Source organism: Amborella trichopoda, chromosome 11 (genome assembly GCF_054954075.1).
Source record: "Amborella trichopoda isolate Santa Cruz 75 chromosome 11, AtrichopodaSantaCruz75HAP2 v2.0, whole genome shotgun sequence".
Lineage (NCBI taxonomy): Eukaryota > Viridiplantae > Streptophyta > Magnoliopsida > Amborellales > Amborellaceae > Amborella > Amborella trichopoda.
The window spans coordinates 2,548,823-2,693,001 of NC_142346.1; the positions used below are offsets into that span (position 1 = coordinate 2,548,823).

General features: G+C 37.0%; 4 protein-coding genes and 1 non-coding gene across 9 annotated transcripts; 2 read left to right on the forward strand and 3 right to left on the reverse strand.

The window, feature by feature from the left end:
* Positions 1-1,429: 1,429 nt before the first annotated feature.
* LOC18441343 (uncharacterized) lies at positions 1,430-3,910 on the forward strand. The gene is made up of 2 exons (XM_006851461.4): positions 1,430-1,955; positions 2,856-3,910. The coding sequence occupies exons 1-2, from the start codon at positions 1,769-1,771 to the stop codon at positions 3,629-3,631; spliced, it is 963 nt and encodes a 320-aa protein (XP_006851524.2). The 5' UTR covers positions 1,430-1,768; the 3' UTR covers positions 3,632-3,910.
* A 3,069-nt stretch (positions 3,911-6,979) lies between these two features.
* Positions 6,980-9,271, forward strand: LOC18441342 (uncharacterized). The gene is made up of 2 exons (XR_016044910.1): positions 6,980-7,346; positions 8,308-9,271. It is a non-coding gene; the product is annotated as an uncharacterized LOC18441342 (transcript).
* A 968-nt stretch (positions 9,272-10,239) lies between these two features.
* Positions 10,240-22,908, reverse strand: LOC18441340 (subtilisin-like protease SBT4.14). Its single transcript, XM_088851997.1, has 11 exons — positions 22,546-22,908; positions 22,276-22,367; positions 21,967-22,064; positions 21,428-21,568; positions 19,326-19,431; positions 16,765-17,275; positions 16,332-16,432; positions 15,722-15,946; positions 14,716-14,824; positions 12,868-13,081; positions 10,240-10,932 (listed from the first exon to the last, which is right to left on the reverse strand). Exons 1-11 carry the CDS (start codon positions 22,630-22,632, stop codon positions 10,385-10,387), a joined length of 2,232 nt encoding a protein of 743 aa, XP_088708123.1. The 5' UTR covers positions 22,633-22,908; the 3' UTR covers positions 10,240-10,384.
* Positions 22,909-25,309: 2,401 nt separating this feature from the next.
* On the reverse strand, positions 25,310-99,074 carry LOC18441339 (Transducin/WD40 repeat-like superfamily protein). 5 transcript variants are annotated; one of them, XM_088851998.1, is made up of 16 exons: positions 98,824-99,074; positions 86,887-87,739; positions 73,314-73,443; positions 73,074-73,117; positions 70,844-70,937; positions 45,364-46,013; positions 44,958-45,089; positions 42,469-42,541; positions 41,792-41,831; positions 41,130-41,203; positions 39,626-39,693; positions 28,574-28,651; positions 28,242-28,414; positions 27,922-27,968; positions 27,515-27,701; positions 25,310-25,987 (listed from the first exon to the last, which is right to left on the reverse strand). In XM_088851998.1, the coding sequence occupies exons 2-16, from the start codon at positions 87,558-87,560 to the stop codon at positions 25,635-25,637; spliced, it is 2,817 nt and encodes a 938-aa protein (XP_088708124.1). In that variant the 5' UTR covers positions 87,561-87,739; positions 98,824-99,074; the 3' UTR covers positions 25,310-25,634. The 5 variants fall into 5 exon arrangements, 2 of the variants coding, with proteins under 2 accessions (XP_088708124.1, XP_088708125.1); XR_016044502.1 differs by having other exon boundaries at positions 25,415-25,987; positions 28,229-28,414; XR_016044503.1 differs by lacking the exon at positions 42,469-42,541.
* A 10,387-nt stretch (positions 99,075-109,461) lies between these two features.
* On the reverse strand, positions 109,462-111,692 carry CYP94C1 (cytochrome P450, family 94, subfamily C, polypeptide 1). The gene has a single exon (XM_088852000.1). The coding sequence runs from the start codon at positions 111,571-111,573 to the stop codon at positions 109,957-109,959; it is 1,617 nt and encodes a 538-aa protein (XP_088708126.1). The 5' UTR covers positions 111,574-111,692; the 3' UTR covers positions 109,462-109,956.
* Between the last annotated feature and the right edge of the window lie 32,487 nt (positions 111,693-144,179).

Sequence of the window (144,179 nt, forward strand, 5' to 3'; positions counted from 1 at the left end):
CTGTTCTTAAACATATCATTTTAGGGGCTTGGAATCCTCTTTTGATCCATATTTTCGAAAGGTTGAGGTTTGTATGAGGTATAATCTTTATCCTGTAGAAGTACAGTGCAACTCGAAAATTTCTTTGGAGATATTGTTTTGGCGTTGAAAACCTTACGATGGCTTGAAAATCTATTTTTATCCCTAGTTATAAAATATAAAATTTAAAAAATAATACAGATCGAGAAGATTTATAAGCACTTGAAAAATATTGAAAATAACCAGTCATAATAATTTTTTTAAAGTGCACTGTTTTTAGGACGTAAATTATTTTTTCCTTAATATCCATACATCTCAAAGTCGTAATGATCAATTGGAGAGTTCTCCAATGACGTAACACTCTCCTCTAGAAGATTCTTGAAGGGCACCTTACGTCAACAATATAAGGTTTCAACCTCATACGAAGTGCTTCCTTTTCGAGATCCAAAAACCCATTTAGTAATGGATGAAGTTTTTATAAGGTCTAGGCTTTATGAAGACAAAATAAAGCCTCACCTCAAATTCTCGTCAAGAATGTACTTTTGGCTACATAAATATCCATGATTGCTCTAAAATCATTTTCCAACACCGAAAATAAAATTTGAAACGAAAAAGAACGTACAGATCTTGTATATTTGTAAACACTAATTTTTAGGGAGAAGTCTAGATAATTTGTTACAATGTATATTATTTTTAGATTCTGAGATCCTAATTTTTTTTCAGGCTATAATGTTCAAACCGAGATGATCAATATAAAGGTTTTTCAATGTTTGAATTGTAATTTTCGATGAGCTATGAGGTGAGGCTTTATATATTTTGATAGGACTGCAGCCCTATTAAATCATTTTCTTTTGTAACTTTCTAGAATCCAAACTGCATTTTTATCGACAATACATGTGCGGCTTCATTAAAGCTGCAGGCCTACAAGATACATTCCCTTCTTTTATTAATTCCCTTACTTTATTACAAAGATTTAACATTTAACACATTAAGAATTCTAAATGTTGGATTCGAGGCATCACCGTACGGTAAGCTACACCCAAGTCATTCAAGTGAGCCCCAGATGTGCCTAATGGAGTACTCAGGCGTAGAGCCCGTTTCTTGTATAAATATACACCAAAAATTGGAAATGCCAAAAAAAGCCTACTATTTTTCGGAATAACAACTCATTAATGGCAAAACTCAATAGTTATAGCCTTGTGTTCAAACAAAATAACTCATTGTCTAGTTCGTGGAGAATCGAGACTCAAGCAGACGAATTATTTACGAAAAGAAAGCCGAAAACCAGTTCTATTCCTAAAACTGGCAGAGAGAAACAAAAATGAAATTTGTTTTTAAATCTATTTGGGTCATTCATTTATTGTCATAAGAAGAAGAAGAAGAAGAAGTAGGAGGAAAGCCGAAACCTCAGACCGAAATTCGAATTTAAGGATTTTGTATGGAAACCCGAAATTCGGATTTTGGGCCCCTTAGATAAGAGCATTCAAGTTGCATTGAGGGTAGGGTATGGTTTGGTTCATTTCAAATGTTATTTCCATTAAAAAAATGGGCCGTCCCCATGTGACTTCTCTGCAATAGAGCCTCCCTCCATTATTATTTCTTTCTTTTCTTACATTCCAATCAAAACACATATGAAGGCCTATAAATAGCTAAGCAAACCGCATCTTATCAATCACCTCAAGGGCAAAAATTCATCTTCCAGATCACCATCCCTCAGCAACTTAAACTCCTCCCAAGACCTTCCCTCAAGATGGAGGGTAAAATGGTAATTTTAGTCATCGCTGTTACTTTCATGGTGGGCATCCAGTGTGCAGAGGTCCGTAAAGCCAAGTGCAAGGTGAAGTGGTTCCCACGGTGTTACCAATCAGAGCACTACTGCCCTCCGGAGTGCCCTCACCACTGTGAGGTCGACTGTGCTGCATGCAAGCCAGTATGCAGTAAGTTCATTTTTTCTCCCCTCCGTCTCTAAATTATTGTTATTATTTTTTTTTAATTTTTTTTTATTTTTTGCTACTGTTCATTCTCTTGGATAGGTTTTCTGAAACTTTTGGAGTTTGTGCCTAGCCCTGGAGGACTTAACCACACTCAAAACCTAACTGGGTATCTTTATGTTATTTTTATTATTTTTACTGGGTAAGTTGTTTAATTGGGTAAGTCCTAAGCTCTGATAAAAGGTGTAGGTTGTGTTAGATAAGCAGTTAAAACTTTATCGCATTTTATTATGAATCTTGAACCCATTACCATTACCAGAGGAGCAAGATGATTCTGATGATATTTTTCCTTTATTAAAACGGGTCAAAACGGTGGGACAAGCGATTAAGACTGATTTGATTGTGTTTTCCTCTTTGATTCCTAGCTTTCTAAACTCTATTTGACTATGGGGTGGGACATGTCGTGCTTCATGGTGGTGTGCTGACTTTAGGTGTTGTAATGGGCTGAGCTTAGTCCACCCTCCCTTTATATTGGACCAAGCCGGACCGAGAAATGCCCGGGCCGAGCTGGGCTATGATCTGCCCAGCCTTGCCACACATGTTAGCCAAGGTCTAGGTTTGGCCACGCCCGAGCCACCTGGTCTATTCCCACCCTTTCCTGCATACACAATTCTTGATTTAGATATCCATTTCCCTATGTTTTTTGGAACAAATACTATGATCCATCACTGTTAAGAACGTAAGATAACACCATGGTCTTTAAACTTTCTCCATTACAGTCCATCCATTTATGAACAGTGACGGCTTGACAGTATATTGTCTTTCTCGGGTTCATGGTATATTTTTACCAGTTTTTATAAGATTGCCCCCAGTAATGTGCCAGACCCATGAATTGTTTTGGCGCAGACTGCAACAAGCCCGGCGCTGTTTGTGAGGATCCTCGCTTTGTCGGTGGTGATGGCGTCGCTTTCTACTTCCACGGCAAGAAGAACCAGGATTTCTGCCTCGTCTCAGACCCAGATCTCCACATCAACGCTCACTTCATCGGCAAATCTAAGGCCTCCATGAAGCGTGATTTCACCTGGGTCCAGTCGATCGCCATCCTCTTTGGGTCCCACAACCTTTTCATTGGAGCCCACAAAGTTGCCAAGTGGGACGGTTCGTCGGACCACCTCTCTGTCATTTTTGATGGTCGCCCGGTGAACCTCCCACTCAGTGAGGGCTCAGAATGGCGAGCCCAGGTGGACCCAGCCCTGACCATGACCCGAACCCATGATACCAATGAAGTTGTGGCAGAAGTGGCGGGAAAGTTCAAAATTACAGCCAGGGTTGTCCCCATAACCGCCGAGGAGTCTCGAGTTCATGGCTATGAAATCACTGATGAAGACTGCTTTGCTCATTTGGACCTCAGGTTTAAATTTTACTCACTGAGTGAAGAGGTCAGTGGAGTACTGGGCCAGACATACAGAGAGGGGTACAAGAGCAGGGTGAAGATGGGTGCGGCCATGCCTATAATGGGAGGGGACCGTGAGTTTGCCACTACGAACCTGTTCGCAGCAGATTGTGCCATGGCAAGGTTCGAGGGCGGGGCTGCCATCGGCGGCAACATTTTGGCTGATGAATATGCAGGGATGCGGTGCGCGAGCGGGATTGGTGGGCACGGAATTGTTTGCAAGAAGTAAGAGAAACTGTGATCTTAGGAGCTGTGAATAATGAGAGGAGCTCTGCAGTGTCACATTGTTTGGCCTACTTCTCTCTCTCTCTCTACCATGAACAAGGAGGAGGGCTCTGTGGAAGCACCTTGCTTCACTTGTGGTTGGCTCACGAAACCAGTGCAGCTGGTGCTCTCACCCTCTCCATACCCCCCTTGGTTATGTTTTTATGTAATGTTTGACTTGTGGGCATGTGCTAGGGCTGATACTGGCACAGACCTACAGAATAATGAAGTTGTTGATGTCTAATTGCTTGAGTTTCAGCAGTCGTTATCCAATGTTCTACGGTATAACTTTTTATCTTCGTTTTTTCTTTTTTTTTTCTTTTGGAAAACAGTATTTCGAAGATTGCCTCTCCAACTCCGGACTTTGCTGGGCCGGTAAGGGTGGCAATGGACCCGGGTCTGGTAAATTGGGTAGCCCCAATTTGCGTCTGGGTCTGGTAATATTTTTCGGGTCCCAATATATGAAACATAGTTAAATACATCTGGGTCTAGTAATATTTTTCGGGTCCCAATATATGAAACATAGTTAAATACATAGATATTTTTAATTTTTTAGTGGGGTATGGGTTCGGTGGGTTCTGGATCCCATATAATTTTTTCGGATCCAGGTCCAATGCCGAACCCCACCCCAACTCGTTTCCACCCCGGTGAGTTGGACAAATTTGGAGGGATGGCAAGTCTAGACCTGAAAACTATGGCACCAAGCCCTAGTTTTTCAATATTTTTTTTTTATTTGTTAAACATGACCCATCTTATTTGGACTCGCCTAAATGAGTCCTGGAGATTCGACTCCGGCCCTTACCAAATGGGAACCGATTCTCATTTGGGAAAGTAATGGAAAAAGTTTACATAAGGTTGCAACTTTAAACCAATTCTTATTTGGGAAAATAATGGAAAAAGTTTACATAAAGTGGAGTTAAAGGTGCATCTCAAAAATCTATCATAAAAGGTTGTTTGGATGATGGAAAACCTTCTAATTGATCATTTCGATATCAAGAAGTATGAATATAAAAAGAAAAAGATTTCAAGTTCACGAAATAGTGTATCTTACAACACATTATTTGAACCGTCAATTTTCAAGATTTTCATGTGTTTATATATCTACTTGATTTGAACTATTTTTAGAGTTTAAAGTTTTTTAAGTAGAGATGAAAAATAGATTCTCAAGTCATCCTAAGAATTTTTTATATCAAAATTACATTTATGATAAAATTTAGAGGTGCACCGTAATTATATTTTTTAAGGTTGCAACCTTATACAAACCACACCATTTATTTTTAGTGCAAGAAGGTCACAATCACTCTCGTCCATTAGATTTTAAATTGGGTGCTTGTAAGTATGTCATTAAATAGGCTCAAAGTTCAAAAACTATTTCTCAAACTTTGTACCATACCCCAAGGCATCCAGTTTTATATCTAATGGCTAGGACTTAGTGTGACCTCCTTGTAATAGTGATAAATACTATCTTTGTATACAATCCCTTCTTATTTTGAAAAACCATTTTGGAATATGCATTCCAGAAAATAAGAAGGTTTGTCACATGTTGATCATATTTTACCAAGATGCCCTACCATATGCACAAAATGTAGGATTCGATAAAATCAAATTAGAAAAAAAATGAGGTCTATAAAGAGCATTGTTCGCAAAACCGGGCGATCTAAACGCTAACTGCTCAGTTAGATCGGAATTGGCTGGTTCCGGTTTTGGGCAGTTTTGGTGATCAACAGGTATTTAAAAAAAATTCAAATATATATATATATATATATATATATATATATATATATATATATATGATTTGTAAGGAATCAAATAAGGAATTTGATTTGTAATGCACTTTTTAATATTCTTTATATTATGGTAAATAATAAAAAAAATTGGTCATTAATACTCAATTTTAGATTTTTCCATTCTTTCAAATTGTTTAAAAAATACCTCTAGGCACAAATTGATTAGTCAAAATCCATTTTTTCATTAATTTTCAACTTCATTTGAATGTGTTTTGTTTTAATCATTCTTTATATGCTTTTCATATTTTAGTGGATTTTTTTTTTTGTATATTTTTTATTTTTTGACAAGGTTACAAGTACAAAGTTCAAATTGTATCTTTTTTATTTTTTTCAGCACTTTTTTGATCGTCTGGAACTTGTCCGGTTAGAGCAGTTGAATCGGCCAGTTTACCGGTTAGGCAGGTTAAACTGCTTTTGGGCCACCGTTCTGGTTCGATTTTTCGAATACTGCTAGAGAGACATGAGAGAAAAGGGGCATCATTTATTAGAGAAAAAAAGAAAAGAGGGGTTCGAGGAGTTTGTTTAGAAGAGAGATAGAAAAAAAGAGAGATGTGATAATACTGGGTTTTTGGGTAGATCAATGGAGATTACAAGCCCCTAAACGTTTTAGAAATGGTTAGTGGTTTTCGAATATGTATGTAGGAAGGGAAGCCTGTGAACCTTATACAGAGTTGCCAGATCGGAAACATACTTCTAATTGGTTAGGGCTAGCAATGATGCTCACATCTTTTTATTATATATCATTGTCCCGTGTTGGTAAGATTCAATTATCAAAATGCCTCTAGTTGTTCAAGGTCAAAATTTTCCCAAACTGTTTGAAGAAAGTTTCTCAAACACTATTTCAAAATTTTCTCAAACTTTGCTTAAAATCTGCTCAAAATTTTCTGAGACTTTGTGTACAAGTTTAAGAAACATTTTACCAAACTTGCCCCCGAATTTCATATCCGAGATAGAGGTGATTGTGATCCTATTGTACATAAGACAAATCATAGTACAATATTCAATCCCTTTAATGAATGGGATTGTATATGATAAGACCATTGATTTTGATACAAGGAGATCACAATCACTTTTAACCATTGAGTGTGAAATCTAATAGATGAAAATATGCAAGAAGTCTTGTTTTAAACTTTATGTCTAAACAATGACTCATCCTCAACTACTCGATTTCAAATCTAACGATCAATAATCATCGTGATCTCCTCGTATTGTATACATTTCCTCAAAGAATAGGCGTGAATTGAGTGTTATTGTTCATTAGTGGAAAGTGAGGGGTTCCTTTTAATCATGTTAAAAGAAAAGCAATGGACTTCCCATATGAACCTCCCACGCCAAAAGCCTCACATCCTTTTGTTTCCTTCTTGTACATACTTTTCCCATCAAACTCCACGTGAATGGAAGGCTATAAAACCCGAAGCCCACCATGACTTAGTGATGGAGGCTCCCCCACTTCTCTTCTTAGCCCTTCCTCCTTAGCTAGGCTTCCTATAGTTTGCCTCAAGATGGGTGACCAAGTGGAGGGTAAAATGGTAATCCTACTCCTCACCCTTACTTTGTTAGTGGGGGGTGTGTGTGGTGATGATCCTGAGCTCGGGTCCCCTCCTCCACCCAATGCCCGCCCTCGCCTTCGCCCCCTCCCCCACCCATTCCTGTCCCCGCCCGCACCTAGGTGCCAGCCCCCACCCCTGCCTCCTCCCAAGCCCAAGCCTCCGCCTCAGCCCAAGCCTCCGCCTCAGCCTCAGCCTCCGCCTCCGCCCAAGCCCAAGCCCAAGCCCCGTAAGGCCATTTGCAAATTGAAGGAGTTCCCACTGTGTTACCTATCAGTGCACACGTGCCCAAACGAGTGTCCCGAGCGCTGCGCCGTTGACTGTGCTGCATGCAAGCCTGTGTGCAGTAAGTTATCATTTGATTCGTAATTTTCTTATTTGTTCTTTTTCATCTTTGTAATTGGGTTGGCTGGGATTTGAACCTTGAATGTTGTGGTACTACCCCATGTGCCCTAAGGTTTTAGGTGTGCCATGTGTTGATCATTGTTAATTTTCAAAAAAAATATAAGTTATCATCAATCATTGTTAATTTTCAAAACAAATATCAGTTATCATCAATCATTGTTAATTTTTAAAACAAATATCAGTTATTATCATTATCCCAATCTTATCTCAACTATTTGAAAGCCACTTCTAAAACAAATATTAATATTCACCCAAAAGTTATAATCTCTTTATGATTGTTCTCACTTCCTCCATCATAGTCCATCATTCTGATATGCAATGTGGACGATTGATTTTGTCAAGGAAAAAGTCTAAATAAGGATGCAACCTTAAAATATAGAATTAAAGATACACCTCCAAAATCCATTATAAAAGGCCCTTAAAATGTAGAACTAAAGATGCACCTTCAAAATCCATTGTAAAAGGCTGTTTGGATGTTGAAAAACCCTCTAATTGATCATCTCGACATCGAGATGCATGAATATGGAAAGAAAAAAAAGATTTTGAGTCCATAAAATAGGGTATTCTTCCATATATTATCTGGACTGTCCATTTTCATTATTTTTATGAGTTTATAGATCAACTTGATTTGAATAATTTTTAGAGTTTAAAATTTTATAATTAGAGACGAAATAAATTCTCAAGTCCTCCATAGAAATTTTTATATCAAAATTACATTTATGATAAAATTTAGCGGTGTATAATAATTGGTTTGTTTAAGGTTGCAACCTTATCTTATCTTATGCAAACCACGCCCTTTTTATCAATGTTCTTAAGAATAATGTTTTGCCTTGTACCAAAGGTATCACAAAGAACCATTTGCATGCTATCAGTGTCTAACCCTGGTTTCTATGGGGTTGCAGTATGCAGTATGCCAGGCGCGGTGTGCCAGGATCCTCGGTTTGTGGGTGGTGATGGTGTCACTTTCTACTTCCATGGAAAGAAGGACCACGACTTCTGCCTCGTCTCCGACCCAGATCTCCACATCAACGCCCACTTTATCGGAAAAACCAGGCCCTCCATGAAACGAGACTTCACCTAGGTCCAGTCCACCGCGATCCTCTTCGGGCCGCATCACCTCTTCATAGGGGCCCAGAAAGTTGCCAAGTGGGACGACTCCCTCGACCACCTCTCTGTAACTTTCGATGGCCACCTTGTGCACCTTCCCCTCAGTGAGGGCTCAGAGTGGAGAGGCCAGGCATGCCATAACTTGACCCTCACTCGAACCTCCAGAACAAATGGGGTGGTGGCTGAGCTCATAGGAAAGTTCAAGATAACAGCAAATGTGGTGCCTATAACCATGGAGGAGAGTATGATTCATGGGTATAATATAACAGATGAGGATTGCTTTGCTCATTTGGATCTTGGGTTTAAGTTTTATGGGCTAAGTGGCAATGTGAGTGGTGTGCTTGGCCAAACATACAGGGAGGGGTATAGGACTAGGGTCAGAATGGGTGCAGCCATGCCTATAATGGGAGGGGACAGCGAGTTTGCGACTACAAACCTTTTTGCAGCTGACTGTGCTGTGGCGAGGTTCGAGAGCGGGAACGCGACCGGCGGAGATATTTGGGCTGAGGATCATGAGTGATTTCGGTGTCGGAGTGGAATTGTTTGCAGGAGGAAGGAGGAGAAAACTGTAGTCCAAGGAGTTGTGAGCAAGGAGGAGAGGGCTTTGTGGTAAGTGCATTTTCACCTTTGTCTCTGTGTCCATCTCCCTTTCTCTTTTTTATGAACAATAAGCGAGATCTTGGTTGAAGTTATTTACTTCACATCTCTCTCTATCTAAGCCTATCGAAGTAATGAAGTATTAAAGCTTTTGGTTGGTAATGGTTATGGTGCTTAAGATCATTTACTGTGTGGAGCAAAGCAATATTTCTTCTAAAGGTATTTGGTAACTCATGCTTCCAACCTGTATTATGCAAAGTTAAGTAAGTTGGGGAATAATGATATATCGGCAAACCAAAATATCGTTAAAGAATAGAATATGTTTTGTTTTGAAAGGGCGGAGGTTACAATGGATCAAAACAAATACAACTGACCAAAAAACTATAAAAAATAAATAAATAATAATAACAATAATAATAATAATGTAAGTTATAGAATCATGAATATTTTTGAATTTGTCTAAAAAACAAAAGAGTAAAAATCGGATATGTAATATAGGATAATGATTTGCAGTTATTGCATGTATACATTGAAGCAATATTGAACAATAATTTTATGGCCTTTAGAGTAATACTTGATAATTTATTGTCTAAACTATCAATAAATCCAACATGAATGCTTACTCTATTGTCATAGTACGAAGCATATCACATATTTATTGGGTGCATAAAATGATATAACAATAATAATACTTAATACAATGGGGGATGCATCTTTAAATTTGCATCCCCCGATACATAAACCATCAATGTAAAGATGGATTTAAGCCATGATCCTTCAAAAAAAAAAAAAAAAAAGGTCAAATCAATGGCTCAAAACTTTCATTCTAAAAGAAATGATATTTAGTTTTTAAATTCTTTTTTTTACACATTAATGATATCCATATTAGGAATTGTATATTTCTTAAAAATTAGGGTCTTTATTTCAAAAATGAATTATTATAGGGCCTGCATTTCTACATATGAATCCTGGGACTTACGAAAACCATTTCAGAAGCTTTAAGCAATAAAACTTCTATATTTTTGTAAAAAAAAAGAAAAAAAAAAAGAAAAAAAAAGAAAGAAAAGAAACCGTGTCAGGGGGCCACATTTTTGTAGCTCTGTTCTTTCAAAGTTCCCCGCATCCATATCTCCTTCCAAATTGAAATAATTTATAAAAAATAAAACCGATCCTAAAGAAACATAGAATGAAGAAGTGCCTAAGATTATTTTTCTCCATGAACTCACCATAGAAAAAAAGCCACTTTGGCCTAACCATAATCCGAGAGGACCCCAACTAACCCATAAATCCATTTTGGAATACAATGATGGGGCTCCTCACACTATGGTGGGCCCCATCCCACACTAAGTAACCGCCCAACAGGACCCGCTTCCCTAGCCCGGTTCCACTAACCATAACCTTAAACGACGACTTTTGTCCCACACGTGTGAATGATAATGTGTTAGGCCTCACATTAACCTTCATACCCTGCGGGGCCCACACACGTGCCTTGTAGACGGCTTTTGGTGGGCCCACGTTTGTGACGGTGCGCCAGAATAACCCTGAGGCGTGATCTTGTCCGTCGGGCATTTGGAGCTGCATGGCAGGGTAATTTAGGCCGTCGGATCCTCGGGCTCGGGGCACAGCTGAGCAGTTGGCCCACTTGCTACCCGTCAGGTGGCGAAGATTGGTGACGTTGATGCCCTCCTTGCATAGGAATTGTATGTAGGAGATCTCATCCGCATCGTAGATCAAGCCCGGATTGATGGCTCTGATGGGGTCGAGCAGTCCTGCTCCATAGTCGAACTCCTTGTTCCGGTTTGCCTTGTTTCTCATTGCTCTGGCTGAAGAAAAAAAAAAAAAAAAAAAAAAAAAAAAAAAAAAAATCAGGGTTTAAGATTGAGATTTGTCATGAATGTTAAAAGTTATGTTATTTATTATTGCCAGAGATTTTATTTTTATTTTTATAATAAGTTTGTTAAGAAATTAGATCCTTATTTGTTTTGGAGAAATGAGTATTCAAGCTAGGCTTCTGTGGCTTCCCAAGATCTAGTGCATTTGAACCATTTCATCCATTCAGGCAGACCACCTACATTAAGGTGGGATCAGCATTGAAGAAATGGAATGGACCGCATCTACTGCTCCAACCAACGATACCCCAGCTTCGCTCTCGCTTGATTTTCTTTGGGTAATTCAATGGGGGAAGACAAATCCTTTCTCGTTTTTTCAGATAGATTAGGGAGTTGGTTTTTTTTGGAGATGTCATGGTGTCTCAGCAAAATTGAAAACCACAATGCGGTAACTAAGTATGGGGGTTCTACCACCATGACCCAGCCCATATCCTGACCCACTTCAGCGATGAAAATAGGAGGTCCAGACATGCCTATCTAATCAAAAGCTTGAGCCTCTTGTTTATATAAATAATTGTTTTCCATATTTGGGTGAGGCTGGCTGGAGGTGAAACTGAAATCCAAAGCCACAAACAGAGGCATTTGGGTGAGGCTGGCAGCATTCTTTGTTTTGACCAGAAAAGAAAATTGCTTTCCCTTTTGGATGGATTAGGGGTAAGTTTGAGGCGTTTCAATTATTTTTGTTGACAAAGTACATTTCATAAAATTTGAATACTAATAAGGTGTTTTTCCAAAATTCTATATCTTTAAAAATGTGATTTTACAAAAAAATTGAATAAATTAGGGGTATTTTGAATTTTTTTACAAATATATTGATTTTTAAGAGGAGTAATTCGCTTGACTTCGGTTTAGGGCAAGAAGATTAAGACTTTGGCTATTTTGAACTAGAGAAGCTAATCTAATGACATTGGGTTATACACCCAAATGGATTTGGGGACCCGGAGCAATCAAAGCTTACAACTGGACTAATTTACCCTTAAGCCAGCTTGTAGAGAGAAACCAAAATCTAGTATAGAAATAAATGATGCAATAAAAACCAATTACGGGTGGCTATGGGCTGGGTGGCCTGGATTGCCGGGCCCTAATAAAGCTTGGGTTTGGGCCACAAAAATGTGGCATGAGGGTTGGGCTAGGGCCAAACAACCACAACCAAGGATAAGGTGGCTGGGCTTGGCTTGGGCCAAGGCAATCTTAGTTCAGACCGGCCCGACCCTATTTTCATTTATTTTTCTTTTTATTATTTTTATTTTTTTACTCATCCTGGCTCAACCTAGCCCGGCCCTGATAGGACTAGCCAAAGCTGGCCTGGGCCTGGGCGGCCCTATGGGGACTATGGTTGAGCTAGGGCAAAGACTGGCCGGACCATTGCTAGGCCTACTAATAATAAGACACTTGGTTTTTGTGAGGGAGTACAAGGGTTTGAAGTTTGGAATTTGTCAAAACCAAACCAAGCTTACCAACCACTTTTATAAGATTCAAATATGGGGTTATTTATTATGGGGGAGAAGCACACAAAGAGAGTATTTATTTTTAACACAAAGAGGTTACAATCACTCTAGTCCATCAGATTTGAAATTAGGTGTTGTGAGTGTGTTATTGATTAGGCTTAAAGCTCAAAAAAAGAAAAAAACATCCAAATTTTGTGATACACCTCAAGCCATCCAACTTAACCTCTAAAGGCTATGAGCAATTGTGATCTCCTTGTAACTAAGGCCGATGATCTCACAGTGTACAATTCATTGTTATTGTTTTAACTATTGTTTGTAATACTGTGTTCAAAATTTGAATCCCACAAATGGCCTACTTCTCCTCCCCCCCCTCCCAAATAAAAAGAGAGAAAGGAGAAAGGTCTCATGCATGAGAACATACCGGTGGTCATGAGAGCCGATTTGATGGCAGCAGGAGACCAAGTTGGGTGGAAAGACTTTACATAGGCGGCCGCCCCGCTTACATGTGGGCATGACATTGAAGTTCCTGAAATAATGTTAAATTTTGAGATTCTCTTATCTTCAATGTTGCCGGTAACTGTTGTTAGTGTCGAAAATGCAGCCAAGATATCCACCCCAGGAGCTGCAATATCAGGCTGCATATCACAAAGAAGCCAACTGAGGGTGGTGCACAGATAGTGGAATACAAACATTTTTGTGTTGAAAGTAGTTTTATGGAAAGTATTATTTGGGTTTGCTACAGTTTCTTCGCTCTCTCTCAAATTGAGAGTTGTTGGTAATTGAGGGAGTATCAAAATGACAGCACAGTATACAAACCCTTTCCTAGCTGGTGTACTTTGGCATTTCTTTTGGGATTTTATTAGCATATAAATAGTGTGCTGCATGTATGCATATCCTCCTGGCCAACACAAAATTTTGATCTCAGAGCATATACGGTGGAAAGTTTTGTACTCTTGAGGGAGCAAAATGTACATTCGCTCCCTCGGTTAAATCTATTATTGCCCTTTGGAAAATGCAGTTTTTTCAAACTTATTTGTGCTCATGACTAAGGACCTTAAAGCAGTGAAAACCGTGTAGAACTAATGGATATGTGAACCTTTAAAATGGACGGTTTAAAAAGCATTCGACAAGACAACCCATTTTTTAAAAGATACGGGTTTGGTGAGTCATACTTAAAAGACAGTTTTGGTGAGTCAGCCGACTCACCTGTTACCATGCGGTTCTATTTAAGGTCAATATCAAAGATGGATGTTAGAAAATATTACATCCACTAAAAGTTAGAAAGGACTGTGAGGAAAGGAATTATAAAAAAAAAAGGATTGACTAAAAAGAGACCATTTCTTCTTTGAAAAAAGTTTATATAAAGACGAGGTTCTAAACAATCAAATTAGAGCCACCTCAAAAATTTCGTGTTTTGATGCCCAATATCTTTAAGTTGATCATCAAGATGAATGGACATGAAAAAAAAATGGATTTCAAGTTTTGAAAATTGTGCATCTTGTAATGCATTTTTTGGATCGTCAATGTTCAAGTGTTCATATATCTGCTCGATCTACACTATTTTTGAAGCTTTAAATTTTATAATTCGAGATGAAAATATATTTTAAGGTTACCACAAATATTTTTAGTATTGAAACCACATTTCTCGATACTATTTGAAGGTATGCTTTACTTTGATTGTTTAGAGCCTGGGCTCTATACAAACCGCTCCAATAGGCAAATGTATCAATATCTAATGAGTGAGAATGATTGTGATCTTTATGTACAAAAGATAAATGATATTTTTGTAGACAGTCCCTTAAAAATATAACATTTTTGTTTTCTGAAAAAGACAATTTTTAAATTGATACCATTGTCATGGTTGAAATTATCGAACCCTAAAATTTTGGATCGAAAATACATCCTTGAGATATATTTTGTAGGAAGACCGCACAAAAATAGTGTGAGTCGGTTGACAACCAAACACTTTTCCTTTTTCAAATAAATTTTTTTTTTTTTTCTTTTTGACTTTTTTCTTTTCTCAGATCCATAATTGCTGATGTTAAGATGGTGGGTTTCCTTGGTTTTTTAGCACTCAAAGCACATTTTCCAGATTTGAGGGGAAGCTTTAAAAAGCAAGAGTAAAATGCTTTCACCTTAAGAAAAATTAAAAGTTTGAAATTTATGTTTGTTAGGTGGATTTAAGCTGAGATTAATTGTAATCTTAAGACATAATAATAATAGAGGAGTAAAGGGGGAATAGCAAAGAGCAACACATATCCATGAATACCTTGAGGATATTTGGGGAAAGCCAACTAGGCCCACGAGAAGAAAAGGAGGCAACAAAAGCCTTTGTCACATTGATTGTGTGAGACTTGTATATTACAGCTTTTGGAGACCTGAAATGCCCAATATATTGAAAAGAAGAATGTTAATAAAGAAAAGAAGTAACCTAATGCATCTATCAGAATTTGGAAATTTATGAAATCACTTAATAGATGAAAATAATTATATTATATTATAATATCTTTGAATAAAATATCTATCAAAAGACACTAATCACGAGTTACAATAGTCGATATTTTAAATATATTTGATAAATAAATAAAATATCCATATAAAAGTTACCCACCCAATCATGTTGTTAACTCTCTTACTCCTTTTTTTTTTTTTTTCGTTTGTAACATCAACATGAGCATGTTCTGTAAATGGGCAATGCTATGCTCTCCTCCCTATTCCCACATGCACAACTGGGTGTCATATCCGACCCGGGTATGATACCATTGACACAAGCTTCGATTTTTGTAACATAACCACTATGACCAACCGATCCCAATTAATTAAGAAAATGTTATGATGCTGATGAAGAATCCATTTATGAGCAAAGTACTCTATAGTGTTAGCGAAGTTGAACCGACCCTCGTTTGGCATGTTCGAGCGTGGCTGGTATGGAGGCCAATCGGGTGGGAAAGTACTAGAATCTTGTGTACCATCTGAACTCTAGTATCAATATATAAACACATTTGTTTTCTTGATAAGGAGTTCGTATATTTTCTCGATAAGGAGTTCGCATATTGTGCTATCATTGGGGTTTCCTACAATTTATTAGCAAAGTCTGTGTCATTCCTCCTTTCGAAGTCCATTGAATTTTTTTTCACACTTCCACAGAAGTAATGACATTCCCAACCATCCCAGGTCAATGTTTAGGGGAGTGCTAGAAAGACATAGTAAATCAGAGAGTTAGCACAAAAGTTTCTCTTCAAGAAAATGCAGATCAAAAGCTCATAAATGTCTACCTGGTAGATTTGATGTAATTCGTGACCTGCTTAGATGTAACATTGTTAAGTATTGCTGTCGATATCATAAAAGTGAAGGCAGTGTCTTCATATGAAGCACTATTTATGATGGTGCCGAAGCCCTTGGCTGCGGCGACACTCATGTCCTGACCCCCACCATCATCAATGCAGTACACAATCTTCCCTTTAACCTTCTTCGGATCGAGTGTTCCGAAGTCACAATAACTGTGCACCATCAAAATCGAAAGATTAAATGACAGCATTGAAGATTACATGCCCTAGAAAGAGGAAAATGCGTGCTTGCTCCCTCGAGCAAAATCGAAATAATGTAAATGTTATGGTCTTTCAAGAATCGAAATTATACGTCCAAGGATATTGAACACTCAAAATCCATTTATTTATTCAAATTCATGATTGTGGTGATCAGAACGTATTAAATTTTGGAACTTCAAGGCATCTCCAGTGTAGAATTTGTAAGGGTGGACAAACTATAATAGGCGAGAAACACAAAAACCCTAATATTTTAAAATCCACGAAAGTATCTTTTATCTTCTTCTGTATACAATTTTTTTTTCTTATTTGTCTGAACGTATGCATTCTTTTCCTTTACCTTGGGAAGAGGTAGGGATTACGTGTACCATTGCCTGCCTTAGCCCCATTTATCAAGGGATAATTCTTCTTGCTGGGAGAAAAAGTATTTACTGAGACCCCCTGTTATCAAGAGTGAACCACACGGAGTTAAATATTGAATAATGTATAGTTATCAAATTAAAATAAATTGATATTTGCATGATTTATATATATTAAATCGAATCAATTTGTTGACCTCACCACACTATTTTCCAAGGGAATGTGTTCTAGGCTAACATTTGGATTTCTTTTTTTTTTTTTTTTTTGCTCCTTGCCACCATTTCTGTAGGGTATTAGGAAAACTGTTTGGAACCTACATGCTGGCATAGTGTACAAACCTCTCAGGCCTCCTTTCATCTGAGATTCCATGCAAGAAAATACAATCTAAAAAAACATTTTCATTTGTGACTTACTTCGAGCTTTCTGCCGTTGCCGAGTCTCACCAATGTCTTAAATTGTCTCTCACTGGTACTGGCAGCCACTGTGAATATCCAGGGCGCGACATTCGTGATTGTGGAAAGAGTAGGCCCGTCATTGCCGGCTGAGCAGACCGAAAGGATACCCTTTTTCATGGCATGGAAGGTCCCGATGGCTATAGGGTCATTGAAAAGCTCATATGAAGGCCCTCCAAGTGATGCTGAGATAATATCTACACCATCTGCTATGGCTTCATCATAAGCAGCTAGTAAATCCACTGATGAACAACCTAGTGACCAGCACACTTTGTAAATGGCCAACCTGGCTCTTGGCACGGCCCCTCGAGCCGTGCCGGAAGCTAGGCCATAAAGGCTGGCCCCTCGAACTAGGCTTCCTGCAGCTGTGGATGCAGTGTGTGTGCCATGGCCGTCTATGTCAATTGGGCTTGGTTGGTCCTCGGGGCCGATATCGTCGCTTAAATGAAAATATTTCGCCCCTATGATCTTACTGCACATTATCAAATGATTAACACGCATAAAATTTATGATGCTTTAATGAAAATTGCATTCATAACTTTCAAAGAGAATCTAAGTGTTCAATCAATTTTGCATTTAAATCAATAAGAAGAAAGACATGAACAGATGCAGAGGATCCTAACAATGCCATGTTGAATGTACCATATCCTCGAAGATAAAATAGCAAGGGCATCCACCGTATGTTCTCAATATGGATGGTAGAGATGAGACTTTGTAAGGACAATCATGGATGAGCTGGTGGACATACAGTTCATATCGACTAGGACTTGCGTATAAATTTTTCACTATAATGGTTTGTTTTTCTAAATGATAGAGCAAGATTGTTTCTTTTTAATTTAACAAAGTCAATCACTTCAAGCTGTCAAAATCAAAATTAGGTAGATTAAAGCATACAATTAACTCAGTTCAAATTCTGAGAACTTTACATGGAGTGAGTTCAAATTCTGAGAACTTTACATAGAGAAAGAGCACACCTTTAAGCTCTCAATTTCACCTCTGAATTGTGACCACATATCAAAGGAATACAAATTTAAAATATAAAGGATGTTTCTATAGGACCTACTCTTTATGAAAACAAAGTAAAGCTTCACCAAGAATCTTCATCCGAAAAGCATTTTGGGTATTAGAGATGGCTCTAAAATTAATTTCTAATATGTACTCTAAAAATGGTACGGATCTTGCAGACCTATGAAGATTTATTTTTAGGGCGAAATGGACGACCTAGGTAATGTGTGTTACAATATAAATTATTTTTTTATTTTAAAATCTTAGTTTTTCTCATACTCATAATAGTCAAGGAAGAGATGATCAATTTGAAGATTTTCCAATACTAGAACTGTAATTTTGGATGGGTTTTGAGGTGAGGCTTGTGATAGGGTTAATTGAAAACTTTTCCAAATATAAAACCCACTTTTGGCTGGGTTTTCCAAAGTAGATGTTAGACTATACTATAGCACAGGGGACATCCACCGTCCACATCAATAGTGTGTAATAATGCCCGTCCATTCTGATGCATAATGTTGGAGTTTAAGTATTTAACTAATAACAACACATAGTGAATGCTAGTCACCGGCAACCACAATTATTCATCACCGTCCTTTAGATAGAGAAAAGTTGGATGACCCAATGATACTACACACCATGACGATTATACCTAAATATCAATTTTCTTATAAGATTGTATACAACGAGACCATTTATCTTTGATTCAAGGTGATCACAATTATTTGCATCCATCTAATGTGAAAATTTGATAGTTTGGGTGTCTCAAAATTCGAGCTTGATCAATGGAATAAATACAACCACCCAATTTTACATCTAATGGTCAAGATTAACTGTGACCACTTTGTATCAAAGATAAATGATCTCATTCTATACTTTTCTTTTCCTTATTGATGGGTAAATGGAGCCATCGAACCCTATAGAAATGTTTGGAATCCTATTTATTTAGGCTCATTGTATTATGAGTTATATAAAAATTGGTTTTATAAAAGGAAAAATATAGATAGAGACCATTTACTTTTGGTATAAGGAGGCCGTCAAATTTTAAATTTATTTGTAAGAGTGTCATTGACTAGACTCAAAGTTAAAAAAAAGTTTATTGAATTTCGTAACACTTTCCAAACCATATAAACTTGATATCTAATAGCTAGAAGTAATTGTGACTTCCTAGTAATAAAGATAAATAATATCATAATACACAATCTTTTTATAAAACCAATCCAAAAGATTGTTGGCACTTTTATTTTATTTATTTTTTATGTTTTAATAACTAAAATACCAGTTTTCAATACCCAAAATATGACTGTTTTGGGCCTCAAAGAAACCATTTTCCAAAACCCAGATTTTTAACAAAAACCTAAATTTAGATAAAACCCATGCTCCTTTTTTAAAAAAAACAAAAAACAAAAAAAAACCAGGAGCCACATGAGCACTTGGGAAATATGAGAACATATTACTCTAACAAAATAAATACAAAGTTAGGGTAATTAAAGGAAAAGATATAAAGAAAGAAAAATTACTTGTTGCAACCAGTGAAGTTGGGGAACTTGTGACATGATCCCTTCCATTTTGGTGGTGGAGGTCCAAACCCTTTGTCGTTGAAACTTTCTAAGTCCGGTTGAACCCCTATGTTTTCCCATACAAAATCCGAACAGGCTTTAAGTTCTTGTTCATAATAAAATAACATAATCTATGGATTTATCAAAGTACCTGTCATATATGAATTATTTAACATTTCAATTGTATTGTTTGATGTCATTTCAAATTAACCATGAAAGGACACATGATCATGGGTTAGAATAGTTTCGTGTACTTTGTTAAATGATGCATATTCTCATCCGTATTTTGATAAATTTTTCTTTATTATTATATTTCAAGAAAAACAGAGAATTTTAGTTCACTGCAAGTAATCATATAATAAGCTAACATACCTTCAATCTCAGTGAGTGATGACAAAATTGAAAAAAAATAAGAAAGAAGAACAAATTTGGTTTTGATTTTTTTTTTTTTCAAAAAATGACAGGGCACTATTTCATTCTCTTTCAAGAAATAGAGTTTTAAAATAATTTTCAAATTAAGTATTTGAAAGTATTTTCTACAAAATAGGAATATGTTCAAATAACGTTTTGTAAATGGCAGGTGAGTCCGGTCCATCTCTTAGAGTTGAACCACATTCCCTATGCTAACCCTTGAAATATGATGGTTCACTTTATCCTTATTTATTAAGACTAGGTCGGATCGCCAACTATTGTTTTGACAGCTCTGGTAAAAAAACAAAAAAGGAAAATTCGGCAACAAAAAACCATTTAAACGATACTTCATTGGTTTTAATTGCTTGGATTGGTTAAATAATGTTGAATATTTTTTGGGGGAAAATTACATACACATTCGTTATAGTTTGAATATAGTTTCCGTTATTACGGCTCTACGATTATTACCACTGTGTTCATTTTTTTATGTCAACCGAAATTTAAAAAAAGACGACTGTAACCGAATTCAAAGTATTTCAATTTCGTATTTTGAATAATCAAAAATTTAAAATTTTTGATTCTTCAATAACCCAATTTTTTTTCTTTTTTTGTGGGTCTGTGTATCCTCTCTCTATATTACATGGGTAAAAGTGGTTTTTTTTTAAACTCGCTCTCTCTCTCCCCTTCACCGAGTGTCTTTTATTTGGGTAAGTTTATAATCCCTGAGATTTCTCCTAAATTTAGGGGCTTTTATTGGATAACCATGATTTCTCAAACTAATTGTTCTCTTGATTTTTTACCATGATTTCTCAAACTAATTGTTCTCTTGATTTTTTCGGATAACCATGATTTCAAAGAGGTAGAGAGAAAATACATCACATGATTTTTCCTAATCTTCTAATCTCATAATCCCTAAGATTTCTCTTAAATTTAGGAGCTCAAACCGAGTTGTTCGATTTTATCGTTGATTTTATCGGATAACTAGAGGTAGAGAAATACGCCACAAGAGAGATAAAACATTTTTTGGTTCTTGATAGAAAAAAGGTAAAGTCATTTTTTTTAAAAATTTTGATACGGTGATAATAACGTAAACTATAACGAATAACATAAACTATAATGAATAACATAAACTATAACGAATATGTATATAATTTTCTCTTTTTTTAAATATATTTTATATTTAAAAATATTGTTATTATTTTATGTTTTAAAAAATCTAGTCCAATTAATGTGACTAACAGTCAAGCAATTTCAAGTTAAGACTCATTTGGTGACTAGAAATTACAAATAACGTCGGGCAACTGGCTCTTTTTTATTTTTTAAAAATTGGCCATTAGTCAACCTAAATTTTAATTTATTTTTTTTGTTTTGTTTTAATTTTTTCTTTTGCAAGGCAGTGCTCTCAAACTTTAAGGCACCGCCCTACTAACGAAACAAACTAAAACAAAAAAAACAAAATTCGGATGAGGGCAATTTTTGAAAAAACAATAAATAAAAAAAAGCTGAGTGGACCGATCTTCTTTGTAATTTTTTTATATAAGTAAAACATTTCATATTTTACCTAAAATTTTATGGTTCTACGTAAATCCCTCATTCTAAAATAACCTAATTTAATTAACATAGACACTTGAAGAATGATAAAGGAAGCTTACCTGTATCCATGAGGGCCACAATTATGTCACTCTCCATGTTACTCCTTTTTGCGCTATTTTTTAGGCCAAGAAAATCCCATGATCGTGTCGTGTGAAGCTTGCGATAAGAGTTCAAAAACACAGAAACTACTCCTTCCTTCTCTGCAAAATCCCAATGTAAGGGTAAATCTAAGTGTATGTGTACTCTATTGTAAAGATGCAAATATGTGTGTCAGCATTGAAACAGATATGAGTGTCCTCAACACTAACTGAAGTTGGCTTTTTAAATGACACTTTGTGTATATATATATATATATATATATATATATATATATATATATTTTAGGTAATTTAAAAAAGGTTTGAGATACATATCTTTATAATGATTTTCCAAGTACAGGGATTAAGAATAAAAGCTTAAATTCGAAGTGTCGAACACGAGTGTGATATCCTATTTTAATGTATATAAGCTGCAAAAAAAACCCATAGATATAAACCATATTCATTAAGAATTTTATTTCCCTAAAAAAATCATGGTACTAGTTTTATTTGGTACGTACCTGACAATGTCTTTGCTTCTTCAGGCAAGAGTCTCGCTGCAAATGCATTGAAACTCTTTTGATAACTGTAAATCATGGATTCTTTGGCGACTTCTCCACTGGCAAAACCATGAAATCAGTAACTTATATGACTCGACGTCAATAAGGAGAGAGAGAGAGAGAGAGAGAGAGAGAGAGAGTTCCTAGTTAGCGAGTACATTGAAGTAGGAATTAGGCTCAGGTCAAGACGGTAATGGTTGATTTTCTACATCTCGAGTTCCATTCCTATGAAACCTTCTAGAGAGAGAGAAAGAGAGCATTTTGGATTACCTTCCCATTGCAGAGGTGAGAATGTCATGGTGGATGTCTATGGCAGCAGCTAATCCTCGAGTGGGTGCATCTCCCATGTACACAATGTAAGCCTGGATATCCATATATACAATATGAATAAGCAAACAATCCAAAATATACAATATATAAGAATAACAATCCGGATATCCATATATACAATATGAATAAGCAAACAATCCAAAATATACAATATATAAGAATAAAAATTATACAATATATAAGGCTAACAATGCATGTTTAGAGAGAGACCTTTCTCTCTGGGTTAGTGCTAGAATTGCAGAGTCCATATGTGATATGTAAGGAAACAATTAAGCAAAAGAGTAGCAGGGGCTTCATGTTTGAGAGAGAGAGAGAGAGAGTGATGGAAGGGGTGGGGGGCTTTGTTAGTAAGTCTGTATTAATGAGGGATCTGATTGGTTGAGATATTGTTGGCTTTATCTTCGGGTCAGGAAGTGTTGATCTAGAGGACACCTGGTTTTGGCGAGCATCCAAAACAAGACTCCTTCTTCCTCAACATTCGCTTCCCTGTGAAGAAAATTCAGACCTTAATCTATTTCCTCTCTTCAATCACGCTTATTTTGGGGACTAATAACCACTCTCTCCCCTACACACTTTTTTTTTTTTCCCTTATTCACTCTCTCTTATAAACTAGGGTGTGGCAACGGGTCGGGTGGGGAGTGAGTCCGTCCGGACCCGACCTAAAAATTAAAAAATATTTATGTATTTGACTATATTTCAATATATTTTATATATTGGGACTCCAAAATTATTACCGGACCCGAATAGTATTAGGGTCCAAGATTTGGATCCAGACCCAATCCACTGGATCCAATTCTTAGACTCACACCTAGAGGGTCTACCCCTCTGGTCCTAGGTCGGGTCCGGGTCTATTGCCACCCCAATCATAAACACACACACAATTAAAAGCACCTTGTTTTCTTTTTGGACATTTATTTTTATTATTTATTATTTCCTCTTATCTCAAACAAACGGGCATTGCTTACCATGCATATCATAACGTTTATAAACTCGGCTCGAGCCATGGACCCGGCCTTGGCTGGCTGATAACTCGGCAGAGCAGCGTATAAGGCCCAAAATCTCCTAAAGAATGGAAAATAAAAACTATTAAATATAAAATAAAAATTAAAAAAAGTGAAACAACACAGAAAAAAATTCAAATAAGCTGAAAAAAATATAAAACATAGACTGAGAGAAAAAGCTCATCCATGGTTGGAGACACTTCTATAAAATCCAAAAATAAGGAAATTATAGAACTATGGCACATGACAAGAAAAAAATCACACTCCATTCTTTGCAAGTAGATCGGCCTCACCATTAGCTTCTTTATAGACATGAGAGGTGCTGCTCAATGACCTGGTCCAATCGCAGCTTCCAAGGTACCCTCTGCTCTTGCACACTATGACATTTTGCGAATCAGCCTGCATCATTAAATTATGGAAAAAGTTTCTATACTTTTCTTACTGTATAGAAGATATACATACTTCTCTTCCATCCAGCCGTTCAATTTAGATCAAGTGACGTTTGATCTAAATCTAGGGCTTTAGATTATTTTATTTTTAATTTTTGATTATACAAATTATATGAATGTGAAATTTATTGTACATAATCATCTCAATTAGGTGCACCTAAAACCAATATTAAAAAATATTTTTGATAAATTATAATGACCAAAATACCCCTGAATTTTCAAGGGCCTTTTGGTCAAGTTTTTTGTCTAGAATATAGTTTTATATATTTTTTTTACAGATGTGAGTTTGAAAGACGAGTGGACATGTTTTGTAAATAAAAATGAAAATAAAATAGTGTAGAGACGTGACATTGTGATTGGGGTCATCTCAATTGTCAATTCAAAATGGGCGGTTGGATAGGGAACGGTATATAAATTTTATACACGAGGGGAATAAAGCTTGTCCTTAAATTATTGCCCTACAAATAGTTTCACACCCATGGCCCTCAGCTCTACTTGATGAGCACACATTGCCACGAGGACCCAAAAAAAGAAAGGATCATAAGACACCTATAATCTCTTATAAAACAATTTCGCCAAGCCAAACCTGGATTACCCATTGAGCTTCAATCAAAGTCAAGCTTTAACGACCCTTGAGGAGGTGACACCCACCTACAAATATGTCTTTGTTGAACCACCCCCAGCTTAGCAATATTACTAAGGTTCACAACAATGTCAATAGTAGATATCTCTACACCTTTCGTAGAAGCCCAACAAAATGCAATATCCAAGGTCTTGTGCTTTGCAGCTTCCACACACTTCAATTCGCCTTCAAAAATTCATCTACCTCTTCCTTTCCACAACTCCAAAACGACAGCAGCTCTAAGTACCTTCCAAATGATTTTCTCCATTTTCGGAAGATAAGAGAGGTTGAGATGATCTAGAACATCCAAATGCCTATCTAGTTAAACCAAACGAATCAAAAGTGGTTCCGTAGTAGAGGTGACCAAAATGGGAGCAGCCTAAATCGTGAAATCAGGGTTATCGAAAGTCCATGCCCAAGTCTGTTAAGCAAAAGAGTAACGCAGAAAGGGATGGTCACCATCGCCCTCATTGCTCTTGCACATCATACATACATTAACCAAAATTCACCTTCTTTTCATGAGTTGGTTCATGGTTAAAATCCTCCCTAAAGTCAACACCCATGAGGCACCTCAAAAATTTCACTAGAAAAAGTCGTTTTTTATGCCCAAATATCTTCAAATTGATCGTCTCGACCTCAAGATGCATGGACATGAAAAAAACATGAATTCCAAGTTTTGAAAAAAGTGCATCTTATATTGCATATTTGGACCGTGATTTTTCAAGACTTTCAAGTTTTCATAAATATGCTCGATTTACACTATTTTTAAAGCTTTAAATTTTATAATTATATATGAAAATATATTTTAATGCTATCACAAAGATTTGCAATATTGAAACCACATTTCTTGAAATTATTTGAAGGTACGCTTTACTTTGATTGTTTACAGCCTAGGCTTTATATAAACCGCACCCAATATAAATAGCTAGGGAACATCAAAATCCTACTTCCCTATCAATATTGGATTTTAGATGGAGACGCTCCCTAAGGACCATAGCTACAGTATGTAACTCAGGAAGCATACTTTCCTGTTCTTGAAGCACAGTTGAATTCAGTAGTTTTCATGTTCCCCTTTAGCTAAAAGGAAGATATATACATTGAAACAAACATAATAATAATAATAATAATAATAATAATAATAATAATTACATTTTATTATTACAATTATGTAATGCAAACTAAATAACAAACAAAGCCACAGTACGTGCTGCATGGTATGAGAAGCTATTATTTGAGGGCCATAGGCAAGGGGATCTCTTGGCAACGAACAATTCCGGCCGCTCCTCCAAAGCAAAGCCATCTCTCGCTACCCTTGTTATTGTTCCATCTCACCCTATGCATAGCGACGATCTTCGGAGGGAAGGTTAAAATTGTCTCACTGGTTTCTCCCACTCCAATCTTCCTCATATCTGATCTCATTTCCTCGCCCATTCCACTCTCAATCGTTCCTATCGCGGCTGCTGCTTCTTCCACTGGTCCTTGGCTACCTGCTCCTTCCTCTCTTTGTTTACCAACATTTGGCTTGCTTGTTTGCCTCTTCTTCGAACTTGATAGGGTGGGTGTGCTAGGCCCATCACCATCTGAAAACATAAAAAGGATATATCATAGGTTTTAATTGATTTCCAAAAACAAAATAGCTAAAAATTTTGCTTATGAAACGCTCCTTCCAGTCATTTTCACTCCTTGCATATACATGAAAAAAGTATATATAAGGGTGAGGCCCTAAACAATCAAATTAAGGTGCACCTCAAAAATTCACTAGAAGAGGATGTTTTGATCATCTCAAACTCAAGATGCATGGGCATGAAAAAAAAATGGATTTCAGGTCTTGGAAATAGTGCTGCATCTCGTAATGCATTTTCTAGACCGTCAATTTCAAGTTTCATGGATCTACTAGAACTACTCTCTTTTCAAAGCTCTAAATTTTATAACTAGAGGCATAAATTTTCAGGCCATCACAGCGATTTCTAGTACAGAAACAGCATCATTCGACACTATTTGAAGGTGCGCCTTATTTTGATTGTTTAGGGCCTCAACCGTATACAAACCATTCTCTCTCTCTCTCTCTCTCTCTCTCTCTCTATATATATATATATATATATATATATATATATATATATATATATATATATATAGCAAAAGTCTTCCCAATGCCTATAAGCAAAAATGAACGGTGATGAACATAGGCAAAATCATTGTTCATTTTTGCCTACAGGCGTTGCGTAGTGTTTACCATATATATATATATATATATATATATGGAAGCATCTATAAAACGCCTACAGGTGAAGTTCTACAGTACTCCACCTACACATCATCACCGTCCAAAGTTCATCACACGATCACAGTTATCCGGTAGTATTTGAATTTTATAATTATTGTACTAATCAGATTTATCTAAAATTTGGGACGTGTGTACATATAACCAATTCACACCAAAATAAAATATTAAAAAAAATAATAGTCATAAAATAAAATGACGAAATTACCCCTGAAACTTTATAGGAGTATTTTGTGTATTTTTTATCTTTCAAATTATTTGTTTTATATTTTATTCATGTGCATCTCATTAAAGCGCACACACCTACAAAATTTCAGATCATTATGATTTGTAAAAAAAATATCACTATCAAACATTTGTGAATGTGTGATAAACTTTGAACGGTGATAAAGGTATAGGTGAAGTACTATAGAACTTCACCTATAGGCGTTTTGTAGTGTTTTAATATATATATATATATATATATATATATATATATATATATATATATATATATATATATATATATATATATATATATATATATATATATATCAATGACAGAGAGAGAGAGAGAGAGGGTCATATGATGCTACGATGCACAAGCATTTTGCATGCTTGGTTGCACCTTAACAGTGAATTACAATTGCAACTTATTCCTAATCCAGGCATATGGGTAGTGGGTGGATTCCAACAGCACCTGAATCTAATATAAATGCTACAAAATGCAAAAACAGCCTAAATGACATATCAAACCAGCAATTATTTGACCTTAAAAATAGAAACGGTATGAAGGATTTCAATTCACCTAAAGCTTGTAAAATTAATATTGCTTCTTGAATCGTACCAGGTGGAAGCACACGAACAGATGTCGGGGTATCGCAAAATTCATTAGCAGATAGCTTTATTCGAACTGGTTTATCAGGGGGAGCAGTCATGATCTTAAGAATCGAACCTTCTTCACAAATTGATCCAGAAAGATAGTGGAGGGTGCGATATCGCCTTGATCCTTTGTCCACTGCTTTGCTTGTGAGCTTTTCACAATGAAACACACCAAATAAGTATGCAATGCCATCAGAGGCAAGCATGTAACAAGTATGACCTCGTGCAAGCAGACATGCGTACGAGTGCGCACACAGCACAATTGTTACAATGAAAAAACCATATGTAGATAAATTTGACTAGCCACAACTTTGCGCCTGAAAGTATAGGGTTTAAATGAAATGTTGTACAATGAGAGCACACGGGAGGAACCTGGAATCGTATGGCAGAACCTTCCACACCACAGTATGCAACCAAACCTGTGCATGATTTCACTTATTCGTTACAGTTCAGTTCAAAGAAAAAGTAAATGTTTTCTTTATAAGTAATAAAGTATTTTTAATTAAAAGCAAGATAGATCACAAAGAAGGCTTCACATCTATAGGGACATAAATCGAAAGAAAGAAAAAAAGATAAGGTAAATCAATGGCTACAATTACTGTCAGACAAAAACCGAAGCTACAATATACATGAGAAGAATACATGAAATCAATGGAGTTAAAGGATCTTAATTACTAACAAGAGTAGAATACCAGTTGCCTGAGAAATTTGCACGCTCCAAATTGCAAATGGGGAACAAAAATAACTTTGCAGTCCTTGAAGTGGTGTTCCAACGAACGGTTTCCCAGTAACAGGAACATGAGATGTGGCATTCAACAAGCTCAAAATACGTAGAGAACCATCATCTAAGGATAGTATAACACATCTAAAGAAAAGAAAGCAAAATGAGATCCTCTCAAACAATAACTGCAATAGTCGCACTAGTGTAATCCTACGAAAAAAGCATGAACATTTCATTTCTTCGTGTCCAAGAAATGCTAAAAGCATAGAAAGAATGGAAGTAAATTCAAGATGAGATAAATACCTTGGGTCTTTTGACCAGTCTATGCTCAAAATGACTGCTCGTGACAAGTGAAGATCCCACAAAGGGCGGAAGGGATCACTGCAGTGGTTAAGAAAAATCATGAATCTCATCTAGTAGCTCATGAAACCTTTGAAATGGTTTTGACAAGAAATTAGGGCGAAGAATTGTTGAATTTTTCAACAGACCCTTAAATATGAGAATACACAAAACAAGAACAAAAATAATTGTTGAAATAACCAAGAAAATGAGATTCACATTTGATCTAATAGTCAAAAAAGAGAGACTAATCAGTAAAGCTATCTGAGATGCTTAAATTAGTATTCCAGATGTCAAGATATAACATTCATATGCAAGATATCAAAAAGCATATATGTTTAACTTTTGTTAGAAATGACTATTTTTAACCCTTCCAAAATAGCCTACATATTCTTTTATCAAGGATCCATCAATAGAGGAACTGCTATATGCCCATGTTAGGATGTATATCAGTCTTTAATTTCATTATGTGCAATTTATTTACAGGTTAGAGGGTAGTTTTGTCATATTATTGTATAGGGATATTCATGTGCTTTGCACAAACAGGCCATCCGTAACTATGGGATTAGTTTCTAATTTTTTTGATGAAAATTCTCTCCAAAAGTTTGAGTCTAACATGGTACCAAAGCTAGGGTTGAGTAAAAAACCCTCACCTGCTTGAATCTATAGGGAAAAACAGTCCAACATATAAAAATCAATTAATACTCTATGAGGAATCTATCTTTGAATTTGGATCAAAAACCTAAATCTCTAAACAGCTCAAAACCCTAGATTTCTGATCAGAGATCATGAACTGTAGCAGTTATGTAGTGGAACCATAAGGATACTGTAGTGATCGCTTTAGTGGTATTGTAGTGATCATTGTAGTTGTCCATAAAAATGTCAACACTTCCATATAATCATTCAAAACCCTAAATTTCTTTTGGGATTGTCTTCCCTAGTTCTGCTGATCCCTTCAATATACACCAGTGTTTAAAAAAAAAACAAACAATGACCCATACCGGTCCACTACGAGTTCCGTTATGGATTAGAGAACTGGAGCAGCCGACCGTTCTCTAAGGAAATTCTGTAACAATAATAATTATCCCGGGGAAACGGGGCAAGTCCAAGGGCCCCAAAGATCCAAACCGCCCACCCACCAGTTCCAAGCCGGCTAGGGTAGTTATGAGCTGGCCCGTTGGTTTTTAAAAGACTGATACACATATAGGAGATTATTGAAGCCAAATAAAAGAAGTTTCAATTATTGGGTTGGGTGAGGGAGGTCAAGAGTTCAAACCCTTGAAGTTTGTTCCAAAAAACCAAGCAAGCTTTCCATTTTCTAAAGGAAACAACTCAAGTCATAGGTCATCAAGGTAGTGGCGGGCAAGAATGTAACGTCTTGTGTTCGATTCCTACCATGGGCAAGGGAACCCTTCCCTACTGATCAACCCCAAAAGGAAGTTCATCTAGGGCTTAAAGAGGTTTTTCAATTTCTCTCAAATATGTTAGTATAGATCTCTTTTTCAGGTGTTTTGGGGCTTCATTCAAGAGTGCTCAAGTCTTCACTCAAGAGTGCTTAAGTAGCATGAGTTCTTCAATAGCACATCTCTTCAAACTTAAGCCATAATAGGTTCTTATGTAATGTCTCATGGATCCCTTTTCAAGATGGCACCATAGTAGGTTCTTTAAGCACTTTTAGGCCCTTCTTGGTGATGGATACCAATTGTATTATCCAATTCTCCTCATTCTGTCAGGAAACTTGACGCTGCTGCAGTCAGTCACATGATAGGGAATAGTGTTAAAAAACCCAGCGAGTTTGACTTGGACACACACGAATTAGTCACACTCAGCAGCCTGCGAAGCCTAGAAATCCTAACAGGAGGCGGAGCAAAAATCTGAACCACCTTTCTTCTATTTTGTCTCTCATTTGAGTTTGTTTAGATCTCAAACTTCATCGCTAAGCTCTTTTCCCATCCTCTATTAATTGAAAATATCAAATTCCACAAAAATTAAAAAAATTTAGATTTGTGATCTTTTTTTTTTTTTTTTTTTTTTTGAACTTGCCTTTGGCCAAAGATATTTTCTAGCGAAGCTTCCACAAACCTAGCTCGATCCACCCTAAAAATTCTTCCTTAAGACTATTGTTTGCAATTTATCGAATCCAAGGTTTAATTTCTGAAAAAAAAAAAAGAAATCCAAAGTCCTGGGTTTGGAGAGATTTTGAGTACTAAAATATTATTTCAACAAAAATTTCAAGAGCATATTCCAATAAAATCAACTTTTAATTATTGTTCATTCGACAGTTGTTGGAAATGATTTCGAATTTGAATCATTTTAGGAATCAGAATCGCGGTAGGCTAAAAGATTCATGTTTCGCAATTGACATCCATACAAGAGGAATTGTGCGAGATGAGATTCCTATTTTATAGAATCGAGATTCAACCAAAATGGAATTGAAATCCCTGCATAGATAGAATCGAAACTCCTAGCTCTATGAATAGAGTTTCCGGCCTATTTGGAATCGACTAATATGGAACCGAGATTCTGATATCTTTGGATCGAGAAGGAACAGTGAGGGAAACAATACATATCTCAATGACATTCATTGACCGACATGCCATATATGCATGTTTTATTATTTGTAGTATATTATTTCTAACATCTTGAAGTTGCAATCTTTCCATTTCATACTTAAAGAATTAAGTAGAGAATGTGGACTACCACTTTCGTTCTATTGGTCATTTCATACCCAAAAAGATGACTACACCTTTTAACTTGAGATTGGGTGTCTTGCTCGAGTTGTTTGATGCCTTGAAAACTTCTAAACATCATTTCTTGAAAAAAAAAAGAAAAAAAGAAAAAAAAGGAAGCGGTAGAATTTCGGTAAATGTGGAAACTAGTTTTAACAAGTTTAGAATCAAGATTCACTAATTATGAAATCAAGAATCAGTAAATATTGGAAACAAGATTCTATAAGTGGTGGAATTGAGATTCTAGACTTCAATGGGTTCCATGAAGATTTCTTGTCAGAAACGCCGAGTTGGAGTTTCGAATAGGAATCGCAACCTTCGATGAGAGATTCGGGTAACTTTGTTTCATCTTTTCCATAGTTTTTCTCAATTTCTATAACTTTTCATATTTTTTAGTTCCCTTTTTAAATTTTCCTGAATTTTCCCCATTTTTTAGGATATTTGGCTAACTCATCCAACTCGAGCAAGGCTCAAAAAGTCGACTTAGGACTTGCTTTGGCACCCAACAAGCTTTGGAGGCAGAGGTTTTCAATCACTAAGTGGAAATATAGGATTACTGCCATCTTCAAACCCTTTTGAAGGAAATCAGTCCGTCTACACTACTAACGGTTCAAAATTTTGTATTAACAAAATAGGCTCACTTAACATATATTTGTTTAATATCGTTTGATCCCTTGTTAATTTTGTTTTCACAAATAGTCTGTTCAATTAATTGATCAAGGTTGCTAGTATCTATTTATTCATGATGTTCACCTAATACGAGAAATATTGAAGAGGAAAACAAGCAAGCCAAATGGGAGAGGCCATAAAGTAGGTCAATTCTTTTAAATTACTTTTAGAGGCATGTTATTAGCAGTTCATCAGTTGCAGTAGTGTCACCTCAGTCACTCCACACTTTAGTATCTCTGGTATAGGCATCTATGTCATCTTGGTTTTGATAGGCTCACAAAGTTATTTAAGTCAGGAACTATCTCCTCTCCATGTAATAATCAAGAGAATTTCACTAATGAATTAGATTGTGATAACTAAGAGCATGCCAAAATCTCCGCATTGCCTTTTTCTTTCTAAAAACGTAAAAGAATATATGTGATCTTGTTCAATATGACATGTGGAGTGTTAGTTTTCTAAAAAAAAAAAATATGACGTGTGGAGCCCTTATACGATACCCAAAATTGGTTCCCGATATATATGTTAGATTTATGGATGATTACTCTCATCACACTTACGTACATTTCCAGAAAAACAAATCTAACATGTCTGATGTGTTTGTTACCTTTCACAATATCAAATCCAGTTTGAAAAGGACATTTAAGATTCTCAAGATTGACTTTGGTCCCGAATACTCATTTAAGAAGTTGATATTTGTTGAATATCACCATGTTAGATTTTATTTATTCTGGCCAATGCTAGTTAACCTGTTGGTGATGCAATTTTTAGAAATAGCCATTATCGTAGGTCTGTGTACATTATTAAGAGCAGCCTTGGCTGTGGTATTACCTGTCATGTTTTGTGTGTGGTATTTAAAAGGAAAAACACCTTGGACATGCGCTTGTTTCTTAAATGCCTTTTCTATTGAAAACATATCTTCCTTTGCTTACTGTTGGATTGTGTGCTATCTAAAATCACCCATATAAAGACATTCCCATATTTTGTGGGATTGATTGAGATATTCTAATATTTGTGGGATTGATATTGATAAGGTTCCTAAAGGAAATAGAAATTCAAAAAGATTATGACTATTTGATGGATATATCTCTTGGTCTTTTGAGATATATGTTATATCAATAGGAAGTTTCCTATTTTAGGTGGATTCCTAATTATATATATGAGATGAAAGTGCAGAGATTTCGTATGCCCTATTTGGGTCACCACATGGAAATGATGGTTCCTCTAGAAAGAGAGAGGGAGGTAGAGCCTTTTGTGTATATGACATGTGATCTTGTTCAATATGACATGTGGAGTGTTAGTTTTCTAAAAAAAAAAAATATGACGTGTGGAGCCCTTATACGATACCCAAAATTGGTTCCCGATATATATGTTAGATTTATGGATGATTACTCTCATCATACTTATGTACATTTCCAGAAAAACAAATCTAACATGTCTGATGTGTTTGTTACCTTTCACAATATCAAATCCAGTTTGAAAAGGACATTTAAGATTCTCAAGATTGACTTTGGTCCCGAATACTCATTTAAGAAGTTTCAAGATTTATCAAGTCACAATGGTATCACCCATCGGAGTATTTATAAACACAACCCAAAGTAAATGGGGTTGCAGAAGATAAGAACCAACATATTATGGGACTGCTCGTGTGCTACTGCTACAATCCATCATTCTTGGTGGTTTGTTGGCAAACGTTGATTTTGACTACTATTTATCTCATCAATAATTTCCCATAAAAGTTATTGATGATGTCTCATCAATAATCTCCTCTTTGGTAGTCCCAGAAACATTTTTACACGGGGCAACATCCTCCTTAATACCGACAAAGTGTTTCTTGAACCGCTAAATACCCCATTAGTATCTTTTCCATAATAATTACACTTAATACAATTTTTGTCATTTGGATTCAGGTTATGAATATACTTCCAACCTGGATCACAACTTCTAAATGAACCTGGAGAAGATAGTTCCATAGAACAAGGCTCATTTTCTTCTTTTTTTCGTTCTACTAAATTCAATATTGTCTAATATAATCCCTAATAACTCTTCAGAAACATTTTTACAAGAAGCAACATTCCCTTAATGCCGATAAGGTGTTTCTTGAATCGGTTAATGCCACAATTGGTATATTTTTCACAAAAATTACACCTTATACAATTTTTATTGTTTGGTTTCGGACTATAACTATACTGCCAACCGGGATCATCTCTTCTAGTAGAACCAGAAATAAACCTATCCAAATGACAAGGATTTTGTTCATGTTTGTGTTTTACTAAGCTCATCTATTCAAGAACATTTTTACAAGGGGCAACATTCCCCTTAATATTGGTAAGATATTTCTTAAATCGATTTATGCCTCCTTTTGTATCATTTTCACAGTAATTGCATCTTATGCAATGTTTATCCAAAGGACTCGGGTTATATCCATATTCCCAACCTGACCACCACTTTGACCACCACTTTGACTAGATCCTGAAGAAGATATCTTAAAATAATACAAGCAATCTTAAAAATAAAAATTTGCACTTACTTTGATTGCTCAATCTCTAAAATTCCACCTCTGAGAAGTTTTCTAGTGCTAAAATCTTCAAAAACGCCCTCCAATAGGCCTAAAAAAACTCCAAAACTAAACCTAATCTCAATGGGTGATGTTTGAATCCATTTCTCGTAACTTTGAGAAACCCTTCGATCCAATAAAAATCACAAAATCTAGTTTTTTGAGGTTTCTCTCTCTCTAAAATGGGTTCTAATGGGTTCAGATTTCAAATGAACCTAAAACCCAACTTTAAATCTTTATATTTTCCAAGAAAACCAACAAATGCCCCTCAACAAGGGGCATTTCCACCCCTGGGTAGGGTGCATGCCCTGAGCACCCAGCCTAGAAAGGTACACTACCGCCTTGGTGGCCACCCATGGGCAGACCGCCTAATTTGGCTGCCTAGGCCTGGGTGAGGCTCCTAGGCCATCTGGACCGCCTAAGAGCTGCGCGGTCCTCCTTTTGAAACAATGACTCATTCTGAGGATGTGTAAGGAACAATTGAGTAAGCGGACAGGGACATCAAGGTATTATGAACTTTTGGCTCCTCCAGCAAATGTTCAGTCGATGGGAAGTGGAGGTGTGATTTTGCCAACTGTGTGGCTAGACATGTTTGCATTGTTTTGACCATACATTCATTCCTTTTCTACTGTAGAGTAAGGTGCTTCTTGTGACCAACTGGGAGGTGCTTCATCCTCCAACCATGGCCAGCACGAATCCCTAGTTACTGCTACATCACAACTCAATGTGCAGCAAATCAATGATTCTGCGATTCTGGATTTTGTTGTAGAAAATCAGGGATCAGGTGATGCGAGTAAGTTATCTACCTTATCCCCTATTCAAGAAAATGTATGGCAGTTACTAGTGCTGCTAAGATCCACCCTATCACACTCATAGGAGATACAGTGATTTCTGCCGCCTCAAATCAAATGTAATTTGATTTTTGTGTCACAACTTGTTTATCAGTAAAATTCTAATGTCACGTTTTCTCCATCATTTTGTTTCTTGTTAAGGATCTTCACACAAACAAGGCGTACTTAAAGGGAGAAGATGCGGAAACCACTACGCAGTTAACAAAGCTTGATATTCCTCAAAGTTGTCAATGCCCCTTTTGGTGTCAAGTGTTGATGCTTCCGATAATAATGTGGCTGGTTTGTGGCATTGCTGCTTGGGTCATTTTCATTATGGTTTACTAGATAACATTCACGTCAAAGAAATACAGCCGTCCATGCAAAAGACCTCTCTCTCCGAATTGTAAGTATGTAAGAGTCATCAGCTCCCATTCATAATAAAAGAGTTTTGTATCCCTTTGTAGTACACATTGATGTTTGGGCGCTCGCTTTTTTATGTTACTTTTGTTAATGGCTATAGGCATCATATGTGGATTGTTTTCTCCAATCCAAATCTAAAGACATCAGTACCTCTTACCAATTTAAAGATTATGTCGAAGCATGTTATTTTTCAAATAATCATTAGTCTATGAGTGATGCCGGGGTGGATACACTTCCAAAGCCCCTACCAAATTTCGCTGGCACACCAGAAGTCTTGCCCACACACATCTGCACAAAGTGGTATTACCAAATGAAAACATAGGCATACCGCCATAACTGAACTCCATGATGCATTTGAGTGGATTGATGGCAGATCTATGGACCGAAGTGTTTCATACAACTGTTTTCTGGATCAATAGGCCGCGATCCAAGGCATTCCAAAAAGAAGGGAGAAGAAAAGGCGGCCCGTGGGGTGCCGGCGGGGGAAGGGGGGGGGGGGGGGGGAGGGGCGGTTGTGGTGGGGTGTGTGTGTCTTTGGGGGTTGGGCGTTTTGGATACTCCCTTATCTGCACTACATGAAGTTCATCCTGATTATTTATGTTTATGAATTCTTGGATGCATATGTTACATCCATATTGACAAAGCTTCATGTGATAAATTTGCACTGAGAGCGGAAATTTGCAGGTCATTTGGCTATGACAAGCACCATAAAGGGTGTAGATGTTTCAGCCCCAAAACCACGAGGATACATGTATCCAGGCATGTTGTTACGATGCAACCTCATTTCATGTGAGTGGTCTCCCAAATGATGAACCCAAAACAATGCAAGCAGCCAACATTTCTCATGCCAAACTGGGTATAGAGGAGTCTGCTCATGAGAAACTATCAACTCCCAGTGCTATTATCTATCATCACCTCTAATCTACAAATGTCATCGACTACAAAAGCTGCTCTTGGCTCCCACATGACAAATGCATGCACTGTTACTACTTCTTAAGCACATAGTCAGCACCTCCATCACCATCATAGTCTCTCTGACCAGCAGCGTTCTTCCAAACCCATTGGCACACATACCACTACGTCTCCATCACCCTCAACTCCAAGCTCTTCTCCCAGTTTGAAATGTGAAAATCCAGTTCCAAGTAACTTTCGGCGACTTCCTGATAATCAACAGAAAAAGCCACTTATCCCCTATCAATGCAGGGCAGCATTGACACTTCGCCGAGTCCTATTGATCGCACTCTATGACCTTCTACTTCATACATTGCAGCAAATCGTTTTTTCAGCCAAACCTTCTTGTGATGAACCCCTAGTCCAATTTGGTGATCCACACATAAGGCATCTGTCCACATTGGGGATCCACATGTAAGACATCCAACAGGTAAACGTGTCAACCATGGTTCAACATCATGTAGAACCCAAACACCATCACCAGACCTGTAAACAGCATTGATAGGTGGAGGCTACTAATTCAGAAATGATGTCTTTGCTCACGTGGAACCCAGAAACTGATAGATCAGCTCTTAAAATATGATTGGCTATAGATGGGTGTATAAGATCAAATACAAAGCCGATGGAAGCATAGAACAGTGCAAGGCAAGACTAGTGCCAAAGGGATACATATAGGAGTATAGTCGCGATTATGATGAGATTTTAGCCTATGGTAAGGATTGGAACTATTCGTATTGTTTATTAGGAGTCTGGGAGTTGACTATTCATTATTTTCTCAAGAGATCATAGCCGAACTATTCTTTTGTGTGTGAATGACATTGTTATCACAAGTAGTTCTCCCTTTCACATTGAGAACATCAAGAAACTTCTTAGTGATACCTTCCAGATGCAAGATCTTGGACGTCTTTGGTATTTTTTTAGTATTGAGGTGGATAGAAGGCCGAACGACCAAACATATGTAGTTGACATACTTAAGCATACAGGCAAGCTAGATTGTATGTAAGCCAATGCATGCACTTGCTGCCCTTAACTCTCACCAGAAGATGCTGCAGGAGACTCAAATCTTGAGGAATACCGCGGCATTGCCGTAGCGCTATGGCATTTGTGTTTTACCAAGCCTGATATCATGTTTTCTGTGGACCAGATTTCTCAATACATGCATTCACCCAGGACGACCACATGGAAGCCAATGCATTCTTTGTTGTATCAAAGCAACGACTGCCAATGGACCCGTTTAATTTCATCCTACCTTGCCCTCTTCGTCGACATCTTTAGTGGTGGTTGCCTTCTCCAATGCGGGTGGGAACACTTGTCACTTTATCTCAGGGTACCATGTTGACCTAGTTCCTCATCTTGTTTCCTAGAGTAGTCGGAGCAAAGCTTGATGTAGCATAGAGGCCAAGTATCGCTCCATGGCAGCAGTTATAGCACAACTGTCTTGGATTTGACATCTCCTTAGAAAACTAGATCAAAAGATTTCTGCTCACTATCATATCGTAACAACGGAAGCGCTATCTCCCAATCGTTAAGCCTTGTTCACCATGGCAAAACTAAATATAAAGAGCTAGACCAAGACCTTGTTCAAGAGAAGCTTGAGGATAAAAAAACTGAAGCACCCATCGTGAGTAGTAAGCCCTAAAAACAGACATTTTTACCTAGGAACTTACATCCATCAGACATTGGTTCTCAAAGCCAAACTGTCTATGGCATAGTTACTGGGAGCGGGAGCGGGAGCGGGAGCAGGAATTGTTCCAGTTCCAAAAGTGGGAGCGTCAGATCGACGGCTGCCCAAAGCTCCGGAGCTCAGGGGGTGAGTTCCAATGAGGGTAAAAGTAGCGGATCAAGATCCCGTATGAACAAGGAGCGCGTTCCCAATACATCGGGATCTAGATTCTTATTTAACGGGTACGCGTTCCATGTCAAATGGGCCCGTGTTCCCATATGCATTAGGATCGCGCTCCCATCAACAACAAGATCGCGCACCCATTTAAGAATGACCATGTTCCTATTTGGAAAGGATCGAGCTCCATTAAAGGAAGAATCGCGTTTTGTGCATGATTAGTTTGTGCTCCCATCGCAGAACTCCACTTGTATGAAAATTTGGCTTAAAATATAATTCTTTTATTTAAAAGTTAATTTTACTTAAAAGGTTTCTTTTAGGAAGTTCTTGGGAGAGTAGGAATAGAGTTCCGGGAACGTAGGGTTCGCGCTCCTAAAATTCTAGGAGCAGGGATCTAATTTATTCAAGAATGAGACCTATAATTTTAAGGAACGCGTTCTGTGTGACAGAGGGATAGAGATTCTTTGTGCATGGGATCGAGAAATCTATAAATAGGAGCAAGCTCCCAAACAATTTAAAATGAGTTCCGATCGAGATTCCGGTCATGGAATGCCGAAGCTCGGTTCCGGAGAGGGAGCGCCGCCCTAATTGGGCGCTCCCAGTAACTATGGTCCATGGTCTTATCCCATAACCAGATTAAGGAGGGATGTATTGAGGACAAGGATGTAATCTGATGTAATTTTTGTAATATTCATTATGTATAGGAGAAGCATTTCTAATATTTATAATGTAGATGGGTAGTTTGGTATTATGACTAACCCCAATTCATTTGTAAGACACACAAACGCACGGACACATATATAGAGAGTTGGATGTCCATCTCTAAGGGGATATGGAGTTGGACGTATCCTCCATATTGCTTCAACTTCTTGCCTTGTCTTTTACCCATGATCCGATTTTCTTTCAAAGAAACCGAGATAAAAAGAGAAAAAGGAGAAAGATGCATATCAAATATTAAAAATGTAATTATAGAATCCTCAAATAGGTTAGTAAAAATGAAAGAAAGAGTGAGCTATCACGAACCGTATGTCCCAAAATCTCAAGCTGCCGCTGTGACCAGCAGTTGCAAAAAAAATTGAGCTCTCCTCATCACTGAAGTTCAAAAACTCCCAAGTCTCAGACATAAAACAAAGATAATTCGAGCACTCATGGAAAAGGGATTACCATGTCAGAAGTCATTAAAGCAAACTGAACACAGAAACAAATCAATGGAAAAAGCCAATTTCAGAACAGAGAGCATGCAATTTTAGTTTTTAGCATTTAATTAATATTACTAAGTTAAGCGTTGATAGAAAATGGAAACTAAGACAAAGATGTAGGCCCCAATTGGACCTCAACCATAAAACTGTCTTAAACTTGTGCCTGACAGGATAGTTTACCAACTAGGCATGCCACTATTCATGATGCATGTTAATGAATGGTGAATCCCGCTTATTTAGAAAATGCCACCAACTGGCCCTGTTTTGGCCTCAGAGAGAGAAGAAAATAACGCAATTCCTATCACCAAACATGGACACGGTTCCACTTGATTATGACCATTGAAGAGTGCCTATTTCCACGATTGCCAGTAAAGGCAACTAAACAAAAGGCTATGATATGGCAACCTAGACGTCCAAGTGGGGCCATATAAAAGAAATCTCCAAGCACACTGAAGTAAAAAATAAAAATAAAAATAAAAGGAATATAAAAAATGAACCCCTTCTATTATCTTGCTTGACACAAGGACCTCAAAATGGATCCAGTTCCTGCCACTACCTAAACAATGCCTGATGAATGGTAGTGTCCTTACTATAGCATTCCCAGTAACTAAGATTTCTGGTGGATTATAAAGATGTGCCTAGCTGCTTCAAGAAGGCACACCATGCTCAGGCATGCTTATCGCCCCAGTCTCCTACACAGTTCTATACTGAAAACATGGAGAACAAGATAATTATTCAACATTTAACATTTTCTTTATCACTCCAATATTATCATTCATTAATATTATTCTTCTAAAATAAAAACCTGACGATATAATTTTTTATTTTCTTTTCCAATAAATTAATTTCCACTATTACTGCACAAAAATATAGCATAAGAATATAATTTTGATTTGCTTCTTTTGTAAAACTCCCAATCATGAATCACCAACATTTCTTTAAGTTCAAAACCTCTTATAGATCCCTAATCAATTGGTCAGGCTCGGTAGTTCATGGGACTTTCCCACTCACCACTAAAGTGAGCGAAAACGACAAGAAATACCCTTATCTATGGTCATTTTCCCCCCAATAATGAACCAATGTAAATGTAATTTCCGAAGTGGATGCCCAAGCAGGCCCATGTGAAGCAGGATTGCCATGCATGATAGATCGTTCTTAATGAGTAAAACTAGAGTGCTAGTGCAAGTGAAAACCGATAGAGCATAGAATTCAGGTATCTGTTGAGAAGATAGACTGTGTTAAATGAACTGCCAGTTGGGACTCAACATCAAAACAAAATAAAACAGAAATTGTCGAAAGAATGTTATAAATACAAAAATTAATACTTAACTTTCAGCTGGACACCAAGCAAGAGCTCTGATAGGGAGATCATCAGCTGTAAAGCAAAGTATGGGCCTTGTATCTGCACATCAAATGGAAATATTAAAAAGAGGGATATGATAGTGTGTTCCAGCTGGTTCACTAAAACTGGCACCTAGACAACCGAAAATACCAAATTTCAAGGTACGGTAGAGACTGCAAAAATTCCTGAACATTCTCTTGGACCACAAAAACTGATACAAGAAAAAAGAAATGGATTTGAAGCCCCACAGATGTTTCATATCTACTGCAATTCTAAAATAAGATCTGGACCATCCATTTCAGTGGGTGATAGATTGAGGAGATTTGGAGGTTATTCACAGCTCCAAACCAAGTGAATTCTAGGGTGTTTCGAATTTTTAGGTACCCTCGAGACAGGAATGTGATTTTCCTGCACGGGAAGAGCACAATATGGCAACCTTGATGGAACATGTTATAATTCCTTAAAAGCCAGATCCCCAGCATTACATTATTTTGGGCGAAATAAAAATCGAGAGTTAATTCTTCTTTATTACATTACATTTCATTTCCCTAGGTAAAAAGTTGACAGAAGTTCTTTCATAGTTAAAATACAAGCAATGATGCAGTTAGTTGAAACGTTATATTAAGAAACTCCAAAGGTGAGAGGTACCTTTGGAGGAACCACTTGCAGAAAACTTCCACAAAGCAACCTGGGTAGAAAATAGGTCCCAAAATCATTTCTCATTAATCAACTAGCATGTAAACCTAGAGAAACATGCAATACAAAAATTATGCACATTTACATTGGTAAAAGAATTAAAGAGAATGATCTATGGCATAATAGTATTTTGTAAATTCCTACAAAAGTTGATCAGTCCTCCCACATAATCAGTCAAATTAACATGTCATACACAGATGTGCAAATGAAGTGATACAATGGATGTATATAATACCAGACACAATTTTGGAGCATTATTTTTCTTTCTTTGCATTCCTTTGAAAAATCAGAGGCGACATTGGGGCATCATAAAAGCACGGAGCTTAAAATACTCTGGTTGGTCGAATGTTGTGAAGAGGATGATCAGGTGTCAGTGTGCAAGTGAACAAATGTATATGCTATTGCCTGACACATAATTGTGTCAAGAGAATGTTCAGACATGACAGATTACATCAAAGCAGTTATGGGAAAGGTCTATTGACGAAAAATGCAATAGAACAACTGCCTTTTTATCAAATGTATTCTATGCAATAGAGGAGCAAATGCATTAAGAGGAAACCTAAACTGAAAACCAATGACACAACATTTCCATCATAAATTAAAAAAAAAGTCAAGAACTTGAATATTACCATTCCATCATGGCAACCCACTAAAATTAGATCGTGAGGAATTGTTGGTGACCACTCCACCGTAAGAGGTATACTGTTTGACACACCGTCAGTAAGCATAAGGAGCTGCTCAATAGACTAATAACGCCTTTTGAGAAAATTCATTATTTTTTAATGTTTCTCATGGCATTATCATCATATCCAAAATGAGAACAAGTTGGACAGCCACAATATCATTATATCATCATGAGTTCACGTAAATCATCAGTGTTTTGCCTAAGACAAATGTAGAACACGAGCTGAAAAAATAAGTTGAAATGTTAACTAAGAATAAAAAATTCCATGTCCTTGTGTTTTCATTAATGATGACTTATAGGCATCACAGATTCAGTAAATAAATTAAAGGATGTTTAAACAGAACTCCACTTAGAAGTTTCCCAATTCCTTCCAAACTAACAAAATATCTTCAGTTTGATATAGAGATAATGTGACTCGTCAATCTCTGATGAGCAAGGGGGAAAAAATGGAAAGAACCTTCTGTGAGACGAAATTCTGAATAAGCTCCAACGCCAATAAGGATTGCCACACTATTGGTAAAAAATATCCATTTCTTTTCAACACCTTTTGAACCATGTAGATCATATTATCGATAGAAAGAGAACCAAAAGTTTCAGTAGCAAGAGTAGCATAATAATAAGAGTCATAGGAATAGTATTCAAAACTACTGATACATTTTTCATTTCTTTTTTTTTTCTTCTTTCAAGCCCTTCTTAGAAATTGTTCAGTCTACTCCACATAGCAACAAGCAAAGCCAGTGGTAGCAGCCCCCTACTAAGCGAGTTGCTTGTGTGCATAGCAGGGCAAGTGATGGGGAAGCCAGTGGTAGCAGCACCCTAAGGAGAAAGTGCTTTGACGCATATAGGCTACACATCCAAGCACTTTGTGGTGGGGGAAAAGCTAGTGCTTTGATGCCAGCAGAGGTATATATTTTAGAGGATTGTGATTCAGGCAATGTTTTCCAGCAAGAAGATTATAGCAGCAGGAAAACATTTCCGAGGAACAAATTGCAAAATGACTGCTTTCTTGCATGCTAGATTTGCCAAAAAAGACGGAGGGGGCTTCTCCACATTCCTTTGTGCCACTACCACGAATTCCTGTGTCTCCATGCATTTACCATGAGTCCATCATCTGATATGGGGAAAGTGCCTCCCATGAATTCCTAGAGCTTCTTGATGCCGTTCCCCGTGTCATTCCAAATCACCCAAATTATTTATACTCTGTCCTTCTCTTGTGCATACAAACTCGTCATAGTTACAAAAGACATTCCAAATCCAGGGAATCATGACACATTCCATCATCACACTTGAATCCACAAGTGACATGACTCTTGAGAACAAGAGCTGCACCCTATTTGAGGCTTGAGAACGAGAGCTGCCTCCCCAAATTTCCAGAAGACATTCCAATTCCAGATAACCATGACCCATTCCACCTATCTAGTCAAATGAAAGTCCTCATCACACTGGATTTGAATGCACAAAAGTGACATGATTCTTATTCCAGGTAACCATGACCCATTCCACCAATCTAGTCAAATGAAAGTCCTCATCACACTGGATTTGAATCCACAAAAGTGGCATGACTCATGAGAACAAGAGCTACACCCTATCTGAGGCTTTCCTCTTGCATCAGGGAGTCTAAATGAATATTCAAGAAAAAAGGACTCCATGACTATTTACAGGGAAAAATAGCGGACCAGGTATGAACTAATAAAAAACGTTAACACTTAAGAGCAGTCCAGTATCATATAGATGTCAGACAACTCAAAACCTCGAAGTCTGATAACCATGGAACGGTGCCTAGAAAGACCAGGGAGTATCCGATGTCCCGGATATCAGATTGCAAGATTTTCCTTAAGTTACTACAAACTTGGTGGTCTGGTATCACAAATATTGGACCCCTCAAAACTTTAAAAAAAAAAAAAAAACATAAGTGTGGAGTGGTTTGATATTTAAGATATCGGATGATGCTAATATAACATTAAAATATTAGTTTCGGGTTGTCCTATGTTTCTAACATCAGGCAGACCCAGAAATTGGGTTGTTCAGTATCCAAGGCCTCAAAAAGCCCAAATTATAACAATTTTTTTTTTTTTAAATTCCTACCAATCCGATGTTAGGAACATTAAACCGCAGAGCAAAACTGAAAAAAATAAAGTCATGGGCCTAAGCATATATTCATAGAAAATATTGATCATTACGTAATACTGGAAATATTTTCAGGTCCTTACGTAATTTTCAATATACACAGCACCATTTTGTACTCTTGACAAGCTCAGGCTACACATTGAGAAAACTCAAGTTATGATTATATATATATCACATATGTAGCACCACTTGCATGTAAAATAACACACAATATCACCATAAGAAAAAAACACATTATGCTTTTGAGAGTAACAATTGCAGAATAAAAAAAGAAGTTACTTGAAACAGCCCCAAAACTATCTTTACCTCTGCCTATTCCCACATTGCAACTTTGAGCATTTAAAAACAGGCAGTAACTTCACAAAACGGGGATCAGTCCCCTTTCGACTTTTACAACCATACAAACTCTTGAGCATAACTGGAGACGGGATTTCCCATCTGCAAACAAAATAAAATGTTCATGTAGAAAAATGAATGAGTTATAAGTAAACAGAAAATGGAGGAATACTGCATTGGAGTAAACTAGCTTTTGAATGAAGAAATTTCTGGACGCATAGGAAATTGATTCTAACATAACAAAAATACAACTACAACCTATAAGCAAAGACAACAATAGAAATTACTAACAAATCTATCAGAGAAAAAGGAGAAGATAAAAAGCATTAAGTAACAGATGAGAACTTCTACATATGTTCCTTGCAGAGTAACATACACTTGAATAGAACCATCTCCCAATACTACAGCCATGAAGCCCAGGCTCTCATCGTTTTCCATGTCTTTCCCATTCGGTGGTCTCCATTTCACATCCCAGGCCACTTTTCCTTCATGGGTCAAGCATAGCGCGATCCTAGGATAAGCAAGCTCCTTTGATAAAACAGCACTTACTGAATCAACCTTTGTAATAGCACCATTCTTATTACCATACATTTGAGCCGTAGAAGTTTTATTCATCTCAATCAAAGCCAATGATCCCATCTGAGAAATATTATCAGATGCCTTTGCCCTTGCTTTATCTTTGATTCTGCTCTTGCCCTTAGAAACCACAGTGTCTTGAAGGTATGAAGAATCTGTGTGGTTAAAGCCAATATGGGTTGTTGTCGTTGGCCCACCAACAATATTGCTAGTTCCAGGCATAGAACCTTCATTCAACGTCCATGCCCTCCCACATGTACCTTCCATCACATCATCTACAGTTTCGCTTCTATCTGTCATCTTTCTTACTCTTGATTTTTGTGGCAATAGAGAATCCCCTTTTGTACTAACATTCAGAAGTGACCATAACTGGATCATGCCTCTCCCACTCAATGGGACGCCAATCTTGTGAAATGAACAATCAGGAGGATGAGCAGAAATTGCAAGATACTGAAAAGGAAGAAAGTGGGATGTGTAAGTCACGACACTAAATGCTACAGTACAATACCAAATTGCTCCATAACACATTGGATTTGGGTGCCAGTAGTTGTGATATATTAATGTTAACACTCGTGATTTTCTTTTTTCTTTTTTTGGTGATCATTTACACCAGTGACTAAAAACTTGAACTCGATGATCAATTCAGTCCTTGCAAAAACCAAGATGACTGACTGAATTGAACAATACACTGGAAAAACTTGGCGATCATTTTTTTTTTTTTTTTTTTTTTTTGTGGGGAAGCATAAAAAGACTAAAGTCATCCCATGCTGGGTTCAAACCCTGCTCATCACAAAGTCAAAAAGGAGGTGCTAACGTATAGGAGTATGCATTTAGGAGACAAGATATACAAAACCTAATACATTATCATTATTCAGGTAGTCTGAGTTTTCAATTATTAGACATAGCAACTTCCCGAGTCGAGTTGACTTAGCGAGTTTTTCTGAGTTGAAACATATTATTTATTCACTGGTTGGCACTCTCTTAAGCATTAAGGAATTGAGCTCCACAGCAGAAACAGAAAGCTATGAGTGCTATAAGAAATCCAAAGACATTCCTAATGAATAAATTTATGATAGTTACAACAAATAAATTTAGGGCAGTTGTGAATTCACAAATTAGAATTCAATTTACTACTGGGCTATGCTAGAGTAATAAACTCCATAGGAATATGAGTGGCACAAGTCTATCTCAGAATCCAGAATTTTAACAGTTCAGCCCACTGACTATTGTTGCCATTCTCAGGTATTTATGACTCTTACTTGGCATAGGTAACAGCTTTGCTCAACAGAGTTCACATTATGCCCTCAAAGAGAAGATCTTGATCATCATTGATGGTGATAGCCCCAAGGTCATTACATGCACAAGTAAGGTAGCCTCTCCTCCTTAGCACTTGGCGATGATATTTGGTTAGAATTGCAAAGCTGATGTACTGGCAAATATTTGTGTCTCAAGATAGTCGATAGATAGTGGCTAGGGGTGACATCGGGCTGCGCACAGGTAGGGCTGGCAAGCCAGAACCCAGGCCGGACCCTGGCCTGGCGGTAGACTCCTGACTGAGCATCACACATGAAGGCTAAGCGAGGGCCATAGAACCTCCTTATCGACAGAAAAGTTTTGCAAAAGACCCACAAATCCCGTACGGACTGGTGCTAAGTTTATCTATCTCTCTCCTGGCAAGCCACTTCTTTAGACCAACAAACCTATGTGAGGGAATACCTTCAACTCGACTGATCTTAGGTGGGAGGCAGGGTTGGCCCAGCATGGTGCAGGAATGCCCATGCATATGTGGGCCAACAGCAAAAACCCTTAGTGTGAGGTCTTGTGCGAGTGGCATGGATGGATGGCCAACGTGGTGGGACTTGTTGGATAACTGAGACCAACAAGCTGTGGGTTGGGTAGTCGAACATGGGCAGCATGACTTAATAGGACCTAGGCATGGACCATGTGCTAGAGGCAATTGAACACACACCTCGTGCGCAAGTGCCTTTGACCACAATTATCATGTGTGGGAAATTGGATTCAAAATCTGTGACCACCCTAGACATAGGCTTGGGTAACAGCCATAGACCATGTGGGAGAGGATGACTGTACATGTAGTTAAGAAGCATGTAATAACCGTAAAGTTTGAATTGGCATTCATGGGCAATAATGACCCATGGAGCATGTTAAATACACACTTAGCCATGTTGGCAACCACTGAACGTGGGGTATGGACTGGTAAAACTACCACACTAAGTGGTAAGTAATAATGGTGGTGCAGGCTTTAATGGTCATATAAATGAGGGTGACTGTGTGGGTGTATATTAAAGGATATACAACCCCCTTGCCGTCACCATTGACGGGCATCTGTGGCTGCATCTGAGCAAGTTGATAGTGAATAAGAGTGGGCCATAGCCCTTTTCCATAACTTGTGTGTGACCTTGTATGCTTGTTGTGTCCATTCATCTTGCATGAGCCTTGCTTTAGTCTGGGTTTGACTTTGGCTTGGTATCACATGGTTTGTTTAAATAGAAAGCTACCTCGCATGATAACTGGTATTAGAGCAAGATTCCGTGAACATGGCCAGAAGGCCAAAATATGGGTGCGTGTTAGCCACTTTGAAAAGCAGCTGGCACAAGTCATGGTCCAAAGGGCCCAAGCTGGTGGGTTGAGGCAGAATTTCACTGCCTTGAAGGTTCAGATCAGTGTTATGGAGGCCAAATGTGGAGGAGCTGTCACACCTATGATGCTCCAATATGGTCTAGGCTTTCATTTTGCGGGGCACATAAGGCAACTTGTGGTGGTAGTATAATTACCCGAATCTTGTACCAAGTCCGCGATTCTAGTCAGGAATCACAATCCCGCATTTCCCATGATGAATCACAATTCTCATAATATAGGAATCACAATTCCCAATTTCTTGAATCTAGCTCCAAATTTTTTTTTAATCCCAATTCTTGGAAGTTGGGAATCAAGACTCCATCTCACAAAATTTGTGATTCATAGGTGCACAAGAGCTGGATTCAACATGCATGAGACCTTGATTCCAATTTTTAGGAATAGTGAATCAATGTTTTTTGGAAGCTAGATCCACGTCATCAAAACCTGGGGTTCATAGATGCACTGAACAATGTTTCGATCAACATGGAGTTGAAGTTATAATAACACGGAATCAGGATTCAAAATTTAAATGCAAATTTCTAGATCTATTGATTTATTAGCAAAGTATGATAGTAATGTCTTTTGTAGGTAAGTGTCAACCACAATATTCAACTTTCAACTTGAGCATTGTGTTTATCAATGATAAACACTTTAGTTCATCACCCTCCTCATGAAATTAGAAATTGTTTCTCACTTTTGATAGACCCCGATGTTGAAAGGATTTTTTATTAAATCGTCAAAGCACATGGCTCTCTAGGAGCTCGAGGTCCACATCACAAAGACTCATAATCGAGTGAGAAGATGCATATCTTTCTTTCATCATCAAAAGATGCATAAAAAACACATACAACATCTTGGTTTGGGTCCTCGCTTTCGATAGACCCCAACATTGAAAGGTTTTCCAATAAAGAATCGAAGCATACGGCGCTCTAAGAGCTCGAGGTCGACATCTTAAAGACTCTTTCTAGTTAAAGTTGCAGTTCCTCATTTCCTCTTCAAAATAAGAAGGAGAAACACATATGATATATTGTTTTCTTGGAGTCCTAGAAACTACAAGAAGGAACACAAGTAAGGGAGCTCGACCTTGTTTTTATTAGCGGTGACGAGTTACGTTAAGGGCACTCAATACACTAAGACTATAGTTAGGAGAGGGCTGTAAAAGACATCAATCCGAATAATATGGGACCCTTGGATATCATATTCATAATATGGAGTCCAGAATTCAAACTTATAAATAATATAAAACTCTAAATACAACATCTTAGTATCCAGAATCCAAAGACCAAGCATGTTGCATTTTCCAACCAATGTTGCATTTATATGATTCTTCCGACCCTTTAGATGATGACATAGCTTGGTACTAGCTTGAAAGACCCAGATATTGCATTTTCCTCATAATTCAAAGACCACAAGAGGCCATAAATTTTGATCACCATTAAAACCCATTTCCATTTCTTTTTTTTTTTTTTTTAGGGGTTTCAGTCTATGCCCCACAAAATATACAATGAGACAACGAATAATGAGCATTTTACTTAGTACCGTATACCATAGATGATCATTAATAAGCATTTTATTGATCACCCACCAAACATGTCCTACATAAGTATTTGGTTATTGCAAGCATTCTATATGAACATCTTACCTTGAGGTGGGGTTGAGGTGAGACTTCCCCCCACTTCGTGATTTATAGTTTGATAAATCTATTGGGTAAATTCGCAGAGATTATTGTATATTAATGCATCTCGAAAGTCTATTAAGGCTTTTTGGCTCTCACAACATCATAGTCTTTTTTTTTTGAGAATGTTAACATTGTATTACTATAAATTATAAATACAAGCAGTATCCCCTAAACAGGGGTAAACAAGAGGATAGAAACAGCCAGAACTATGGCAACAAGCTCCCATACAATTAAGAGAGGCCAAGGGCCCCCAACCTCTAGGGGCCAGGGCCAATGGGACCAATGGCACCCTGTTTAGCCAATTCATCCGCTAGAGAGTTACTCTCTCGTCGGACATGGTTCCAAGAGACAGAAATCCCCACGCACATGTGAGCAATTTCTTTGAACACATAGGCAAGGTTCCATGGGTAGGTGCTCGCCGACAAAGCCCACTAAATGACGTTGTGTGAATCTCCTTCAGCTATTTGAGGGAGGGACCTGCTCTATTTGAACAAGTAAATCCCTTCAAGGAGGGCAAGCTTCAGCTGTTTGCGCATCGTCATGGCCGATAAACTTGGAGAAGCTGTCGAGGATTTGGCCTTCCTGGTTATGAAGTAGGCCACCAATGGCGGCAGGCCCAGGGTTGCCGAAGGAGCACCCATTAAAATTTAACTTGATTATCCCAGGGCCCGATGGTTTTCAGAAAGAGGATCTTGCTATCATGAATTGCGACAGAAAACACAGGGGGAGCCAATCACTCAAGAAGGCTGTGGATTCGATCCCTTTGAAGTACCTATGATTTGCTGCCCAAAAAGGCACTGAAGATTTGAACTTGTCGAAGAGCACCAAAGAGGAGAAAAACTAACCATTGAAGATCCGGTTATTGGGCTCGATCCACACTGTCCAAATGAGGGCCATAGTGGAGGCTTTCCAAAGCAAGATCATTGACTTCGGCCAAGGGTGAGGGCGAAGAGCCAAGAGCACCCCAGGGATGGATGGTGGAGTAACCCATTGCCAATGGAAAGGCGAGAGAAGGCGACTCCACAGTTCACCCGCCAGTGGGCAATGGATGAAAATGTGGCCATTGGTTTCCTCGGCTTTAAAACACATTGTGCAACGGTTCGGCATCGGAATCCCTCTTCTCTGCAGCTGGTCGACAGTGAGCGCTCTTTGATGAAGGGCCACCCAATTGAAGAATTGACTTTTGAGCGGCACCAAACTAAACCAAGCCTTGGCTGCCACAAACGGGGGGTTGAGGGGGAAGGTAGGGGACTGGCTGAGCTTCCTGTAGAACAAGGAGACCGAGAACACTCCCAAGGGGGGATGGGCACCAAATAAACCTGTCGCCGCCCAGGGCAGGGAAGAAGTCGACTCCAACAGAGCCGACAGTTCGAGGAGTTCAAGCAATTCCTCCTCAGTTGGCGGCATTCTAAAGGTTGGAGTCCAAACACGCCTGGGGCCGAGCATCCAAAATACGTTGGCCACTAACTCCTCCCCAACGAGGGTTAGCCGAAAGATGGCAGGAAAGTGATCAGCAAAAAGGGAAGCACTGAGCCACAGGTCAAGCCAAAATTTCATCCTCAGTCCTTTGCGCACAAGTACGCAAGTGTAAGGGTCGAAAAACTTGCGAATGCTAAGCAACGTGGACCAAATTCCAGAGCTTCTGTTATACAACTTAGGAGGGGGCAGCCAAGAATCACAGTCTTGAAACCCAAATCATAGGTATTTAACCTTGTATAAATTGTAACATTATAACTAAGGGTTCCTGAAATTCCTTGAGGTCCTCCCACAACATACAATTTGTAAATGTATTTTATTCAACATTTGTGTTTGGATCTTGATTCCGTGCCATTAGAACTTGATTCGATGTTGATCGAAACATTGTTTGGTGCATCTAAGAGCTGCACATTTTGATGGTGGAATTCGCCTCCAAACAACATGGATTCGCGATTCTTAAAAAATTGGAATCAACGTCTCGCACAAGTTGAATCACATTGTTGTGCAACTATTAATCATAAACTCTATTATATGGAATCTAGATTCCAACCTTCCAAGAATCGAGACTTTGATAATAATTTAGAAGGAAACATGATTCATATCTTTTAGATTCGTGTTTCATCCCGAGAAACAGGGAATCACGATTCCGGGACCTTGGTACGCCATTCGGGTAACTATTGGCCAAGCCAAGGTTATCAAAGACCCCGATATGGGACAAGTGTTTGAAGAGCATGTCGGTGTTAAGGAGGGGAAGGCTTATCAGGCCTCTTTCCTTAGTTTCAAGTAGGGTTGCCACCAAGCCGAGGGCCGGCCTGACCCGAGGACCTGGAAAAGCCCGAACCTATTTGGCCTAACCCAAAATTCATAGGTGAGGAGCCCAGCTCGGCCCAATTAGAAGCTTTTTTTTTTTTAAGAAAATATCTTTTTAAACAATTCTTGTTCACAGTAAGCCAAAACAAATATATATATATATATATATATATATATATATATATATATATATACATACTAAAATAAAATCCCTTAAAAAGCATTAGAAATAAAAAATATTGGGAAGAGGGGTGAGTACACGTGGCCACTCACCACCTCATTCCCCATTCCCACCGCCTCCTCTCTCTCTATAAACATGTTCTCACCCCACTGCCCCCTCTCTCTTTCTCTCTTTAAAAACCCATTCTCTCTCTCTCTCTCGATCTCTCTCTCTCTCTCTAGATACCCAATTTTCTAGAACTTCCAATTGAACCCTCCTGTGCATTGAGATCGAAGCAATCGGGGCAATCTTTTAGGTTTTTCATCAGGCAATCAAAGTTTTTCCAGGTTTCTAGCTTATTGAGTCTGGGTCCAAATCTTGGACCTGAACACTATACAGGTCTGGGTCCGGGTCTTGTGACTTCGGCTCTGAGTTTGGATCTGGGTCCCATAATCCTTTTTTCGGGTCCAGGTTTGAACCGACCCATTGCCACCCCTAGATTTGCATCCAGATCTTGAGGACAGGTGGGGATGCCAAGTCACAAGTGAAGAGGTAAAAATCAACTAGGTTTTGTTTTCTTTTTTAGAAAGGAAAAAAGTAAAAGAGGGAACATATTTCTTCACCCTCTTCTCATCAAGTGACGCGTATCACTCTCCCCCTCAGACGCGCCTTCCCTTTCTCTCTTCCACTTACCCACTTGCCGCCTCTCTCTCTCCCCACCCAACCCATCTCTCACCACTGCATCTCTCTATTCTCTCCACCACTACATGTCCCTCTTCTCTTGTGGTTTCTATGAAAGCCAGCATGCACATCTCTCTCTATTCTCACCCTAGTCTCTCCATCTATAGACGGCTTGCACATTTCTCTCTCCACCAAACCAGCGATCTCTCTCTCCTTCTCCACCACCACATCTCTCTCTCTCTCTCTCTCTCTCTCTCTCTTCCCACATCTCTTTCGCCACCTGTAGCAAGCAGCCATCTAGAAACCCTCCTTTTCCTCTTTTCAGCGAGCAGCAGCAATAAGAGGCAGCAACTAAAGGCCCCAAAAGAGGCCTTATGTTTCCTCTCTTTCACAGCATTGAGAGGCAAAGGTGGAGAGACAAGGACAGTGAGAGGGGGAGAGTGAGAAGGAGAGAGAGTGAGAGAGGGAGAGAGAGATGGCAGATGGAAGAAAGAGAGAGAGAGATGGCGGATGGAAGAGAAAGCAGGCGAGAGAGAGAGAGAGAAGCAGGGGAGGGCTTTTGGGCCTGGGGAGAAGGGTTTCGGGCTTCATGGGCCATTTAGGGCCGACCCGATAAAAGCCTGGCCCAGCCCAATAAAAGCTTGCCTTTTCTTAGTAGTACCAGGCCCAGGTTAGACCCGAAAATGGTCCAAATTTGCAGCCTGGCAGGGACCATTGGCAGGCCTAGTGTGTGATCTAAGCAAGGCGTGTAAAACCTCCCTAGTGACAACATTTTGCAAAGGATCTGCAAGTCCTATACGGACTTGTGCTACTTCAGGTGATTTAGATATTTATTTGGGCAGCTTAGTTCTTCAGACCGACAAACCTATATGACAGATTACCTTTACCCATGACCAACTATGGGTAGGAGGTAAGATTGGTGCAGCATGATGTGCGAAAGTTTGTGCACATGGGCAAAGACCCATAGTGCGATGCCTTGAGGCGTGCACTGTGCCACACTAAGTGTTGGGCAGTAATGATGGTGAAGATCTTGATGGCCATGTCAATAATGATGTATGTGGATGCATATTTAAGGCTATATCGAGCCCTTGCCCAATCCTTGAGGTACAAGGATGGTTGTATATGAGAAAGTGGATGAATAAGAGCAAGCTACGGCCATAGTCTATAACTTGTGCATGCCTGTGTATTTGTTTCCTCTTCCTCTTGTGTGTGCTTGTGGAAGGTAAGACCTGATTTAGTCCGGGGTTCGACTTTGACTTGGTCTTGCACAGTTGGCTAAGTGAAAACTCTCCTTGACAACTAGCCCGTTTGAAGTGTCAAACCAGGACTGGACTGCCCCTTTAGATTTGGGTAGGTCATGCTATGAATTGCACAGCCTGGGCTCGGTCGCTGGCACAGTCATGGGCTTAACAGGCCAGGCCAGTTACACTGCCTGGCCCATTGCCACCCTTAGTAGTGGCAGGTTTCTTAGTTCATCGAAATTCCGATTCAGCATATCCTTGAATACAGATTGCTCTTGGTACTTGTTTTTCTAACTCAGAGCAATAAAAATTACTATTATCGACCAAAAAAGAAAAAGAAAGCGTTTAGCACACGAACTGAGTTCAACTACTAGTGGTCTCCAATCGCCATAATGAGGAAATTTAAGCAATCAAAAGCATTTCTACTGGCAAGAAACACCCATGAGAACCATTACCAACATTTTCCAACCAATGCATTACCATATTGGAGTATCACAATCATTTCACAGGTAACAGCGTATCCCTCTCACATCCGAAAGAGAAGTATGGTAAAGTTGAGGGCAGAGGTCAATGTTTGATGATAACAGAGATGATGATCAAAGGGACATGTATTTCATTCAAAGTTCTATGAGGGTAACTTAAGGCATCTTATATTAAGTCTTCCCATTAGTTTTAATTAATTTTTCGTATTATTTCTAATTTTTCTAAAAATTTTCAGGAACATTTTTTTGTACAAAAATTATAGTGGATGGTTGTTTAAAGCTCCTTGATTGTTTCCATTTCACTTGGCAATGAAAATAAAAAATCCTAGGCTGTATCTAGGGCATTATTATAATTTTACAGCAACATATAGTGGCCCATGTAAGTGGAATTCGAGTATATTGAATAAAAAAGAAAAAGGTGTGCCTCCCTAGGGGGTAATGTGGGCCCCACATTGGTGCTACATACATGTGGGGGCTGGATCCATGGTCCCATGTGCTTTGAAAAGTTCTGAAATTTCAAAAATACCCTTATATGAAAACTACAGCAGAAGTAAAATTTTAAAAATCTGAAAAAATATTTAAAAATCATAAAAACATTTCTAATACCAAAATAAAATATATTAGGAGTGAACTAGTATCAATGGGTCATAATTAGCAACTATAAGGGCACCCCACTTGTCCCAAAAACCATGATCCAGTACTTTTTTTATCCAACCCAACAAAGACCCATGACCCACAGGCCATGGAAAACTCAAAAACCCAATAACTGGCAACCACCCCCGAGGGGAACTATCAAACTTAATTTTGATGGTTGCTCAAGGGGCAATCCAGGCCCAGCCGGGGCTGGAGGAGGTCCGAGACCACGAGAGGAATACTTTACTTACATTTGCCGAACCCCTAGGCCACAGGGACTCACAACGTGCGGAAGCCATGGCACTGTTAATGGGGCTCAAGCTCTCTAACCCTTCTTGGGGATCTCATTTGATAATTGAAGTGGACGCATACAATATTATCTCCTGGGCTTCTGGAAAGTCTATACCACCTTGGTACATAGCTTCGATCTTTGATGAGATTTTATTCATTTGTAGGGATATCAACTTCTCATGGAGGCATATCTTCAGGATGTGCAACAAGTTCGCAGATCTCATGGCCAATGAGGGAGCCGATAGTAGAAACAATCTCAGACCTCCTTGAAGATAGATGCAGAGTTTCTCTCTCATTTTTGCTAACCACTTGTATTTACATTGTAAAAAAGGGTGTTTTATAAACCCTTTCACTGTTTGGCTGCGCCAACTTTTTGTTGTCACAATACTGGACCGTTTTCCTCTCCTCTTTCTGCTGTAGAGGGATCACCTAGCCCCGTCAGAGCTCTGGTAGCTCCCAATTTTTGTATGGAAAGCTCGCAACACTTGTACATATTACTTCTTACTTAATGAAATAGTTAACTTTATCAAAAAAAAATGACCCATGACCCACAGTCTCAAAGCAAGGGCTCATGATTAGCAGGTCAAAGTTGGATAATAAACAGTGGAACTATGATCATGAAATGTGGATTTCATTTCTCCCCTTCAAGAGCAAGTCTTGCACTTGTCACCACAGTGCAAAGGGGGCTCTCTATACATATACACGCGTCTCTGTATAGGGTTGCTTCCTAGTAATGCGGCTGTCATGTGTACATGTCGTGGGTTTTGGCCCTTGCTCTCACAGGCCTACAACCGCACACAAGAGACTACAGAGTTTTCATGGCCAACAAACATGATCCTTGCGCATCTCTCCGACCTCAACAAGAATAACCCACTGCAAACCCTTCTCGGTAGTACCACATGCCAAGGTTTAAGAGTTTTGGATATAACCAGGGCCATAAACTGTCTAACCCTTAGTCAGTCAACACACACTCCCACTGAAGTGTATTCCACTATAAATATCATTTTTATAAGCTCTCTAGACCTTTGTAGGCCTCAAAAACCCAACAAATACCGCATTTGAAGAAGCCTCATATGAAGGGGCCAATGGGTGCCTCCCCCCAAAAAAAAAAAGTTAAAAAAAAAACCTCAAGGCCCCAGTAGAGAAAGGGAAAAGGCAAGTAATGCTAGGTTCAAAACGGAAGATTGGGCCCAAAGTTCGGAGCACCACTATTATACCACAAGAAAAATGGAGGGTTTGTCTATTTTCAAGGAACAAGGATATTGAACACAATGACCGATCAAATTCACTAGGTTTTATCTGGTTTTGCTAGTATCCTCATGTGCAAAATTGTAAATATTTGATGTGCGAATCCACACTTCCTCACTTGTGAGATTTAAATGGTCTATTTACATTTAAGCATGCTTGGACCTAGTGGATAAAAATGTCTGACTCAAACTCGCCCAAGTCTTAAGATATGGGGACTTGTAGCCTCACTGAGGGTATGGCACTTAATAGAGTAGAATGGCAGACCATAACCATAATTCGTGCAGCCGACCACAATTAGTTGGGAAACGGCATTGATGATGATGATGATGATGATGATTTTCATCAAGTGGGTATTGCTTGTAATGTGGCCCCATAAAATGTTGGAAGCAATTGACCAATTTGGGTAGGTTGAAGTGCCCAATCTCATATGAGCTTATGGAGCCATTGCTTCAAAAGGAGGACCCCTCACAAAGGAGCACCTCAAGACCCCTAAAGATGATTGGGTCCAATATGGGTTTACAATTATGAGAGGAGTTACACGTCAATTAGGCCCGTCTCCATCAAAAACATCCAGAATGAGTAGGAGACGTCGTTGTCCTCCTCCTGCTCCTCCGACTCCCTTTAACTGAAATCTCATCTATGATCTATACCCCAAACCGCACCGACGCTCCTTCAGACCTCTTCCCAAGTCACAGCATACTTCTCCTCCTATTCAACCCTATCATGCGTTAGGTCTTCAACCTTTCATTCCGAAGGACAAGCAGGTTCCTCCCTCCCCACCCCCCCCCCCCCCCAATCGCAAGTGGTCACTCCAGCCCCCGCCTCTTCTATCCCTGCTTCCTACTCGTAGGTAGCTGCTCGCCCCTCGTCCTCCCCTGCTCCTGTTGCCTCCTCTGAGGGTTCAAAGGGGAACTCTTTCCCCCCCTTTAGCCCTTCCCCGTTTTGCCCCTTCTTTGTCTCCATCCCCCCTGAAGAGTCCTCCCTGCTTAATCCAAATTTCTTGCCTCCCTGGTAGGTACGTTCCATCCTCACGAGACGATCTCAGAGGAAGAGAAAAATGGGCAACTCTCCGTCTTCGTGCTTGGTCCCCACTGGAAGGGTCTTTTAGAAAGAAAAAAATCTAGCTCACTTTACACCACTTGCCCTTTCATGCCTAGTCTCCGTCCACTTTTAGGAGAGCGGTGGAGGCTTGTGGCGGTTTTATCTCTATTCATTGAAAGTCCATTGAAACCCTCCTGCTTGGGTCCATTTGTCTTCTTTTGAAGGTCCTGAACACTAAGCTCATCCCACCCTATGTGTGGATTGAAGCTGACAATCTCTTCTATCCAATCTCACTCTCATGGTCAAAGGCTTCCCCTCCCTCAGCTAATTTTTTCAACTGTCAAGCTCCTCCTTCGGCCAAGGGACTTACTTCCTCTTCCTGGAACACCGTCTTGCGGAAACCCGACCACCACACGCGGCGCCGCCACCGGCACCTGCATGGGCACATTTCAGCTTCGAGAGGCGACCGACCCAGCCCTCCTTCACGCAGCTTTCCATATGGCTACCACATGGCGCTTCTCCGGTCCCCTCTAGACACGGCGATGTCAGCTCGCCGGCGTCGCAGACAACTCTGGAGCCCACCCCCACAGGCTCTAGCCCCGATGGCGGAAGGGTGGTTGAACCCTGTCGGTTCTCCTCGGGCCTTTCGATCTCATCTACCCACCGACCCGATAAGGAGGTAATAGTGGACGGTGACCATCCATTTCCCTCTGGGCCGTCGAGCTGTGCTAGTGGCCCGTCTTCATCGGCAGGGATTTTGAGCACGGCCCCTAAGGACCTGACCCACATCCCGAGAATGACAGCCCAGGCTTTAACATCTGTCCCTGCCGTCGCTGCTCCCCCCTGACCTTTGTCTCGCTTGCTTGACACGTGGCCTTCAGGCTTGCCCTCCCCTCCCCACCTAGTGCCTGAGCCTGCTCCTTCGCATGTTCCCGCTTTAATTGTCGCGCCACCTGGCAATCCTCAGCCGCCATCCCCTCCCTTGTCACCTGCCGCTGTCCTGCTCCTTCGCATGCTCCCACTTTAATTGTCGCGCCACCTGGCAATCCTCAGCCGCCATCCCCTCCCTTTTCACCTGCCGCTGTCCCTTCGCCTATCCCCCCTCCCTCTCCCTTAGGCGTCACCTCCCTCCCCATTTCGCCATTTGGCTCTTCTCAGCCGCCATCCCCTTCCTCTTCACCTACCGCCGTCCCTTCGATGCTTGCGGTTCTGCCACCCGTACCCCTCCCTCTCCCTTAGGTGCTACTTTCTTCCCCCCTCGTGAACCCAACCCTCCTCTGCTCTCTTTTCCCTCTCTCGGCTTCCAGGAAGTTTCTTCGTCCTCCTCCTCCTTTCTCGCTCCTCCACTCCCCCTGCTGCCCCCATCCCCCATCTAACCTTTCTGCTACCTCTTCTTACCCTGCTAGCCGAGAAGTTGTGCTCGCTGACCCTTCTCTTTTCCTCAATCCTTGGCCCCTTCCGTTGCTCTCTTTGTCGTTCCTGCCTCTCGACCTTCTCTCAGAGGGAGGCCCTTCCCTGTCTTCCACCATGCGGAGACCCCTTACATCTCAGTTGTCAATGGAACTGGACGGCTCCCTTCTACCCTTTGGGATCTTAGCAGTGCACTCCCTTGACCCCTCTCCCCCTGACCCGGCATATCTTTCCTCGCTTCTTGCCCCCCTCCTTCCCCATTCCTCGCACCTTGTCCATATCAGCAAGGTTACAACAGGTCACTTCCCTTACCCAACCTCTTGTCCCTGGCCGTACAACTTTGTCCCCCACCCTACCCACACCACTATATGTCCTTTTACAACCCCAACCCCCCCCCCCCCCTCTCCCCCCCCCATATACGGGACCCCCTCAGCTCCTACAGTGCCCCGCTCCTCTCTCCCTACCTCTCTCCCCCCGTCTTTGGTGCTCTCACACCCCCCTCCTACCTGGGATCTATGTCGCCCCCCTCCCTTGAAGTTTCCCCTGAATCCTTTGCCCTTTCACCGTCTTTCTCTGAATTCACTCTGAAAGTCTCTACCCCAGCAGCTTCTGCTGCTTCACCTTCCTCTCCCACCTCTGTTCGCTCCCCACCTCTGCCTTCTGAACTTTATCCTTCTTTCTCTCCCCCCCCTCTCTCGGAACCTCTCTTGGAGCAGTCGTGGCCCCTTTCCTGGCCCAATCCTCTGTCTGACAGAGAAATGCTCAGGCCTCTTACCGCTCCCTCCTCTCCTGCACCCATCTCTCCCCCCTTGGCCAATGTCGAAGCCGAGAGGGTCAACGGTGATGGGGACAAAAGTGAAGCTAAAAGAATGAAGGAGATTTTTCGGGTCATGGGTTTCGAACACGACGGTGTTTGACGACATCTTTCAGCACCATGGGTACCCGATGCGAAATAAGAAAGAGAAGCCGGTCAATAAAGCCTGACAAACAATGGAAATTCCGATAGTCTCGGAATGGCCACATAACGGGTCAATATCTTCATAAGGACTTTAAAACGTCTCCTGCCAAGTTTTGTCACATTCCGACATATCTAAAGCAGTGCAGATAGAGAAACACTTTCGACAGAATCAGCCTTTAGCACCCTGAAATGGACCCCTATAAATGGAACCCGACTTTCGGTGCATCAAATTGTTGTGGGACCACCGCCATTGGAACCGGCACGGTAGAAAACCCGTAAGGGTCAAGTTTCGGCTCAATCGGGCTCCAACATAAAGTTATGGGTAAAAGACCAAAACTGGAGGAGCCGCACGCTATTCCCGTGCGGCCACCCTGCAACTAAACACCATTAAAGGGGTAGTCACGAACAGTGACTTGCAACACTCTTATCTCGCTCGCCCATGGTCGGATCACGCTCGAATTTTGTGAGCGTGTTCGTCTCGTCAAGACGATCGTTTCGAAATGTGGCATGCCCCGTAACGACGCCCAAGCACGAAGAAAAGCAAGAGAGAAGTTATCGATCCGTGGAGAAAGTCGCAGGAAAATCAGCAACATCACGCCTTGCTTGAGCAGCCAAATCACAGCTCTCGCGAGCTCGATCGATGTGAAAGCACCTGCATCGCGTACATAACGCCCATGGCTAAAGCTGATCCAAACCCCGCACATGACGAACGGTCGGATCTTGTGCACGAAGCCGACGAACTGACTGCAAATTCTGGTGCCAGAATTTCAGATTCCAGCTAAAACTCAAAAGTTGCGTGATCTTCGTCTGGGGAGAAAATCGAGCTGCATTTGTTGCCATGCAACCGTGACGGCATGCTTAGTGTGATCCAGCGAAGAAATCACGAAAAAACATCAAGGAACGAGCACACTATCGATCCGAAGTTTGCAAGATTTATCCAAATTTCAAGTCACGTGATCGTGACTTAAAAACACGATCCATGGCTCGAAGTCGATATCAAATCGATCACCACGCCGAGTCCTAGACGAAAACAATCATCTTTCATACAAATGGACACCAGAGCAACCCCGGATCATTCATGAAAGATCACACACGTTCTAGGACAGCAGCAGGGACTGTTCTGGAATTTTCACAATTGTTAGGAAGGAGCAAATCAATCATTTTTCACCGTATTTTCCTACTTTATTTAATTCAATTAAATCTTAATTTTCAGCAATTAGGTTTAATTTTGATCAATCCACCCATATATTGGCAAAACTCTATATATATCACGTACTCTCATTGTACATGGACCGAACTTTGCCTAATAAAATCTCCATCTTACTCATTATTGGGTTACGGCTTGGGAGAGAGGAAGGAGAGAGAAACTTTTGGGATGGTACCCTCAGCTTAAGGTAAATCTCTTTCTCTCTCTTCTCTTCTTTCCTCTCTTCTCTCTCTTCTCTTTCTTCTTCTTCGTCTAGCTTTTCTCAGAGGCTATGCGCGGCAGTGGCAACGCCGCGCATGCCTCTTTCTTTCTTCTTTTGCATGCCTCTTTCTTTCTTTCTTTCTTTCTTTCTCCCCTCCTGTGGTTCCACATGTCGTGCGTGGCGATGGCAGCACCATGCCGAGCTTCTTTCTCCCTCTCTTTGTTCGTCTCCATCTCTCAACAAGAAGTGCAGATGGCGATGCCTATTGCCGCCCGCAGGGGTCTCACCCTGTTGTGCGCCTATCGCAAACGGCAATGCCTAATGCCGCGAGCGAAGGGTCGCGACAATACCCATTGCCGTCCGCTAGCTTCTTTCGTACGCTCGGTGCCTATCGTCGTGCACAGGCTTCTTTCACACGCTTGGTACCTATCGCCGTCCACGAGCTCCCTTCGTGCGCTCGGCGCCTATCGCCGTCTGCGAGCTCCCTTCGTGCGCTCGGTACCTATCGTCGTCCGCAGGCTTCTCTTGCGTCCCACGCCTATCTCCGAGTGCTTCATAAGGAACTATCGCCGCGCACTTTACAAAGGACTATCGTACCGCGCTTCACAAGAAGTCATTGCCGCCAGCGAGGGGATGTGATGCCTTCTCGTGTTGCCAACAGCGATGCCTAGCGCCGTCTGTAGTTCACTGCTCATCCTCTGACCGTGGGCAACAATGTCCAGTGCCGTCAAAGGGCCGCGATACTGTTACTCATGGCTAAGGATGGCGATGTCCAACGCCGTCGGGACCCCATCTCTTCCTCGTCTTGCGCCTTCTCTTCATTCTCTTCTCTTCTCACTTGACTAAGGGTAGACTCAGTCTAGCACTGCCATAGCAGTCTGGATGCCAAGCAGTATTGTCGTCGTGTTGGTCCTGAGTACCATGCCCGTCTTGCTGCCACACCAGATTAGGACAAGCGTATCGGCCTCGGTTTCGAGTAGTATTGCCATCGTGCTGGTCCCGAGTACCATGCCCGTCTTGCTACTACTCCGAGTCAGTCACCGGTCCAGCTGTCATACTAATCTTGCCCCCTTATTAAGTTCTCTCTTTTCTCTCTTTATTCAAACTCTCTTCTTCATCACCCTAACTTCTCATGAATGTGCATTGCCCTAAGACAAGGGTGGGTCCTTCGGCCCACTTGTCTTGCAAGTTAACCACGATAGTGTTGTGTAGAAAACAAAGAGATTGCAGGTCAAGGGAGGTGACTCCAAACCAACGAAGCAGCTGGGGGGCTTTTCGTCGTGATCTAAGAGGGCGCCCGCACGAGCCATCTCGAATAAGTCACGGACCCAAGTGAGGTTGGTCCCCACCTCACATTCAATTACTCTCTCACCAGTTGGACACCTACCCATGTTCTGTGAACGAGGTTCCCGAGAGAGAGATCTCAGGTCTACGGTCTTCCAAACCTGAGACACGTGTCACGCGATCACCTAGATCCGAGGAGGCGAGATCGAGGCACCTAACTAGATGGACCTGAAGGCCCAGCACACCGCTTCATGCTTGCAGACGCCCAAAGGCGCCTCAAGGTGCGCGTCAAAGGAAAAAGGGAGCTGCTTAATCTTTTTTCCTCGATCAGTTATGACCAGTGTTTTAAAAAAAGCCGATTCGAAACGGACTCGCCCGGTTCGACTCGAAAATCGCAATGGGGGGATTGTATCGGCTAAAAAATCGAGAATCGTCCGGTTCTAGAGAGAACCGGACGATTCTGCACAGTGACTCGCCGAGTCACTGTGCGGAATCGGCGAGTCCGTGAAGAACACGAGATGCACAGTGTTCTTCACGGGATTCTTTGAAATTTGTCATTTTTTGATCATTTTTCTTGTTTTTTTTGGCATGTGATCTAATTTGCAGGCTGTAAATAGCTTTATTCAGCTTTTACAAGGATTACATGGTTGAAAAATTTGGTGTTTTTGGTTCACGAAACTTGCTTTTTTAGGGTTTCCGCCTTTTCTGAAAGTTTCATGCCAAATAGGGCATGAATCTTTCAAAATTTGTAAGCATTTTGATCATAAATCTGTGAATCAAAACCTTTTGTTACTAATTTGTGATAATCGTTGAGAAAAACAGAGGTTTTTGGAGATTGAAGGCTTCGGTTTACAAAATCAGGTAAGAAGTTCGGGTTTTTTTTTTTTTTTCGCCATTCGATTTATTTCACGGCATATTTTGAACATAATGTGTTCAATAATTAGGATTTTTAATCTTTATTGTGTCTAGTATGATTTAAAATTTTCAATTTTACGTAATTTGTTCAATTACAGCATGAAATTTGAGATGAACACTGAGATGTCTGCAGAACCAAAATTCCGTTTTTTTTTTTTTTTTTTTTGCTTTTTGATTTTGTTTTCATGATATATTAGAAATAATGTGTTAAAAATTTAGGGTTTTGACTCCTTATATTGTTGTTTATCAGAAAATATACTCAATTGGATGTAATTTATTCACTTAGAGGTGGAGTTTTGAGTTAAAATGGCTTATGTAAAATGACTCTGTGAAGAACAGAATTTTTTTTTTTTTTTTTTTTTTTTTGATCGATTGTTTTGTAATACTTGATCGATTTTTTTGTAATCCATGATCGAATTGTTTTTTTTTTTTTTTTGTAATCCATGATAGAATTTTTTGTTTTTTTTTTTTTTTTGTAACCCATGATAGAATTTTTTGTAATCCATGATCGAATTTTTTGTAATCCATGATCGAAATGTTTGTTTTTTTTCTTGTAATCCATGATCCAATTTTATTTTTTATTTTTTATTTTTGTAACCCATAATAGAATTTTTTGTAATCCATGATCGAATGTTTTGTAATCCATGATCGAAATGTTTGTTTTTTGTTTTTGTAATCCATGATCGAAATGTTTGTTTTTTTTTTTGTAATCCATGATCGAATTTTTTGTTTTTTGTTTTTATGTAACCCATGATAGAGTTTTTTGTAATCCATGATTGAATTTTTTGTAATCCATGATCTAATTGTTTTTTTCTTTTTATGTAATCCACGATCGAATTTTTTGTTTTTTTTTGTTTTTTTGTTTTTGTAATCCATGATCGGATTTTATGTAATCCACGATCGAATTTTTTGTAATCCATGATAGAATTTTCTGTAATCCATGATCGACTTTTTTGTAATCCATGATCGAAATGTTTGTTTTTTTTTCTTGTAATCCATGATCGAATTTTTTGTTTTTTTTTTTGTTTTTTGTAACCCATGATTGAATTTTTTGTAATCCATGATCGAATTGTTTTTTTCTGTTTTTGTAAACCACGATCGAATTTTTTGTTTTTTTATGTTTTTTTTTTTTTTTTTGTAATCCATGATCGAATTTTATGTAATTCATGATCGAATTTTTTGTAATCCATGATCGAATTTTTTGTAATCCATGATCGAAGTTTTTGTAATCCATGGTTGAATTTTTTGAAAATTTGTGATTTTTTTTTTTAATCCATGAGCGAATTTTTTTTTGTAATCCATGATCGAATTTTTTGAAAATTTGCTGTACTTTTTTTTTTTATTTCTTTTATGTGATGTAAATTAAATGCTGAATGGCAGTTCATGCAGGGCAAGAACATATCAATATTCGCATATTCATTCAAAAACATGAAAATTCTTAATGGAGTACCCTCATTTCTTATTGAATTCTTAAAAAACAATATTTATAATGAATTTTAATAATATTTTCGGATTTTTTTGAAGCTTTATTCTGACCGATTCACCCGATTCCCGATCCGGATCGTCGATTCGCCGATCCGGATCGATTTCTTGGGTGCCCGATCCAGGTCACCGATCCGTTTTTTAAACCATTGGTTATGACAAACACGCAAGCGGTGGCTCCTTTCCTTCCACCGCTCCTTCCCTCTCCGAGGCGATCGGCCAGGATCGCCTCCTTCTCTGTCCCTCCCTTAACCAATGCAGATTCTCTCATGGAACATTAGAGGGTTGGTACAGAACTCCAAAAGGAACTCTATTAGAGAGTTATCAGTCAAATATACCCCCTCGATCTTAGCCCTAACTGAGACCAAACAACCGGAGCCTACCCTCCAGTTTATCCGCAGTGTGTGGGGTAGAAGGCCATGTCAATGGGTAACGCTACCGGCAGATGGGGCTTCTGATGGTATTTGGGTCGTCTGGAACCCAACTAAGCACCATCTCTTGTCGTCCCGCATAAGAGAATTCTCGATCACCGTCCTTTCTCGGGCTTCAGATGGTTATCCTCTCAAATTCTCAGCTATTTACGGGCCCAACTCTGCTTCTCTCCGTCCCCACCTCTAGTCTAAATTAGACTATGTAGCTTCTTTACCCCACACTGCGTGGTGCTTGGGTGGTGATTTCAATATCACCAGATGGTCTTATGAGAGGAACCTTAATCCCAACATCTCCCAGAGCATGTTGGACTTTTCCGATTTCATTTCTCGTCAAGAACTCCTAGACATTCCTCTCCAAGGGAATGGTTTACAACCTGGCTCTACACTGGCCAACGCCCCGGTCTACTTAATGTCCATCTTCTACATGCCAGCCTCGGTGGGTAACAAGTTGGACCAGCTCATGAGAAAGTTTCTATGGTCTGGTCAAGCGAAAAAAACTAGACATCACCTTATCTCATGGGATAGAGTCCGACTACCCAAATCCCAAGGTGGTCTAGGAATCAGAGACCTTAGAAAACACAACCTGGCTCTGCTAGGGAAATGGTGGTGGAGATTGGCCACCCAAACTAATTCTCTCTGGGCACAGGTCATTCGTAACAAATACAAGATTCCGAAACACAAGTGGGTGCCCGACAGAACCACCCGCAGCAGGGCCTCAAGAGCCTGGAAATCCTTTGCCTCCTCTCTTGCTCTTTTCAATCAATCCATCCGCTTCCATCCTAAAGAAGGCACTAGAGTGTCCTTCTGGTCTAATCTCTAGATTGGACACTCCCTCTTAGGGACCCCTTCCCCTCTCTCTTTCACCTTTCCTCCAACAAAGATTCAACCATAGTAGCAAAAATGGTCCTTTCAGGAGGCCGAAGAATCTGGAATCCCTCCTTCAAAAGAAACCTCACCAAAGCGAAAACTACACTCTTCATTTCCATGTCGGCTGCCTTACACCAAATTTTCTTATCTCCATCTGGGAGAGATTCTCTGGTATGGACTCTCTCTCCATCTTGAAAGTTCTCAGCAGCCTCTTTCTACAATAAACTTATTCAACCCCCTACTTACCCACTTAACCCCTTCTCTGTCCATTATTGCTCCTCCAAAAGTTCAAACTTTCAATTGGATTGCATGCTGTCAACGAGATCTCACAATCGACCAGCTTCAAAAAAGAGGCATTCCGCTCCCCAACAGATGTGTTATGTGCTTGAATGAGGAGGAGTCGAACCCTCACCTTTTCTTACACTGCAGTCAGGCCTTCGAACTGTGGAGTCTTATACTTCAGTTGTTCCGTATTCAATGGGTCCTTCCATCCTCGGTTAAGGCTCTCATTTCCTATTCAGGTTGCCACTGGCCTAAGGCCGATAGAACTTTGTGGAAGTCAACAATCGCTACTACCATCTGGGTCATATGGCTAGAAAGAAATAAGAGGGTCTTCCAAGGACACAAAAACGACGTCCCAGTGCTCTTCCATAAGGTTACTACCCACAAGGACTTCGTAGGGATCCCCACTAATACCTTCCTCAGTCAGTGGGAGAATATCATTCACCTCCAACCTCACAAGAACCAAAGAACTCACAATTGGCAGTCCCCCTCCAGAAAATGCCATTAAGCTTAACTTTGATGATTGCTCGTTGGGGAACCCAGGCCCATTAGGAGCTGGAGGGGTCTTTCTAAGCTACTCGGAATATGTGGGACAAGGAGACTCCCAGCTTGCTGAAGCTTTGGCACTTCTTATGGGCCTCAAAAGTTTTAACCCTTCATGGGGCCAAATTTTGGTGGTCGAAGAAAATGCCCAAAATATCATCTTTTGGGCAGCAGGCATTACTTCTCCTCCTTGGTACCTCTCCAAGATTTTTGACGAAATTTACCACATATGCAGGGATATGAACGTCTTATGGATGCATACTTGGCAGACGTTGAACGAGCTCGCCGATCTTCTTGCTAAAGACAGAGCAGGGGCACGTGTGGAAGACCCCGACCGGTCCATCTCCTTTTTTGCTCTGGACCACAGAGGGTATCTAGGACCGTAGTTAGCTCTTCTCTTCATCTTGTAGTCGGGCATACTTATGAGCCCCATTTTTTGCAACGCAAGTATTTTTTGTAATCAGGCACGTGACAAGGCCAATTTTTTGTATAGAGTCTCAAGACCTATTTTTTGACCAAGATACCCGTCTTGTGGGTACTCTAGGTCCTCTCTTTCCCCTATCAGCTGTACTCTTTCTTCATATAGCAATACGATGTTAATATTATCAAAAAAAAATTTATGAGAGCAGTAGCACGATTAACATGATGGTAAATTGTCCTCTAGGAATAGAGTTTACTTTCATGCATCTAATGATATACATGATGTACAATTCATTTTTTTATTTGATTGACAAAGTATTGTCGAGGTTGGGGAAGAGCATGTTATTCAAGTGGTAAATAGTACTGCTGCAGCAAATTTCGTGCTACCATTTTCTGGGGCTAAACATGGCCTCTTATCATTTGGACATTATGTGCAACACATTGCATAAGGCCTCATGGTTGAGGCTGTTAGTAAAATGTCTAGGATATAGGTTACACTTACTAGGGCTAAGACCGTGACAATATTCATTAATTTCATTTATAGTCACACAATCCTTAGTCTACGGAGTATAGTGGAGAAGAGAAACCAATTGAGAATGATGTTCACATCAAAAGAGCGGTCAAGATGCAAGTGGTCCAGGCATGCTCAAGGGAAGAAGGCCTATGATATAGTATTCACAAAGACTTTTTCCACCAGGGTAGTGAACTCAATTAAAGTATTTCTACCCTTAGTGAAAATTTTAAGATGGGTTGATGATGAGCTGAAGCCTGCTATGGGTACGACGCACAAGATGGAGCAATAAGAAGGATGTCTTTGGGCAATAAGAGTATCTATGGTGCTAAATGGGAGATAATAAATACAAAATAGGATAGGCAGATTCATCAACCATCACATGCAGCTAAGTCTTATTTAAACCCAAAGTTCTTCCATGCAGACCTGGATATTGAGAGAAAGGATGCAATCAGAGAAAGCTTAATGAATTTCTTGAGAGTCTAGCTCTCAACAGTGGATATCCAGGATAAAATATTGGTTGATCGTTCATTTGTATAACTGAAATCATTTAGGAAGGAAATAATAGTGAGACAAACAACGAAGTGAAATCCAAGTAACATATTTAATTGGAATAACTTCTTTAAGATTCATTCAATTTGATTTTTACACAGTTTCATATGATGTTGTAGAGTATAAATATCAAAATAAATCACAGTGATTGTATTTTGTACACTTTTGAATTTTCCACCCAATGGTGGCAACAACACGGGAGCAGTGCTCCAACTTACAGAGGATGCCCATAAGGGCATTGAGCTTAACATGTAGCTCATCCAATTGTGAGCACTATTGGGGCTCCTTTCAAATAGTAATTGACATTTATGATTTCTATTATAACTTTATATTAACTTGTAACTAAAAGTAACAAAATTACAAGTAACTTTTAAACTCTATTCGTAATAGTACTTTAGTAGACTATTAATCTATTCAGAATTTAAGACTATCTGTCGAAATTAGAGCACATGCATTTTAATCACAGCTACATACAAAGAGAGAGCTTGTGCAAAAAAGGCTCACTAATTTGGTATTTGGCAAGTATAATCAGAGGCCACAAGAACATTTTGAGAATCGTGAGAAGAGGGAAGCCAATGCATTGAAAGACTTGGATGATGCCACCGAGTGGTTGGTTAAGACTCTAGGATTGAGAGGTCCTCCTTGGTGAGGGTTGACTTGGGATATGGTTACCGAGGCTTCAACACTAGCTTTTGACCCTACAAGGGTCACTAGATCAATGAAACCCCTAGTTCACTGAGAAGGGGGATAGATAAGGAGTAAGAGGCGGATTCACAAGAAATAGAGGGAAGCCATTATGTTGAAGAGGATGATGATTGATGACGGCCTGGAATCATATGGAAACGCTCAAGATAAAGCCTATGATTATTATAAGGAGGACGATGATGGAAGAATTAATTTTACTTTTGTGTCATTTTACTTTTGACTCACAATATTCTCGTTTCGAATTTTGGCTTTTGCCATGTTGGAAAGGGTATGGACTACGGAAATTGAATTTTAGGAAGCTGGACTTGTAGTTGTGGTCTCGTATTTAGGTTATAGTTTTTTATTTTTATGGATATTTGAGTGCTTTATGGAATCATGGACATCATTTGTGATATCTTTTGATTTAATACAATTTCAAAATGTGATTCAATGATTTTGATTTGTTTCTCAGCATTCAGGCGCATATAAATGCATCTATACTTGGTTAAAAACACATATAAATGCATAAAAACCCAAAACTAATACATATATTCATATGTGTGTATTTAGGCTGCACTTATATGCATATATGCCTGCCTAGGCATCTCGAGAGCAAGGCACCATTTGTTATGCACTCATGGAAATCATTTGTTATATCTTTTGATTTAATACAACTTCAAAATGTGATTCAATGATTTTAATTTGCTTCTCAGCATTCAGGCGCATATAAATGCATCTATACTTGGTTAAAAACACATATAAATGCATGAAAACCCAAAACTAATACATATATTCATATGTGTGCATTTAGGCTGCACTTATATGCCTATATGGGCATCTCAAGAGCAAGGCACTCGCCTTGCACCTAGGCTCTCAAGTCCTCCCCACGCAACCTTCCCCCCACAACCCCCAACAGGCCCCCACCCCCACCCCCCCCCCCCTCAACCTTCCCAAAACAAAAAAACAAAAAAAAACAGAAAAGACAAAAAACACAAAAAAAACAAAACATAACAAAACAAAACTTTTCTTCTCTCTCGCTCACCACCTATGTGTCATTTCTAACGTTCACCCCAACTCATGTTACATCACTGGAGCATGGCTAGAGAAGTAAAATATGACTAGAGAAGTAAAAGAGAAAAGAGTTATAATACCTCACACTTAACAAGACTTTGAGGCCCTTGATGAGTTTTGGGACACCAATCTAATGCCCATACTGATCCACCAACTTGCATTACAAAATCATTACTGCACAATTTATGTTGAAGAATCATAGCATCACTAATGGAAGATTATGATCAAAATAATTCAGGATGGTAACAAACATTCCATATTGCAGTATTATTTGAGCAAATATAAGCAACTTGCAGCATTAAAGCACCTGAAAACTACTCAGCAAAATTCATGACCTAATTTTATGATTTTTGTATTTTGTGATTTACTATGGTCCCGTTTGGTTCAAATATAAGTGTTTGTTGTTTGCATAGCATCTAGTAAGAGACCTGGAAGTTGCTTATCCACCATTTGAATTACTTTGAAGACATGTCCCCAATAATTTATACAATATAATATAATATTAAATATCTATTATAATATACAAATTACTTATATATGTCATATAAAATTAACTATAATCACAATATATAATTACTATATCTATATATCATTATTATATAATTATCAAATGCAATTAATGTTTATTTTAGATTTTGTATTAATTAATAAATATATTATAATATTATAATATAATATCATATAGTATTGTATTATTACACAATAATATAAAATTATTATAATATTCCATTATATACTTTATAATATTATATGTATATATTATTATATATATTAGTTATAAATTACAATATTATATATCTATTATAATAGACAAATTACTTAGATATAGCATATAATTAATTATGATTATAATATGTTATTACTATAATTATATATAATTATTATATGTAACTATTACATATAATTAATGTTAATTATATATGATTATATATATGAAATTATTATAATATAATATCATATAGTATATTATATTATTTATTGCATAATATTATGCATTAATATAACTAATATTAAGTATATATTATTATATATGAAAATATTATAATATAATATCATATAGTATGATAATATTATACAATAATATTATTATAATATTTAATAATATATATAATATTATATAATATAATATTATATATAATATCTATGTTATAATATTACATATTTATAATATATTAATTATGGTATATAATATATTGCGAATTATATATTTATAATTACTTATATACAATAACAAATAGTTTATTATAATTGTAATATATGTAATTATAATTATATAATTATTATGATTATTCATTTATATTAATTATTACAACTATTACAGCTCTAGGGTTTGAAGTGTTTTTTTTGGGTGGACCTTAACCCACTCTATAAAATATAACTTAACGGCAAGTTTTTGGGGCCCATAGCTCTCTTTTGATCTCCTGGAAATGTTAATTCCACCTATTTTGGTATTGACATTTCAAAAAAAAGGCTAAAAATGTGGAAATCGATCTCCACGCAGAAATGGGACTCCCACCCTGGGGGGCATCCAAACAGCATTTACGGGCAGTTTCCATGGAAATAGATCCAGGGAACCAAATGGACCCTATATGGTTTCTGCATTCTGGAATCTGGATAAAATTATAAATGAATTTATTCCTATTTCTGCTGCATATTGTTGCTTCAGTCAGTCAAAAGAAAAACCACCCAGGTAAACTAAACTCACTTGTATAGCCTAGAAAGATAGTCTAAATGTGCAGAAATAATTATTTATGAATCATGGGACAAGTAAGTAATCCCTAACAACAATGTCAATTAAAACACATTTGCTAGATCTCAACAAGTTTTGTGCTTGAAGGTTGCTTACACCCCTAAGTCCTGAGGTAGGCTTAACCCCTAAGGATTCATCTCCAATGCCAAAGCGCTAATGTATTCCCAAGAGCCCCATCCATTTATGGTTTATCAAGCCATTGCTCTGATATGCAATAGTTGACTCGACAATAATGCCCATCTATATAAAACCAATAGATAATGGATTCCAAAAATATTACGGGTTTGCTTTTCGCATCAGACTTGCAGTTTCCATGGAAGTCAGGAATTAAGACATCTCTAAATCATATTTGCTTAAATCGAGAGAAAATGTATAAGTGGGCAAAACATACAATAAAATTTGGCAACGCTATGCCATACTCAAGGTAGGCAAGTACTATTATGTAGAAAATAAATAGAAGTTTGAAAGATTTAATAGGAAGAGAAGGCAAGAACTTTAATTCTTTTAAAGTTGGTTAACCAAAGCAAATCAACAAGAATGCGAAATAGGATGTGAAGTACCTAGAATTTGTGATTTTGGTGATCTCAGGTGATACTTTCTCAATCTGCAACAGAAGAGTCATCCCAATTATAAAAAGAAAAGGATCCAAAATAGGCCAAGATATCGTGAAACCCAAAAGTCAGAATGTGATGAAAAGCAAGGAACATGTGATTACATACATCTTGCCACCGTAAAGTTAAATCATCAAATAAATATTACATATTGAACTAGTCCCAAGACCTAAGTTCACCATTGCTCACCTTAGGGACAGCCGCTGAAGAAAACTGAGGCAGGACAATCACTTTTTTATTGTCATTTACATGTTGAGATCCACCTTCATGAATGAATCGTAAAGTTTTTGATTCTTCATTCCAATATTGCCTCCATTCTCTATATAATAATAACATGCATCAACCTAGTTTACAGTTTGAACAAATAGATGATCCTATTAAGGTGACAAAGCTATTAGGCCAAAAACCTTATAAATACAGGTGGTCTATGCAACAAAGCATGAGGTAAGATGCCAAAACAGGTAGGCAGGAAAAGTAACAACTAGTGAATAAAATGATAATTAAATAATTTAACCTTGATATAAATACCTAAATTGAAGGATTCTTATGCTACATAAATCTTCTAGATTTATCAAATGATGCCGATGTGTGTGAGATCTAACTGTTGGTGTTGTTAATATAGTGACAAAAGAATGGAGAGCCGACAATCAAGATCTATGGCAAAAAAAACATGATTATTTACTGGATACACCACACCCACGAACCCTCCCTCCCTAACTACCTCTCTGTCAATGCATACGATCTGACTTTTGGTTATGTTATTATAGCATCAAAAAATAGAGAGTTGACAATTGAATATATGATACGGATTACGGAAACATGATCATTCACAGGATTACATCACATCTAAGATGCCTCTCTCTCTCTCTCTCTCTCTCTCTCTCTCTCTCTCTCTCTCTCTCTCTTGCATATGTGTGTGTGACAATTCTGTACAATAATTCTATCCTCTCCTTTCTTAAAAAAAAAATTCTATGCTCTCCATTTCCCCCACGGTATCCATGTCAAGGTTAAGGGCCATTGCTTTTGCTTCTCCTAAGTGCATGAACTCCACGTGACTTACCAGCTGACGAAGTAATCATTGGCTGCATGACCACCATACTGCATGGGTGTGTATGTGTGAAGAATTCTGCACAATAGTGTGTAAAGAATTCGGCACAATAGTTCTATGTTCCCCATTTTCCCTATGTTATCCACGTAGGGTTTAAGGGCCAGGCTTGGCTTCTCCTATGTGGATGAACTCCATTTGGCAAAGTCGCTATTGGCTGCATGAGCACTGTATTTGGCAATTTGCCATATCTCCATTGTTCTATCCATCCTCTCACTGTCTCACTCTGCTATTATATATACCTTTGAGAAACCTGGTATCCTTTTGCTTTCACTAACCCTAGTTTAGTTGATTGAAGCAACTCTTACTCCGGCAACTCCACATTTCTCTGCTTCTTTCCAGCACATTTACTCTTGATATGATATCAAAATAGGTCAGCCCTTAAATTTCAATTAAGAGAACAATTGTAGATGTGGAGAGCTAGGTTGGGCACAATTCTGTACTTCTTTCCCAAACATAAACTCTTGATATCGTATCAAAATAGCTCAGCTCTTAAATTTCAAGAGAAGAATCATAGATGTGGGGAGCTTGTACAGGGAGTGATCCCAAAGCTAGAGCTGGAGCTGGAGCAGGAGCAGGCTTGCTTCCCCCTTCAAGGGGCTCGATTCCTATCTTATAAGGACCTCGAACCCTAAATAAAAGGGATATTGATTGCTTTGGAAGAGGGCCTGATCATGGTTTGAAGGGATCTTGATCCTAAGGTAAGTTCCAAAAGATTTTTAATTTTGAACCCGACTTTTTTTATTTTGAGCTATTCTTTTGCTTTATGACAATTTTCTAGTTGACGGCCTGATTATGGTATTTTGAAAGTTAGTGTCCTGAAACTTTATTTATAGAGTACCCTTGTCCTTTAGTAAAAATTTCAACTTTACCTATTATGAAGATGACAAAAGTTCCCCATTTCTTTTAGTGATATTTACACAAACACCCTTACTTGATGAGCAAGATATCACAAGAAATAACTTTTTTAAAAAAGAAACTAAATAGTTAGTAAATCGACCCTTCACAATTTACTCTAACATTAACCTTAATAATTTGGAGGCTTGTGAATTTAGAATATCCGATATATACATATATACATACATACATACATATATATATATAGGAAAAGTCTTCCCAACGCCTATAGGCGAAATGAATAGTGATTTCGCCTGCCCTCATCACCTTCCAAAGTTCATCGTTCGGTCATGATTGTCCGGTAGTGTTTCATTTTTCATTTTTTTCTACAAATCAGAATGATTTGAAATTTGGAGCGTGTGTACATCTGAGTGAGCCGCACCTAATAAAAATATAAAAAAAATAACTCGTGAAAAAACAATTGACCAAAATACCTCCGAAAAATTTTTGGGGTATTTTGGTCAACTTTTTTCATGTAAAATATTTTTATGATATTTTTCTTAGATTTGCCTAATTTTGATTAACACATGCTCCAAATTTCAGGTCATTCTGATTTGTAGAAAATAAAATAAAAAATGAAACACTACCTGTCAATCGTGACCGTACGATGAACTTTGGACGGTGATGAGGGTAAGCGAAATCACTGTTCATTTTCGCCTATAGGCGTTTTGTAGTATCTTCTATATATATATATATATATATATATATATCGGAGTTTTATATGATCATCACATACCAATAAAGCTGAAGGGAAAGTTCAATAAGACAACTATGAGACCAGATTTGCCTAACGAGGCAGAATGTTCGGCAGTCGAAAAACAACATATCCATAGAATGAGTGTAGCTGAGATGAGGATGTTGAGATGGATGAGTGACAAAACAAGGAGGAATAGAATTCAAGATGAATACAATCCGTAGAACTTAGGTGTAACTCCAATAAGCGATAAGAAGAGAGAAAGTAGACTTAGGTGGGCTGGCCATGTACAGCGCAGACCTAGTACGGCACTTTTTAGGAGGTGTGAGTTGTTGATTTAAGTAGAAAGCTCAAAAAGGGTAAGGGGAAAGCCCAAAAAGTATGACCTCATTGAGTGTAGGGCTCTTGATAGAGCAAAATGGCAGACCATGATTTGTGTAGCCAACCACAGCTACTAGGGAAAAGGCTCTGATGATGATGGTGATGATATATATATATATATATATAGAGAGAGAGAGAGAGAGAGATAAACAAATATGTGTGCGTGTGTATATATGTACATACACATATACACAGATACACACACATTCAGAGAGAACCGCGGATTTGATCAAAAGATTAAACTATGAGACCAACGCATCGGGCGACAAGAATTCGTGGCGCTCGGTTCCCAGGCTCAAGTCCTGCAAAAGTCAGGGTAAGGGGATCTTCCTCCCCACTAAGCTATGGAAAAAAAAAACGAGCAATGAGAAAAATGGATCGTCTTCCTCTTCGTCATTGCCATCGTCCGCCCCATCTCTCTTGAAAAGAGATTTACGCCTTATACCCAAAAACCCATCTTCGCACCTCCCAACAGAAGTCACTTCCGCCTCCACCTCAATCCTTCTCTCAATCCTATGCTCTAGTTGCTTCTTCCCCCCCTCATGTTCTACTGAAAAAGAAGCAGCAGGAGTCTTCCACCTCTTCCGCGTCTAATCAGGTTTCCCCCTTTTTACCTTACTATATCACCACAATCCCTGAGGAGATAGATAGACAAGCCAGGAAACTTTTGGCATCCTTGGTCGGGAGTTTTCACCCGAGGGCGAGATGACTCTGTAGGGATCGAAAAGTTGGCCAGAACCCTTTGGGGGAGGAGCCCCATCTCACAAGTAGATGGCTCTCTAATGGAGACTACTTGTTCTCCTTCCCTTCTCAGGAATAGGCTAACCACGCCTTTCTCAAAGAGCCTAATCCGTCCTTCAAAGGAGTTTCCTGCTCTCTATGCCGATGGTCTCCTAAAGAAAGTTCGTACAGGAAGCAGAGGGTATGGCTTACCCTCCATCATATCCCGTTGCACGCTTGGTACCCAGAAACCTCTAAGAGATTAGCGGCATCCTGTGGTAACCTACTCTCCATCCACTGGATCTCGCTAGAGTCCCTACTTTTGGGCTCCATTCGCCTCTTGGTCGAGGTCCTAAACACCACAAAGATTCCGAGCACGCTTTTGCTGGATGTCAATGAACTCTTCTACCCTATTTCGATCTCTTGGTCCTCTGCTTCGCCTCCCTTGCTCGATTTCCTTCACCAACCTATCGGGGATTCTCTTCCGGCTACCTCTTCTCAGCAGTGGGTGGTGGTGACTAAGAAGAAACACAAGCGTTTGAGACCCTCGTCGAAGACCCCCTGAAATGCTGCTTCGACAATCTTGGCACCCCCACAGGCCGAATCCTTCTCAGAAAACGGCTAGGGAACCCTTTGCATTCCTGGTGAGGGATTCACAGGGAGGCCAAACTCGATTTGACTCGCTTACCTCCCAAGAACCAGTGCTGGAGTCGATGGGCTCTCCGAGTCCTTTGGAAGACGTGAATGTTATTGCCGATTTGAATCGACGCCCAGGGAAAGAGGTTATCGTGGACGTCACGCCTCAAAACTCTTCGGGATTAGGCGACCGACCCAGCCCATTGTCCTCCCTTTCCCCTGTTTGCCCCCTCAAGTCTCCGGGTCGTCCCCTCTACCTGACCCATCCTACCCCTTTCCTCTCTTCCCCTCTCACTTTGCCCCTCTCTCCTCTCCGGGGACTACCACGTGCCCCACCCCCTCACCTACCCCCTCACATCTGTCGCAGGCCTTGGAACCCATGCGGCCGCCTCAGCCGCCTACCTCCTCTTGCGTGGCATCATATGGCCCTTAACCACATAAGGATCAACCCGAGGCCTTCCACCTGTCCCTGCTTCAGACTGCTCCCTCACCCTCTCTCCCCCAGGTGTCTCCTTCCGACATTTATGACCCCTCACCTACCCCATGTCCTTTCCGCCTTGGTGGCAAGCCTCTGCCCGACCCGCCTTCCCTTGCCCTTCCCCTCTCTCATCCCCTAAAGAAGGGCCTGCTACCTGTTGTTAATGGGATGTATGATCCCGACTGTCTTCTACCGTTTGACCCTAGCCAGCAGGCCTTCATCCAACCTCTATTCGAGAAGGCTCCGCCAAATAGTTTTGACGAACCTCCTGCGGAAAACTCATCTGGAGGCTCCGTTACTCAACCAGTCTCCTCCCCTATCTCTCCCTCCTCTCAACCACCTCACCCTGAACCTGGGCCTGTCACCCTTCCAAACTCCTTCATCCATCGACTCTGGGGTGGTGCAGCGCCTTGAACCTAGCTTTGTTTCGCCCCAACCTGTTGCCTGGTGGGCTGGCCCTGATCTTCACCCTACCTTCCTCTCTCTTTCTTTCTATCCGTTTTACCTTGGCTCCCTCTCTCTTGAGGGCTCCAAGCCTTTCGCCATACTGAAGATGGATAACTACTTCTTCCCAGTTGGCATCGTGACCGCCCTTTCGCTGGACCCCTCCCCTCCTGATCTAGCCTCAGTCACTGACATCCTAGCCCCCCACCTTTCCTTTACCCCTCACCTTGTTCATCTCCATAGAACCCAGACCATCCACTATGTTTGGCCCCCAGACTCCCCTTACTCCCTGTCCTCTTAACCTCCATCCAGACTTATCAATTCGTGACCTATGTTCCTCCCATCTCCTTCCTACCGATTATGCCTGCCCCTTTCTCGGCTTATCCCACTAATCCTCATGTTCAGGATCTAGAGTAACACCCCGGTTGGTAACTCTTCTCCTTCCCCCATTCCAAATTGTACCCCCGATCAACCCCTCCTTCCTTCGCCTCTCGTCTCTGACCCTGTGTTGGCCTTCTCTCCACCCGTTCGTTCTAACTCTAGCTCCCCTCCTCTCCCAACGGTACCCTCCCTTGTCTCATCCGATGAAACTCTTGTTGAAACCTAGGTCTCAGGGTGCTGAGGACGTAGAAGAAAATTCGGAAGACAGGTCCAATCCAGCCGATGATAGGATGAGAACTATGTACAGGATAATGGGTTTTGAGCACAATGGACCGGAAGGACCAGCTCACAGGTTCATCACGGCTGGCACAGATAGCAAATTGCAGGTAAGAATCAAAGGTCAAAGAGAGCTATGCAACCTTTTCTCTTCCTTTCCCTTCTCAAGGAAAGTAACTGATTTCACCCGTTCCCCATCCATTCTTGGTCACCCGAGGAGGTCCCCTAGACTATCCTCCTCCCTAACTATCACCGGTCACAAATGAAGCTGCTCATTTGGAATTAGAGGCCTTGGTCAGGACTCTAAGAAAGATGTTGTCAAAGCCTTTACCCTGAAACACTCCCCAACTATTCTGACCCTTCTTGAAACCAAACAACCAGAACCTGACCTAAAGCTTGTTCGTCGGGTCTAGGGTAGGAGACCTTGCCAGTGGGTCTCTCTGCTGTCTGTTGGAGCCTCAGGAGGTATATGGGTGATCAGGGACCCATCAGACCTTTCTCTCATCTCACATTTCGTAGGGGAATTTTCTATAACCCTCCTCGTTTCTAATAATTCAGATGGAACCCCCTGGAAATTTTCGATTGTTTATGGCCCCAACTCAAACACCTTCAGACAAAGATTGTGGGCTGAGTTGACTCACATAGCCTCCCTTCCACATCCCATTTGGTGTGTGGGGGGAGATTTTAATGTGGTCCGCTGGTCCCACGAGAGGAACTCCTCGTCTTCAACCACCCAAGAAATGAGGGATTTCTTAAATTTTATCAACCGTAATCAGCTGATTGATATCCCTCTTCAAGGCTGCAATTACACTTGGTCCAACCACAGCTCTAACCCCACCCTCTCTAAACTCAATAGGTTCTTGATTTCAGCTAACTTGGAGGAACTTTTCCCTAGATCGCAATCTTTGGCCCTACCCAAACCTACTTCGGACCACTGTCCCATCGAGAACGACACGAATGCTATAAATAAGGCCCTCGACCCTTCGAATTCAACCTGCATTGGCTTGTTGAGAAGGACCTCCTAGCCCTTGTTAAATCCTGGTGGACTTCCTTTGATTCTCAGGTCTTGGGGACAGCGGGATTTATCCTTCAAAGGAAAATCCAACTTCTCAAAGGAGCTCTCAAATCTTGGAGCAGAACCATCCCTAAGAACTTCGCGCAAGTAAAGTCCTCTTTACTGAAAAACATCAAGAACCTTGACGAAATTGAAGAGACCAAACCCTCAGACATCTCAGAACAAGGTCTTAGGTCTAAGACTAAGATGGAGTATCTCGCCGCCCTAAAGAAAGAAGAAACCTTTTGGTTTCAGAGATCCAGAGTTTCGTGGTAGAAAGCAGGGGATCATAACACTGGCTTTTTTCATCGGATAGCAAACTGTCGTCGCCGAGACAATGCTATCACGAAGATAAAAGTCAACAATTCTTACCTTACCCAAGCTGGTGATATTCAACAAGCCATCCTACAGTTCTTTCAGAACTTATACTCTGCTCCCCCTGAACCCAGACCCAGATTCTCAACCTTAGAGTTCCTTTCTCTCAATGATGGCCAAGCAGCTTGGCTAGAGCGACCTTTTTTTGAACCTGAGATTCTTAAAGCGGTCAAAACTCTAGCAAGCGACAAGGCCCCTGGGACTGATGGCTTCCCAACTGCCCCTTTCAAGGAGTATTGGGACGTAGTCAGCCAGGACTTTGTCAAATTTTTCGAGGAATTCTTCCATGGGGGCATTTTAAATAAAGCCATGAATGTCACTTTCCTAGCCCTGGTTCCTAAAAAAGGAGTTGAGGAAATTAAAGACTTTCGGCCTATCAGTCTCCTCAACTCCTCCTACAAGATCCTGGCAAAGGTTTTACTGTGAAGACTGCAACATGTTTTGCCTTCCATCATCTCTAACTCACAATCTGCCTTTATCAAAGGTAGACAAATTCTTGATGGGGCTCTTGTAGCCCACGAATGTGTCCATTCGAGACACATTTCAAAACAACCAGCCTCATCTTCAAAATTGACTAGGAGAAGGCATATGACCATGTGGATTGGTCAGTTTTGGACACGACTATGGCCAGAATGGGTTTTAGGAAGAGATGGAGGAAATGGATGAGGGGCTGCTACTCGGACCCTCACTTTTCCATCCTCATTAATGGAGCCCCTGTAGGCTACTTCCCCTCATTAAGGGGTCTCGAGCAAGGAGACCCCCTTCCTTTTCTATATAGCGATTGAAGTTTTTAGTCGTTCCATTGCTCGGGTCTACCAAGCAGGCCTTATTACAAGTTTCAAATCTAGTAGACAGGGGCCCACTATCACTCACCTACAGTACGCAAACAACACTTTAGTCTTCCTGTAAGCTACTGCTGCTGAGGCAAAAAATCTTAAAACTTTCCTCAGTTGTTTCCAATCAGCTACTGGGTTCAAAATTAACATGGAAAAATCTTGTATGCTGGGGGTGGCTTTATCACTTGGTCAGATTTGGGATCTTATTTCATATTGGGAATGTAAAGTCCAAAACCTGCCTACAACCTACTTAGGCCTTCCCTTGGGTGTTGGTAAACCAAGAAAGCAGCTTGGGTCCCCAGTACTGGACAAGGTCAATCATCAATTGGCCAGATGGAAGTGCAAATACCTTTCCTTTGCAGGAAGAACCACCTTGATAAAAGCCACCATTGCGTACTCCCCAATCTACCTCATGTCCCTTACCATATGCCTGCTCAGGTGGCAAACCGCCTGAACCAACTCATGAGGAATTTCCTTTGGTCTGGGCAGGAAGACATGAGGAGATACCACCTGGTTGCCTAGAACAAGGTCTGCCAACCAAAAGAGCAGGGAGGTCTAGGGATAAAGGTACTATGCAAGCACAATGCAGCGCTACTTGGGAAGTGGTGGTGGCCGAACGCCCTTTGGCGTCTTAAAACACAAATATAAGACTCTTTCTGAAAATTGGCTCCCAGGAAGAGCTCAAGTCCATAATACCTCAGGGGCAGAAGTCACTCTTAACAGTCCTATCGTCTTTCAAGAGACACATTAGGTTCCACCCGAAAGAAGGGACGAGAGTTAAATTTTGGAAAGGGACGAGAGTTAAATTTTGGAAGGATTTGTGCTAGGGACTTCCCCTCCCTGTGAGACCTTCCCAACTCTCTTCTCTCTTGCACGAAACCAAGATTCTTCTGTGGCACAGGAGCTCAGCACCTTGGGAGAGCGTAGAGTTTGGAATCCTTCCTTTAGAAGGAGCCTAAACGAAGTCGAGACGGCTGATTTCGAGCGACTACTGAACTCCCTGCACCCTCTCTTCTTCTTTTCACAAGGAAGTGATGAAATCATTTGGACCTTAACCCCCTTGGGCAAATTCTCAGTGGCTTCATTCTACAAAAACCTCTCCTCCTTCCTCCCCCCATCTGAAAACTTCTCAAGAATTTGGTCTACTATTGCACCACCCAAAGTACAGGCCTTCAACTGGCTTGCCTTCTCAAAAAAAGCCCTCACAATTGATCAACTACAAAGAAGAGGGGTGCCCATTCCGAATAGGTGCATTTTGTGTGAATCCGACGAGGAAACAAACTCCCATTTGTTCCTGCTTTGTGCCTTCTCTTCAGATTTATGGGGCAGGGTTTTACAACTTTTTGGCTTACAATGGGTTACCCCGCCCTCGGTAACAGCCCTCCTTACCTTCAATTTTGAATCAAGCTGGCCAAAGGCTGGTAGAATCATGTGGAAAGCGACCTTAGCTGCTACCATTTAGCTACTATGGTTGGAAAGAAACTCCAAAATTTTCGAGGGACTAAGCTGTCAATTTCGGCCATTTTTCAAAAGGTAACCACCCTGGTGACCTTTTGGGCATCCAACATGAGGTTCTTCGCCGGAATTCCTGGATCCTTCTTCCTTTCCCATTGGAGAAATATCCTTCATCACCAACCAGCAGGGGCAGCTAGGCCAAGTCTCTAGTTACCACCGAGCCAAGGTCGCATCAAACTTAATTTTGACGGGTGCTCCTTGGGGAACCCCAGCCCAGCAGGGGCTGGTGGAGTTTTCAGAGACTTTGAAGGCAATATCCTCTTCACCTTCTTCGAACACCTCGGCATCAAGGACTCTAACTATGCGGAAGCCTCAACCCTCCTCCTTGCCCTTAAACAATTCAACTTATCCTGGCGCTCGAGCTTGATAGTGGAGGGTGATTCCAAGAATGTCATTTCTTGGGCCAGTAGGACTTGTGATCCTCCATGGTACTTGATCCAAGTGTTTTACGAAGTTCAACAACTTTGCAGGGCTATGGACGTTTCATGGCAGCATACCAGGCAGATGTCCAACGACTTCGCGGACCAGCTAGCGAAGGAGGGTGCTAGAAGACAGGGCGAGGCAACTCAAACTGGATCCACATTCTTTTGTGCTTTGGACCAGTGAACCCCCTTTTATTTTTTGGGCCTTTTTAGGTTTCCTCGTCATTGTACACCTGAAGGGGGGCAATTTTATAAGCCCTTTCCTAGCCTCTTTTTGTAAATTGTATTTAGGGGGGAAATCCTTTTACTGTATAGGGGTTTTCGATCTTCTTTAACCGGGGGTCCTGTCTAGTGGGTTTGCCCGAAGAAACAATACTTTGTATTTCCCTCTCTTAGCAATACAAATGTTAACATTATCAAAAAAAAAAAAGACAAGAATTTTTTTTGGAATGGAAAAAAGGTTGAGGAGAATATAAGGGGAAAATATTATGGGAAATGGATATGAATGAAGATGGTGGGCACAAAATTCAGATTCCAAATCATATGGGAAAATAAAATAAGTATTTATTTAATTAAGAAATCTAAGATTAACGTAGAAGATGAATAGTGCAATAATAGAATAATTAAATAAAAACAAATATAATATATATATTTGTTTGCAAGGTTTCTTTGAAGGAAAGTTTGAAAAAGAGAAGAGGAGAGAGGAAAACTTTAAATCTGAATAGAGAGAGAGAGGAAAAGAAGAAAACTTTGTAATTGAAGCAAGAGGTAGAGTGACAGTTATGGGAAAAGGTCCCTTGATGTGGGAAAATCCCTTGGTATGATATGTCCCACATTTGGAATGTTTAGAATTTTTCACGGGGCGAAGCTTATAAAAGGGAGAAATGGGTTGCCACAAGGGGTGGCTTGGCCTCATTGTAGGATGGGGCAATTCCTTGGCGCTCGAAGGAGTGGGGTGGTCCACCAAACCACCCCGCTTTTGTATAAAAAAAATTAAAAAACAAAAGAAAGTAAAATGGAATAAAAAAAGTGGGATGCCCAGTTCCTTGAGCGGTTCTTGATAGAATCAGCGAGTTCTGTCAGAGAACCAGTCAGTTCCCAATATTTGACAAGATCCGGATCGGCCTAACCAATTCCTAATCCGGTCTGGATCACAGATTTTTAAAGCATTGATATAAAGTGTTCCCCAAGCAATACATGTCAAGCCACCGAAGCACTCCCAAGGTAAGATCTTAAGCTATTGGTTGATCCTAGGCTTCTGCACTCACGCCCGCTTACGACAATTAGAAAAGAATATGAGAATAAAGAGAAGTCAAGTACAGCAAGAAACCAGCCTTATGCATTTTGTCTTCAGCTATGGGATATCCAACAATTGAGAGAAACCTTAGTTCCGGTAATCAATTTACTCTAAAGTGTTGGAAGTATATTAGTGCAATTTAAAGAGTACTCTTGCCTAATTTTTTAGCAATAGATAGGAGATATTTTTCAATCAGCAATAAAACATAGATATTCAAACTACTTTTCTATTTTCAACAAAATTGGAAGCCAAAATTACCTCTCGGATTGTTCTGAATACCAAAGTGGTACTCGCCCATTGGCCAAGGCAAGTTACTAGAGCGAGTCCAAGTAACTCGCCCAAGTCCATTGTGTTCAAAAAATAAAATAAAAAGAAAAAAACAAACTACATTATATATATATATAGACAGTGATTCATGCAACAGTTGTATTGTAATATAATGCCATAACCTTCAAAAACCATGTTAGGTCATTTGTTTGACCCAAATTTTAAAATATATATATATATATATATAGAGAGAGAGAGAGAGAGATAAATAACACTTATAAACACTTAAGAGCCAATTTCTATATTATTTTGCTCATGGCTCACCACCACCCAAAATCCATAAAGTCACAGTTGTCTGATAGTATTTCAATTTTAATAATTTTTCTATATATCGGATTGACTTGAAATTTGGGACGTGTGTACATCTAACCAACTTGCACATAAATAAAATATTAAAAATAATTATCGAAAAATAAAATGACAAAAATACCCTAAAATATTCATAAATGTAATTTGGTCATTTGTATTGTTTGGATTATTTCTTTTATATTTTATTTAAGTGTGCCTCACTAAAGCCCACAAAATTTCAGTTCAACCTAATTTGTAGAAAAATTATTAAAATTCAAACACTATCAAACAACCATGACTATATGATAGACTTTCGAAGGTCATGAGTCATGAGCGAAATACTGTAGAAATTCACTCATGAGTGCTTTCAAGTGTTTTCCTATATGTGTGTGTGTATGCATATGTGTGTGTGTGTTTGTGTGTGTTGTGTGTGTGTGTATAACATGCTTTTTATATATAGTAATGTTAAAATGGCGCCTTGATTAGATGTTGTCGACTCTTTACAGGAGGTTCGGGGGTCGAACCACCGCATGGACAATATTTTTGAACCCCTATCAAAGACATCTATATGTACTATGGGGTGGTACGATGGTGGTTGAGGGGGCTTGAACCCCAAACATGAGGCCCATAACCTGCAAACACCAGCCAAAAGCCAAATATTATTTGAATTAAATTGAAAATAATACTATTTTTATAACATAATGTAGGGTGTACACCCTACTTGGCCTCGCCAAAAGGGCGAGTTACCGAACATTGCTTTATTGACTTAGAAGCAGCATTTGCAATTTCACCTCCATGGATACAACAGCCTAAACTCTACCAACTCCATGTGTTGTTCTCGAAAGGCTATATATGGACTTGAGAACAAGATTGCAGGCTTGGTTTGGACATATTCTGCAGTTTTGTTGAAAGAATACCGCTTATGGAGTTCTCTAGTGAGGTTACAATTTTAGTTAATCACTCCGAGAGTGGACAGCTATGGTGCTGGTATATATGTGTTTCAAAGTTATACTGGTGGTCACAAAAAGACCTATGTGCTTCAACCATTTAACAGAGCCTCAAAATGTGTGTTTGGCAATGTTTAAAAAGTCGTTGACTCAGGCTCCGAGTCCCCTGAGTCACTCAAACCCAGAAACTGGGTGCGTCTGACCTAAGCCAAACATTTCTGAAATAAATTTTGTTGAGAGTAGGCTGAGTAGAGTGGTCCAGCTCAGCCCTGCCCGAGTCCGGATTTCCAAACAGTGGTATTTGTAATAAAGGATCATATAATACTAAAAAAATTTCCTTCGTATTGAAGTGACCCAATCAAAAGACGTGAGGTTCGGGATCTAGAGATACATCAAAGGGAGTCGCATGCTTGGACAAGAAAAAAAAATCACCTACCATACTTGGGGTGAATGCTTCTTCATTTCATTCTTCTTTTGCCTAACTCATTATACTCACTAACAGTGCTTGAAAGCATACAGTTAGTTTATACTTGAAGTCATGTATTTAAATTCTGGTAATCCATCAAAATACAAATAGCTAATGCTAAGCAAATGCCTCTGATAAATTTAAGGGAAAAACATATAAAAATTAACATCACTTTCCGTGAAACCTAAAGCTTAAGCTCATATTTCAAGTTCATGATACTTACTGTACAAAATTCACAGATGAGGAGAACCGTTCCTTCGCTTGTGCCCATCTTGAATCATCAACAGAGGCTCCATACATGAGCCATAACTGGTCACAAAACTTCAAAAACTTCTCAGAAGACTCAAACAAAGCAACAGGAGCCCCATTATCACTGTCGCTCGCCATTGAAGAACCGTGACTCTCTTCATCAACGGTGTCTTGATTTAGGGCTCTGGCTTTGCTTTTTATAGGATATGAAACCCCAGGCTTCCTTCCCCTCTTCCTCGGGCAGTCTCCTTTGACTGGAGCTTCAGTGTCACCGTTTCCCGCCATTGCAGGAATCTCTTCATCAATGGTGCTTTGAGCTAGGGTTTTGGTTTCACATCTTCTAGGGTGAGAAACGCCAGGCTTCCTTCCCCTCTTCTTAGGGCCGTCTCCTTTAATGGGAACTCCTCTTTCACTGGTACCCGTCACCAAAGAACCTTGAACGTGTCCATCAAAATTCTCAGAAAGCTCGAGCAAAGAAGTAGGAGCGTCATTCTCATTGGTGCCCGCCATTGAAGAACCCCAAATTTCTCCATCAGTGGTGTTTTGATCTAGGGTTACGGCGCTGCTTTGTCTAGGGTTAGAAAGACCAGGCTTTCTTCTCCTCTTCTTTGAGCCGTCTCCTCTGATGGCCGTGGAGCTCCTTGGCATGTCGAGATCTCTGTAAGGTCCGTTTGATAATGCACGGAACGCTAACGGACTCAAGATGGAGCATAAGGCCGTTACAGGTTCGAACTGTGAACTCTGTGCCTTTTATAGTGTCCGCGTTAGGTTTCGATCTTTGGTCGTCATGTTGTAGTTGTGGTTATCTTAACCAATCAGAACCGGTGCTGAATAATAAAAAATAAAAAACTTAAGGTCCTGTTTGAATCAATTAGTAAATCGCCTTTTAATCTGCGATTTTTTAAAAACATCGGCGTTTTTATGGAAACAATTTTAAACGGCGATCATTTGAAAAGGTCGTGAAAAAATCGCATACTTCTCATAAAAACGTTTATAACGTGATTTGTTCATAAGTCGATTTAAATCAGGCCAAAAAATAATATCTTTTTTTACCTGTAAGTTTTTTTCCCCCTCTTTTGTGTATTGCAGCCATTTCTACTTTTATGTTTTTGAAAAAAATTATTATTTCAAAAAAAAACCTAAAATAGAAATTTTTATATCCACTGTGCTCTTGAAAGCCATAGTTGCAGATTTAAAGTGTGAAATTTTTGTCCCTTTTTTTAAAATTTTAACAAAGTTGTTATTATAGAAAATCATTGTGTAAATGAAATAATATTGTTTATAGCAAATCATTTCGTAAAGTAAATCATTGTGTAAAAAAAATCATGTACATGCAAATTTATGTTATTATTTGTGATAATTGTTTTTATGAAAATAATGTTTATGGCACAAATTAAAGCTCAAAACATAGTACTTTACTGATGAATGAGAAGCAGAGTGTGAATACATTAATTAATATTTTGTTTTTGATTATATGATAATTAAGATAAATAATATAGTGTAAACTATAAACTTACATGAGCAAGCAATCCCCCAAACTGAATCCTCAGCTTTACTTGTTGTTTCCCTAACAAAATAAAAAAGCCGCTTCCTTTTCTCTCTCTAAAAATCAGGTAGGGCCTCTTTACAAATCAAACAATCAGTTAAGCCCTATTCCATTAGGGTTTGTGAAACCGATGAGCTCTTTCTGCGTCCTTCTCTCTCTATAAACCAGCCGATGAACTTCCTCACTTCCCTCTTCTCTCTTCTCTCTATAAACCCTAATGGCTATGGGCCCAACGACTATTTTCTTCTCTTCCTCCATCCTTCTTCTCTCTCTAAATTGTAAACACAAAGATGTGAAGCCCAAATTTCTAGGAACCTATTTTTAATTAAAAAAATTTATAAAACTTTAACCATAGTTATGTAGTGACCATAGTCACCATACTATAGTTAAATCATTGTAATGAGAAAACAAAAATCGTGTACGTTTTTTTGGTACTAGCTAAATAGGTGTGATGTTTTAAGTATTTAATGAATTTATGTAGTATATTTGTCACCATACCATAGTTAAAGTATTTAATGAATAAATTTATATAGTATATTTGTTTTTGGTATATACTAGTTAATTGTGTATTTAATATTAGATGATTGGATGGGAGTCACGAGGCATCTAAATTAATTGACTTAATTATATTAATCTAGTAAAGTTTTTAACGATGAATTAGTTATTGATGGCTTTGACATAAGTTTTATTTTTTAGAATTTTAAAATTTCTAATATTATAAATTTATCCAATTTTTTTACTACGATTTTTTGAGCCTAATCCAATATATTAGCGATATTTTTATATGAAGTATTTTACTGATCCATATTTTGTACCCAATTTTTTCTTCCAACTTTTTAAAATAAAAACAATTTATTTTCGATTTTATGGCGAGCCGATTTCATGTAACTATAGTTTGGATATACTATTTATCACTAATGATCCTTGGTTTCATGTAAATTAGCTCTAGTATAATCATTTATGCGCAGTTTGCAATGTCGTTCTTGGAATTATCTAAAAGTTTTTTAAAGTTTTACTTATAAATTTGCCTTTTAAAAAGAAAATATTTTTGTTACAATTAATCTGTTGAGAATCACTATTTTTGCCAAAAAATGGAACAAAAAAATAATTAGAATTTCCTAAAAAATTAAATAATTAAATAATATTCTATGGACTTAGTTTTTATGCAGCCAAGCCCGCATATGTAGAAATGCAGGCCTCTGAATAAATCTACTTTTGAGATGAATTTTAAGACTTAATTTTTAAAGACATGCAATCTTTAATATGGAGATCATGAATATGAAAAAATAAACTAATTTAAAAAATTTAAAATAATAATTCTAGTAAGAAAACATTTGGACCGTTAGTTTATTTTTAGATGGGACATTAGTTTATTTTTAGATGGGACACCTACTTGCATCCATCTTTAAGATGGATGTTTTACACTTTTTGGATTGCATATGTAGAAATGCGGCCCAGCCTACATGAAACAATTTTCCACATTAATTATATATATATATATATATATATATATATATATGTGTGTGTGTGTGTGAATAATGATCCCATAAGATCCTCTACTACCCATATATGTAGGACCCCAAAGGATCACCATTAAATTTGACATGGATCTGTAGAAAAGTTATGAGACATGGGTATGTGACTTGACTTTTTTAGAGATCCGTGTCAAATTTAATAGTGATCCTTTGAGGTCCTACATACATGGATGGAGGAGGGTCATATAGAATCATTTCTTATATATATATATATATATATATATAGCGTTAAGTGGAGTATATTATTTTTAGATTAAAAAGCTTACTTCTCACAAAATTAGTTGTTATCCAATAAAGCCCTAAAATTATAATATTTTATATTAAAAATTTAGAGAGGGGAAGGTTTTAATACATATAAAATTCACCACTTTTAATGTTAATGGTGATTTATAAATAACTAAATTGAAGCTTTTTTTTTCAAAATATAAATGCAAAACTTTAGAGAAAAAATGATTTTAAGTTTGTACAGTTTTTTTCAAAAATACTTTATTCATTGAAAACTTTTGAAAAAAAAATCCTTTTTCGATAATCTCATGTGATTGTCGAAATAATCAAATTTATTCAAAACTATTTATATTTTTATGGGGATTTTGAGAGTTTTCTGTAACTTTTACAAAGGCCTTTAGCTCTTTTTTAGAGAAAAATATCTTCAGCGTTTCATTCAAGGAAAAAGTTCATATAAGGCACGCCTCAAAATCTCGCCGAAATAAGTTCTACTCATGTCGAAGAAAACTTTGATTGATAATCTCGACTTCGAGATATATGTGTGTGGGAAATTTTTTTTTTTTCAAATCGTACATTTTATAATGTAAAGGAAAAAGTTTATATAGAGCTGAAGCTCTAAACAATCAAATTATAGCTCACTTTAAAAATTTCACTAAAAGAGGTTATTTTGATGCCCAGTTATCTTCATATTGATCATCTTGATATCAAGGTACATGGACATGAGAAAAAAAAAAAAGATTTCAAGTTTTGGAAATAGTGCATCTTGTAACGCATTTTTTTATTTTCAATTTTCAAGTTTCCATAGAATCTTGATTGATCTACATTAATTTTTACGCTTAAAATTTTTACAATTATATAAAAATATATTTTAACGCTATCACAAAAATTTTCTGCTTTGAAACCACATCTATCGACATTCATTTGAAGGTGCGCTTTATTTTGATTGTTTAGAGCCTCTACTCTATACAAACCTCACCCTTATTTAAGCCATCCATTTTCAAGATTTTAAGTGTTTGAAGATCCGTAAGATCTACACTATATTCAAAGCCTTAAATTTCATAATTAGATATACAAATATATTTCATGACCATTATGGGGATTTTTTACATTGAAATGGCATCTTTCAACATTATTTTGGAAGTGCATCCTATTTTGATTGTTTAAGGCGGCAACCTTATACAAGCTGCGCCCTTCATTTAAAACATCAAATATGGAATATTTTATGTGAAAATTTTCATGCTCCCATCCATGGAAAACTCAAGCTAGGAATGTATTTTGGATCCCAAATTCAGTGGATATAATCTCTAGAACCCAATGACCAACATCAGCAAAAAATATTTAATTTACATTATTTATATGCCTAAAAAATGATGTCACAAGATTGAACAAGAGCTGTTCAATTTTTAGAGGAAAAAAATCTAATATGTTTAAGAACTCAAAATTCAAATATATTTTTTAAAATAATAATCTAATAATACTTGAATCCCAAAATTTCACATCCAAGAAAGCCTCCCAACTATCTATTTTGCCCAAGGGAGTTGTTGTACAACAAATATGTTATACGTTCTCATATTTATATGGAAAGAAAGTATATAATGAGATCATTTACCTTTCGTACAAGGTGGTCACAAGTAATCTTGACTATTGGATTTGAAATTGAGTGGCTATAATAATTGTACTAACCAAGCTCAAAGATGTTTTTTTAAAAAAATTGAATTTTGTGACATACACAAAATGTCAGATTTCATATAAGTAAATGGTCTCATTATATACAATCCCTTATATGGCAACTTTGGATATCCCCACCTCGATGTGTAGGTCACAAAAAATGACCACGCCTAGCAGCTGCCCTCAGGGCCTTCCTAGGAAAACTACAAGGGACCCTACTATCATGGGTGGATCTTTAACGGTATGGCTTGTATGAGGAGTCAATATTTAACGGTCAGGCACACCTTTAAATCTTATTAAAAGATACAATTCTAACTCTTACCATGGCTTAAAACTCTATTTTGATACCTAATTATGAGATTTAAAATTCTAAAAATAATGTAGATCGATCATATCTATAAACACTTGAACATTTTGAAAATAGATGGTCTGAATAATGTATTACAAAATACATTATTTTTTAAATTTAATTAATTATTTATTTTTTTCATATCCGTATATCTCGAGGTAGAGATGATCAAGTATAGTTTTTTTTTTGTTTCTGACCTTCATTAAAAAAAAAAAAAAAAGTACTAATTTTTTTTCCGACATTTGGACAAACTTTAAGGTGGATTTTTGAGGTACACCTTAATTATACATGATAAGGTTGGTATCCATATATCATCTTTTTCCATCTCCTCCATCAAAATAACGATGATACGCATCTCTCTCTCTCCATTTTCTATTTCGCAATGAAAAAGTACAGTGGTCATGGACGCTTGAATGGCAGAAATAACCCCTCCTTTTCAAATTAGAGAAGAAAGTGGGCAGCACAATGACATCTAATATTTTAATTTTAATTTTTAATACAAATTAAGATTGAAGTGACATTTTGGGAATCCATACTTATCAATCAAATGCATAAAAAATATATAAAAAATATATATTTTTTTTGGGTGAGAGTGGGGAGAGGGCCTTTACCCTTGGTAGGAATTGAGTGGAAGACGAATTGTAAAATTTTATTTGGGTAGGAGTGGGGAGAGGGCCTTTACCCTTGGTAGGAATTGAGCAGATGACGAAGTGTAAATTGTTTTTTGGGTGAGAATGGAGAGAGAGCCTTTACCTTGGTAGGAATTGAGCGGAAGACGTAGTATTGCAAATCGTCAAGCACTAACCAATTAAGCTCAAGCTCTTTTCATATATAGAAAATAAATTAAAAAATAAATTAATCAAAATACTTCAAAAACATTAAAAGATATTTCGATCAATTTATTTTTTAAATTTTTTTGTTTGAAATTTTATTAGGTGCTCTACTATGTGGTTACTCATTTGAAACATTTCATGTAAATCCCATTTGCAAAATAAAATATTAAAATAAAAATATTTTATACAATCGTGGCCATATTCTTTCCTTATGGTTGGTATGATGCATCATTGAGGTGCACCTAAAACTAATATAAAAAACATTCTAAAAAATAAATCAAAACAGTGCCTTTGAATATTTCAAGGGTATTTTAGTTAATTTATTTTTAAATTATTTTTATTTTTTTTAGGTACGCTTGATTCGAAGAACAAGCGCCTCAAATTTTATTTGAAATAATTTAAAAAGAATAAATACAATTCAAATAATTCCATTTTCTTCTCTGGGAATCTAAGCATATATGTGTGTGCTCGTGTGTGTCGAAATTTGAGGTTTATATAATTTGAATTGAAATGTTAAACAATCTTTTGCAGAGAAAGTCATATGTTTGAGGTTTATATAATTTGAATTGAAAAGTTAAAGAATCTTTTGCAGAAAACGTTATGGGTTGGAGTTACATGTAACTGAATTTTATTTATATATAAAAAAAGGACTTTCCTTATGCCTAGATTTAAGAAGAAAAAAAATACTTCCCTTATTCTCACTAGTTTGTTTGCAAATGGTAAATGAATACATCAACTTGGTATTGAAAAAACTCTTAAAATGTCTCTTTGGGAATAATAGGCTCGAAGTTTTTTTTATAAGTAACCATTTTGAGGTGAGTGGATGAAAGGCTCAAAAAAAAGGTTCTATATCAATCTCTTCCCCTGAGAATAATATTCTAAAAAAGTAAAAGAAATTTGATTTTGCATTCCAAAACTAACCAACTTTATTGCTTTTAAGACAAATCGAGTGGTTGTGAGTTAAAAAAAAAAAAATCGAACTTGTAAAACAACATTGAATGACTAGTAGCAATTGTGACCTCTTTGTAACAAAGATAAATGATCTCATAATATACAATCCCAAAACTTAAATGTTGCAGACCATTTGCATGGACACTGGATCTAAGGACTGTTGGAGCTTTTCTTTGAGCCCTAAATCAAAACTTCTTAGGTGAAGTGTTCCACTTCAAGTCATTTGAATGGACACCGGATCTAACTGAGTGTTGGAGCTCTTCTTTGGACCCTAAATCAAAACTTCTTCCACTTCAAGTCCATTGGTATGAAAAATGTTTGGATGTTTATTTTCTCTATTACTATTTGGTGCCTTTGGATAGAACGCAACTTTCGTATACATATAGGAGGGAGAACAACTACTACAGCGGGTTATCGACATTATCAGCTCACTTGCTCCCCCCAGTTGGCCAATTCAAGCTCCACATGGATGGTGCTTCCATCCATAATCGTGGAGCTGCAGGTTGCGGGTGGTTTTATAGCTGCTTTTGTAGCCCCTCTGGGCTTCAACTCTAACAATGTTGTTGAATTCTATGCTTTGAACCTGGGTGCCTCTCTTGCAAAATAACTTAAATACAAACCCTCATCATAGAAAGTGACTCCAAATTGCTTGCAGAATCCTTAGAGACAAAAATGTGAGGCACCATAGGCGTTATGTGTAGTTTTGTCTACCTTTAGGGCTAGTCTCTCCTCATTTGCATACAACCGGTGGAAGATTTTTCAATTATAGGGACGCTAATATGGATGATGACTATGTGATGCTGCAAGTGTTTCCTTCACAAGGGGTGTACATTGATTGTAAAAGTTTCCATTTTCCTTTTCATTAATAAAATGATGGTAAGGGCCTGTCATCCCATTGATTCACTAAAAAAAAAAAACTCTCTTGGAGAAGTTATGCAAAATATAATATCCTCAAGGGTGGGGTTTGTATGAGGCCGAGGTCCTAAACAATCAAAGTAAGTTCAAATAGTGTTGAAAGATGTTGTTTCAATATTGGAGATCTTTGTGATGGCCTGAAAATTTATTTTTTGAGCTCTAATTATAAAATTTAAAGCTTAAAAAATAGTGTAGATTGAGCAGATCTATGAACATATGAAAATCTTGAAAATCGACGGTCCAAAAATGCATTACAAGATGCACTATTTCTAAGACTTGAAATCCATTTTTTCTCATATCCATACATCTTTAGGTCGAGATAGGTGTGGCAATGGACCCAAATCTGACCCGGGACCCACACCCGACACTCATCGAATATGGGTCTAGCATTTGGACTCGGCGGGTCTAGGTCCAAAACTTGGACGCGAACACTATGCGGATCCGGATCTGAGTCCAACTGGACCCGTCTCATACCTAACCCGTACCCGTAAACTGTTGGAGATAAAATATTTTACTTTAAGCCCTATTCATTTGGGTGTATTAAAGATCATATATAATTAAAATTAGTAGTCATCTTTAGCTATTAAACGACAAATCCAACAGTTTGAAATCTACTGGTGGGTGATTGTGAAATTGTTACCAAATAATACGGGTATATAATGATAAAAAAGGGGCAAAAAAAAAAAGAAAAAAAAAGAAGCTCATAGTTAGGGTGACAATGGACCCGAGACCCGATAGGGTAGACCCGAGACCCGGCGGATATTGGTGTGGGTCCAATTTTTGGATCCAACGAGTTTCGTTCGAGTCCAAAACCTAGATCCTAATCTATTTGGGTCTGGGTCCAACGTGGCCTGACCCATATCCTACCCATTGCCACCCCTAGGTCGATATGGTCAATTCGAGGATTTTTGGGTATAAAAAATTCTTTTAGTGAATTTTTTAGATGGGCTTTAATTTGATTGTTTAGGGCCTCAATGTTATATAAACTTTTTCCAATAAATGGCTTATAAATTTCCAAAATTCTCTTTGACGGTGCAAATTAGTATATGTTTATTCTAGACTTCAACTCAAACTCAAACCCGATTAAGGTCAGGTCCGAATCTAACTCGAACTTTTTAGGGTTGGGTCCTGACCAGGTTGCCTCGACCCATTTACAGCTCTACCTCTAGGGCCATGGGCTGGCTCCGGCAACCCTAGTTGCCCGGGCCAGCCCTTTGCAACCCTCTATTCTCGGTGAATCAACTCTCTCTCTCTCTCATAATTGCTTTTCTATGATGTCACCCTCCCCCAAACGCATCACAAAATGTTGCCCCTCAACAACAAACCCAAAGTGGAAATCAAAGGGTCCAAACCTAAAAATACGATGGCAAAACGTAGGGCCATGCCTTTAATGTGGCTTCTCACATGGAAATCATTATTGAGGTGTGTTGTCAAGGCTCATCCTCTTGACTAAGAAATCATTGTTGACTTATGTTCATTTGATGTTCTTGATTAAGGACACCAATGGCATGGCCTACTAAGTCTTTGCTTGAATGAATTGGCCCATACATCATTATAGAACATTTCGAGCTAGAATTTGATTCATTTATAACAAATACTGTAGACCCATTGACTTGTGCATAGTTCTAATGTTCGATATAATGCCCTTCTTTTTTTTTAAATAATTCTTAAAGAAAATAGTTCTCTACATCGTTAAACAAGGACAGTTTTTATGAGTCTCCAAATTCATAGGTAGAAATGCGGCCCCTCTTAATAATCTCTGTTTGAAATGGATTTTGGCCCTAGTTTTTAGGGAGTATATAATCTCTGCCATTGGAGATCATTAATTTGTAAACACAAATAAAATTTTAAAACTAAACATAGTAATTTTTTGAAGGAAATATTTGGACCATTGGTTTTAAGTTTTTTTTTTTTGGAAGCACCACTATTTAAATCCTTCTTTGAGATGGATGGTTGATGCCTCGCCCGATGCATATATAAACCATTCAACACATTTTTTGAAAAGGAGTTATGTGATATTAATATAAACCTATTGGGTTGATTTTTGGCAATGATCAAGAAAATTCATAGTATGCAACAAGTAAATAAAAATAAAATAAAATAAAATTGGAATTACAAAAAGAACATTAAGATTTTTCATAGTTCACCCCATAGGGCTGCATCCATGGGCATGAGAAACTGAAATATATTATACCAATGAGATATATCACATGTTTTTGGGTTCACAAGAGGTATTTTACTAACTATTGACAATATAATTGAACAACCCTTGAAACCACTCTCCCGACTGGCATAATCTGTCATTATTCATTATCTTTAATCTTGACAACTATTACCACACACTAGATAGAGATGCAAAAATGACGAGAAACTGACTTTCTCTTTACTAAGGGGATACCACCCAAAATCTCAATGGGAACTGCATCTCTACAAAAAACAAGCCTCTATTTTCATACAAAACATGGGCAAACTTGAGGCCCTTGTCTCTCTCTGCGAGATGGGCAAACATGACGCCCTTGTCTCTCTAGAAAGAAGTCCATGCTTCCCAAAAAGTGTCCCAAATAAGGCACACTTATCCCATTGGGACATATATTTATTTTTTATACATTTGGTCCCTAAAAAGTGAGAAATTTCACATTCTACAAAAATAGAAATACCAATGAACATGAAAGTTCATCAATATCAATATTATATTAATATGTATCACAGTAATACAAGATTGCCTAGAGGTGATTTTGGATATCACCATATCCAGCAAACATGTGAGCTCAGCTCAGTGTCAAAAGCATCATGATGTGAGGCCTCTACTGCTAATAAGAATGGTATTTTTGTAACTGTGCCCCATAGGTTCTACATGAGAAGGTGATTTCCTGTTACCAATGATGAGATCCTTGAAAAACTACTAATTCAAGTGAAAAGACCACATATGTATCTCTACCAAATAGTGGGATCTAAATGAGTATTTCAGTTGACAATCCACCCTTCATAAGCATTAGTGTGCCCCAATACTAAGTGTTTAAATGCATGTTGGTAAAAAGTGGAACATAGAGTATGTGTCATTGCATAAGTAAAATGTGGCCATCAATTCATGCAACCACTAAGCTTTTGTAGAGCATGTTGGCAACTTGTGGAATTGCTTTATGGCTTGCTAAAATAATCAAAGACAACAATATTGGACCCTAGGTTTCCAAGACTTTCTAGGAGGAGTTGTACTCAGATGCTTGTAGTACTCCACTAAGAAATAGTTGTGGGAGATATTTCAAGATACAGATGCTCAAAGGACAATGTAAAGTTGAAAATTATGAGGCACTACCATCTCCAAAATTAAATTCTCATTATTGCAAAAAGTGGTAGCCCCAACTAATTTTAAACCCCAGGCTGAAGAGTTTCATGTTGTGCAAACCTCTAATAAAATAGGTAGGTGGCAAGGTGAAAATTAAAAAAGATAAAAAGAGAAAAACAACAATAACTAGCAACCGCGAAAAAAAAATAGATTAAATAGAGATAATACAAACGAATTGCTCTCATGCCAAAGAAATCCTTGCTAAGGAGTTTGATTTTCCAATGTGCTCATTGATGTTGGATTAAGGGTCCTATTGAGACTAAATTGCAATTTTGCAAAAACTATCAGAATAATGATTACCGAGGCTGGACTTTGATGAGATAGAGGATTGCCGTCAAAGTTCCCTCACCCCACTTAGCAAAAATATAGCAAAATCAAATTCCCATAAATCGAGGATAAACCGTAGAAAATTGCATTGCAATTGGCACAAAATGACATCCTTGTCATACCATGGCTAAAACAGCATGGTTGATAGGTTAACCATGACTAAAATTGAGAGATCTCAATTAACCATGATCAAAGCATACATAAGAGTGAAATATTTACCTTTCTTCTTGATTTCACTGCTAATCCACAGATAAAGTGACTCTTTTATCTTCTGACATCTTTGAAAGCTCTTCTCAATGCCCAATGGCTAAGATTTATCTTGTCCTTGGCTAGAATTAGCTTTTTCAGTTCACTTATACAAACAATCTAATAGTAGGAAGTGTTGGAAAATGGATAAAAATTATGAGTTTTCTAATAATTATAGTCAAAATTGGCATAAGCATAGTTTTGGCAATATTCAAAATCTCCATGCTCTTAATATGAAAAATGGGTATTTAAAGACCTTAAAACCGAATGTGGATCTATTATTGAAACAGTGAAGAAGGTGGGGTGGGTGAAAAGGTAGATACATGTCAAAATTTGGTCAAAGTAAAAGCACAAAGTGGCTGGATGTCATTTGAGCCTAATTGCAGCCAGACCACATGATGCCATTTTGTTCCCTGCCAAAACTAACCAGTGGCAGATTTGACATTTAACACCTTCCAGTGACTTTTGACCTGAAAATTTGAAATGAAACCAATTTGAAATATTCTTAGACTCACAGATAAGCACATCAGCTGCTCAAGATAAGCTTGAGTTTTGATCATACACACAAATTTATCGGTTCTTCTCGATTAGCTCTGAAACTCCCTAAAGTTGTATTGAAACACCATTTACTGTAGTTCAAGTCCGCACTTACTGCCTAGTTTATTAATTCATATGGTTATTGATTTCACCAAATGAAAACAGATTTTTCGATGAAATCTCATCAACCTCATGTGCATATATTTCCATAGTTATCAGTAATTGTAAGCCACAAAGGAGTTTACAATACTTCTAGTAGCATATATTTCTAAAATTCAAGTAAGTAGTTCCTATATGTAGTCTCTATCAAAGAGTTTTAGCATTGTTGCAAATCTTGGAATGGCCTCCTTTTTCATAGATAAAAGTCCATATAATTAAAATTTTTTTAGTCTCCAAACCATAACTCTTAATGAACTGAACTAAGATAAATGTCATTGAAAAACATGATAGGATTTGGTGTGCATTGACTAGTTGAGAGCCTAAGTTGGTGTGTAATATCTGGTAAGAGGTTGACCAATGGAGGATGACAATTTGCACTTGAAACCTTAATAAGGAAGGAAACTTTTTGCAGGTTTTTTTATTCCCTCCTTCACCCTTATTCATGGAGTCACTACTCTGGTAAGAAGTTGGCAATTTGCACTTGAAAACTTAATGAGGAAGGCAATTTTTGCATGTTTTCTTACTCCCTCGATCACCCTTTCATTCATGGAGTCATCATTTGGGAAAGAAAAAACACTTTGATTCTTTATTCTTTCTCATGGTTCCTTTAACATTGCCACATGAATGGTCTTACCTTGGCAATAAATGGCACTTTCCAGGCCACTAATTGATTCAAACTTCAAAGTAATAGGGATCTTGATCTCTAGACCATTTTTTTGTACCAAAGAAGCCTTTGGAAAGAAGAAAGCCATCTAGAGATCCAAGAATATCATATAGAGACAATTGTTATCAGTAAGGGCACTGGACATCTTGTGTGTTGTGGTCCCAAGGAATGTGCAATTTTCCTGTGCCTTGTTCCCCTTTGGTTGGATGTGTACCATTTCTTAAAGGGTGAGGTTTGTATAAGCTTGTACTATTGAAGTAAGGTGCGCCGCAAAATTGTACAGAAAATGCAATTTTGGCGCCATAAAGCCTCGTGATGATATGAAAATCTATTGTTACCTCTAATTATGAAATTTAAAGTTCTAGAAATGGCCACAATCAAGTAGAGCTATAAACATTTGAAAATCGTGAAAATGGACGGTCCAAATAATGTGTTAGAAGAAGAACTAAATTTAGGACTCGAATCCCCTTTTTTCATGTCTATGAATCTCGAGATCGAGATGATCGATTTGAGGGTTTTTTAGCATAGGAACAACCTTCTCTAGTGGGTTTTCTAGGTGCACTTTACTTATACATTATAAGGTATATACCTTATATAAAAATTTTCTCCCCAAAAAAAAGAAAGAGACCATGCAAGCATAGGTACTTCTATAAGGTGGGTAGGTTAGATGTTTTATCACCCTTGGCTCCCATTGTTTTCTAAAAAGCTAGTAGGTTGGTTAGTTGGAAGTTTTTTCTTTCTTTCCTCAATGAATTGGGCTGATGAGTGGACAATGACTGGTCATCAACCTTGGTGGCTTTTGAATCATATGCCAATTGAAATTTGGAGCCAAGACTAGGCCAGGGTCTGTATGGGTGGATCACTAAACGTATTTAATTTTAATATTATTGTAACACACTAGTACAAGGACTATTCTAGAATATGTTTGTGTACATTGACTCTCTACCGTGTTTGTTGAAAAATACCGGAATGGGGTTGGGGCATTGGTGGTTAAGTTGGCGGATGCCTCAACATGACCTCCGACCGTAAGTATGATTCCAAATACATGCGGCTCCAGAACAAAGTAGCTGATCTTAGTTGCGTTTAATCCTTGTCGATATAGACCTGGGCGACACACCTATCGATGGTGGGAGAGCACGTCGGGTGGTACATGTGTGGTTAAATGGTCATAGTACATAGTTCACTTAACCTTTTCTTTCTTTTCAGTGTTCAGTTTACATCGCCCCTTGAAGTACCGACTAGTGCAGGAGGGTTATGTTTCTAGAACAATTGAGAAAAATCAAATATTCGAATTTCCCCTCAAATTCTCGAAACGTTGAACTCCTCCCCCTCTTTGAGTTCCTGTGTGGTGACATTGGATCCTGGCAGAAAATTGAAGCATACCAATCTATTAAAGAATATGCTCCATAGGGGGACAAGAAAATTGTTAAGAAGATATAGAAAGATCTATTGTTTGTTTCCCTCTTTAGTCCAATTTCCGTCATTCATTTGCAATGGACATTGGATAAAGGGGAAGTATAATCCCTGGAGTGCAAAAGGTCAAAAATCAATGTTCTTTGCCCTTTTCTTCCGTGGAAATGTGGACTTAGTAATATACACATGGGATTGTATACAATGAGACAATTTATTTTTAGTACAAAGAGGTCACAATTACTCATAATCATCCAATGTGGAATGTGATAGCTTGTGTGTGTCACAAAGGTCGAGAAAATCCCTTTTGAACTTCGAACTTGTTCAATAGAATAAATACAGCCACCCAATGTCACAATGGTCAGGATTAATTGTGACCATCTTGTGTCAAAGGTAATCAATCTCTTTCTATTCTTTTCGTATACACATTCTTTCATATTTGATATTTTAATTCTATAAAAATTCTCTACTAAAAAACACTTTTAGGATTGAGGACTACCATTTGAATGGCTAGTTCCTCCTTTTCCTCGAAATGCAATCAAAACCAGTGGTATAAACAAGGACTCGGGTTGGGACTCGCTAGGGTCCCAAGCCCGAGTCAAGTTTGACGAACTCAGCCAAGTCTATCAGAGCCTTGGTAGAGTCTGGAAAAATAATAATATTAAAATATTAACTATTAAAGAACTCAGTAGAAACGGATTTTTTTTAGTTTTTGTTCACTGGGTTCAACTGATGTTCTTAATCACGTGTTCAACGTCTTGGCATTATGATTACGGTCACTAGCTCATGCACCAAAGGAAATAGGTGTCAAACTCATCTTTATATTCCCGATAAAATCTAGGGGTGGCCATGGACCTGAGCCCGACCCATACGCACCAGGTGTACCCAACATGGGTCCGGTTATAGGTCCAAGTTTTGGACCCGCGGGTAGGGTCCTGGTCTGATAAAGAATACCCGAATAGTCTCGGGTTTGGGTTCTGCTATACCTGATTCGGCGGGTGCTCGGACCCGAATTTTTAGTTTACTCAAAGGCCCAAGCCCTAACCTTAAAATTGTTTCAATACTTTTCATCTTCCCCTAGTTCCCCAAACGGCCAAACCCCATTGCCATCCTCCCTCTCTGCAATTCTCTCTATCCCAATTTCTTGGAGACATAGCTCTGTCTTTGGATCTCTCTGTCTCTCTAATCACCCACTCCTCAAAAATTAATTCTCTTTTGTTCACCATTGTAGGCTACAAAAAAAGAAACTCATAGTGAGGGTGGCAATGGACCCGTCCAGACCTGGGACCCGACAGGATAGACTCGAGACCCGACCGGTATGGGTATGGGCCAACTTTTGGATCCGATTGGTCGGGTCTGGGTCCAAAACCTTGACCTGAATACATTCGGGTATGGGTCCGGGTCCAACAGAACCCGACCTATTGCCACCCCTAATAAAATCATGTGTCATAATCAGACTAAATTAGGCAATATGCATGTTTTAACTTTGAATCAATTGAAAACCATGCCTAATCGAGTTGATGCAATATCACTAAAAATAAATTTAATAGTAAAGCAATATATAAATACATGAAGGGAAAGTATACAATTAGATTAGACCCAGTTTTCTTGCGTACAAAGAGGTTACAACTACTCCTAGTTGTTAGTTATGAATTGGCAGCTCATATGTGCCACTAAGCTCAACATTTCTCAAATTTTGTATAGAGAATTGGGACACTCTTTGAACTTTCGCTTAACATGTCCCAAGCCCGAGTAAAGAAGATGGGTTGTGTTAGGTAGGCAGCCAACCTAAAACTTTGTCAAAACTTCAGCTGACCCCAGTTAATTGGGAAAAAACTCAGACAATGATAATGAAGTTGGACAACTCCACTACCCAATTTCACATCTAACGACTAAAAGTGATTTTGACATTTTTATACCAAAATGGTTATAAGGGATTAATTGAAAATTATCGTGAACTACTAATTAACTCTGAATGACCTTTAGAGACAAAACACGTGTGGAAATTTACTTCTAATAAATTATGATTTCCCATACTGTTTAATATTTTTATTTTTTTTATTTTTTTATAGCTTTGCTCCAAAACTATAAAAATATAAATACTAGGAATTAAAAGGAAAAGTTTACATAGAGCCTTGGCTGTAAAAAATCAAATTAGAGCCTACCTCAAAAATTTCGCTAGAAGAGGTTGTTTTGATGATCAAATAATCTCAAATTGATCATCTTGACATCAAGATGCATGGACTTAAGAAAAGATTTCAAGTTTTGAAAATAGTGCATATTGTAACGCATTTTTGGACTGTCAATTTTTAAGTTATTCAAGTTTTCATAGATCTACTTGATCTATACTATTTTTAAAGCTTTCAATTTTTTAATTAAAGAAAAAGATATATTTTAAGGCTAGTTAAAGATTTCTAGTATTGAAACCATATTTCTCGCCACTATTTGAAGGTGGGCTCTAATTTGATTGTTTAGAGCCTCAGCTCCATGCATACCTCACCCGGAATTAAATGCTGTATCCCTTAAACTGAATTTTTTTCCCAAAACCCTAATAAAATGTACGAAATGATCTCTAAATTTAGTGGAGCACCAAGGTGAAGGTTGGCTTATGATCCCTTATATCAAAATGGCAATTCTCGTATTCAAAAAGCGCGGTGCCGCTAGACCACAAAAGCTTTGATTGCTACCATGTGCTTTGCATGTCGATGCACAAAAAACAAAAACAAAAATAGAAATGGAGAGAGGTGGTTACTTTCTAATGAAAGTCCAAGGAAAAGAAAGAACGGAAACATTGAACTTAAGTCACTCAATATATATATATATATATATATATATATATATATATATATATATATATATATATATATATATATATATATATATATATATATATATATATATATGATAGAAAAAGAAATCTAAAATAGATTGGAAAAAATAGAATAGAAGTAGAATAAAATTAAGAAATAGAAAAGTTGAAGTAAACAAAAGTAAAACATCAAATAAAAAAAAAAAAAAATCTACTGAAAATAAACTATAGTCATGACTATTACTTTTGCACCCCTTGGTTCAAAAGGTTAAAAACTTTATAACCATAATGCCCCTCTTTGCCTTATACCTATGTTTTCATAGTGCCAGTCCAGCACACTCCCACACTAGCTTTTGGAGCAAGTGCCAGATCGGCACTATGAAATCAATGTACTGGATCGGTCTGGCACATTTTTTGTTTTGGTCCAACAAAATTTTTGCGTTGGATTGGACTCATTTTTCGGTCTAATTGCCGAATTGGTACTATAAAATCAATGTGTCGGACAGGTCCGACACATTTTTTATGTTGGTCTAGCACATTTTTTTGTTTTGCTGGAACATCATTGATTCATTTTTTGGTCCAGAACCAAAAAAAAAAGAAAAAAGGAAAAATAAAAAAAAAAAGAAAAGAAAGAGATTGGGTGTTGTAAACATGGGTCAAATGGGTATTTTGGTTTTAAAAAAAAAATACCATTTTGAACTTGGGGGATAGTTGTAAAAGAAAACAATAATGATTTTTTTTTTAGGCTTTTGAAATGTTATTGGGAGGACGATATTAAGAAAGTTGAGTTAAGGGGTGTTTTAGTAATTTTTCCTAATAAAACAAGAAATGTATAAATTTAATAACATTACATAAAGGGTGTGGTTTGTATAAAGCTTAGGGCCTAAACAATCAAAGTAAGGCACACCTTTAAATAGTGTCAAAAGATTCTTCACTACTAGAAATCTGTGATGGCCTCAAAGTTTATTTACATCTCTAACTATAAAATTTAAAGCTTAAACAATAGTGTAGATCAAGCAGATCTATGAACACTTTAAAATATTGAAAATCAACAGTCCAGAAAATGCATTATAAGATGGACTATTTCCAAGACTTGAAATCCATTTTTTTCCTTATACATACATCTGGAGGTCGAGATAATCCATTTGCGTATTTTTGAGAAACAAAGGAAAGGTTTGTATACGTCCCCTATAACATAGAACATTTATGCTTCCCCTATCTTAGATCTGATGCCTTAGAGTATTTTTTTTTTATTTTTTTTAATACAAATTGTATGAATATGAAATTTGGTACGTGCCATCTTCTCATTGGAGCGCACCTATAAAAATATTGAAAATACTTTTTTGATAAAATATAATGATCAAAATACCCCTTGACATTTTCTTGGGTATTTTGGTCATTTAATTTTATTGAGAATATTTTTCTTATATGTTTTTTACAAGTGGGAGTTTAAATAGAGGATTGGACGCCCAAAATCTGGTGTCAAAATGTTTTATATAAAAAACATTGAAAATACATTAGTGTAAAGTCTTGACATTGTGATTGGGGCAATCTTAGCCCTCAATTCATAATGGACAGCTGATAATGGGACTTACCCCTCAATTCAAAATGGACAATTAGATTAGGGGACTTAGCCCTCAATTCAGAATGGTCATTTAGATAAGGGGACTTAGCCCTCAATTCAGAATGGACAATTAAATAACGAGAAGATATAAGTTTGGGCAGTGATTTCATGCAACGGTTGCATAGTAATATGATGCAACAACATTTAAAAACCATGTTAAGGCCATTTTGTTCGATCCAAAATTTAAAATATACACTTTTTTCATTCTAGTGAACAATCATAAAAAAGAAAAATTTGAAAACGCAACTTAGAAAGTATAATTTTAGCCCAATTAACATAGGCCATCCATTTTGATAAGATGCTTAGATCTAGGCCTTAGAAAGACTTTTTACTTTTTCAATTTTTTTTAGATGACTTTATTATCATTAGATGAACAATATTATAAAAGAAAAACATGATTTTAAATTTGTAAAGGCTAAGATCTAGAAATTCACCAAATGAATGGTCTAGATTCGTAATTGGAGGGGAATCATTTAGACCATAACTAGGGTTCAAATTGATTTTTTTTTTTTTTGGATTGATTATTGAGATGAAGAAAATGTGTGTGTGTACAAAATTTTGGGTCATATAACCACAAACATGATTTTCTAGAAGTGTTGTTGCATAATACTATGATACAATCGTTGCATTAGATCATTTCCCTATAAGTTTGTGTTGTAGGGGAAGCATGGAAAGCTTGTCCTTGAAACAATATCTTCTTGTGAATCTTTGAGGCGTGCCTTAATTTGATTGTTTAGGGTCTCATTCTTATATAAACTTTTTCCTTACATGAATTCTATTATACTAATTAAATAATAATATTTTAAATAATTACTGAAAATTTTATATGCTGAAGAACTTAGAAAGTTGTGTTTCTTGAAATTATAAATATCGAATAATAGGGTGTTTTGTGCTGCAAATATCAGGCAAGCCCAATAGAGATGGCCAAAAGTTTGCAGGATTTCCCACTTGTCCAGTATTGGAATTGTTGGACAGGAGGGCAATTTTGAAAAAAAAAAAAGAAAAAAAGAAAAAAAAAAAAGGTAGACAAGGGGCTCAAAGGTGAGGTGTTCTATGAATAATTTTTGTAAAACTTTGACTCATATCATAATAAATCCGTTGAAAAGGTATTCGCATATAATTTTTTCACAAACAAAAATAATTGCCAAGTTGTGAGCCCTAGTTGAACGTGAGATACACTATAGATGGGAACTCAAGATTTTTTTTTAGATAATTAAGTGGGGAAGATATGCTTCTGTTATTTTTTCAAATAGTTTAGGAGTTTTTTTTTTCTAAGTGTTAATAGAGTGGTGTAAATGGGAATAAAAATGATAATGGGAAACCTCTCTCCTTTCTCAATTTTTTTTTTTTTTTTTTTTTTTGTTCAATCTATCTTTGTGTTGGTTTGCCTTATCTCAAAAAATGAACAACTCCAAGTCATGAATGGTATTGTAGTTCAACGAATGGGACACTACATATGGAAAGCCCTGGACCCATTGGAGAGAGAACTCAAACTCTCATTGGACGCACATTGTTGTCGACAGTTATCCACAGCTATTATTAGAGAGAGAAAGTTGCAAGGCCAGACCAGCCATGACTGACCTAAAGGGGGCCATGACTGACCTAAAGGGGGAGTTTAAGTACCAGCCCCATATCACAGTACCCAAAACAAATGGACAGGACTCTCGCTCTCTCTCCTCTCTCTTCTCTTTCTCTCTCTACACACATTTACAATAATAGGTTCAGTACTTTAAATCATTGGTCACGAGCCTCTTGCATGTGCATGCACGTGCCTCAATGAGCACGTGGACCCAAAATACACGTGAACCCCAACGTTATTTGGCCATGTGTCCTTCATAACACGTGAACTCTGTACCTCAATTGAATGGATGTTATAAAGGCCCGTTATGGAACGTGGCGTACGGATGTAGTGTGTGTATTCGGTAACGGACCGGTGAAAAGATTTTAAGTCCCTTCTAGCACAAGTTCAGCGTGTTTCTCAGTCTATATTGGAAGAAAGAGAGGGAGAGAGAGAGAGAGGAGTTACAAATAGAATCAGAAAAGATAAAGAGGTGTAACCCTCATGTTCGATTTTCAAAAACTCCCATACTTCCATGAAAATATTTTCACTCGTATCAAACTTTCCTAAGAAATGGAAGAGATCCAACTATTTTATGAGAAGAAAGTTAAGTGATTGAGGTATTACATGATGTTCATGTCTTTGATTATTTTCATTAGAATATGAGAAAATGTTTTGATGATTATAGATAGGCCGCAAAAAGGTAATCCTAAGTTTTGCTCTCTTAGTTTAATAGGTAGTCCTAGCCCCTGGGTTATGAGAGATAGAAAGAGAAATAATAATGGGATAATGTTTGTCTCTAAAATGGTAGGTTTGCTTCGCGTGAAAATATTTTGAGTGATTTATGAATGGATCTTAAAATTTTAGGTAAAATACGAAATGCTCCACTTAAATGCGGAAATTCCGGTCAACTTTTTCTTTAAAAAAAATTACCTTTTGATTGACTAGAATTTTGATTTTTTTTATAGTTTTTTTAAAATTTATTCATTAGTAAGGCAGCGCTTTAAAGCTTGAGGCACTGCTCTACTAGTGAAAAAAGTAAAAAAAACTAAAATGAAAAATCAAAATTCGAGTTGACCGAAAGGCGGATTTGAAAAAAATAAAAAAGAATGGGTGACCAACCTTCTGTGTAATTCCCACTTATAAACAGAGTATTTTATATTTTACCTAAAATTTTAAGATCCGTACATAAATCACTCAAATTTTTTCATATGAAAAATTCTCTCGAAAATATTTTCATGCCACTTGGTCTTAGTACATCTTTTTACACGAATTGGTAATTAATTGATGTAAACATATTCTCAGACTTAACTACATGATAGGATTTTTTCATATGATAATGTTTTTCGAACCAAACGTGCCTTCAAATAATTAATTTGAAATTTTTTTTGGATAAATCATGACTATTTACATGCTTCTAGGTGGTTTCCATCACAAACAGACTGGAATTTCACCAAAACCCGAAGATCAGCATTCAAAAGTAGCGAGAGAGAGAGAACTAATCGAATTCGTTAATAAAGAAGATGCTTAAAACATGGTATATCGTGTTGGAAATGAGTATCCCTTGAAAACCAGGCCCACCATGTCTAGTTACCACTGTTTGCAAGTACATGAAACATTCTTCAAGAATAAACACTACACATATAAAATTGGGGACATAAAGGCAAAGTAGCTTCTAGAAGCAAGAATGGGGCATGAACCCATTCTTGTCCATGGTAAAAAAATACAGAAATGGAGAGAGAGAGAGAAGGAGATAAACAATAAGAGAGATAGAAGACTTAGAGAGAGAGAGAGAGAGAGAGAGAGTGTGTGTGTGTTAAGCAATAAAAGAGTTGAAGACTTAGAGAGAGTTTACTTATAAAAGATACATGACATTTTATGTATATTAGGATGCATAAACATTAAAAATATTGTAGACTGCACAAGGTTTGTGTGAGAGGGTGTACAAAACAAAACAGCACATCTTATCGTATAACCCAAACATAGAGGATATGCCCTAGCCCAAAATAGAGAGAAAGAGAGAGAGCACATGACAATAATGGAAAGAAATTAAAGTCAAGATTGAGAAGGGCGAGAGAAAATCTTATTGAATAAAATATTTGACAGAGAGAGAGAAATTTTGAGAGAGATATATATATAGAGAGAGAGAGGTCTTGAAGAGAGAGAGAGGTCTTGAAGAGAGAGAGAGAGGAGGGAGGGGCAAAAGAATCAAGGTTCAGAGAGAGATTAAGCAAACAAAAGGGCCAAAACCCCTCATAAAACAAACACAAGAGAAAGAATAGAAAATGAGATTGAGTTTTTACATGTCCTCATACTGTTTCTTCTATACTCTACTATAAGAGTAACTATGATCTCGACTCCACGAAAACCTCTAGTCCACCACTAACATTGGCAGTAAGGCTAGTCACGAACCTTGGAGTATAATCCGGATTGACCAACACCAGCTTGTGTTTGTAGACCACAGAAGCCACCACACTCTTCATCTGTAAAAAAGCCATCTCTTTCCCCAAACAGACCCTTAAACCAGCTTGAAAAACTGGGTATTTGAATGGGTTTTCAGGTACAAAAAACCCATTTTCGAGCCACCTTTCAGGGTTAAACTCCATGCAATCTTTTCCCCATATGCTTTCCATGCGCCCCATGGCGTATGGATGATAAGTAACCCTAGTCCCCTTCTTTACCACAGTCCCGTCTGGTAATATATCGTCTTTTTCTGCAAATTTTGAGTCGAATTGCACTGGTGGATAAAGCCTCATGCTCTCTGATAGAGCAGCATGGAGATAGTGCATCTCCCTCAGTTTCCCATACGATGCAATCACTTCCTTTCTCTCTCTAAAATCCTCTCCCTCTCTCTCTTCTTTGTCTCTCCCCCACTTTCCTCTCTCTCTTAATTCTTCACTCACTCTCTCTCCTCTTTCAACCCCACTTTCTCCCTCTCTCGCTCCTCCCTCTTCTCTTTCTCTCTCTACCCCTTTCCCCATGACCCTCACTATCTCATCATGCACCTTTTCCTCCACCTCAGGGTGCTTCGCCATGAGCCAGAAGAAACTCGTCAGAGCTGAAGCCACTGTATCTCTCCCAGCAAGCAAAAAGCTCACTATTATATCTCTCAGAAACTTATCATCACTCACAGTAGTCATAAACCTAGAGAGAAGGTCACTCGCTTCAGACCCCACTACCTTTCTCTGTCTAATGACCTCAATTGCCATCAAATCAACCATGTTAATTGCCTCTCTCAAGCTTCTCTCTGATCCCAAGTTCAGGAACTTCTTAATTTTCCAGATAAGAGAGGGTGCAACGACGGCCCGACCTGCGCACAGATGCGAGGCTCTGTCGAAGGCTTGAGCGAACTCGGAAATAGGCTGAGTCAATTCTAAACAGCAGGGATCAAGACCAAAAGAGATCTTACATATGTTATCAAAGGTAAACTTCTTTAACACGTCCTGCAAATCCAGCTTACTTCCCTTAGAGACCGAGTCGGCTAAGATGGGCTCGAGCCTGGTCTCGATCTCGGCTAGAACCGTTTTGGCCACCATGGCTCGAACCGCCTGGCTCCCTAGCTCGTAACTCGCCATCTTCCTCTGAAATCTCCACAGCTCTCCATCAACGTTGAAGATACCTCGACCCAACAGATCATGGAGAATCGTGTGAAATGGCTTCCCTTTGGGGTAATTCTCAAACTGGGTTTTGAGAATGTGTTCTACGTTTTTAGGGTTGGCTGTGATGATATTGTTCAGGACATGGACTTTGATGGTTTGGGTTTTTGAGGATTTTAGCAGATGGGTGTAAAAATCACAGAGATTTGAGAATTGAGAGACCCAGCTTTTGGTAAGATAGGTTCTGCACACTTTGCAGTTGCACCATGAGAGGAGCTTGGATAGAGAGAGAAGGAGGAGAGAGAGTAAGGACAGTAGAGCAAGGACGCAGAGGTAGAGAGCGAAAGCTCCTCGTGCTAGTGCCATGGATTGTGCCTGGGGTTTCCTCTGGTTCTAGAGAGAGAGAGAGAGAGAGAATATTCTCTTGGTGTAGAGAGAGAGAGAGAGAGAGAGAGAGAGAAAAAGACGATGGAGAATGGGTGGGAAGAGTGGGTTGCTTCCTTTTATAATTGCATTAAATAGAGAGTGTGCGCGCGTTATGTGACGAGTGTACAGGCGTTTTTTTGGGACCATTCGTATTATTAATGACAAGGATTTCCACGGATAACTTGTGCTTAAAATCATTCGGAGGCGCGATGAAGCAAGACGTAATTGATGATGAGAGAGAAAATGACATGATGAGAGAGAAAGAGATATGAGGGAATTTGTCACGTGGGATATGAGTTCGTTGAGGAAAGAGACACCGTTTTAGTGAAGGAAAAGGGTTTTGGAATAGGCCTAGAGAGAGAAAGAGATTGGAGTTTATTTGTACAAATCGTGACTCACGTACACGGAAACATTGTCGTGGTAAACCTGGGATAGAAAGTGAAAAATACGAGAATGCACTTTGGTGAGGACGTACTTTCATAGAAAGAAGAGAGTGATGCCGCGTAATTTCTTCATAAAATTACAGAAAAAACCTCAACACTATGCTTCTATGCAACTTACCCCAACTTAACTTTATTTCTCACTTTTTTATTCAAAATATACTTTTTATACAAATCATAGTTAGCAAGTCGCCGATTTAATCGCAAATTTTTCAAAAAAGCCGTGCTTTTTTGAAAAACAATTTAATATGTAATTTTTTTGATAGATCGATAAAAATATGCGATCTTTTCAGGAAGAAGTTTAAAAGGCAAATTTTTCAAATTTTGAAAAAATCCTTTCAAAAAATCTTTCCCATTAATATACTCTATTTCTATCTTTTTTGAAAGTTCAATGTATTTTTTCTATTTTATGAAATTTCTATTTCTATTTTTATTTCTACATTTGTTCGGGTGGTTATAGGTAAATTATAGCAAGTGTGGGGCAGGCAATTTCTTTCTAAAAACATGAAAATTGAATTCACCTACTTAATGCTTATCTTGACAAAAAGAATAGATAATCATCTTATGATTTAGAGATATATCACATTGAATATTTGAAATTTATATTTATAGGGAGGTCATTTTTATATTGAGTGATATATATATATATATATATATAGTTTTAAAATTTATAATATTTTAAATATATTTGATTTTTTTGGCCTAGTCCGATGTATTCGCAATCTCTTTACATGAAATATTTTTACTGGATCCATATTTTTTGCCCGATTTTTTTATCCAACTTTTTAAAATAAAAAATGATTACCTTCAAATTTCATGGTGAGCGGATTTATGATAATCCCCGACTTAGCTAATTATGTTTTTTATTAGTTATCAATTCTACACCCATGGTTTTAGAAGTAATTCATTTCACACCTAGCAAATCCCACACTTAGCAAATCCCACACTTAACAAATCCCACTTTTTAGTAGTTATCAATTCCACATGTTGTAGTACTTTATTAACTAGTACTTATCCATTCTGCACCTAGCAAATCCGATCCATTTCATACCCATAGCAGGTAAAATGTGGAACATAGTTAGCAAGTCGGGGACTATCAATAAATCGGCTCACTATGAAACACGAAACTAATAATTTTTATTTTAAAAAGTTGGATAAAAAAATTGGGTAAAAAATATGGATCGGCAAAAATACTTCAGGTAAAGAGATTGCGAATATATCGGACTAGGTTCAAAAAATCGGAGTAAAAAATCAGATATATTTAAAATATTAGAAAGTTTAAAACTCTAAATATATATATTGCTAAGTACGGAAAAAATTAATAGTAGTGAGGAGTAATGCTTTCTCTCTATATATATCACTCAATATAAGAAGGGAAAATTTTATACAGAGCTGAGGCTCTAAACAATTAAATTTGAGCCTACCTAAAAAATTTCACTAGAAGAGATTGTTTGTATGCCCAAATATCTTCAAATTGATTATCTCGACATCAAGAAGCATGGACATAAGAAAAAAATGGATTTCAAGTTTTGGAAATAGTGTATTTTGTAATGTATTTTTGGACTGTCAATTTTCAAGATTTTCATAGATTTGTCAATCTACACTATTTTTTAAGCTTTAAATTTTATAAATAAACATAAAAATATATTTTAAATTTATCACAAAGATTTCCAATATTAAAACCACATTTCTTGACACTCTTTGAAGGTAGGCTCTAATTTGATTGTTTAGAGCTTAGGCTCTATACAAACTGCAGCCATATAAAAATAACCTCCCTATAAATATAAATTTCAAATATTCAATACGATATATCTCTAAATCATAAGATGATTATCTATTCTATTCTTCAAGATAAGTATTGGGTAGGTGAATTCAATTTTCATCTTTCTAGAAAGAAATTGGCCATCCCATACTTGCTAACTATGGTCAACCCATAACCACCAAAAAAAAGTACGCACCATATCCATAGCAGAGAACCAGAGAAAGTTTTGGGAGAATAGAAATAAAAATAGAAAAAAAAAATCATAAAACAGGAAAAAGATATTGAACTTTCCAAAAAGAAAAAAGAGTATGTTAATAGGAAAGATTTTTTGAAACGATTTTTCAAATTTTGAAAAAGTCGCGTTTTAAACTTCTTCCTGAAAGGATCGCATACTTTTACCGATCTATGCGTGGGAGGCTAGGAAGAGAGAGAGAGTCTAGAAAAACTTGAGCCTTGGAGAGACCAGAGAGAAAACCATGAGAGATCCTAGATCTAGACAAGTTTTAGCCAAACCCTAGCCATTAAACTTGCAACCCTAAGCTTAAAACAGGCCCAAGATAACCATTCAACCAAGCCAAAACTTGGTCAACATTGAAGAGACAAAGAGGATCCCCGGTATAAACATAGCTGTCACGATCTTGATATGGGTGAGGCCTTGAAGCCTCGGGTTTGCCGGGCCAACAGGCCTGGCCAGGTAATTTTCCCATCATCTTTTCCTTCATTTTTTAGTTATTTTGTTAGATCTAATATTTTATTTTTATTTTATTCAATATTTCATGATCCAAATCGATGTTGGCTCTGCTCTGAGAGTGGATCTATTCTTTTTTTAATAAATATGGCCTTAGGTCAGAATTTGATTTTCCACACTCTCTATCACTCTTTTAAAAAAAATTGGTCTTTTAGGTGCTCAAATCTGAGGGATCTTCCTTTGGAGATCTCTCTGATTTACATCATAAATAATGTAGGTGCTCAAATCTGAGGGATCTTCCTCGGGAGATCTCTCTGATTTGCATCATAAACAATATATATATATATATATATATATATATATATATATAGATGAAGATCCTACAAAACGAGTATAGGCGAACATGAATAGTGATTTCGCCTACCCTCATTATCATCAAAACTTCATCGCATGGTCACAGTTGTCCGGTAGCATTTCAATTTTTATTTATTTTTACTAATCGAAATGATCTGAAATTTGGAGTGTGCGTACATCTTAGTGAGGCACACCTAATAAATATATAAAAAAAGTAATTTGTAAAATATAAATTGACCAAAATACCCACAAACATTTTGTGGGTATTTTGGTCAATTTATATTTTACAAATTATTTTTTTCATATTTTTATTAGGTGCGCCTCACTAAGATGTACACACGCTCCAAATTTCAAGTAATTTGGATTTGTAGAAAAAAAATAAAAAATAAAACACTATCAGATAACTGTGACCGTGCGATGAAGTTTGGATGGTGATGAGAGTAGGTGAACACCTGTAGGCACTGAGAAGAGTTTTATATATATATATATATATATGGAAAAAGCTCATGTAAGCCGGTTGGCATACCTATGAAAATACGCCAAATAGCCCAGATTACATTTGGGCCAATCTGATGATCGCAAATGTCTAGTAGTATTTGAATTTTAGTTTTTTTTTCTACCAATCCAAATCACTTAAAATTTTATACGTCTATTCTTCTCATCAATGTGCACCTAATAAAAATATATAAAAAAATAAATCGTGAAAAATAATTGATCAAAATACCCCGAAACTTTTCAGGGGTATTTTGGTCAATTTATTTCATGTAAAATTTTTTTTTTATATTTTTTGTAGATTCACCTATTTTTAAAACACACGGCTATAATTTCAAGTGATTTGGATGTGTAGAAAAAAACATTAAAATTTAGACACTACCGAACATCTGTGATCGTCAGATCGACGCAGATTCAATCTAGGTCGTTTGACGTATTTTCACAGGTAAGCCAGTCAGCTTAGAAGAGCTTTCTCTCTCTCTCTCTCTATATATATATATATATATATATATATATATATATATGGGAAAGATCATGTCAGCCCACGGGCTGATAGCTATAGTGTCAGCCAATGGCTTAAATTGAATATAGGCCGATCTGATGGTCACGACCTTATTTCATATTTGAACTTTCATTTTTTTTACAAAAATCAAATCACTTGAAAGTTGGAGTGTCTATTTTTCAAAAATATAATAATGTAATAAAAATATAAAAAAATAATTTGTAAAATATAAATTGACTAAAATTCTCCCCAAACATTTTAAGGGTATTTTAATCAATTTATATTTTTCGAATTATTTGTTTTATATTTTTTTTAGGTGCGTCTTGATAAGAAGAATGAATGCCTATAATTTTAAATGATTTGAATTTTTAGAAAAAAAAATAAAAATTCAAATACAAAATAAGATAGTAACCGTCAGATCAGCCTAGATTGAATTTGGGCCATTGGCTGATACTGTAGCAGTCCGCCCGTGCACTGACAGAATCCACTCATTTTATATATATACACACACTTTCGCGGAGCCGTACCTAGGTACACACCGCGGTGCCCACCAAGCATACTGCATGGGTGTGCCTTGCTCTGGCTACCTGTAGGCCCTCGTGGCACCGTGCCTAGGCACCCACCACCCATATTGTGTGGGTGTGAGTTTATTACATTATTTTCTTAGATTTTAAAAAACAATTGGTGACCTAGATTGGGCACCTCAAAAATCGGTAAATCGGCAGTCCAGGTCGTCGTTTTACTGTTTGAAAAAAAATAGTGAACCAACAAAAAAATAATTAAAAAAATAATGAACCGATAAACAACCGGTATGGATGGGTGTTTTACTATAGAGAATCGTTGTTTTACTATGTTGAACATCAGTTCCCTTCTTGGAAGTTTTCCTATATATATATATATATATATATATATAGTACCCAAAAATAAGTGCTAGTTTCTACCATTTCCATATATATATGCAGAATCGGAATGGGGTGACTGATTCCGGATCAGACCTGGTAATCCCGTGCGAACCGAGCATTTCTTAAATCACTTATTATTTCCTTTTAAAACTTTACATGAAGCTTCATTGAGAAAAATGAAAGTGTACAAAATAGAAAAGATAACAAGAAGAAAGAAATGTTACATCCAAACAAAAGCAAAAAAAAAAAAGAGGCAAAAGACAGCGATGTGAGGTAAAGGAGTGTGGCTGACTAAGCCAAGGCGTTTGCATGATGGTTTTTTTCTCTGTTTGTGTGGCTAAAAAAATAACCGCCTCAATTGAGTAGAAATTGAATGGGTTTTGATGGGGGCTTTACGACGTTGGTGGAGGGTCCTTTTATCATCACTCTATTATGGTTTTGTTGTAGTCTAGATACTCCATATTTGAGAGCTCATAGTTTTTTTTTTTTTTTTTGACAAGGTTACATAAGAATGAAAATTGAGACGCAGTGCTATGAGAACTAAACTGCAACTGTCTTGACCCAAACTCGATCGAAGTTCAATTTCACCCAGTTGTCCAGTGGGGGCTGCAATCCTGAAGGCCTCATAATCTTATCCCTTGAGGAAAAGTAGATCCTTGTAAGTAAATATCTGTTTGAATTCTTTCAGTGCTTTCACCCATAGGATGACAGAGGTTATGATGGCTGATTGAAGTTGCTGGATGTCCTGGCTTCTTCCTTCATAAGTCCTAAGTTTCCTTTCCTACCAGAGGTGCCAGCGTATTGCCTAAAGGGAGATTTTCCATAACATCCTGCAAATTGCTGAGAAGGGTGGTGCTGCAAAGTTGTCGATCAATTGGTTTATTGATAGCGGCCTCACCTAATGCCATTGGGACTTACCCATCAACCATTATTCTAGTCTTTTATAAAAAAAGGGCAATCCAAAAATATGTGGAATTTTGTTTCTATGTCTACCTTACACAATAGATAAACTTTAAAATCATTTTACCTTTTCCTTAGCTTCTCAATTGACAGTGTTTTGTCTTTCCCAAGAAGCCACTGGAAGGCTTTTACCCGATGTGGGACCTTGAATGACCGGATTCTAGTAAGCCCAGGTTTGGTATCGAAGTATATGTCCCTACTCATGTGAGGCCGTTAAACCACTCCAAAAGAAGTTCCTCATTAGGGACTCAAGTTGCTTCACAAGGCTTGCAAGTGCATGATATAGGAAGTAGTACACAAGAAGGTTGGACATCACGGCCTTGATCAAAGTAATTCTAATCCCAGAGAGAGACATATGCTTTTCCATCCTTCCAATTTATTGTGGAATCTATCAACTATTGGTGTCCAAGCTACTCTAAATAATCTCCCATAAGCTAAAGGAACAACTAGGTACATGGTTGGAAGTTTATTAATACCACAACCCGTCCGCTGTACCCAATCCCTGATTTCCTCATCGCAACAATCAAGACCCGTAGGTTTAATCTTTTCCATGTTAACCTTAGCCCTTGAGATAGGAGCAAGCATTTCAAGTATAACCATAAATGTTAAACTTGATCCACTGATGCTTCTACTAAAAATAAAGTGTCATTTGTATATTGTAGGTGTGAGATAGTGGGACCCTGTAATGATGAGGGCAAGCCACAATCAACCCTATTACTAGCATTATCTTGTATCAGGATAAGAGACTCAGCCACTATGGTTTGGAGGAAGGGGGACAAAGGGTCTCCCTATCTCAGTCCTCCATAGCCCTAAAATAGCCACAATCCTTGATAGTGATCAAAATAGATAAATGAGTTGATAACAAGCATCCTCTGAGCTAGTGTCTCCATTTGATGTCAAAGCCCACGAGCATCATAATTGACCTAGATAATCTCATTCCATCCTATTATATGCTTCCTGATAATTGCATGAGGCCTTTTCTTCCAAACAACCTATAATAATAGATTACCTCATGTGCTATTAGTATGCCGTTCGTGATCTGTTTATCCTTAATAAAGGCCTTTTGGGACCACTTATCACCTCTTGAATCACTCTTTTCAATATGTTAGCCATGACCTAATATTTTGTAGGTTATCGAAAGGAGGCTAATGAGTCTAATATCTTGAAGTCATTGGAGAAGTTGTTTCTTAGGGACTACAACAATGAATGTTAAGTTCAAAGCCTTGCTAATAGCTCCATTGTGGAAGAAGTCCTTGAAGAAACCGATGAAATCCTCTTAAACTACATCCAAAACTCCTAGAAGAATGCAACCGGGAAGTCATCCAGCCCTGCAGTCTTATCTCTGGGTAGATTAAACGTCGCCTCCTTTATTTCCTCCATAGAGAATTATCTTCTAGCACTATCGTGGATTCCTTAGATAGCCCCTTGAAAGACACCCCTTCAATTAAGAAAGGAATTGGGCCTCAGAAGAAAAAGCTTTTTAAAATTGCTCTATGATAACATTTTCTTTCTTTCTTCCCAGACCTCTAGAGATCCTATTAGACCTCCTCTTTGAGTTAACAATCGTATAAAAATATTTTGTTATTGCCACTTTCTTTAATACATTTTGAGCGAGATCTCTAAAACCAAAATATTTCTTCCAACCTTAAAAGATTGTCTAGGTATGCTTTTAGATTATCCTTGGTAGTCTTGTGGGGTTCTATGAGGATCCCCAATGTTTAATCAAATTGGTTCAACACATGTATTTCATTTGTATTGTTTGTAATTTTGAAGTAATGTCCTCCAACTTTTCTTTCCCACAAACTTTCAGTCTAAATTTTCAATTTTTGAGTAATCACGTACGTAGCACTTCTCGCTCTCAGAGTATTTTGCCACATAGAGAGCATCTTTGTTCGCAAGCCTTTTTGTCCTATCCACATCAATTCGAATCTGAATGGTGGTGGACCAAAGCTACCCCTTTTTGTATCCATGGGTAAATGCACATGATCCAAAGTCCAATGGGGCAAAACCTTAAGTGTAACCTTAGGGTCTACAGCTTCCCATACTGCTGAGACTAGGAATCTATCTATTTTAAGTATATATGTGTTTGCTGCCGATTTATAAGACCAGATATAATTTATACCAATTAGGTTTAAATCCAACATTGCATTAGAGTGAATAAACTCATAAAAGGCAAACATCGATAAGGTAGTCTAATTTGATTATAATCACCAGCTCCACACCAAGGCCACTTAGGCCTGTGTACCACATTGGTTAGATCAGGATTGAGTACATCATATAAAGAAAAAGTTTGTATAATGTGTCAACCTCATACTTAAGATGTACCTCAAAAATCCTCTTGAAGAAAGTGTTTTAATGTTGGAAAACCCTCCAATTGATCATCTCAACCTCAGAATGTATGGATATGAAGAAAAAAAATTTGGCTAGATCAGGGTTAAGTATATTATATAAAGAAAAAGTGTGTATAAGATGTCAACCTCATATTAATGAAATAAGCTGCACCTCAAAAATCCTCTAGAAGAAAGTTCTTTGATGTTGGAAAACCCTCCAATTGATCATCTCAACTTCAAAATATATGGATATGAAAAAAGAAAGAATTTTAAGTATAAAAATAATGCATTGTATAACAAGTTATCTGGACTGTCTATTTTCAAAAATTTATAATTTACTCGATTTGTACTATTTTTGGAACTTTAAATTTCATAACTAGTTATGAAAATAAATTTTCAATGTTTCTGACAATACAACTGTCACGCCCCAAGAATTTACAATGCTGATATTCCTGAGATGTGACAGTCAAAACGTATATACATCTCTTGATAGGACAAATTTACAGTGGCGAATTCTTACAAAGTAACAAAAGAAAGTTTAAACACAACTACAATATTTTCCAAAGTTGATCCTGACGAGCACTCAAAATGAAACCGCAGTTATCCTGAAAAAAATATGTTTACCATAATTTGATGAGTTTGGCTACTCAGTAAGTGATCATCATAATCCTAAAAATAATCATGGTTGAAAGATATCAATATTTTAAAAAATGAGATCTATTAACAGAAATGCATTAACAGTTTCACTTTCAAAAATACATAATTAAGTATAATTCGAATAATTGAAATGCGTATAACATTTTAACGGCACTGCATAATTCAAAGAATTTCACAAATTACCCTACTGGCGTCCCAAGTAGGCCACCTATATATCCCATCAGCATCCTGATGGGTCCACTTAATCCCTATCGATGTCCCAGATAGGTCCACTTAATCCTTGTATGTCCACTTATTCCTCACCGGCATACCGGATGAGTCCACTTAATCCCTACCGACGTACCAGATATGTCCACTTATACCTCACCGGCAAACCGGATGAATCCAATTGTATACTTAAAGTATTTCTAAATCTCTTTAAACATTCGAAAACAGCAATATCATGTACTCAACATATGACTGAAATTATTAATATGAATTTCACTGAAATCATTAATAACAGTCACTTTCAATAACATTTAAAAAATAACCATCAAATATTTTGGGCTCAAATTTAAAAAGGTAGCAGTTCGTAAAGACATTCTAGCATAATTGCCAATCTAATATGTATAGAAAAACTCTTATAGAAATTCAAGAATACGGAATTATCACAATTTATGGGATGTCAATTCGCAAATAAACATTTCACAGACAATGCTATAATCAATTGCAAAAATATCAGTTTTCCAATAATAAGGCAGTCATTCGCACATAAAATTTACAATGTCTAAATATTTAAAAACAGTAGAAAGAAATCTCACAATTTTACTAAAAGTGGAAATATCACATTTATTTCTAATAATTTACAGCATTTAAAATATTTTACAATAGATAAAATATCACCATTTTTACTAAAAAAATTATGCTTCGAGACGATGAGATCACTTACATTAACTCCGAAATTGGGGGAGCATCAGTTCCATCCCACACAAAAACATCGGTACTTTCTTCAGAGACTCGATGTGAATGAAAAATATTTTCCAGGGAAAGAAAGCATATAAAATCAACTTAACAGGGATTGTGATTTACAGGAGCAAATGAAATTAGTGTATGCAAAAGTTACCTTGCATACCAAATCGACAACCTCATTCTTTTTCACATACCCAATCTTTTTTTTTAACATAAGCAAATATTTATCATTACCTAAACATAAACAGTAACCATGCTAGAGAGAGAGAGTGTGTGTCGAATAAAATAGAAACACCTCAGATGCAAGGTGTTTTACAATTGAGATAAAAGGAATGTAAAGCGCCACTTAAAAACAAAAGCTTGTGTTAATATAAAGGTTTAAGATGGTGGACCTATGGTCAACCCAATTAAAATTGAACCCTCAAGTATATTAATAATAATATCGTTTTATTTATTGTTAAAAATAACAATATCTTAACGGTATAAAATTATTATTATTATTATTATTATTATTATCATAATTAATATATAATTATTATTTTATTTATTTATTTTATATTTATTCTGTTAATACTATTAATATTATTATTATTATTAATTTTATTTATTTATTATTATTTTTGTTTCAAAAATTTTAAGTCGTCACAACAACTGTATCTCTAGGCTAAATGTAGAGGTGCACCTTACTTCGTCAGCATAAGGAGGGCACCTTATACAAGGGAGAGATTGATTGATTGATTGATTGGGATGAGTACATATTTATCAGGATGAGTGCAACTTAGTCTTCGAAAGAGTATATATCTGTTAGGATGATTTACTTAGGGACAATCTAAATGTTCGAAAATGCCAATATTGGGATGAGATGTTGGTTCTTGGAAGCACCTATCTTGTAAATAAATAGTTTCCCTGAAACCTACTTTTGAGTTTGTTCGTACGAAAATTTGTAGAAAAATCCCATTTATTTTTGGTACTTAAAAATAGGCAGCTATTTTTTCTTATTTTATACTCAAGACCCATTTTTTTAAAGCGTATAATGTATCTCATTTTAGTTGTTTCTATCTATTAAATTAAATTCAAATTTGGGATGTCCATATTTCTCACCATCATTAAGTGAAACAAATATCTAAAGAAATATTCCAATTAAAAATCACCAAATTTTCCCTATAAGATATTGACGTATTTTTACAAATGTATATAATTTTTTCTTTTATACGTGCATGATAGTAAGAAGTATGCATGTTAAGAATTTGAGTTTAATCTGATACATAGAAAAAAGAGATATTCAGATACACTATATCTGAAAAATGGGGCTTGTGCAAATTCGGAATGACTATTTTGAAATCATAAAATAAAATGAACTTTTCCATATATTTCCCTAAAGATTTGGAAACTGAAATTTTCTAACCCCATTTGTGATGTTTGCTTTGAGGGCTCCCCAGATGAAAAATTAAAGGAAAAAGATTTCATTGCTCCCAAAGGAGCATACTTTTCAGTTACTCCCTTGGACAAAACCCAATAATAGGAGTAATTTTAGGACCCAAATGTAGGTAATCTTCAACGAATATGCCTTATTCAGTAAAATAATTTTCAAATTGCATTCACTCTGATCTTAAAAAAAGTAATATCTCAGGATTCAAATTGAAGTCGTCCAATTTTTTAAAAAGTGAGCTAAGAGTTAAAAACTCAAAGTTTAATATTTTCCTTTAATATAACCATCTAGTGATTTTTATGTGGTTCTCAGAGTTTCAGATAAAATGTGGTTCTCAGAGTTCCAGATAAAAAAAACATGTTTCCAAGCCCAAGGAAGTAAGTGGATAATATGCTCCCTCGGATTCCCATGAAAGCTTTGCTACGTACGGACTCGACGATATTTTTGGAAAAATTGGAAAGCTTGAACGCGACCGGACCACCAAGCGAGGGACAGATGGTGAATTATATAAAAACGGGGTGTCGACATGACTGAAATTTTCATTTCCTCTTCTCAGCCATGAGAATATTGTGTTTACACCGTTTAAAAGAAGAAAAAAGAGTCAACAAACTGTTGTGTATGTACTCATTTGTAGTTTGTATGCATAGTTAGGATCAAATTGACAAATTAATGGTGAAGGGCTACGTTTAGTCAAAATCAATCCCATTGTCAGTCGAATTGTGGGACTAAATTTTTTAGTAAATAATTAAAAACAAAATAATAGTTTAAAAAATAATGTATTATAAAAATATTTTTAACTTTCTTTCACCTAATGAGTTGAAATTCTCTTGCTTGGATTGGCTATTGCTGATGCTAATTAGGAATTGGTGGAGACTGACCTAGTTTATAGTCAGAACTAGGAATCAATATAATTTACATGGACCTACCTGGTTTTATCAGGGGGATTTTGTGAAGAACATGATTGTTCGAATCGTTAAGTTTCCATCTATTTTATTTTTTATTTTAAATAATTTTTATTTTAGTAAAAAATTTTAGGACCAATTCTCACACAAGAGACTGGGTCCGATTTTCACTTCGGGCCAGATTTTTGGAAGGTTGGTTTGTCTTGCCATTCTGATTTTTGAAATATTGTTTTGATCGATTAGGCAGTCTAGTCCAATCGATCAAAACAAACTAACCTGCCTAGCCAACATGATCAAACAAGTTTTGATCTGTTTTAACCAAATTCGATTTTGCTTTGAACCGGACCGATCAAGGTACTATTAGCGGTCGGGCATAAGTGGGTGGTCCAAATCGTGCATCTCTAAGAGATGGTTTTACAAAATAGTGATAGGTATTTCTTATCGCAATTATTTTTTGATTGAGAAATTATCCTCATTTTACCGATTTAACTTCATTTTATTTTGGTAAAATACCATACGTCCTGATATACCAACAGCCCCCTTTTCATTGCCCCTTTTTAAGGGAATGTCAAGATATTTATATGTGATCCTACTTCTCAGCCGTTCGATCTCAATTGATGGTTAGGATTATTTATGTCACAATGTCATGCCAAATATTTGTTTGATTTTTATTTTTTCTACAAAATGTTGAATGGGATTTGGGGTGTCCCATATTCTAAATGGGGCCCACCTAGCAAAGAAAAAAAAAATTCTTATGAAAATAAATGACTAAAATGTGTCCCAAGGGCATTATCGTAACTTTTTATCAACGAAATATTTCTTATTATTTTTATCATATGCAACCCTATCAGATGTATGTATGCTCCAAATTCACTGCAAAATGATTCATAGAATAAAGATTGAAAATATCCCACTTTGAGATGTCGAAAAAAAATCTAACGCTCAAGAGCCAAGTTGTGAGATTGTTACTCAAGCCACCCTAGCCATTTACTTGGATCTAAAGGCCAAGAACAGGGGGTCAGACATACTTTATACGTGGGAAAGCAAGCAGTAGATCGAGAAAAGAAAGAATACGGATTGCAACCTACAGATGAAGAATCCGCTTCATTGTTCCCACCATTGGTGTCACATATAAATATTTTCCCTTTTTTATTACCTTGTAAAAGCTGGAATTGCTTTTTTATTCCGAAATTTTTGAAAATATAAATTGCTCCTTTTTATTGGGAAAATTTTCAAAATATTTGTACTTTTCAACTATTTATCATTTTACTATTTTCTAACTATTGGGAACCTTGTGTATTTGAGAAAATTTTAAAAACAAATTAAAACCTACAGGTGAAATATTAAAGGGAAATGATTTGATAGGGTTGTAGTCCTATCAAAATAAATAACGCCTCGCCACATTAACTCTTCCAAAATTACAATTCAAGTATTGGAAAACCTTTACATCAATCATCTGACGTAAATATTATGATTGTGAAAAGAAATTAGGATTTCAAGCTCTAAAAATAGTGTATATTATAACAAATTTTCTAAACCGTCAATTTCGCCCTAAAAATAAGTGTTTATAGATCTGCACTATTTTCTTAATTTCAATTTTTATTGTTGGTGTTGGAAATTTTAGAGCCATCATGGAGATTTCTTTTGCCAAATTTGCTTTCCGGACAAGGATTTGAGGTGAGGTTTTATTTCGTTTTCATTAAGCCTAGGCCTTATAGAAACCTCATCGAAGATTAAATAGTTTTGTGTATTATGACAAATTTATTTTTCAGATGGATTTTTGGATTTAAGTTTTAAGGACATATAATATCTAACATGGAGATCATGTATATAAATAAATAAATAAATAAATTTTAAATAATAATTTTATTAAAAAAATATTTGGGCCGTTAGGTTCCATTATTTTTAGATGAACCACTTACTAGTATCCATCTTTAAGATGGATTTGATTTGATCACCTATGTAAAAATGCGGTCCAGGCCACATAAAACAATGTTTCTTAAACTGTGGGGAGATAAGAGGAGTCTAGAGAATAGATGGGGAGCCAAGAGAGAAGGGAAATTATTTCATGCACCGCATTTCTACAATATGGGATTCATAGCATCCATCTTGTTGAAGATAGATGCAAATAGGTGGATCCCATTTAAAACAATTGTAACTAAGTCTAAATGTTTTTTTAATATAATTATTATTTTTAGTTTTCAGTTTTTTTTTTTTTTTTGGTCATATTCATGATCTCTACATTAAAGATTATATATTCTCAAAGATTAAAATCAAATTATATTTAAAAAATATATTTATTACGGAGCCCACGATTCTACAATATGCGAGCTCACCGAATAGAAACGGTATGCAAGAGGGAATCCGAAAGGGAGCGCATCAATTTAGTAGTAGGGTTAAAAGATGGGGGGCCTAGAGAGAGAAAATAGGATCGTTGGTTCTTTGCTTTGTGTGGATGAGAGAGAAAGAAGTCGTGTGGACAGAAAATGAGCGTTAGAGAGAGAGAGAGAGAGAGTAAGCGGCAGGTGGGGCCAGGGTCTTGTCGGACATTAGGGCTCCAGCGGCCGATGATAGATATGGAAAGGATAGCTGCTTTCCTGCTTTTGTTTGTTTTGATAAACAGGCAGGCAACAAGCTCGTCAAGAAATGACAAACTCCTACTTGCTTACTCAAATAATCTCTCTTTTTATTTTTATTTTTATTTATTTTTTATTTATCTATTTTTTTATTTAATTTATCGCCTAATTAATCTCTCAATCAGTTGAGATTCACAACCATGATTCCCCCCTTCTTTCTCTATGTAAGGGTAGGTTTGGAAATTGAGAACGCTATTTTTCTGGAGAATTTCAAGAATTTAAAAGCCTTCTAGTTTGGTAACGAATTTGTGAAAACCGGAGAAAAGCTCGGATTAGAGTTTGAAAAAAGAGAGATTTGAGAGGGGAAAGAGGTTAGTGAAAACATAGAATATAATAAACACACTAAATAAAAGTTGAAAATCAAATTGGATTTTCTAATATAAAATCCAATTAAAAATGAAAAACTACCCTACCCACGTATTTTACAGCTATAAGTTTGTTATCAAATTCATGAATTTGATTACTTGTAAATATCCAAGCGAAACGACTTGAATTCGACTACATTGTGTCTAATTACTTGTTAGGATGTGTTTGTGGCACGAGGTAGATCAATAGAGAAAAGTGCAAGAAAGGATTGATCTGGGCCAATTCTAAAGTTGATAAGAAAGTTGGGGTGATGGAAAAATTGAAGAAATATTGCAAGGTAGAAAAGGTAGAAAAAGAGCACAAAATGGCACCTTGAAACCCTCAAATCGAAATGTATTGAGAAATCTAGTTCAAGGTATTCTCAAGAAATCAAGTAGAAAATATTGGGTTTTTGAGGATGGGAATGTTATACTTGTTGATGGAGGAGAAATTTTACAGTTTTGGATGCTGGGTTTAGGACCATCCTTTCGCATAACTCTGTATAAGATTTGTCCTATACATAAAACCAATATAAATATTGGAGTTTGAGATGTGAGAATCAAGATGTCTGACGAGATAACATGTACAATTTATTGCATCAAACACGTTCTAGGTCTTATAAGGAGTCACTTATCCTTAAAACAATTATTGAGCAAGATTTCAAGTTTATAAGTGACAATGGACATTTAAAATTCCCAGAGAGTCCTTGTAATTGCAAAGGGAGAATCATCTAGTAATTTCTACAAAAACAATTTTGGGAGAGGCTAATATTGGAGATGATGCTTACAAAAAATTTGATATTTGTCAATAAAGTCCAAACCATACTTAAACCAAATGTCACATGAACGTGAGAACAACATATTGTATAAATTGGTTTCAACCTTTGGGAACTGGTCAATGATAATTGTGTTTTAAAAAATAATCATGTATATTTTATATTTTACACTAAAGTTCGACCTTTTGAGAGTGTATATTATAATATATATTTTAATTTATTTACATTAATTGTGCTCAAATTTGGGAAATTGATACTTCACACCAGCTCACATTTAATAAAAATGCCAAAAAGTATTTTAAAATAAATCAACTAACAAAAATACCTCCAAAATTGGAACTTGTAGGGATATATTGGTTATTTTTTTAAAAATTATATATATTTTTTAATATTTTGAACAAATGTGTTAAGGCGATAAATATAAATATCCAAAATTTGAGCTTGATCGGATATATATAAAAAATAAAATTAAAATACAATATTCACTATAAAAAACTGAGACTTAAATGTAAAATAGAAAATTTATGAAACTGTCTTTGAACTTCAAAAATTAAAAGAGATTTTTCAGCTAATTTTCCTTCTTCAGATTGAATATAATATAAGGAATAAAAACAATTTCATTTCTTTTAAACTAATCTGAAATTTATCAAAAGGTTTTCTATTATAACTTCATGGAACACTTAAATGAGATAGTCAATACCCAAATTACAGGACATGTCAGCAGCACAATATTGTTTCGATATTGGCCAATGTCATTAATAAAATATTGTAATATAGTACCAAGAAAAATGAGGGTTTCTCTTGCCAATTCTTTAAGAAAGACAAATATTCTTCAAGCACTAAACATGGTTACTTGTATTGTTTAGCAAATTATTGTAAGACCTACTTTAGAACATGTTTGTCTATGTCCATTTTTTAACCCCACTTATATACAAAATGTTGCAAATTGCCTCTCATAAAACTTATTTTGTTTTCATTTGTGGTAAGTGTAAGTAATAACGCACCAACTCGGTCAATCCAAACACTTTAAAGGGAGAATGAGTTCTAGTTTTATAATATAAGACAGACAGGCATTGTATATCATAACGGAAAGGTCATAATCATTCATTGGCCACTAGATGTAAAATCGGAGGGCTTAAAGTGCATAATGAAGGCTGATTTTTTTTTTTTTTTTTATTCAGACTTTGAGTCTAGTAAGCAGGATGTCCTTAACTATTTAATTTCATATCCAATAACCAACATTGATCATGTCCTCTTTATACCAAAAATATGTTATTGTATACTTTCCCTTTGAGATAAAATCTTACTTATGTTCCCTCACTAGGGAAACTTAGTTCTGTATTTGCAGGTGGGAGAGAGAAGGGAAATTACATAAAAGGGGAAGATAATTTCGCTCCAAATTCTTTTTAATGGCCATGCTCAAAAAATAAGATCTCAAACTCATATACTATACTCCTGTCCATGCTCAAAAAATAAGATCTCAAACTCATATACTATACTCCTGTCCATGCTCAAAAAATAAGATCTCAAACTCATATACTATACTCCTGTCCATGCTCAAAAAATAAGATCTCAAACTCATATACTATACTCCTGTGGAAGCATATTGTATATTTACTCCCTTGAAAAGGAAAATAAATAGGGCAGAATTTTTTAACCTGAAATTCTGGGGAGGAACCTAAAAAAACACAAGATGATCACATTTCAAAAGAAAAAAAATATATGAATTTTGAGTCTTCGGAAAGTAAGATCTAACCCTCCAAATATTGGAGGTTCAAGCCCATAGATAATGTAATTTGGAATTTTATTATCAAGCATAGCATATGTGTTGAAGATGTTACATCCTCAAAAAATCTAGAGTCCTAAAAATACTCTTAGATTATGGTTTTTCCAAGGGAGTAAATGAACTTTCTACTCCCTCGGGAGCATGAAATCTTTTGGCATATAACTCGTTAAGAGTCCTAAAAGAATTTTTAACCTGAGATTGATCCGAGGGAGCAAATAGACAATATACTCCTGTAGGCAAAAAAAATAAGTTTATTTAAATTTTTCAAAAAAATTAGCAAGGAAAGAAAACTGCCTCGTACTTGACTAATCTAAGGAAAAAAAATTGTCACGTTTAGAGAGAGAAGTTGTGATTAACAAGGGGACCCGATTTTTATGTGGCCAAGCCCACATATGTAGAAATGCCGGCCTCTTAATAAATCTATTTTTGAGATGGGTTTTAGTACTTAATGTTTTAAGACGTGTAATCTTTAGCATAGACATCATGAATATGAAAAAATAAATAAATTTTAAAAATTAAAAATAATAATTGTAGTACGATAATATTTTGACCATTAATTGTTATTGTTTTTAGATAAAACACCTACTTGCATTTATTTTTAAAATAGATGCTCTACACTTGATGGCATACGCAGAAATGTAGTGTAACCCGCACGCATGAAAGAATTTTTTTTAATTCTTTAATAGAGAGATATGACACGAGCTGTTAGAGAGAGAAAAGTGTTGAGAAGTGGGGGGGTTAATTCTTAGTACGAATAGACCTACTCTATCAAGATAATGAGAGAGAGAGAGTATTAGAGAGAGAGAGAGAGAATTTTCTAGCACTTGTATGTTCCGGTTGGAGCACGTTTTTTAGACAAAGAAAGGCGTTTTTAGAGAGAAAAAGTTTTTAGAGAGAGAAAGACTTGTTCAGTCGACAAGAGAATCGGTTAGAGAGAGAGAGTACTAAAGTTGCTGCACGGTCGGCCACGAAGTTGAAAAATGTTCCAGTGTGAGACAGTTGGTGTACTTGCAAATACATGCCTGTGCGCAAGTTGTTAGAGAGAGAGAGAGAGAGAGAGAGAGGTGAGACTGCGCGTGTACTACCTCATAGTAGTCGTGCATGTGTCATACGTGGTGGCGAAGTTGAGTAGAGAGAGAAAGACGTCGGTAAGAGAGAGACTTCCGGCTCAGTCGGCAAGTAACAAGGTAAAAATTTGGGAAAATTACGAGCAACCCTCTATGCAAATTACCTTCAATCATTTTTTTTATTTTTTTATTTTTTACCCGTCATATACTTTTCTAGTAAATACCCGTCAATCATCAAAAAAAAAAAAAAAAAAAAAATAAACTACCTTCCATTGATTTTTACCCACACCTGTCTCTCCTATGTTATTAGACAAAATGCCTCTCCTATGTTCCTGGACGAAATGCCGTGTGGGAGATTCATATGGCAGTCCGACACTTGTGTTCCTGGGCAAACATGCGGTCTGGCAGATCTATATGGCTGTTTGGCGCATTATGGTCAGACAGATCCATTTTGGCGGTTCCGCACATGTGGTCCAACAGATCTATACAGCAATTTAGCGGATTCAAAAAGCGGTCCGGCAGATAATGAAAACAGTCTAGCACATTTTTTAGTTTATCGGGGTTCGGCAATTGGTACATGGCGGTTTGGCAGCCACGTGAATGTTTGGCCAAAATTAATTTTTTATATACAAAAAATGGTATTTTTGACCAAAATATATATATATATCTTTTTTATTTGGGGTTTTATTTGGGGGTAAAAAGTAAGAAAAAGAGTTTGATTAGCGGTAAGTTGTACACGAAGTCTCTTCTCAAGGGTTATTTGTAATTTTTGGTAAAAACTTAAGTACTTTCTATATTTCAGTATTGTACTTCCCCTTAATGTATAACAGTGATGTAATTCCCCTTATCTAGTTGTCAAATCTAAATGAATGGTTGAGATAAATCAAATTACAATGTCACACTTCTATATTATTTTAGTTTTATGCTTTCTACAATACATTTTGACACCAAATTTTGAGAGCAAAAGTTTCTATACTTCTCCTACGACATAGAAGATCTATGCTTACCCTACCATCCAGCCATCTAATTTTGATCAAGAGAGTCACTTACCATTTGATCTTAGATCCAACATCTCAATATATTTTATTTTTAGTTTTTTTTATACAAATTATATGAATATGAAATTTGGTACGTGCCATCTTCTCATTGGGGCGCACCTATAAAAATATTGAAAATAATTTTTCGATAAAATATAATAACCAAAATACCCGTTGAAACGTTCAGGGGTATTTTGGTCATTTGATTTTATTGAAAATATTTTTTTAATATTTTTCTCTACTGCGAGTTTAATGGAGGAATGGACATCCGAAATTTTATGTCAAAATAGTTTATAGAAAAAATTAAAAATAAAATAGTGTAGAGACATGACATTGTGATTGGGGCAATCTTAACCCTCCATTCAGAACAGAGGGTTGGATAAGGAGAAGTATATAAGTTTTATGTTGCACGGGAAGCATGAAAAGCTTGTCCAATTTTGAGTGTCCACTCTTCTCTTAAACTCACACCTACAAAAAAAATATATATATAAGAAAAATATTTCCGATAGAGTAAAATAATAAAAATACCCTTAAAAATTTTAAGAGTATTTTGATCATTTTATTCTATTAAAAATAATTTTTTATATTTAGTTTAGGTAATAAAAAGGCATGTTAGAGAGAGAGGGGGGCATGTTAGGGAGGGAGTTTTAGAGAGAGAAAAAACATGTGGTTTGGGTCGACATGGGTTCAGAGTTGTGGCGTTGTTGTAAACTTGGTCAGCCTTTTCAGGCACTCCTTATCTGCCTGCTTCTTTTCCTACTTCAAATCAAACGTGACATTTGAGATAGATAGAGAGCACGAGTTAATACTTGGAAAAAATTTAAAAAATTCAAAGTTTATCCACCCAATATAACTAACCTTAACCTTTCGGCCTTATGAAATTCAAGCCGCTTGTCGTTGTCAAAAAACTCAAACCCTTTTATGCATGCTTAAATTCAAACCCCTTTGTGCATGCTTTTTGTTGGTCAAGCCACCCCCCACTTTATTCTTGTAATTTCTCATCCACTTGATAAATAACACTACATCTCTCTCTCTCTCTCTCTCTCTCTCTCTAAATTATCCTACATCTCTCTTAGCCTACATATTTGAACCTACCTGTGCTATCTATTTCGTCTTTCCCTCCCTCATGCAATGTGTCCACATATTTGAACGTATTGTTATTGTCTAGTTCCTCTCTCCCTCTCCAATAAAGAAAGTAGGGAAATTTGCTAAGTTTTATCTAAGATAATTTTTAATCAAGCTACATCCTAAATCACTGTAAATCTATTTTTTACCTCGGACTTATGAATTTAGAGTAGACGACCCTAAATAATTGGAAAAAAGTACGATAATGATGACCTATGAATTTGGAGCTCTATGTATGTAATACATCTCATGTATGTAATACATCTCATGATCTGTAAAGAATTAAAAAAAAAAAAAAGTTCAGAAAAAGCACAACTAACCATTAAAACATGAAGCACTCTATGTACAAAGCATCCTATTCCATATGATTACCATATACACTTAATATAATTCTTCCATGAGCAGCACATTGTTTATTATGTCTCTTTCTCCCATTTCTTTTTTTTAGTCTGCAAATGAAGGAAAATATTCCTACTCATGATGCGTTAATAACCTTTAATAACTAATAAAAGGGTTATAATCAAATGTTAAAACGTTTTATTGTCGAAAAGCATAATTAACATGTATTAATCATCTTTGGGTGGCTAAGCCCTTATTTGTCAACTCCAAATAAATAACTAAAGCAATAGGAAAAGTAAACCATCCATTAATGGCAGCCACAATAGCTAAAAACTACTAATCTAATCTTAAATTCATAGCCCTACATGCCAAAATATCATCTCATTCCTTGGACTTGAATCGTCCCCAAAACCCAAACAAGGTTCATTCAATACGTGTTTTAGACATTTAAAATTCGTGAAAATTATGGGCCATTTTTTTCTAGGTGAAATTTATCAAAGCATGCCTATCTTTTCAATAATTCAATATTTTGTCATTTTTCAACTATTCCAACTCATGTTCATGCATATTGTGATAGGTATTTTGAAATTAAACAAAAAGATAAGGGTAAAATGTTAAATTATTCATTTCTTATGTGTATTTTGATAAATTTCTTCTTTTTTTCTTCTTCTTCTTCTTTTTTATTTTATTTTATTTTATTTTATTTTTGTGTCAAGCAGCCTATAACATTCTTGGAATGTGTAACATTGTATATCATAGGATCTTTCTGCTACTGCATTGTCTCAATAATAAAGGAGATCAATTATCAAATTAGGCGTATGAAGCTTTTTTAAGAACTAAGTTCATTTCACTCGGCTGCCCATTTGGAAGGAAGTAGCAAGGTCCTCTTTAGCTTTCAAGGGTATCAGCCTTTAAACCCCCAGCTTATTAAGGTGGAAAAAGCTTATATAAGGGAGAGGCTCTAAACAATCTAAACAATCTAAACAATCAAATTAAGGCACGTCTAAAAATTCACTAGTAGAGGTTGTTTCGATGCTAAAAAATTCATCAAATCGATCATCTCAACCTCAAGATGTATAGACATGAGAGAAAATAGATTTTAAATATTGGAAATAGTGCATTTTGTAATGCATTTTCGGGACCGCCAATATTTAAGATTTTCAAGCTTTCATAAATCTACTTGATCTGTACTATTTTTGAAGCTTTAAATTTTATAATTAGATATGAAAATAATTTTTCAAGCCATCACAAAGATTTCCAATACTAAAAAAAACGTCTTTTGATAGAATTTGAAGGTATATCTTACTTTAATTGTGTAGGGCCTCAGCCTTATATAAACCACAGCCTTCTAAGAAAGGCTGAGGTTTGTATGGTGTGCCTTCTTTATAAAGGGCACATTGACAATTTGCTAGAGATGTAGTGCCTCTATTGAAAACTTATGACGAGTTTAAAATCTTTTTTTATCTATAATTATACAAATTTAATATTTTAAAAATGTTATAGATCTTGTAGATATATAAAAACTTGAAAATCTTAAAATAGACGGTCTAGAAAGCTCGTTACAAGATGTACCATTTTTAAGAATTGAAATTCTTTTTCTTCTTCATATCCAAATATCTCAAGGTCGGAATGATCAATTTGAGGTTTCTCCAATGCCAGATCACTCTCTTCTAGAAGATTTTTGAGGTGTACGTCACTTCAATAATATAAAGTTGCAACCTTATACAAACTTTTTCCATTACGAAATTGCAGCCAAAAATAGTCACAGCTGTATATAAGAAATTTTTTTTTTCTTGCATTTACACTTATTTCCGAATAACTGCATCCCTTTATGGAACACCTCGACCGTCCAAACATTGACCTCAATAAAATTTCTTTTATTTTTCAATATGAAGAACTCTTACAGTTGGAAAAATATGTGCTCCAATTCAAAACAAGAGGTTTCGAATACATATGCCTTTGGGATCGTGAAGAAGCATAGACAAAGGTCACCAAAATCTATTAACTAAAATATTATATCTAGTCATTTTTATTATCACGTAATTAAGTTTGTAAAGTGCTATTTTATTAATTTAACATAGTAAAACAAACAATACCAAATTAAAAAAATGAAGTGCTGATGAATTAGTCTACATTATCAACTACTTGGAGAAAAAATTATACCCTTAACCTATTAATTGTACTTTTTTTTACAATTTTTTGTTATCAGTTATTTAAAATATTTTTCTTCTTATGAAATTTTTGTTAATTTAACTTTTACTATTTATCTTTTATTTTTAATACAGTTTTTAATTTTTTAATTTTTAGGTTTCATGAAATTTTTGTTAATTGAAGTTTTACTATTTATCCTATATTTTTAATAAATTTTTTAATTTTAAAGGTTTTTTGAGCTATGTATACTGCTAATAAACTCGATTGAGTAACTCACGAGAGACAGAGCCGGGTTTCCAAACATTGACAGGGAGAAGCAATGAAGGGAACAAAGTTAATGAAGGGTGTTTAAGAGTCTTTAGACAATCTGACTAACCATCTCAGTGGGTTAGATACTGGCTGCTGCTTCATTCTGCCCATTGAATTGCTTTCTTAATGGTTTCCTCGTACTTATTTGTCTGCTTTGCATATTGTAAATTACTCGTGGTTTAATGACTTTTCCAGATTTTAAACCTAAAGACACAGAATCAAAACCTAAGAGGAAATGGAAGAGAAGAAGCCAAAAGAATAGCTTATAAAAATAAAGATAAATAGAAAGAAAATGCAAAACCTAGAAAAATGCAAAGATTCAAAACCTAAGTGGAAATGGAAGAGAAGAAACCAAAAGAATAGCTTATAAAAGTGAGATAAATTGAAAGATAATGTATCAAGGTTAAAGTGAACTTGACAGGCACTAAACAAATAAGCACACATTAAACAAAGAAAAAAGAAAAAAGAATTTATAAATAGTACTGTAAAAAGGATGAAGTTTTTATAAGGCGGTGGAGTTACGAAATTTGGTAAGATTTTACCTCAAAACCCTGTCAGAAAAACCGAATTTGTGCCTTGCAAATTCATTTTCTCTTTTGCATGTGGAATTTGAATCTGGTACATTCGTAAAAACTTAAAATCAACGATTTTTTTATTAAAAAAAAAAGAAAAAGAAAAAAGGTGCTCCAAAATAAACCTTTTTAACACTAAGAATCTACTTTTCTTTTTTTCAGATCCATAACTATCGAGGGGGAAATAAATTGTATTTTCTGTCAAAATTTAATATACAAAATTCCTTTTCCTTATAAAAATATCCCGAGTTAGCCACCTGGCACTTTCAGTGTGCACATATTTGTCAACATTTGTCAGCTTCTAAGTGGAATTTGAGAACATAATTAAAAACTCTACTCTTTAAGCATGTGACATTAATCAAGATTGATCAACCATAATTATCCATTCCTTTCTTTTCTAGAACCTTCAAGTGAGCAGGCACATTTTTGGCTTGGTGTAAGCATCAACCATATCTCTGCTAAATCAAAGGACAATAAATCTCTAGGAAGAGTCGTAATGCACCAAAAAATAATATATTTTATATTCATTTAATCTGTCTGTCCCCAATAAAGAGGATGTCCATCACTCAATTTCTAGTCTCTAAGAAGACTATGGGTTATATTTGTTTATTGAAGACAATGATTGATGTTGATTTGCAGCCATAGTTTCTTTGTTTTTGTGGATATATATTTTACATTGGAGTTGTCTTTTATAGTTGACAGTTTCAATTGTTAATGAAACACTGTGAAATGTTTGTTTGTGTCTACTATTTAGAGCCAGTTGGCAAACCTTTGCCAATCAATGGATTAAAAATGATTCATAATATAATATAAATGTCTTTGCTTTAGAGATATGACCAGCTTTGATTCAATGCAATGGATTTGAGTTTTTAATATTCCATTTATCAAATAGGATAATCTTTAAAAAATATGACACATTATGCAATGGGATTCGGTTTGTACAGAGCTTAGGCTTTAAATATTCAAATTAGAGCCTACCTTCAAATGGTGTCCATAAATATGATTTCAGTATTGGAAATTTTTTTGATGCGTTTAAAATATATTTTTATTTTTATTTATAAATTTTAAAGCTTAAAAAATATTGTAGATCGAGAGATCTATGAAACCTTGAAAAATCTTGAAAATTGACGGTTCAAAAATACTTTACAAAATACATTATTTACAAAACTTGAAATCTATTTTTTTCTCATGTCCATTCATCTTGATATCGAGATGATCATTTTGAGAATATTTGGGCATCAAAACCACGTCTTCAAGTGAAATTTTTGAGATAGGCTCGAATTTGATTGTTTAGAGCCTGGGCTCTATATAAACTTTTCCCTATGCAATGTTCCTTTGTTTAGTCAAAAGAAAAATCATACCCAGGAATAGGGTCGAAGATTAGTAAACAATAAAGCCAATACCAGCATATTTCGTCACCTTCTAATTTAGTTTAAAACATACAAAATTTCAATTTCTTCTCAAAAATTTATTTTATATGATTTCCTTGAATTATTTTTTGTCTTAATTGTCCTTTTCTGTAAAATTATTGATATTCTTTATTCTTTTTTTGAACTGATGTTTTCTTTGTAATACTTGGCATTTTTGGTATGAAAGATCTATCAACTGTTCTAAACAATTTGGGTTATTTAAATTGGAATTGAGTTTTGACCTCCGGAATTGATCCAAAGGATTAAGAATATATTTTGTTGGAAAACGGATTTTTTTTTTGAATTAATGTTTGACTTTGAGATAGGGGTGGCAATTAGGTCGAGTCAACCTAATAACCCATGAGGTTGACCCGATCTGTCCAGGTCTAGGTCCAAGTATTGAACTCGATCGGTTGGGTTTGGGTCTAAATTTAGGTTGACCCGACCCAAACATATTCGTACACACACACACACACACACACACACACACACATATATATATATATATATATATATATATATATATATATATATATATATATATATATATATATATATATATATATATATATATATATATATATATATATATATATATGAAAATGATGAAATTAACCCACTAGCTCATATGAATATATAAGCCCAACGGCCGTAATTGAATTTAGGCAGATATGACGATCACAAAATCATTTTGTATTTGAATTTTAATTATTTTTATACGAATCCAAATAATTTGAAATTCTAGACGTGTGTTCTTTTCATCAAGGTGCACTAAATAAAAGTATTTAAAAAATAATTAACAAAAAATAAATAACTAAAATAGCCCCGAAACATTTTAGGGGTATTTTGGTCAATTTATTTCATACAATTTGATATTTTTATAAGAATATACGCCTAAAATTTCAAGTTATTTAGATTTGTAGAAAAATATTAAAATTCAAATACAAAATGAGGTGGTGACCGTCAGATCGGGCCAGATTCAATTTAGACCATTGAGTTCATATGTTCATATAAGTTAGTGGGCTAATCTCAACATTTTTTTCATATATATATATATATATATATATATATATATATACCTATATGATATATAAAATATTTTAATAAATTTTCCTATATATTTTTCAAAAACCTTTTGTTAGGTCTAGACCCAGACTTGAACCAGGTCAGATCCAAGTCTAAGTTTTGGACCCGATGGATCGGGTCTGGGTCCAAAGCCTCGGGCCTGAGTTGGTTCCAAGTTTGGTCCAGATCTAGGTCGACCCGGATCCGACCTGACCCATTACCACCCCTATAGTATGCACGTGTATACATGTGGAATCGAGTTACGACTAAATGTATATTTTGCATATTGAAGAGCAACGCACTACTTTTTTTCTTATCAGATTTTAAATGAATAATTGAAGTCCAATAATTTTGTTACTGTAGTGTGAATACTAAAATATATTCTTATATAATAATTTCATTTTGCAATTTATTTTATAAAAATATAAGTAATATTAGTTAATTTGTAGAGAAAATATCTCAATTGACCTCATTTTTAAGTTTCATTGTTTAAGTTATATTGAGATTCTTTCATAATTGGCACTTATCCTTCGTGATATTTCATGTTCCTACACGAGTATACCATCTGTTTGCTCCCTTGGGTAAAAACTAAGGTAAGGGTATTATTAGAATTTCAAAATTTGGGGATATAACTTGTTGAAAAGGGAAATGTTTCTATGTTTCCCCTACCGCATAGAAGTTCTATCCTCCCCCTACCATTCAGCCGTCCAATTTTGATCAAGAGAGCCACTCACAATTTGATCTTAGATAGGACGTCTCAAAATATTTTATTTTTAGTTTTGTTTATACAAATTGTATGAATATGAAAATTGGTACGTGCCATCTTCTCATTGGGGTCCACCTATAAAAAATATTAAAAATAAATTTTCGATAAAATAAAATGACCAAAATACCCCTTAAAACTTTCAGGGGTATTTTGGTTATTTTATTTTATTGAATTTTTATATATATATATTTTTCTCTAGTGCAAGTTTAATAGAAGAATGGACGTCCAAAATTTGATGTCAAAATGGTCTATAGAAAAAAATAAAAAATAAAATAATGTAGAGACGTGACATTGTGATTGGGGCAATCTTAGCCCTCCGTTCAAAATGGACGATTGGATAAGGGGGAGAATATAACTTCTATACTATATGGGAAGCATAGAAAGCTTGTTCCAAAGAAAACCCGGTTCCAAACATGGTGTATGCGCCCAAGAAAATAACCTCATGAGATTGAACAAAGAAAATCCAATTTTACGATGGTTGGATCTAAGTGTTTTAAAAAATTAAATTAATAATTTATTTATTTTCTAGATAACCCTCCTTAGGTGGATCCCAAAATTTTGAATAAAAAAGATTCTTTGAAATGCTTCTTTTGTTAGAGGGAGTTAGTGTACAATATGCTCCTGCCAGAGAGCATGCTACATGTGCTTGAATTTAAGAATTTATTGTAAAACGTTGTTAACGTCGAGTTAATAAACTTGGGTTGATTAACTATAAATTTGCATCAAAGAGTGCTGAAAATAAGTTTTTAGGAACTTGAATGATTTGTTATGATATTAGCTAGGAGATTTATATGGTTTGAAAAGTAAGATATTTCCTCTTCCGATCTATGTAATTGGGTAAGATTGGAAAACTTAATATACATCCCCAACCTTTTACCTACATTTTTCATTTCCTAGCGACTCTGATCTGAATGGACAGCTGAGATGATCCCAATGCCAATATCACGCTTTAAAATTATTTTATTTTTAAATTTTTTATATAAATGATATTGGCACCAAATTTGGAGCGTCCAATCCTCTCTTTAACTTGCACCTATGAAAAATATAAATAAATAAAAATCTTAATTAAATAAAATAACCAAAATACCCCTAAAAGTTATGGGGGTATATTGGTTATTTTTTTAAAAAAAATATTTTTAATATTTTGTAGGTATGATGATATGCATAAAATTTAAATTTCATATTATTCATAGAAGAATTAAAAATAAAATACCATGAGACGTCTGATGTTTAGCAAACAATCAGTGGCTTACTTGTGACATTATGGCTAATGCAATCCCAGATATCCATTCAGACCAAACAACAAGTAGATGAGAGATGTAGGTAAAATATCTCTAGTTGGGGATGTATGGTAAATTTTCCCGATTAATAGTATCTATTATAATAGCAAGTTTGAGATTTTGGAAGAAGCAAATACTTTTGGAATTTGGTGGATTTCGTCTTTCCAAATAAAATAGATCCAAGATATTGGAAATTTAGATATCAGTGGGGTAGAGAATTTGGAGATTCATAGTTTTTTTTTTTTTTTGGGTAAATCAGCGGGGGATTTCGGTCCCCGATCTGGTTTTTGTTTAAAGAAACAAATTATACAATACTACAAAGAAAGAACCCTTCAGAAGGGAATACTGGCTATATTTTATGAGCGAATGTAAACTATAAGGTCAGACAATCTAAAACACCAAAATGTAGTCTTAGATGATCTGGCACTGAATTAGCCAAAAAGTTAGCAACTTGACTTGCTTTTCTACTTTGTTCTATATCTGGTATTAATGCATAAATTAGCATAGAAGATTTTTACGGAGTTGAAGGAATATAATTTGTTATGGGATAAAAACAACAAGATTTACAAAGTGAATCCCTTGTTTTTGTGTAGAAGAAGGTCTGGTTATAGGGGATTTAGTGTACTTTTGATTCATGGGAAATATTTCTCCTATCTCTATCTAAGAGTGATATTTCCCACTAAATGCGAAATTAGCTTCATGTCTATCAAGGCATGAAGTTATTTTTCTGCCAAATATAGATAGCGGCATGAACTTGAGCTACTTTCATACCAGCTGCTTTCCCATGAAACAAATATAAAAAAACATTAATATGAAGGAAAATCTATCTAAAATGAAAATTTCCACAAATCAAACATACATATCCCTCTATAGATATGGAATCTTATGGCCTCACTGAAGGTATGACCCTTGATATAGCAAAATGACAGACCAAGATTTGTATTCATAAAGCATGGAGCTTTTGCACATGCACTGCATTTGTATTGCTGGTAAGGAGGAAATGCTTGTAGGTTTCACTTCAGTAGAACTTAAGCACAATCCTACATTCGATTCCTACCAATGAACTACCAAAAAAAAAAAAAAAAAACGAAGCACGTATTTTTTATGTTGGGCCCGCTCAATTATCCATAATGTGTGTCAAAATTTCCATTTAATTATGTAGATACAGATGGATGTGAAGAACATGACACTAAAAGTACAAAAATTTGAAATTTTTATTGTCGTTTTAATAGATAGTATATTTAAGGTCAACAATGGGTGAGATTTTGAAATAATCAAATAGATGGTGGAATTTCTTAAATTGGGGACGAGCTAAACTATTCAGCCGAAATCTTTTATGATTTGCTTTTATGCTTTTTATTTGAGCAGGTATTATGATATCCAAATGTTAAACATTGGTGGTCCTTCCTCCCTTAACTGCAAGGCTAGGAGGAGACCCTGCCCATACTGTTATTATCATTTATTATGAAAACAAAATAAAAATCCTCACCTCAAATCCACATTCAGAAAGTACGTTCGGCAACGGAAATCTCTATGCTGGCTTTAAAATCAATTTTCAATACCGACAACAAGATTTGAAACTAAAAAAATGATTTGCGGATTTGTAAACACTTATTTTTAAGGCAATTTTTTTCAACAACCATAATATTCAACTTGATATGATCAAGGTAAAGGTTTTCCAAATGCTTCACTCACAATTTTCAATGAGTAATAAAGTGAGGATTTACTTATTTTGATAGGGACGCAGCCCTATAAAACTATTGTCCTATTATTACATACTGGTATTATTGTTCTTGTGATTCTTTTCTACATATTCATTATCCATTGATGCTCCCTAAACAGAAAGAACGAGTGCCACCGACTCTCATGGCAAGCCAAGATGATAAAAAAGCCAAAGTCTTCCATAGAAAGTTTAAAACCAAAGGCGCGCAACTATATTATAATTTGTACTTTGGTCACATGCCTTGAATTTCTTTTCTTTTTTTCAAAGATTTCATACAGTGTACTCCAGTAGGAGCACATTATATGCTTGCTCCCTCAGGGCGAGCCATACTTCAGAAATTATTTTCGATGTAAAATGTCGTGATTCACTTTAGAAACATCAGCTTGAATTTGGAAGTTGTATTTAAAAAATTTTGGGTCCTAAAAATGCTCAGAGATAGCGAGAGAGAGAGTGCCGGATTTGCTCCATTGGGAGTATAAAATCTTTTTTTCTAAATGTTTATTGTACTGTACCCTCTAAAATAATATCTAAACTCCAAAATGGCCCACGGTTTTGATTGATAGTGAAAACTCATGAGAACTTTTCTCCCCAAAATATAAAAATAACTCCCCACGTTTTGCTTGTCGTTGATGAAGCTTTTCTTTTTTTGAGGTGGTGGTTGGGGGGATAGCGTGAGAGACGGTCTATAAAACACTATTTACTTACATGTGAGGTTTGTATAAGGTGCCCACCTAATACTCTACAAGTACGGCATACTTCCGAACTTTGTCGAAAGAAGTTCGTTATTGAAAACTTTGCGATGATTTGAAAATTCATGTTCAACTTTAATTATGAATTTAAAATTTCAAAAAGAATCAAATCTAATAAATTTCTAAATATTTGAAAATCTTGAAAGTAGATGGTTTAGTTAACTTGTTACAAGATATACTATTTTTAGGATGTAGAATTCTTTTTTCTCTTTAAATCTATACATCTTGAGGTTGATATGATTAATTGGAAGGTTTCTAACTTCGGAATTTACTTGATTTTGGAAGTGCACCTTACTTGCAACCTTATATAAGCTTTTCTCTTTACTTGGTGGGAAAAAGTTCATACAAGTTGTGAATCTGTTCATATAAGGTGGGAATCTTATACCCCTCAAAACATATTATTTGGATAATGCAAAACCCTAAAATTGGTCATCTCGATATTGAGATGTGTAGATATAGAAGAAAAAAAACAAAAAAATTGATTTCAAGTCTTGAAATAGTTCATCTTGTAGTGTATTATCATAAGCCTCAATTTTCAAGATTTTCAAATATTTTTAGAAATACTCAATCTACACCATGTTCAGAGGTTTGAATTTCACGATTAAAGATGGAAACAATACTTTTAAGCCATCACAAAGTTTTCCATCACCAAAACTATATATGTTAACATAATTTAGAGGTATGCCTTAATTGGGTTGGTTTAAGGTTGATACCTTGTGGTAAACTCACCCTTATTTAGAGTGAAAAGTCACAATCATCTTTGATTGTCAAGTTTGATATCTTACACCTTATAGTGTGTTAATTTGAAAGTTTTATTTAAGACTTGAGTCCATCACCTAATTTCACATTGTCAACAGTGATTATGACCGTTCATACAAAAAGTAAATGGTCCCCAACTCCAATAGAACAAAATATTAAAAGCTAAATTCTAGATTGAGACTGAATTGATGTCCAACCGACGGTGATAAATGGAATGAGGTGTCGAGACCATGACAAAGTCACATATTCTATCTACAATATAGGATAAGGCAACATGTTATCTATTC

Excerpts from the sequence above, each read along its gene's own strand:
- LOC18441340 (XM_088851997.1), bottom strand. The coding sequence starts at position 22,632 with ATGAAGCCCCTGCTACTCTTTTGCTTAATTGTTTCCTTACATATCACA. Across the intron at positions 22,368-22,545 it reads GCACTAACCCAGAGAGAAAG|GCTTACATTGTGTACATGGG; the intron begins GTCTCTCTCTAA and ends ATGGATATCCAG. Across the intron at positions 17,276-19,325 it reads AACTTCACTGGTTGCAACAA|TAAGATCATAGGGGCGAAAT; the intron begins GTAATTTTTCTT and ends GATAATGTGCAG.
- LOC18441343 (XM_006851461.4), top strand. The coding sequence starts at position 1,769 with ATGGAGGGTAAAATGGTAATTTTAGTCATCGCTGTTACTTTCATGGTG. Across the intron at positions 1,956-2,855 it reads TGCATGCAAGCCAGTATGCA|ACTGCAACAAGCCCGGCGCT; the intron begins GTAAGTTCATTT and ends GTTTTGGCGCAG.
- CYP94C1 (XM_088852000.1), bottom strand. The coding sequence starts at position 111,573 with ATGGCACTAGCACGAGGAGCTTTCGCTCTCTACCTCTGCGTCCTTGCT.
- LOC18441339 (XM_088851998.1), bottom strand. The coding sequence starts at position 87,560 with ATGCCAAGGAGCTCCACGGCCATCAGAGGAGACGGCTCAAAGAAGAGG. Across the intron at positions 28,652-39,625 it reads TTGAGATTTTGGGACATACG|TGATCCCTTCCGCCCTTTGT; the intron begins GTTCGTGATAGC and ends TAACCACTGCAG. Across the intron at positions 27,702-27,921 it reads GTTCTGCCATACGATTCCAG|CTCACAAGCAAAGCAGTGGA; the intron begins GTTCCTCCCGTG and ends CATTGTGAAAAG.